The sequence below is a fragment of the Oryctolagus cuniculus genome, chromosome 6, assembly GCF_051225735.1.
Source record: "Oryctolagus cuniculus isolate XC-2025 breed Fujian yellow rabbit chromosome 6, ASM5122573v1, whole genome shotgun sequence".
Lineage (NCBI taxonomy): Eukaryota > Metazoa > Chordata > Mammalia > Lagomorpha > Leporidae > Oryctolagus > Oryctolagus cuniculus.
Genome location: NC_142872.1, coordinates 111,379,168 through 111,506,641, shown reverse-complemented (window position 1 = coordinate 111,506,641; position 127,474 = coordinate 111,379,168). Strand labels below are relative to the sequence as shown.

Below are 127,474 nucleotides of genomic sequence, written 5' to 3'. Positions count from 1 at the left end.
CTAATGCACCTGGGAAAGCAGTGGAAGGCGGCCAAGAAGAAGCTCCTGGCTCCTGGCTCCTGGCTCCTGGCTTTGGCCTGGCCCAGGCCTGCTGTTGTGGCCATTTGGGGAGTGAACAAGTGGATGGAAGATCTCTCTTTGTCTCTGTATTCTCCTTTCTCTCTGAAACTCTGCCTTTCAAATAAATAAATAAATCTTTAAAAAAATTCATACTCCTGACACATAAAGCCATTTAATCCTGGCTCTGATTTCCCTTTCAGCCTCTGCATAAGTTGACATTATTCTATGGTATGATAGGGGACAGTATCATACAATAGCCAAGAGCCCACGTTTTGTGAGTTTCAAATGGATTGTAGGATTTATCTACTGCACAAGTTTGGATGATTTCTTTCACTTCCCCAAGCCTCAGTTTCCATGTGTGAAATGTAACAGGGGTACCCAGGGCTGGAGAGTGTTCAATGAAATAGCGAAGTTGTGTGAGTTACTCATGTGTCAGCACAATGTCTGGCATGTCGTTACCTGTTGCCATAGGAGTATTGTCATTTCAGTAGCGAGACACAGGATTGTCAATGGGAGCCAACTTTGTAATAACACAGACCAGAGTTCATAGTCTGGTTCCAGCACTTACTTGCTGCCTCACCTTGAGCAAGCTCAGTTATCCCTCTGAACTTCACTTACTCTAGCTGCAAATTGGAACAGACATTCTGGCTCTCAAACATTATTCTAAGAAGGAGTATCTAGAAGATGTCAGCTATATTTCTGAAACTTTTTTTCTATATTGAATAAGTAGTATAATTGTCATTAAAATACTTCCAAATGTAAAATGATAGATTGACGTTGGTTTCTCTAACTTGAGTGAAACAAAAAATCTTCAATTATTTCATTATTTTTGAAGCTCTTATTCTATAAAATAATTAGCACTTACTGAATACTGATTATGCATCAATACAGTTTGGAATGTGTCACATAACTCCACTTTACAGCCAGAGACACTGAGGAGTAAGTGAGCCAGCTTATTCAGCTGGGAACCATGGAGCCAGGTGTGAAGCCACATAGTTCTACTCCAGCGTTGCAGCTCTCAGTCCTCACTATGTGGTCTCCTAAGAACCAGCTTTGTGCCTTCAAGAGCTTGAGACAGTCAGCTCATGAAGTTGAAGTTGCCATACTTCATTATTAAGATGGTTTATTCTAAAAACAAAACGTAGTATCAACATGCTGGCTTTTTTTTTTTTTTTTTTTTTTTTTACAGTTTTCTGCCACACTTCCTCTAAACTTTGGTGGCAGAAGATAAAACTAACTCTCCATCTAATAAAGTTCAGTTTCACTTTCTTTAGTAAACTGCTTTTCAGGCTTTTAAAAGTGCAGTTCCTCAATGGTGTTGTTCTTTCATGATACCTAGTAACATTTAACTTTTCTGCACCTATAAAAACATCTACTTAGTTTTGAAAAGTAGTCAATGGATTCAAACACTGTTATCAAGTTCCAATTTCAACCACAACTGAAATGTATTAAGTGGAACAATTACATTGAAATACGAAAATCACACACAAAATATTGTGTGTGCCAGGACAACTGCTACATGTGGCACTATGAAATATCCATTCTTTGTGACAGTAAAAGTCCACCTGGCCTTAGAGCATTGCTTCCTAGCTAGGGTCAGTTTTGTCCCACAGGGCAATTGACAAAGTGTGGGGACAGTTTTGCTTTTCAATGGGAGTGAGGGTATTGCTGGCATTTAGTGAGTATGTGGCAGGAATATTGCTCAACATCCTACAATGCTTAGCACAGTCCCTCACAAAAAAATTAGTCCAAGATGTGAATAGTGCCAAGAGTGTGAAACCCTACCTTAAGAGTATTTATAAGGCAATGTGTTTGAAAAGTTCAGAAAAAGCTTATATATAAGAGGTCTTCAAATAACTTGTGAAAAATGGATTATGGCAAAAAGCATGAACTTCAAAATTTTTTTAACCAAAAAAGCCTATATTTTGACTCCATTTTTCTACAAGCCTTTTGAATTACCTTTGTGTGTATGTAGCTAGCAAAATGAAAATTCTAGGATAGTGTTTCCCATAATATTCTCTCACTCTTTTGTATATTAGATTGGGTAGGAAAAAATGAAACCCTGCATTTGTACCTTAAGCTCACTGTCTGTTCACTCAGCTTCAACACACTTCCAGTGATGACTTTTCTACCAGGGCATAATAGCTTGATTGTGTTAACATTAGCTTTATCACAGGTTTAAACTTCTCTTTTGCTTAGAAATCATCTCTTCATATAGGTTCTGACTTTGTTTGAGTAACATGAACAACTTCAAATTCTACTTGCAAGGGGAACGGCAGGCATTATAAGTATGTGTTTCTTCCTGGTCAAGCAGGAGTTCAGATTCCCAGTGTCCTGAACAAGCTCCTCTTGGCTGGTTAGCTCCCCAAATGCCCGATAGTCAGGAACTTTCAAACCAGAACCCCCACACAGGTGGCAAAGACCCAACTACCCACACCATCACCTGCTACTTCCCAGGGTGCACATTAGCAGGAATTTGGAATCAGGAGTAGAGTCAAGCCCCAAATCCAGGCATCCCAATATGGGATCTGGGTATCCCAACTGTTGTCTTAACTACTGTGTCAAATGGCTACCCTGACTGGAAGATAACATACAACAGAATGAAAAAAATGAATGCCATTTTAATATTTTAATGGATAGAAGGAAGAGTATAGTAAGTGTCCCTTCTCTCCACCTACCTATGATATAAGATTAATTGCTTTTTCTTTCCTCTTCTATTTTTTTTCCATCATTGACCAAAACTGAAAAAGTTAAAACCAATTAAAAAATCACCCATCCGAAAGTAAGTCAGAATTGTGTGCTTCACCTCTCACTTTTGAGGGCAGGCTTCCCTGTGCACCATTTTGCTAAGATCACTGGGAGAATCATTGTCTTCTACTTCACCCTCAAGTAGTTGTCACTCAGTGAGACAGTGAATTAGACAGTGGAAAGGCATGGTCAGAACTCAGCTGACTGGTTGACAAGAGACTCTATAACTTGACCTCAATACCATACAATTTTGCACAAGCTGTCTGTATCCATTCAGGGCTACACAGCATCAGTCATTCCATGGCAGAAAGAAACTGTGAGAACATCTATTTTTAGTTAATTTTCACCCTCTGAAAATTTCTTCATTGCTTAGATATTATAATATATACAGTAATGCAACATTATATGTATATAATTTTTAAGAATTCTCTATTGATGATGATGGTGATCAAGAATTGTGCTCCACAGGCCTACATTATCCAAAAATAATCAGAATCCCATTGCTGGCCCTGTGGCCAAGTGGCTCAGGGACCTGGAGCTGTGTTTTGAGGTCTCCTGTACTATTGGTTCTGCTATCTGCACCTTCTTGCAAGCCATGCTAATATCACTATTGCACATGTATCTTGCATGCAATGGGTTGAACACTGTGTTCAAGCCAGATAAGCCCTTCCCATTGGCAGCCACAGCCATCTTCGGTAAAATTTCTCTTGGGTATATTTGAAGGTTACACTTTTCTGACTTTTTCTTCTTCTTGATATTGCTACATAGTTCCTTGACCTTTTCATTTTTTCCATACTTGATACATAGACACTTTTAAAAAGCATAAAATCCTTTCACAAAGAGGTTTTTTGAAGTGTATATACTATAAGAGCTGTATATCAAATATTGAATGAATTTATTCAGCTAACAGCACTATCCTCCAGTTGTAAAATTTCTTCCTTGTGCTTTAAGGTTTTTTCATAGTTCCTCTGAAACTTTCCACCCCTCTGGAGACCTAATCAATGCTTCATATCAATTAAGATCCTAAGGACAAGAGATTTAGTACACCCTGCAATCTTGACAACAGACCTTTTGTTAGAGAAAACAAAATAAGAGGAAGACATTAGACCTTCTCTGATGAAATGTCACTAAAACACTCCACTAAATGAAAACAGTTTATAGCAGACAGCCAGAGACTTACATATCACAATATGAGTTTATTCACAAAGTAGCACCCTCATTCTCTAACCACCACTTCCAAAATAGACCCTGAATTCTGTCATTCATAGTCAATGGTAAGGTTTTCTTTCCAAAAAATTCTCAACCATATTACAAAGTGGCCTCTAGGTTGTAATTACAAGTACTGAATATATGAGACTTGATTCAAAAGGTTTATGCAATTGTATATTAAAAAAAAAAACTATGCAAGAGTTTCAATGTTTACTGCATTTTCAAAAAGGTGATAGCTCATCTCTGATCATGAAACAAGCATTTGAGTCAGAAAGAAGTGCATGTAATATACACTTGGAATTGCTATAAACCTCATTATACAGAACTAAATGAAATGGGGAGCTAACACCCTAACAAGAAATTTAAGCCAAACTTACAGAAAAGAAAGCGGGAAAACTCAAGCACCAGCATGACTCATGCCAATTAGTATCACTGGAGTCTAACGTCCAGGCTCATTGCCAACCTTCCTCTTCAACTTTAGAATTAGACGCATGGGTGCAAAAAGAGATAAATATCCGGGTAAAGAACCCTCTTTTATATCTCCTGAAACATGTCCCTCCTATAGTAAGTTAAATTAGTTTTTAAAATCTAAACTTGCAAATGCTAAGTTTCAGGTAGACAACAAGCTGTGTCTCTTCTTCCATTCATAGTAACTTTACAGAGAAACCTGGTTGCAGTAATATCTGTGCATTCCTCCTAGACTCTGTGAGATGCTGGTCTCTTCCTAGGATGTGGCAGGAGCTTCCAGAAGCACATGCACCAAGGCTGTCATTCTGTATTTTAGGCAGGAGTCTCATTGTATCACACTCCTGCCTGCCATCCACCCCTCCACCCTTCTATCCTTCCATTCATACATTCAGTAAATGTTTTTGAGATTTCACTAGGATCTGTGTTAGGTACTCAGGCTCCAGCAGTATATCAAGACAAAGTCCTTACCTTCATAAAACCTCCTTACCCACTATTCCCTCTCTATCTCTCTCTCTCTCTCTCTCTCTCTCTCTCTCTCTCTCTCTCATACACACACACACACACACACACACACACAAATTAGCTTACATTACAGGTAGAATTTAGAAGTATTACAGTTATTCCTATACTAGTTCCCATGGCAAGAACCTGTGCCACTTAACTATTCACTGAACTGCAGCTCTCTTACTTCTTAATTCTCAATTCTTCCTTTCACCAGGACCAGCCCTTACACTGGCTGTACTTGGATAGAGCAATCCCCCTCTTCGGGGTCCTAATCCATCTAGGTGGCCTTTGTGACTGCCTTGGGCCACGTGTAAACTGCTCACACAGAGGAACAGAAGTATGAATTCTACGAGCCCAGTATTTTCAAACACGTCCATTTGTGTTGTACTTCCATGGGACTCAAGTTGCCCTTAAGGGAATGACTTCCCTTGAACAAACTTGTTTGGATCTATCCAAATTTCAAACTAGTTGACAGAGCATTACAGAAATTTATGGACATGTTGGAGCAGAGAACATGTATATTTAATGGCAAAACTATTTTTCTGAAATTCTGGACTCCTCTACCTGGGAATGATTTTTAATACAAGAGAGAATCTGATGCCCTGTTTACTGCACAGAGTCAATTCTCACCTGGCTAAAATTAGCTTTTAAATCACTGGGTTTTATGCTGCTGCAGTGCGCTTGGTCCCCTGTGGCTGCACAGTTCGTTAGACTCGCTCTTACTCCTGTTGATTATCTGTGATTTTCTACCTGGTCAGGTTGTCAGATTCCTGCACCTGCCAAACATCTTCACATCTAAATTAATTCGTTAGCACTCTAGTCAATCGCTTGGTCCTGGATTGCATACCTAAATTGTTTTATCTCCGGTAGTTCAACTGGAGTTGAATCAGCCCCTAAAGTATAAACTCTACTCCCTGGTGTGACTTGTTCATCTCATCCAGGACTGATTTTGTGACATGCCCAGACTCATGTAAAATCAATTTCATGGCAGTAGACTTTCTATACTGAATGTAAGACAGATTTTCCACTTCAGACAGTACTCCTTGGAACTATGACTTGAAAAAATCAAGATGTTATTGAACAAAAGAATGCTATGATTCTCTCTTTAGTGTATTTGATGGATTTTTTTTTATAATTAAACACCTCCTCAGGTAAAGTGTGGAATTGCTGGAACAGAAGATTCCTCAAGAAAAATTATCTGGTCCTCCTCCAAAAAGCCTCTTCTAACAACCTGCTGATGTGTAATGTGGGCACAGCTTCCTTTTCCTGTGGGACAACAGTTGTTCTTTTCAAAATACCATTTCCCCACAATAAGAAACAGAAGGCAGCCCATGATAGTAACTCTTCTAATATCACCTGAATTAACAATATGTGGGGTTGTGATTACTAATAGATACATAAAAAAAGAAACGTGATTTTAGGTATTGAATAAACCATTAGCATTTCTTTAGTTACAGCAAAGTTAATTTATAAAATATAGCAGTTAAGTTGGTACTGTGCTACAGCAGGTTAAAGCCATGGCATGAATTGCTGGCATCCCATATGAGTGCTGGTTTGAGTCCTGGATGCTCCACTTCCAATCCAGGTTCCTGCTAATGTACCTGGGAAAGCAGAAGAGGGTGGCCCAGGTTATTGGGCCCCTGAACTCATGTGGGAGGCCTGGAAAAAGCTCCTGGCTCCTGGCTCCTGGCTTCAGACTGGCTATGCTCTAGCCATGGCAACCATCTGGGGAGTGAACCAGCAGATGGAAGAACTCTCTCTCTCTCTCTCTCTCTCTCTCTCTGTAACTCTGGCTTTCAAATAAATCAAATAAATATTTACAAAAATAACAATTAACTCCTATTAAGAGTTATGTCAAAATGACAATTCTAGAGGTTTCCATGCATTAACTCTCTTGGCAGGTGCTGGTATCATCCTATTTTCAGAAGAGGAACAGAGGTTTCATATCCAGCAAGTGTTATATGACTGGATCCCGCTCCTCTTGGAAACTTCACATGTTTGTTTCTCATTTATTTTTCAGTTGAATAACCACTATCCTTTTTTCCCTCAGACTTGATTTGTGGCTATAAAGATTTCCAAGAATATATAAGAATACATTGCCATCTTTTCTTTTGAAGAAAAACAGTAACAATCAATTATAAACATTTAAGAAAAAATATTATTTCAGTTCAAATTTTTTTTTAAAAAAACCTCATTGCTCTGCGATTAACATGAATAAAAAAAGCAGCAGAACTTAATTTCATTCTTGTAATTATTTTGCTGCCACCTAGTGACTTATATGAAGTTTTAAAATATTTTGCTGCCATCTAGTGGCTTAAATGAAAAGAACATGCAAACAATTTTGCCTTGTTACTTGTATTTTAATACTGTCTTTAAATTACTACCTTATGGGTAATTTTTAAAAATCATTAAACTTACAAGCATTAGATTTGAAATTGTAAAAATATGATATTCACAGTTATAACTATTCTTATCTCTTCTGTTTCTCTACCAAAGTAATATATTTTACTCATGTCCAGAGTTCCTCTTTAATATCAAATCAGAGGGCATTAGAAGAAATCAGAACATAGTCAACTTTTATATGTGTACTCCTTATGTGGTTTTTGAATATATGTTTCTTTTAGATCAATTTTTTGTGCCAATTCATATTGACTGACATACTAATTTTTCACATGTATCCAAGTTTATTTAGAGTTGACTCATTTGAACTGCATTTACTAATTGCATAAATGATTACAGTCAGATACTGAAAGCTGAAGTTTTGTACAATACTTCCCATTCATCTATCTGGTACATTTTAAAGAATTTTGGATCAATGACCTTGAATAATTAGTTGCCATTTTACAAATATATCTTCTGTTTTTCCATTAAAAGGGTAGAGAAGTGAACCTTAAAAGCCTAGTAATATTACATTTCAATAAATTTGTGTTGATGCTACCCATTCATAGACTTTTAAGGATGTGATCATCTGAGTATTAGAAAATGGTTAGTTCAAATTGGCTTCTGCCCTGTTTTGAAATTCTAAGATAGCTGTAGCAGCTATACCCTGATGGACAAAGCTTGACTGATGCTTAAACTTTTGCAATATGGCATCTTACAGCCATGCCCCTTTTTAGGCTATGTTTGCCTGGGGTGTTTAGAGACCTGTGCTTGATCAGAATAATGACCCTCAACACTAAACATGAGTATGGATATTTACTGTAAAGCAGCACTTTGGGGACAGGGAAATAGGAGGAAGCTTTTAGTTAGGTATCATTGTAAGCTCCAGGTGGGGGAAATATGTTCTGCAAAGTTCTCATCTGAAGCTAATAAAATGATTTTCAAAAGAGCTCTAAAACTAAGATGAGCAGCAATAACAACAAGATCAGTGATGCTATGTGTTATTCAAACAGATGAGTATTTTTCTTGGATTCATCTATGGTCATGACATCATTTATTTAGCAAATATTGATTGAATGCTTGTTACATGCTACACTCAGGAATAGGGAGTAAGGTGAATGTCAGTGTGTAAGATCCATATCCACCCCTTCCTGTGTGCAATTTTGGGAGACAGCCTTTTCTGTTCTGGTGTTTTCCCTCAAGAGCTCAAGCCTTGTCCAGCCTGTGTATTGGAAGGACCATACACAGCTGGTACCGGGTTAAATGCTCCTCCCACACACAGAATGAACATTGGATACGTTTTTACAGTGCTCTAAGCATTACTAAGTACCCTGAGAGAATCAAATGGCATATTACCACTAATGATCAAAGTTCCATGCCTACTAATTTCAAGGGATTTAATTAACACATCCACTTCGCACTGACCAACCTGGTTTTACTTCACCCAAGTGATAATCTATTAAATAACTTTAGCCCCACAGGACTCCATTATGTGACTTGACTTCCGGCATCTCAGGACACTCCTGACTCAGTACCGTTGTCATTCCTTTGAGACGGTGACCTTAATGTTGTCATTTTCTAAAGTCAGTAAGCATGTTGGCCAATGAAGTGATGAAAGGTGTATCAAAGCCACTAGCTGCAAAATTAGATTTTACAGATAAAGACATTAAATGTCTTAAAGGTCTAAATACAGCATAGATGGACTTTTACAGTATTAGGCTAATGTCACCCCCAATGCATTTGCATGCTTATGGATACAAAAGTTTATAGTCTGAATTGATTCTGTGTCCCTAAGTAGGGCCCATGGCAGTAGTTTGAACCTCAGTTTGAAACTTAATCCAACTTTGAGGCCTCTGGAAACTAATTCATACTCTCAGATGTGTGATCACACGTTTCTCTTCTTATCTGCAGTTCTGTCAGAAAGCCCTCACTAATTGCCTGAGCTCCTTCTTAAAGAATGTGGCATACAACCTCAGAACCTGAGTCCCATATTGCTACCCTTCAGTTATCAAACTAACTTGCAAAACTCCCTGTTCTTAGTTCTACTTCATTTTTGTCATTTATGATGCTTTTTCATGATAAAACACAGTACCCAACTTTTTGCTTTCACGTCTTTATTGTTTTGGAATCAGTACAACTGCTTTTACTTCAAGTGCCATCATTCACTCCATCATGTATTAGGAATCAATGATTCCAGCCTTGAGCTGAAAATACATCAGAGGCAGTCTTTATTTTAATAGGCATGCAAAGATAAAAGTAGTGAAATTAAAAAAAAAATGGCCCTCCTTCAGGTCAAGAAAATTACTAAGATAGAGTCAACCAACTTTATGAAGAAGAAATTAAAATTTGGGATCAAAATTTATAAAACATTTGGTCTTTTACTTTCACTGATAATCAAAGCCAGATAACCTTAATTGCAGCTAAATTTTAATAGATGATAGGCCTTGTGCTATTTAAGAGGTAAAACACATCATCATCTCAATGTTTGGTGTTCATAGCCATTTTAATTTCTGGCCTATGTTTAATTGTTACATAATCTTCATACATATCTACTCCCATATATAGAATTACTCATCATTGCTTCAAGATTGATAATTTTTAATATGAAAATAGGAAAACTGAAGATCTGTGAAATTAAGATAACCAAAAAATGGTGTCCAATAGCCTTTTTTCGTATTTTTATTCTTCCATGTTTCTTCTTACTAGAAATAGTATTTTTATTAGGAAAGGTGATATTACAAAGGTCAAGTGTGAAACTTGTGCATTCACATCAGAGTTTATCAAAAGCAACTTTGGTATCTTGAAATCTCCCACATTGCTTGCTCAGTGGAGAGACATCAAATATGCTTGGAGGAAGGAGCACCAGGAGACAAGGAGCCATGCTCGCCAACAGTAGGTTTCCTTTCCTGAAGAGGGCAAGATCCCGAGGCCTCATTTGAAGGAGGCTCTCACCACCCTGCCTTTGATGGGCTGTGGAGGACGCCAATTCCTCACCATGGGCACTGGGGGCTCGTTCTCAGCACTGGAGAAGAGGCTCCGCAGCTTGGCAATCTGCAGAGGGCAGGCACAGACTGTTAGCAAGACACTCATACTTCACAGACACATGATACAACAGTGTTGGAAGCACTAGCTTCCTCAGCAAGACAAGCAAACCACAAAACCTGCCTCAGTGTTCACTCCGCAGCTATTTACATTCCTGTAAAATGTATAGCCTGAGGACTATACATTTTTTAATGTATAAAAGCATTTTGTTTTATTTTATACAGGATCACCATACTCTCTAGTCAAAATCTTTTGCTCCTGAATTTTTAAACAATTCAACTCAAGGGGGTCAATGTGAAGTCTACACCTTTTTTTTAAAAAAAGATTTTATTTATTTATTTGAAAGACAGTGAGAGAGAGAGAGAGAGAGAGAGATCAATCTTCCATCCATTGGTTCACTTCCCAAATAGCTGCAATGGCCAAGGCTGGGCCAGGTTGAAGCTGGGACCCAGGAGCTTCATCCAGGTCTCCCTCATAGGTGCAGGGGCCATCCTAGGCTCATTCGCAGAGAGCTGGATTGGAAGTGGAAATCCAGGACTCAAACCAGTGTCCAAATGGGATGCTGGTGCTGCAGATGGTGGCTTAACACACTGCGCCACAATGCTGGCCCCAAAGTCTACAGTTTTATTGAAGGGGATGAAAATATTAATACTTCAGTGCAAGTAAGAATAAGCTGGGGCAGGTGCATGGGGTACTGGTTAAGATGCCACTTGGGACTGTGACATTCCATACTGGAGTTCATGTCCTGTCTCTATTTCTGATTTCAGCTTATGCTAATGCACATGCTGGAGGCATCAATGCTAGCTACAGCCGTTAGATCTCTGCCACTAACACAGAACATTGAGTTCCTGTCTCTTTGTTTAAGCCTGACACAGTCCTAACTGTTGTGGGTATGGTAAATGAACTACTTCACTCTCTCTGCACCCCCTCCCTCCCTCCTTTCCTCCTTCCCTCCCTTCTCCATCTCTCTGCCTTAAAAATAAGTCAAATAATTAAATTTTAAAATGCAAAAGAATAAGCTTAGTAGGTCTTCATTGTATGAATATGCAGTCCATCATTTTATAAGCATAAAGAAATCAGTCATCCTACATTTAAAATATTAAGCTGATTTTTAATGGATAAGAAAATAGGAAGTTTTCACAAATAACACTATATTTCTGCAGGTATAGATTTTTATTTTTAATTCTTCTCCCTAGGAAAACCTCATTCTTCTTTCAAAATAGTTTATACCAACGAACAAAATCATTAGACCTGACATTTTAATAAAAATAGCATCTATACTTGTATCCTCAATTGGTAGATGTATTAAAGCTGCCACCTTGGGGCCCGCACTGTGGCATAAAGCTGCCTCCTGCAGCACCGGCATCCCATTTGGGTGCCGGTTTGAGTCCCGGCTGCTCCACTTCCAATCCAACTTTCTGCTAAAGCCTGGGAAAGCAGTAGAAGGTTGTCCATGTCCTTGGGCCCCTGTACCCACACAGGAGACCCAGAGGAGACTCTTGGCTGCTGGTTTGGGATCAGCACAGCTCCAGCAGTTGCGGCCAGTTAGGGAGTGAACCAGCAGATGGAAGTCCTTTCTCTCTCTGCCTCTCCTTCTCTCTCTGTGTAACTCGGACTTTCAGACAAATAACTAAATCTAAAAAAAAAAAAAAAAGCTGCCACCTTAAGCAAGGCAGGTATACTAGCAAACAGATTTCATTAGGATAGACAGGTTCTATCCTCTGAGTTCCTGTGATGTTGACTCACTTTAATCTGTTCTCCATGTTTCCACACTTATATTTTCCTAAACAGTTTTCCTTGAAAGTCCCTTTAATAAAGGTTGCAAAGACACTCCTTAGACAAACAATAAGAAAGGAGGTTTGAGAAGAGAGGCCAAAAAGTACTGCAAGCACTCACACCAGAGCTGGGATTAGGTTCCTGCCCTTGGCTGTGAGGTCACAGGCAAAGTATTTCACCTGCTGAGCTACAAGGTATCTATCTGCAAAACTGGAGAAACAGGCACCACACAAATACCTTAAATCCCTTCCATTAGAACCCTTCTCCTTTCAAGCCTCTATATACCGTCTCCTCTCCCAGCCAGAACTCACTGTTTCGGTTCAAATATGGTTCAAATATAAACTTCTATGTTTGAACTTTTTACATTTGTTTATATATATATATTTGTTTCACTTGTTTCATTTTTTTTTTGTATATATATATATATATATATATATATTTGTTTCACTCAGAACAATCTAAACCCTTACATGTTTATGGAGCATAATCCCAGATAACATTCACTCTCTCAGTCACCTCTAAATGATTTGCATTTGTGGTATCCTCAGGAAGGCAACTTTTAGAAAGTTGAAATAGCTGATTCCAATAAACCGGAGCAAAGCATGAAATCTCTGGTTGTGGAGCCATCCCGCAGTCAGCCGTCGAGCTGCTGTCTGTTTTACACTTAGCACCTATATCTTCTATCAGCCAGCGCTCTCAGTGCCGCATGCTAGGCACCGCTCACCTGGTCGGAGCTCACGGTGATGGGCTCTTTGAGCAGCAGCCACACGATGCACTCCTCACAGGGCGGCGTGGTGAAGGAGCCGCGGTAGGTCCAGTAGTCCCGGCAGGCAGGGAACAGACAGGAGGGGTCGAAGTGCGAGAAGGGCGCCTCCTTGCCCTGAGAGAGATCAGAGTGCAGGTGCGGTGAGCCCCACCAACGGCCTCACAATTTTCCGTGTGAAATTGGGAAATTGGAGCTTTTTAACAAAGTATAGGCCTTTCAGAAATAAGGGGCAAAGAGGTTAAGCTGGTTTGACTTAATCTGACACAATCACGTTTATATTTTATTCCTTATTAACTGTGTGTAGAACCAAAATTCTGTCACTTCTCAAGAAAAAGGAGAAACTCATTCTGCATCTAAAATTTAACAGAACTATTTCATGTAAAGTAATGTCTCATGCTTGATGGCAAAAAAAACCAAGCTCACATTTTTATTGAATATTATACTTGCGATATTTTTTTCTGGTGATAAAACTTCACAGCCCTTGATTAGAACAGTCCTTAAAATGTGTCTGTTAATTAGAAGAGTCTACTGTTAAGATTTTAAAGTATGTAAGTGCTACCCAGAAAGGCAACACCAAAATTGCAAAGCCCACCATTGCTCAAGTTTAGTACCTCTGTGGTTGTGTGTGTGCATGCATGAGACATGCGTGTATTTGTGTGTTGGGGAGGAAGAAGTGGCCACTTAACATCTGACTTTCATCCACTTTGTTAAGAAAGGAATTATCCAATGGGGAATTGTGAAAATTAAATAAATGGATGTATTTGAAATTGCCATAAAAATGTAATCTACACACACACATACACACACGTGTGTGTATATATATATAATACCATATATATTATCCATCAAACTTATAAATGGATTTTAGGTGAAAGAAAATAACTTGAAAATGTAAAAAAGAGATGAATATTCACTGCTATACATGTTAGGAGGGAAAATTATTTCTTTTTACCTTTGTCTTAATTTTGTCCAGTGCATCAAGGAAAATCTGGAAGTCCCCCTTCTCACGTCCTATCTGTAAGAAAATAGAAATCCAAATGTGGTATTTTCCTTTCCCTATAATTTACATCTGCCTTGAAACTTATTTTGATGGGCCAGCATTATAGAGTAGCAGGTTAATCCTCTGCCCGTGCCATGAACATCTCATACATGTGCCTCTTCAAGATCCAGCTACTCCACTTCCAATCCAGCTCCCTGCTAATGCACCTGGAAAAGCAATAGAAATGGCCCAAGTGCTTGGGCCCCTGCACCCACATGGGAGACCCAGACGAAGCTCTGGGCTCCTTGTCTGGCCCAGCCCCAGCTATTGTGGCCATTTGGGGAGTGAATCAGTGGATGGAAGATTCTCTCTCCCTCTCTCTCTCTCTCTCTCCCCCCGCCCCATATGTGTGTGTATGTGTTCTTCTCTCTAACTTTGCCTTTCAAATAAAAAAAATTATAAAAATTGATTTTGATATGTCTGCAATTGATGTTTATGAATCTGCCAGAATATCTTGTACTAAGCAAAAACATAAATTTATTTCCCTCTGCCCTCAAGATTTCAGAGGCTATATTTCCTGATCTAAACATAGTATAGATTTCCGGATCTAAACTCCAGGCCTCTGAGTACAAAAAAACCACAAAATAACATGTTGATCTATTACTGTGTTGTTGACCTTCTCTGCAAAGTCACTCCACTTTTTAAATAGAATTAGAGCTAGAATGGACTCTGTGTATCCAAAACTAAATTCATTGTCTTTCCTCTCAGACCTGCTCCACCTCCTGTTGTGCTGTGGCCAAGCATTGAAAATGACCCAATGAATTCAGAACATAGAACAAATTAGGTCATTCAAAAAGAAAGAAGCCAGATTTTCACCTCTGGCTTACACTCTAGATTATGTTACCACTAAACTCATGTGTTAATGACACTAAGTCCTCTTTAAACCAAGGCTGGCTCAACAACACACACATTCCATGTGCTATCTTAGCCTGGGATCATGTGGGTGTGGCAACTTTAAGCCAAGGGGATGTCTAGCCAGGGACTTGGCACCACTGAGGTTCTCAACATTGGCTTTTCTGGTTTCCAGTGCAATTGCAATGGAATAGTGGGAGATGATAAAAAAAAAAAAAAATGCCTCCGTTGCTCTGAGCACAACCATATAAGCTCCCCTGCCTCTGAAGTCTCTGTCCCCAACCTCCCCACCATCCCCTTCCCCCTCCATACACACATCCCACACTTTCAGAAAATTTAGATGTGCTAGGGTTACTGGACTCTAGCAAAAGGAACACTTTCGGAGAAAAGCAAAACATTTTGAGCTGATCTTAGCAGAAATATTTGGATTTGTTGCACAAATAATAAAAAGGATATTGAGACTGAATAGATCCACCCCCCGCACTTTCAGCAAAAAGAGGGAATGAAAGTCATGCTATTCTGAGCATTGATAAGGAATTAATTTTTGAAAGAAAAAGGAGAGTCTCTTTTCACCTCACCTTCAGAAAAACGCCAACCACAGCGATTCCATCAGGTTGCTTCAGAGCTTCTCCATAAGTGTTATACTTTGGATTCCAGTGAACCAGATGAAGCTACAATGGTGAAGCACAGGTTATAAGGTAAATGCTGGACTAAGGATGGCAAACCAAACAATTAGGCAGGCTGAAGTTGCACAACACTCAAATAAGATGACAAAATTACAAATACCAACATGCAATATTCTGGTGACATTTTTCAAGTTCAAATAAAAAGTGTCTAACTCTATCTACCTCCTTTTATCTAGGGCTCTGGAACACAGTGGCAACCTTATCTTAATTTAGAACATGAGCACCAGCTAAGCTAATCAAGTTTCCCATACTGAGTTACAGAGTAGTTAAAAAATATTTTATTCAAAGTCAAAAGTGTGAGATAATCCTATATACAAAGGTCAAATTGAAGGCCTTGCCCATGTCAGAAAGAAATATACTAACTTTTCCCCATTTGTGTAGAAGATGCCTAGAAGGTATTCTCAATTTCTCAATAGTTAATTTATCCTGCCACTGGTTCTTTGGATTGATTGTAGACAAATGGAATGATCACAGTAAAATACTTTGGGTTTTCCGGAATTGAATTTAACCAACAGTTATGCTGCCTGATTTTTCCTCTTAGAAGAATGCCCACATGTGCCTCAGGTTTTTCTGACAGTCCCTATGCTAACCATGTGCTATCTAAGCCTGCCCTTAGAAAAGAGTGAGGCAGGAAAAATGAATTGATCCTCGCTTCCAGGGGCAACTATCAACACATACAGGCTTGACTGTATAAACAGAACCTGTAGAAAGCTTGTCTTCCTCCTTTATAGTTTGAAGCCCTGATTGGAGCTACAAATTATGCTTTTCTTTAATTAGTTAAATAAGACAGAGGAGAGTATTTGCTCACATTCAATTGGATGTGTATATCTTATCAAAATGTGTGTCTAACACACATATATGTATTTATCCACACCCTTCATTAAAATATTAGGACATAAGTATTAGTCACAATTACTGAAAGCTCTTTCTAGAACACTATCTCCTTATGACATGGAACTCTGGGTAAGATGATGAACTTTGGAGCTGGTCTACATAAGGTATAGCACCAAGTTTAGTACTCATTGACTGTGTGACTTTGTTATGTTCCTGTGCCTCAGTTTCCTTATCCAGAATCTACCTCAAGGTTGCTAAGATGATCAACAGAGTTAATACATGCAAGCACCAGACAAGTGTTAACTATCCTTATTATTCCAGTTCCATTTAGGGAACTGGGCTTTTTAAAAATATTATATAGCTCTCCAGTTTCTGCAGACAATATTGAAAGTCTTCAAACACGGTGCTACCTCAGCTACATCCTTGTAACCATCTACCCTAGAAAGTCGAGCAGCTTAAATATAGCCATTCTCACAAATACAGGCTTGAAGGAAAATCAGTGAAGGCTGTTTTGTTGCTGTAGTTGTTACTTTCTCAGGTTTTTTCACTGTGTGAGACCCAGAGTCCATTACAATAGTTCTTACCTCCGCTGCATACTTGACTCCATCCACAATGTGCTCAGAGCCATGATCATCTGAGGAGCCCCAGTGCAGATGAAACTGGCGAAGTCGGTAGGGTCCAGGAAGGGGACCACCTCTCAGCACTGTGATTCAAAGAAGCTCGGTCAGCAGTGGATTCATGCTTCTCTTGCAGAGTCTACTTTAAACAGGTGCTCTTACACCTGCTTGATGGACCAAGGGGGTTGTATGTAGCCTTGTCCAAGTAAACTGGACTCCTCACAAAATAAGTTGGGACATTAAAAAATGTTTTTTTTCTTTCTTTCTTTATTCATTTTGAGAATCAGAAAGACAGGGATAGACATAGACAGAAGGCTCCCATCTGCTGATTCACCCCCCAGATGCCCACATGGCCAGGGCTGACCAAGGGCCAAACCAGGAGCTGGGAATGCAATCCAGGTCTCCTTTGTTGTTGGCAGGAACTCTATTACTTGAGTCACCATCACCACTGCTCCTGGGGTTTGCATTGGCAGGAAGTTAGAGTTAGGAACTAGCGTTAGGAATCAAATGCAGGTACTCTAGTGTGAGATTTGGGTGTCTTAATGGACGCGAAACTCATAGTCCTTTTTATGTTTTATTTCATTTAATTATTTTATTGGTTTTTGGAATATGGTTTTAAAGTTTATAAAAATAAAGTTAAAATAACAGATTGTCAAAAATGATACATACATCAAAGTTAAGGTCAATAGTGTGATGCAGAGGAAGGAACTGAACAGTTGAAAGCTAGACAGATTTATGCTTCAAACAAAGCTAGTTACGTGACCTCAAGCAAGTTGCTGAACTTCTCTGAACTCATTTCTGCATCTTTAAGAAGGTGATAATAATCCCAAACTTGCAGAGCTGCTGTGAAGATTAAATAAGATTAAGCACACCACTAGTGCCCACCACAGCACCCGCACAGTGATCACTGTGCAAATGTGAATTCCTTCCTTGTGTCCTGTTTTCTACTATACTTTTCTTCAAGATTACAAGCAAGAACTTTCATACATAGTGAATTCAGCCTATGCTTTTTCAAATTAGATTAAATGCAAGACTCAGAAATTTCCAAAGAAATTACTCAGTGCAGACTGTTAAGCTAGGTAATTCTCAGTGACATTAATTTGGGGTTGTATAAATACCTCAACTGGTCACTTAATTTGGTCTCAGCGTGAGGAGTGACGTAGAGATTCAGATACCTTCCAGAGGAGATTGGAAACTGCAGAAACCCTAAATGTAAAGCTTAGCAAAATAAATTAGATCAAAATAGAATTCAGAGAGTAGCTCTTTTAGAAAGGATTGGTCATGCTAAGTGGCAGATAGAAAGCCATAGCATAGATCTAAAACAATAATGTTAGGCCTATATGAGCTTGATCATGTAGGAATAAAGTGGTTTAACTCATCAACATTTGCCCTGTCCAGTCAAAATAGTTACTATCTGTACATGAGTCCAATTTGTTAGAATGAACCACATGAAGTTGTCAATGTTCATCTACTTTTGCTTACAGAAATGTCATTTTTATACAGTTAAAACTAAAAGATATATTTAATTTCACTGTTGTTCCTCCAAAGTGTAACTGGATTTAAATGGTGAAGGGGAAAAAAGGAAAAGACAGCAACATGAAAAAACTAATTAGAATCAGTGTGCTGTACATTGAGATTTAATGCTATAACTAGTACTCAAACAGTATTTTGCACTCTGTGTTTCTGTGTGGGAGCAAACTGTTGAAATCTTTACTTAATGTATGCTAAACTGATCTTCTGTATATAAAGAGAATCAAAAATGAATCTTGATGTGAATGGAAGGGGAGAGGGAGTGGGAAAGGGGAAGGTTGTGGGTGGGCGGGACATTATGGGGGGGAAGCCATTGTAATCCATAAGCTGTACTTTGGAAATTTATATTCATTAAATAAAAGTTTAAAAAAAACTAATTAGAGTCAATTTCTATTATGTTACGTAGAACCTCCAAGTAAGTCGGACTTACTTTACTCTTTTACTCTTTATTACAACACTGGAAATTTTCATTTATGTACATCAATAAGAAACATTTAAGACTATTTTACACAAAGTATCAAAATATTAAAGATTTCTTATCTCATTTACAGTGCAATAAAACATTTCTAATTTACTTGATTTTCATTTGTGACTTGCTTACTTATGTAGTTGAAGTAGTTTTTTTAACCATGCTATATTCCAGTCTCTGTTTCTCTCTCTCTCTCACGCACACACACACGCGAGCACGTGCATAGACACACACACACACACACACACGCGCACATACTTCAAGAAAAAAATTGTCAGATACTTCAAAAGCACTCACCCAATCCCTTCATCAGAAGCAGCCCACAGAAGCAAGAAGGCAAATTATCTTGATTCATATAATGGCCCTATTCTCTCCGGGATTGGTCCCCTCGCAGGCAGCAGAGGAGAAGAAAGTGACTACTTTGCTTCTTTGTTTCATTTCTTGCTTTGTAGAATGTAATCTCTCCAAACTTGGGAGTTGGGGTCATGGTCAAGGAGCACAAGAACTCTCAGCTGTAAACCCTCAGGGTCTAAGGAATGCTCATTTGGATTTATTGCTATCATTGCCCCATCAAGCTCCATTTCAGGAATGCATTGCTAACTCTTAGCTGGGGCATTGTGCCATTTTGTGACAACAAAGTGACCAAGATTGGAGGGTGAGACATTCCTTTTCAAGGCATAAATATATTTCTTTACAGCCAAAGCAAAGTCAAACATCATCTATATTTTCAGAGTTGAAACTCTCCCTCTTCTCCCTAATTCTGTTACTGTGTCATGAATCATTTTGACAGCACAGACCTTGGGAGCATCTGTGTGCCCCCAGCTAAGTGTGGTACTTACTAGATCTGTCGTAAGTGTCATCAAATACAACTCTGCAGGTTTTCCCATTGTTCAGGATGGTCTTGGCAGATCCAGGGTCATAGGACGCTGACCACGGCAGCAGGGAGGGGTCGTGCCTAACGTCCTTAGTATGTAGCTCAATGGGTGACTGGTTGTCTCCTTTTGCATTGGGGAAAAGTTCATGCCAGTGATCAGGACCTAGGAAATAAAATTCAGAGGATTTATGTTTTGGCAAAAATAGAACTCAAGGCCTCTTTCTAATTGACTAAACCAGCAAAATACACAGAAAGTGAGACAGTGACTACCAAAAGGCCTTGGGTTTCAGATTAGGCAATGCAAAACATTCAATACCTGTTCATAGATTTGTAACTAATGTACCTGGAGATTGTATTTACCACTGTGTATTCCCTCTGCTTGCTCAGGAACACAGCCTCAAAGTCCTGTTTTGAAATGAACTTCATCACAATTTTGCCAAGACCACCTTGCAACAAACAGGTCAATAAAGTCACATTGACCACAAAACCTTGGGCATCACTTTGTAGTTTTCAGTGCACACCCCCATTCCTTTTCCCATGGGTTAGGCACAGGCAGAGATTCTTGTGCCTACAGCAGGCTCAGAGAGGTTAAGTGTTTGGTTGATATCACGGAATGAGAGGCACTCAGACCTGGACCTCCTTGGAAGCAACGTGAACTTACAGAGCTTCTGTGAGTCCCCATTTCCTGCAAGGGAAGTTAACAGCTCCACACGGGGGAAGAACAAATGAGCCCAAGGCACAGAAACCAGCATCATTCCGCACTTGGGGAGGGCTCAGGAGCGGCTGGTTCTCATACACTCCTTTGCCCGCACTCCAGCACTCTCTCCAGAGCTGCTGGCTTTCTGAACCTGGCCCCGGCTCCTCCGCCACAGCCCTGCCTACACTCACCGTTGTGGTCGGCGTAGCCCCACTCCTTGGACGTGGCCTTTCCTGTCACCGGACTACTCATGACTGCTCTTCCCCAGTGTCGTGCAGAGTCGCCTAGAGCCCGCGCCTTTTATACGGGTCCCCCGCACTCTGCATGGCCTTATTAGGTCAGCGAGGGTGGGGCAGGGGGCTAAATTGGACTGTGGTGGTATGGGGAAGCCAACGAATTCCAAGAGCGGGACAGCTGTCGGGGTGAGCGGGATGGAGGTGGCCCCAGGGGCCCGCACCCCTTGCCCGCCCTCTCCCTGGAAACCTGGCTCCGGGCCCTCCGGTCTCCCAGTCGCGACTCCGAAAACTCCAGTGTTTTCTAACCGGCCGACGTGCAGAAATGCGGGCGGTTTTCGCCTGGTCCTCGCTCCCTGCTGGTGCATTGCGGGAGTGCTGAGGGGGGCGGCGTGGGGCATTGGAGCAGTGCATCCCGGCGGTTCCTGCAGCCTCCCCTGGAAGCTGCTTCCTTCTCAGGCTGGAGAGCTGGCCGCGCTCTTTGGACGCTTCTGCCAGTTGATTCCGATGCAGCTCTCCGGTTACAGAGGCTGGAAGGCACACGTTTGTTTCCCCGTGTTTGCAGGCTGCTTGGAAAACCCTAGGAACAAAGAATGGAAAGAAAGAGGCTGGGAGTGCAGGCTTTCTAGTCCCGTTATCCTTAAGGAGCTTGCCCTATCCCTGGACCTGCATAGGATGGCCTTTGACAACCTAGCGGGTCCCCTGGGTGGGCAGGACGCCCAGGGCTGGATCTCCGGAGGGCAGCGAAGCCAGAGGTGCTTGGATTCCAGGCTCAGGCAGAATCGGAGGCTGGGACTGACTTGGCCATACCCTGTACTCCCCTATGAAAAGCAGAGAAGACCCTCAAGTCTTGGAAGTCCCCACATAAAGAAGCGAAGGCTCAAAACTTAGGATCTCACTCTCAAAGATATGATGAAGGGTTGGAAGAAAAGAAAGAGGGAAAGGTTTACAGAATAGCTTTTTAATTTTTTTCCCCCTGCTAAATGGTTTCAGAATCCAGTGAACTACACAAAGAGGAAGAAAACTGTCAGATGCAATGTATTCATGGAAGAGTCTATTTTTAAATGTCTGATGGTGGTTTACATCAAAGTGGCAGCGTAGAAGATATTAATTTCTAGGAATACACTGTAAAATTTCTTCTAAGTCAGCAATAGTTTATTAGAAGATAATGAGGAAAATTTTGGTGCTGCCTTGAAAAAGATTTCAATATACCTTTCCTTAATTGCTCTGATTTTTATTGATAGTATTTTGTATCTGGGGATTACAAAAGTTGAAAAGGAAATCTCTCATCATGGCAAAGATAGCTCATCCCAAAGGCATGTGGAATGACTGACCACACTCATAACCTGGACGCCAGGGGAGTCACTCCCTGGGGTATTTTTGTGACCAGGGATTATTTGATCCACACAATAGCAGAGTGGCAGCAGGAACCGAGGCAGTTCGGAAAATTCAAGCAAACGCAGCAGAACAAATGCAGACTCTGAGCTCAACCACGTCACTGACCAGAAAGTCCACAGACTTGGGGTTATTAGGCCGGCTTTCTGCTTTACTGTGATTGGGTAGTGCTGTAGTGTGTTAACTGAGGTGTTTATATTTCTTATTGTGCAAGTATTTCTATGTGTAAACCATAATCTCATTCCAATCCGTTGAGTTTTTGCAATCGCTGTGTCTCTGGAGCATGTGGTTAGACATATGGTAAAGAAGATTCATGTTATTTTGAATTGTAGTCATACAATAACATGTATATCAGGACCAATCTAAAAATGTATCATATTACTACTATCTATGTATACTAGTTATTTCTTTTACTTCATTTATTTGGAATGCAGAGAGATAGAGGCAGATCTCCCACCTGTTTGTTCACTCTCCAAATATCTGCAACAGCAAGGGCTGGGCCAGGCCAAAACCAGGAGCTGGGAACCCAATCCTGGTTTCCCTGACAGGTGTCAGGAATCCCGCAACTTGAGCCATCACCTAGTCTTCCCAAGATGCACATTAGCAGGAAACTGGAATCAGGAGCAGAGCTAAGCTGTGAGCCCAAGGACTCCAGTAGGGAACCAGGCATCTGAAATGACATCTCAACTGCTATGTCAGACATCTATCTCTATAGAAGGAGAATTCTGAAATGTACTATTTGTAAATGAACAATGTGCACAATGGAACATAATTTCAAATAATCCTACAGCATGTAGAACTTACAAAGTGCCGGCGCCGCGGCTCAATAGGCTAATCCTCTGCCTAGCGGCGCTGGCACACCGGGTTCTAGTCCCGGTCGGGGCGCCGGATTCTGTCCCGGTTGCCCCTCTTCCAGGCCAGCCCTCTGCTGTGGCCAGGGAGTGCAGTGGAGGATGGCCCAGGTGCTTGGGCCCTGTACCCCATGGGAGACCAGGAAAAGCACCTGGCTCCTGGCTCCTGCCATCGGATCAGCGCAGTGTGCCGGCCGCAGCGCGCTGGCCACAGCGGCCATTGGAGGGTGAACCAACGGCAAAAGGAAGACCTTTCTCTCTGTCTCTCTCTCTCACTGTCCACTCTGCCCGTCAAAAAAAAAAAAAAAAAAAAAAAGAACTTACAAAGTGAAGTATTTTAATAGCTTTAGATGTTTGGCCTTAAGACAATGATAATTGGTGCTTTCATTCTACTTTTTTTTCCTTTTCCTTTTATTTGAAAGGCAGAGACAGAAAGGCAGAGATAACCTGTCCATTGGTCCACTCTCCAAATGCCTGAAACAGCAAGGCCTAAGCCAAGCTGAAGCCAGGAGCCTGGGACTAAGATGGAGCCTTCCATGTTGATTAGCAGGGAACCAAGCGCTTGAGCCATCATTGCTGCCTCCCAAAGTCTACATCCACAAGAAGCCAGATGGGAAGCAAAATAGCTGTGCCTCAGACCAGGCACTCTGATGTGAAATGCAGATGTCCCCAGCAGTGATTTACCTGCTGACCCAAATGCCTCTCCCTTATTGTGTTTTCCTATAATAAGTAAATAAAAATCAAAAATTGGAATACAACTTATGTTTGTAATTTTATACCACAATAAAATTTTAGAAACTTTGAGTTTATCTTCAAATATAATTTTCAAGAACCTCAGCTGCATCTATGTTTTAATTGATTTAGTTCAGCACATTTGTGTATAAATTGCTAAATTTCATTTCAGCAGAGCAAAGAGACAGTTCTACACTGTGTCCATGATTTTGCAATTTCTGGACTTGGCTTTAAAAACAAAGCTGCTTGGTATACACTGAGATAAGTAATTCCAGGAAAGATAAAAGAGCTAGCAATGATTAAACCACAAATAATCTCCTATCATGGAATACAGTCTTTCTCCCAGTGCCATCATAGGAATGGTGACACATTGGGCAATTTGAAAGATTTTCCTCCAAAAAAGTTAATGTACATGTATTGAGGATGAGGCATAGGAGAGAACAAGCAAGAAGGAAAATTTGGGTAAACATAAGTTTTTGGTAGTATTTCAACTAAGAATCACAAATGTAAAAGATCTAAGGTGTTATCATTCAAACATATTTTGCTAAGAATTTAACATTTTATTACAGGTAATATAGCTAACTCAGATCTTCTGCACATTGATACCATTTAGTATTTCTGTTATGTTAGATTTAGAAAACAATGAGTAAGAAGTCTACTATTCACCTCTGAGAATAAAGCATAAATTAGGATTTGAAGTAATTGCACTGTTTTGCTTAAATATTTTACATATAATAGTGGTACCTATTTTGTACTACATTTTTATTTTTATGGAATAAACTCCAGGAAAGAGACATGAAAATGGCTAATAAAAGTTAAAAATTTTAATTAATGTATGTCATTATCATAAATAACAATGATGATGCTTTTTCCAAGGCTTGTCTAACCATATTCAATGGGAAAAGATAATATACTCCTGTATTTGTCACCAGTGGCAGGTGGGCCACATTGACCAGAATTTATTTGTATTTTGGCTACTATTCCTGGCCAATTTGTAGAACAGACTGAGGCTTTGTCCAATTGCTGTCCCTCCCTGCAGTGTATCGTCTGAGAATGTCACTTTATTTGAGAGTAGGAGTACAGATTTGATCATTAGAGTCCATGAATTCAAACTATTTTCTCCTAAATAAAAATTCATTTTAAATACAGTAGTAAGGAGTATGTATTTGGCCCAGCACTTAAGGCACTAGTTACATTGGCATGTCATGTTTCACATCAGAGTGCGTGGGTTCACGTCTCAGTTCTACTCCTGATTCCAGCCTCCTGCTAATGCACACCAGAGAGGCAGCAGGTAATTGCTCAAGTATTTGGATCCTTACCACTTACAGGGGAGACCTAGGTTGATTTACAGGCTCCTGAATTCAGCCTGGTCTAGCATCAGCCATTTATGGTGTGAATCAGTGGATGGAACAAATGAAAATTAAAATTAAAATTAAAATAAATAATAGCATCCAAAATATAGGAAAATCAATTAAATTTTATGATATATTTCGAATATAGCTGATCAAGTCTAGTTTTCAATACCTCGATGTTATTTGCTTGGATTATTAACAAATAGAATTTCATTCAGTTTTGACATTTCAGAAGCATTTAAGTGGACATTTGCCTAAAATGTTTTTGGTCTCGGGTACCTCATCTGTAAATGAAGGCAACATTGAGATAATGTATGTCAGGCACTATCACAGCTCTGGCTAGTGTAGCTAGCACTCACTCAGCAAAGTTAATGCCTTTCTCTGGCCTTGTTCATTTCACCTGATTTCTCTCTGCCCTATTATTTGAAATTGGCAGAAAAGTAATATCTAATGTTTGTATTTAAGATGCTGCCATGGTTTCTATGTGGTTTGTCCCCCAACGATTCAGTGCTATTTATCCTAAATAATCCTTGTTCCTTGTTGGTTATAAGCAGTGCCTTCTGTGCATGTCACAAAGCGTGGGTGCTAACCCACAGACATCCCTTGAAGGACCCATCCTGCTTGCGTGAGATAAAATTTAATATCCACAGCATTCATTCTGTCCTTCAACTGTTTTGAGCTGCTCGACCTAATCACCAGATGATCCTTCCCATAGTGGGAGTCAACATTAATCTTTTTAATCATATGTGATCAGCTATGCCCAACATGCATTAATCTAGCAAAATTAACTGACATTTATTGCATGCTGATATGAACTAAATATCATATAACTCCTATAAGTCTTAAAACTTCTTTGACATATAATTTTTTAAAAAGCTTTTAAGTAACAGTAAACTCACCTAAATGGCATTTGGGATTTGTTTGAAATATAACCTACTTGCTTCTTAGCTTTATGCCCTTCCTGTCATCCAAATTCACCAGCCCTCTGCTTCAGCTACACAGCATCTTCATTCTTCCTTTCGTGGGCTTTCTTCTTTCCCACCTGTGTGCCATATAGTATATCTGTATAGTATTCCCTTTGTCTCAATTTGCCATTTCTTCTTCTAGCGCTGATAAACTTGAACAGTTTCTATCAACAATTGTGTAGACTGGGTAGTAAGTAATATTTCACACATAAAAGTTGTCATCTGTAAGACCAGCTGTCTTCTATACCTGCTTGCTTTTGCTCCCTGCTGCCATTCCTATTCAAGACAAGGCCACTGGTGAAGCTGCATTGACTTATATTGGAGAGGTGGGGATTTTTGTTCTCACTGGGGCATAAATTATTTTGCTTCCCTAGGGAGAAAAATCCAAGGACCAACATCACTTCTAGAGAAGTGAGGGAAAAAGATTCTCAGTTCCACCTCTAGCTTTCCCTATAAAGCATTGTTACCATAGGCTGATGAGCTAACTTTTCAGAATAACAATAACTGCCCTGAACACTTCACTCTATGCCTAGCACCAAATGAAGAAGTATATGTGGAATTACTTGAAAACTAATAATTTGCACTTATCATTAATCTCATTTTATAAACTTCATTGAATAAATGACTATTTAAGAATTGAGAAGTTTAATGCAGGAAGAAATACAAATTATAAGTGCCATTTTGCAAGGCACAGTGTGATAAGTCTTTTTTTTTTTTAAAGATTCATTTATTTATTTGAAAGGCAGAGCTATAGAGAGGCAGAGAGAGAGAGAGGTCTTCCATCCACTGGTTCACTCCCCAGATGGTTACAATAGCCAGAGCTGAGCTGATCTGAAGCCAGGAGCCAGGAGTTTCTTCTGGATCTCCCATGCAGATGCAGAGGCCCAAGGACTTGGACTGCTTTCCCAGGCCATAGCAGAGAGCTGGATTGGAAGTGGAGCAGCCGGAACTAGAAGCAGCACGCATCTGGGATGCTGGCACTGCAGGCAGCGGCTTTACCAGCTACACCACAGTGCTGGCCCCGATAAGTCTAATATTATGAAATCTTTCTTAAGCCATTTTGTTTTGTTCTAACAAACTACCTGAGGCTAGGCACATTATAAAGAAAAGTAGTTTATTTAGCTTTCAGTGTAAGAGGTTTGAGAACATGGAGCTTGCATCTGCTGGGCTCTTGTGAGGACCTCATGATGGATGACAATGGTGGGAAAGCGCACAAGACTGTTGAATAGGGTGAGTGAGAAAAAAGATTCAGGGTAAGCGCCAGACTCACCAATAACAACCCACTCTCAGGGGAATTAATCCAGTCCCGGGATATCTGACCCACTCAAATTAATGACAGCATTAATTCATTCATGAGTGAGGAACCCCTGTGATCTAAGGAGTTCCCACTAGGCCCCGCCTTTAATGGTTCCATCACCTATCAACATTACCATACCAGGGACCAGGCTTCTAGCACAAAAACCTCTGGGGAATGAACCCTAATTAAAACTGAGCAACATCTTAAAGACATTAAGTGACATTGGATATCTCCTTTCATCAAATTCCCAAATAATTAGGGGCTGGTGCTGTGGCACAGAAGGTTAACAACCTGCATGAAGCGCCGGCATCCCATATGGGCACCAGTTCAAGACCAGGCAGCTCCACTATCCAGCTCTCTGCTATGGCCTGGGAGAGCAGTAGAAGATGGCCCAAGTCCTTGAGCCCCTGCACCCACGTGGGAGACCTGGAAGAAGCTCCTGGCTCCTGGCTTCAGATCAGCACGGCTCCGGGCTTGCGGCCATTGGAGAGTGAACCAATGGATGGAAGACCTCTCTCTCTCTCTGCCTCTCCTCTCTGTGTAACACTGCCTTTCAAATAAATAAATAAAAATTCCCAAATAATTAGGCAGAAGAATATAGCTGCATTGATTGTTTAAATTTTTATAGCCTTTAATATCATTATTTCTTTATTTTAGTAATTGAAACTAATGGGAATCTTTCAATTAGCATAATGTACCACATAGGTATTTTATCCTATTTACTTCAGACAAGTAAATGTTAAAAATCTATTTTTAAATGTTCAAAATATTAATATAATAATATGAACCATTTTCAGTACTTTAACAATAAAATTCCTTCCATAGGAAATGCTACTCAATACCTGAATTTCCTCCACTGATTCAAAGATAAACTATTATTTTATGCTGCATTAATACAAAATGCTTTCAACTAAACAATGGCACCATGCTTATTAAAATTCCATAAATTGTGTCTTAGCATACTTCAAACTCTGGAGATTAAGGTAGGATTAGCTTTTGTTATCTTTAGAAAAGGTTAATGGATATTTCTGATTTTGCCTCTACATGACAAGGAGCATCTTGCCATTTTTTTTAAAATGCATTTTCTCTTCAAATATGACTCTGAAGTTTGTTACTTTGTTTTATTCAAACTAATCCATCCCCTTTATTATAATGTTTTTGAAGAAATTTATAATTTATTACTACGATATATTATTCATTACTCTTATAAGTTGCAGTCAATTGAAATCTTACAAATGTATTGGCATGTGATTTGATCTTTAAATAATTTAAAATTAGTATTAAATCCCTAAATAGATTTTCTCAAATCTGAGATTTTCTTTGTTAACAATAATCATTGTAAATACAAATGCAATTATGGGTTATGATATGTAAACTACATAGTCATTGAGGTGATTATAATACCTATTCACTGAAAAGGAGCACACAATTAGGAAAGAGAAATTCTAATTTGAGAGTGAATACCTACACTGAGCTATCTGTTTCTGTGTATTCTGGGACATAAACATTCTCTTTGTTTTAGCACAGGGATACTTTTAACAAACATTTTAATATATCTTCTCACATACCATTTCAAAACCTCCCAAGAAAAAGATACAGTGTTATTTTCCTGTATCCTTGAAAAGCACAATGCAATACAAATAGTTAAAGATATGAAGTCTTATAAAACTAAAAATGTTGAAAGATCAATATAAATATTGATGTTTAAAACAGATGTATTTTGTTACATGCTTATATAAATGTTTTCATGGAGCCAACTCAATGTGTAACTAGAATTGAGATCTTTGGACTTATAGTTCCACATCTATATTAACTATGAGTAAAATGTGTTTTTCTTCATACATCAGAAGTATCATGTGAATTCAGAAACGTTTGAAGAATTTAGATTCAACACTAAGTATATTATCTTGAAACATCAAATATATATTTTAGCTTTGAAACACAATATGACTTAAGAGATGCCAGAGCTATTCTTTATAGTCTTCAATTTTCAGAGTATCATACTGAAAAAAGAGTATAACTAAAAGAAAAGTAATTGCATGGCACATAAGAGTAAATTGCAATTTTCAGAAATGTTAGAGAAGCTTATTTACAGCAATCAAGATATCGCATGTCTCACTCTTTAGAGCAGATCACCTCACTGTTAGTTAATAAATGTCAATGAAGTGGAAAGTTTGGAAAGCATCTCTTCAGGGACAAGAAAGTTTTCATCTAGACTTGACACATAAGAAAGACAGACAACAACCAGTCAAAAAAATGTGGGTCGGTTGGGGAATGATATGATGCAGAGACTAGAGATGTCCTGCTGCTTGAAGATCTATCCTGCCACCTCCTCCATTAATCCCTCATTAAACTCCTAGCTTCTACTAAGGTTAACCCTAAGGACAGTTTATCCCCCTATACTGTCAGAATCCTCTAAGGTAGCAAGTTTGACCAAATTGTTGGTTTTTAGTTTCACTCACAGAAGCCATCATTTATTATTGACATTAAAAACGTTCATCTTTTCAGAAGGTGCCAGGGTAGGGAAGACAAACAATTCACACAGAGAAATTCCATTCAAATGAGATAGATGAAGCTCCCTGGCCCTGTTGGGCAAAGTGTATTCATTTGTATGAATACCTTGCTCACAGCCAGATTGATGCACATGGTTCTTCCAAAATAAACAGGGCTGGATTCTTCATTTGGCAATCATTGTGTTAGCACTCACAGTTACTTTTCTAAGATGTCCTTTTCTCTTTCTCCTCCTCCTCCTCCTCCTCCTCCTCTTCTTTTTCTTTCCTCTCCCCCCTCCCCTCCACACAGGGATCAGAATTGAGCCTGAGAGGAACAGGTGGTCAGATCTTTTCATCTTCGGCCTAAGTTACAAACTTCCCACACTGATATTTGATTGAGGGGATGAATAATGGGCATTGCTGACCGCGGTTCAGTACTAAGATTGCAATCACCAACACTGTCTTTCTGGGACAGGGTGATGAAAGAAATAAATGGCCACCTTGTGCGTCTGTTACTGTGCATACTTTCCCCTTGGCACAATTAAAAAGTGGCATAATCCCAATACTAATAATTTAAAAAAATTAATTCATAGTTCTGATTCAGGAACAATCGTTTCTTCACAAACACTGAAATTTTGTATTATTAATGTCTAATGCTGACTGTTTTTAAGTTCATATTTTTCAGGGAAATTAAGGAGAATCCTTCTTTAGCAGTGATAAAGTACAAAAAGTTGTTCATTCTTAGCTTCTCTGTAAGAAATTTCATTGATCTTTTCACAAGGACAAAGGAAAAAAGCCTGTAATGTAAGTTTTTAACTCAAATAAAATATAAATTATCATAATTTATTTTACAAATGAATTATGGTTTATTTGAACATATCTTTCAATTGGATTTTGCTATATACATAGAGAAATGACACCTCAGATCTTGGCACAAATCTTCAGTCTTTCTTTGTCAGTCAACAAACAAATTTCTGAGGACACCATATTTCATTCCATAAATTTTAAGTCATTATAGTTCAGAAGTGTATTTATTTTAATGATTGGAACAATTCTCTACATCCTTTGATTGAGGTGGCTAAGGAAGTAATTATTACTTCTGAAGTTCCTATGGGTACCTTTGATATACCACATTCAATGATTTCCAAACAGAATACTTTGGCAAAATCCATTAGGTTTTAAAGATACATATAAAGAATGTAACTGAAAGAATATCATCTATCCATACATTCATCATTTTATTTACTGCTTTCTATGTCCCAAGCTCTGAAAGTATAACAATGAGCAAGAGGAAGACACCTTTCATTAAGCTGACATTCTAATGCTGTGTGCTGAACAAAAGTAGGTAGAGAGATAAAACTTATGGTTCATGACACATGCTAGCATAAACCCCTGAGATGGGCATAAACTGCTGGTGAGACTGAGAAAGAGGAATCTTCTCTGGATATGATCAGTATAGATAGTTTCCTTGAGGGGGCAAAGTAATAGAACTAATGAATGGAATTCTGTAATTAATACACAGTTATTCTTAAGTGTTGAAATTTAACTGAAATGTGATCCCTGTTAAACATAAGAGTGGGAATAAGAGAGGGAAGAGATGTACAATTTGGGACATGCTCAAGCTGACTTGCCCCAAATGGTAGAGTTAGAAACATACCAGGGGACTCCAATTCAATCCCATCAAGGTGGCATGTACCAATGCCATCTCACTAGTCCAAGTGATCAATTTCAGTTCACAATTGATCATAATGAAAGGACTAAGAGTCAAAGGGAGCACATAAACAAGTCTAGTACCTGCTAATACTAACCGATAGAATAAATAAAGGGGAGAGTGATCCAACATGGGAAGCGAGATACTCAGCAGACTCATAGAATGGCGGATGTCCTAAACAGCACTCTGGCCTCAGAATCAGCCCTAAAGGCATTCGGATCTGGCTGAAAAGCCCATGAGAGTATTTCAGGCATGGAAAGCCAAGACACTCTGGCAAAACAAACAAACAAACAAACAAAACCTAAATGAAAGATTTCTGTGAGATCCCAGTGGAAAGAACAGGTCTTCAAAGAAGGAGGTACCTTTCTCTGAAGGGAGGAGAGAACCTCCACTTTGACTATGACCTTGTCTAAACAAGATAAGAGTCGGAGAACTCAAGGGGCTTCCATAGCCTTGGAAACTCATGACTGGTGCATAGGGAGATTACTGATGCCATAAACAGGAGTGTCAATTTGTAAAGTCAACAACAGGAGTCACTGTGCACTTACTCCTCATGTAGGATCTCTGTCCTTAATGTGCTGTACATTGAGACTTAATACTATAATGAGTACTCAAACAGTATATTTCACTTTGTGTTTCTATGGGGGTGCAAACTGTTGAAATCTTTACTTAATGTATACTAAACTGATCTTCTGTAAAAAAAAAAAAAAAAGAAGAAATTATCAATTCCCAACTTGACTCTCACTGGGATTAAACATGACAATAGGTCTGATCTGATTTCATCATCATTTAAAAAATCATCTATTATTTTTCACTTTATGTTTCTGTGTGGGAGCAAACTGTTGAAATCCTTACTTAATGTATGCTAAACTGATCTTCTGTATATAAAGAGAATCGAAAATGAATCTTGATTTGAATGGAAGGGGAGAGGGAGTGGGAAAGGGGAGGGTTGCGGGTAGGAGGGACTTTATGGGGGGGAAGCCATTGTAATCCATAAGCTGTACTTTGGAAATTTATATTCATTAAATAAAAGTTAAAAAAAAAAAAGAAAAAAAAAAAGCATTCGAAGAATTCAAGGAAGAGCATTCCTAGTAGTGGGAACTCCAAGACCATGATGGCTGGAATGTTGCAATCCAGGCAGAGGATAATGTAAGATGATGTCAGATAGGGGGTATGCAAAGCCTTATCGGCCATAGTGGATGGCTTATCTTTCACTTTGGCGCAATGCCAAGTTAGAAAGTAAAGGAGAAACACAGCCTGATTCACTTATGCAGATTACATTGGCCATGTGGACTGGAGTGGAAATAGAGGCAGAAAGCAAACAGGGCATAATAATTTGAGTTAGGCCGGCGCTGCGGCTCACTAGGCTAATCCTCCGCCTGCGGCGCCGGCACACCGGGTTCTAGTCCCGGTTGGGGCGCCAGATTCTGTCCCGGTTGCCCCTCTTCCAGGCTCTCTGCTGTGGCCAGGGAGTGCAGTGGAGGATGGCCCAAGTGCTTGGGCCCTGCACCCCGTGGGAGACCAGGAGGAGGCACCTGGCTCCTGGCTTCGGATCGGCGCAGCTCCAGCCATTGCGGCCATCTAGGGAGTGAACCAACGGAAGGAAGACCTTTCTGTCTGTCTCTGCCTCTCACTGTCTGTAACTCTACCTCTCAAATAAATAAATAAAATCTTAAAAAAAATAATTTGAGTTATTATGGCTCTAGCAAACATATTTTCTTCATATAATTAAGCTATCAAGCTCAGAGTTCATATGTATGGCTAAATATGGAGGGAAAAATGAGAAAAAAGCTCAACCTTGCATTTCAATGTAGCTACCATTAAAACAGAACAATGGAAACAAAGAAAAAGTCTTGATTTTCCTACATTAGGAAATGGAAATTAGCTGTCAGAGTTTCAGGCTAACTATTAGGTCATTGATACAGCCCTCAATGACCCCCATTTTATGACTTCTCTTAAAATATATATAAAATATATGAAGACCATAACACCCTGTGAAGGGGAAGCACAAATGTGTTCAGATCCCTTTCCACTAACATGAGCTCAGAAGCTCCAGGTTAGCAAGACAGTGATGCTGGAGCAACTAGTTGTTCACTCGATGCTTACGCTTACGTATTTGGTTGGTTAAAATACAGTTAGAAAGGTCACAAAGCATTGCAAACAAAAGCTGGAACTCAGAGTTACAGACACCTGGGACCAAGACAACTCTGCCACTGGGTTTGGGCCAATAAATTTCCTGAGCTTAAGAACAAAAGAAGAAGCTTAACATAAAGAAAAGAAGGAACCACACAGAAAATCTGGCACTGAAAAATACAATGGCTGAACTAAAAAAATCATACTGTGAAGAACTTCAACAGCAGGCACAATCAAGCAGAAGGAAAAATCAGTGCACTTGGAGGCAAATCATTTATAATTATTGTCAGAGGAACAGGAGAATGAAGAGGTAAGGAAAGGCTATGGTATTTATTGGACACTATCAAAGCAAACTAATGTTTACATTGTGGTGTTCAAAAAGGAAAAGAGAGAAAACTGAGAACTACTTTACTTAAAGAAACTAATAACCTAGAAATTCCCAAATCTAATTAACAAATAGATATCCTATCACACTCTAAATATTAGATTAACACCAAGATGCCTATGCCCATTATAACTTAACTGTGCAGACTCAAAGACAAACAGAATTTTTAAAACATCCAGAGAACAGTGACTTTTGACATAAACAAGAACTTCTTGTAAGACTGTTAGTGGATCCTTCAACAGACATCTTACAGATCAGGAAAGAGTAGAGTGATATATTCAAAGTATTGACAAAATGAATTTATTTCCAACCAATAAAACAATTTATTTCCTTTCCATGAAAGGCTATACTTTATAAATGTAAAAGAAATTTTTAAAATATTTTCCAAACATAAAGAGGGAATTTGTCACACCAGACCTGCCTTAAAAGAAATATGTAAAGGAGTTCTTCAAATGGAATTGAAACACAATAAACAGCTATGCTTAGGCATAAGAAAGCATAAAGCTCACAAATATAAGTAAATATAGTGTCAAATACGGATTATTTTTCAAAATGTTTATTTACTTATTTGAAAGCCAGAGTTACAGAGAGAGAGGGAGAAACACACACACACACACACAGAGAGAGAGAGAGAGAGAGAGAGAGAGAGAGAGGGAGAAGAGAGCTCTTCCATGAATTGGTTTACTTCCCAGACGGCCACAACAGCCAGGGCTGGGCCAGGCCAAAGCCAAGAGCCAGGAACTTTATCCAAGTCTCCCACATGGGTGACAGGGGCCCAAGCACTTGGCTCATCTGCTGCTGCTTTCCCACGTGCACTAACAGGGAGCTGGATCAGAAGTGCAGCAGCCAAGACATGAACTGGCATCCATATGGGATGCTGGCATCGCAGGTAGCAGCTTTACCCACTACACCATAATGCCATGCTCAAAATACACTCTAATGCTGGTGCAAAAATTATCTATAACCCTGAAAAGAAACTGAAAAAAAATAAACTATTAAGAATAGCTATAGGGGGCCGGCGCCACGGCTCACTAGGCTAATCCTCCACCTTGCGGCGCCGACACACAGGGTTCTAGTCCCGGTCAGGGTGCCGGATTCTGTCCCGGTTGCCCCTCTTCCAGGCCAGCTCTCTGCTATGGCCAGGGAGTGCAGTGGAGGATGGCCCAAGTCCTTGGGCCCTGCACCCCATGGGAGACCAGGAGAAGTACCTGGCTCCTGCTATCGGATCAGCGCGGTGCGCCGGTGCAGCGAGCCAGCCGTGGCGGCCATTGCAGGGTGAAGCAACAGCAGAGGAAGACCTTTCTCTCTGTCTCTCTCTCTCTCACTGTCCACTCTGCCTGTCAAAAAAAAAAAAAAAAAAAAAAAAAAAGAAAAAGAAAAAGAAAAGAAAAGAATAACTATAGGGGCCGTTTTTTTAAAAAACTTTTAAAAAAAAAAATTACCATCAAGCATTTAAAAAAAAAATAAATATAGCCATCTCTGCTCTCTGTTGGTTAACATTTGCACAAGATATTCTTTCATATTCCTTCACTTTCAGTCTGTTCTTATATCTTATATTTCATAGATAGTGTATCCCTGGATATTACTTTTTTATCCAATCACAGCTACTACATGCCCTTTGGTTATTTTAATCTATTTACATTCAAAGTAATTATTGATAGTTAAAGATTTACTATTGCCACTTTTTTTTCTTTCTGAAGCTATAGTTATTCTTTTTTTTTTTAAAAAAAAAAGATTTATTTATTTATTTGAAAGTCAGAGTTACACAGAAAGAGGAGAGGCAGAGAGAGAAAGGTCTTCCATCTGATGGGTCACTCCCCAATTGGCTGCAATGGCCGGAGCTGCACCGATCTGAAGCCAGGAGCCAGGAGCTTCTTCTGGGTCTCCCATGTGGGTGCAGGGGCCCAAAGACTTGGGCCATCTTTTACTGCTTTCCCAGGCCATAGCAGAGAGCTGGATCGGAAGTGGAGCAGCCAGGACTAGAACTGGCACCCATATAGGATGCTGGCGCCTCAGGCCAGGGCTTTAACCCACTGTGTCACAGCACCAGCTCCCAAGATGGCTATATTTACATCAGACAAAACAACCTTTAGTTAAAAAAAAATTCTTGGGGCCAGCGCCGTGGTGTTGCAGGTAAAGCTGCCACCTGCAGTGCCAGCATCCCATATGGGCACTGGTTCAAGTCTCAGCTGCTCCACTTCTGATCCAGCTCTCTGCTATGGCCTAGGAAAACAGTAGAAGATGGTTCAAGTCCTTGGGCCCCTGTGCCCATGTGGGAGACCCACAGAAGAAGCAGCTCCTGGCTCCTGGCTTCAGATCAGTACAGCTCCGACCATTGCCGCCAACTGGGGAGGGAACCAGCAGATAGAAGACTTCTCTCTCTCTCTCTCTCTCCCCCTCTCTCTGGGTAATGCTGACTTTCAAATAAATAAATAAATCTTTAAAAAAAAAACTCTCTCATTAGAGACAAATTATATATAATTTGTCTTATATAATTATAAAACATTCAATTCACCAAGAAGTTATAAATACATATGCACCCAACATCAGAGTACATATATATATATATATATATATATAAAGAAATATTGACAGATCTGAAAGGAAAAATTGACAATAGTGTAAGAGGAAACAGCTGACTTGAACAACACTACAGATTAAATGGGCCTAACAGACATACAGAGAAGTTTCCACCCAACAACAGCAGAACACACATTCTTCTCAATTGCTTGTGAAATATCCTCCAGCACACTTCACAAAATAATTCCTAACAAATTTTAGAAGTTGTAGTCTTACCCAGTACCTTCCCCAACCACAGGTGGAATGAAACTAGATACAATAATAGAAAAAAAAACCAGAAAACTCAGAAATATGTGGAAACTAAACAAAACACTCAAACAAGTAAAAAAAAATGAAATTAAAAGGAATTTAAAAACACCTTGAGACACACAAAATGAAAATGTAACTTAGTAAAATTTATGAGATGAAGCAAAAGAAACATTAAGAGGGAAGTACTTTGGTAGTGAAGTAACACCTTGTCAGTAGGGACTCCATTTTAGAGCACCTGAGACTCCATCTTGAGAAAGCACCCCCCACCATGAGACTCTGGTCTGAAACTATTATCTAACAGTACACTGCATCCCACTTGGCAGAACACAGAACCTCCCTAGTATGATCACGCAAAGTTAACACAGATAGGCTGCACCTGGATTAATGTTAAAGATTGTAGTTTGTCTATTGTCAAGATTGTAATTGACATTAATTTTGCACAGGCCTTAGGTCAACTTGACTCTAATAACCATGTATTCCCCCTGATCCTGGCAACCAAGTGTCCCCCCGCCCCGTTTTTGTGTTTTGTTTTGTTTTGTTTTGTTTTGTTTTTTGCCTTATAAACCCTGTTGCTTTGGACTTCAGGGTTGACAATTCCTTGGGGCATGAGCCCACTCTCAGCCATTGGCAGTAAAGGACTCTAAAATCTATCAGTGTGCGGTGCTCCTCTGTCAACACTTGCTCAGGTACAACAACAGATTCACTACATTAAAGAAAAAAGATACCAATTCAACAACCTAAGTTTACACTTCAAGGGAACTAGAAAAATATGACAAACTAAACACAAAGTGAACAGAAGGAGGGAAGAAATAAAAATGCAGTAGAAATAAATGAAATGGATATTAGAAAAATAGAACTAGGAGTTAACTTTTTGAAAAGATAGAAAATCAACAAATTCTTTCCTATACCAACTGAGCAAAAGATAGAAGACTCAAATAAAATTAGAAATGAAAAAGGAGGCATTAAACATAGATGACAGAGAAATATAAGGTATAATAAGGTACTATTAAGAGCAATTATATACCAATAATTTGGATAACAGAAGAAACATATATATTTCCAGAAACATACAACACACCAAGACTGAATCAAGAAAAATCAGAAAGCCTGAACAAATAACAAGAAGACTAAATCAGTAATCAGAAGCCTTCTAACAGGGGCTGGCATTGTGGCACAGTGGATCAAGCCACTGCTTGTGATGCCAGCATCCAATATTGGAGTGCTGGTTTGAGCCCTGGCTGCTCTTCTGCCAATCCAGATCCCTGCTAATGCACTGGGTAAGCAACAGATGACAGCCCAAGTATTTGGCCCCTGTCACCCAGTTTGGAGACCTGGATGGAATGCCAGCCCTGAGTAGCCATTTGGGGTGTGAACCAGCAGTTAGAAGATTCTCTCTCTCTCTCTCTCTCTCCTTCCCTCCCCCCTCCCTCCCTCTCAATGTCAGTCTGCCTTTCAAATAAGTAAATCAACATCAAAAGCAAAACACTTCCAACAAAGGAAATCCATGGACCACCTTGTTCCACATGTGAATTCTACCAAATATGTCAAGAACTAATACCAATCCCTCTGAAACTTTCCCCCCCCAAAAAGTAGGATAAACTCATTTTATTAAGTCAGCATAAACTTGTTTCCAAAGCCAAAGAGAGCATGAGAAAAGAACTACGGATTCAATTAACATGGGTTCAAAAATATACTAACAAACCAAATTCAACTGCATATTTAAAGAAGTATACCAAAATCAAGTGAAATTCAACAAAATTTAACATCCTTTCATGATTACAAAAAAAAAAAAAAAATGTCTCAGGGCCGGTGCTGTGGCGTAGCTGGTGAACCTGCCACCTGCAGAGCCGGGATCCCATATGGGCACTGGTTCAAGTCCCAACTGCTCCACTTTCTATCCAGCTCTCTGCTATGGCCTGGGAAAGCAGTAGCAGACAGCCCAAGTCCTTGGGCCTCTGCACCCACATCAAAGACCTGGAGGAAGCTCCTGGCTCCTGGCTTCAGATCAGCACAGCTCCGGCCGTTGCGGCCAACTGGGGAGTAAACCAGCAGATGGAAGACCTTTCTCTCTCTCTCTGCCTCTCCTTCTCTCTGTGTGTAACTCTAACTTTCAAATAAATAAATAAATCTTTTTAAAAAATGTCTCAAACATATACATGGAAGAAACTTGCCTCAACGAGTTAAGATCATACGTGCAAACTCCCAAGTCACATTGAAATCAATGGATAAATACTAAAAGATTTTTCTCTAAGATCTGGGACAACTGGGCAAGGACGTACACCCTTACCCCTGCTATTCAGTATAATGATGGAAATTCTAGTCAGAGCAATAAGGCGAGAAAAAGAAATAAAGCACATCCAAATCACAAGGAAAAAAAATAAACTGTCTTCAAATGGTATGATCTTTTATGTAGATATTCCTAGAATCTACACACACACACAAAGCACATCAACATGCAAAGAAGCATTGAAGTCTCTATGCATCAATAATTATTCCAAAGGGAAATTAAGAAAACAATCCCATTTACAACAAAAATACTTAGGAATTAACTTAAAGGAAATGGAGAATATGGACTCTAAAATTTATAAAGCATTGATAAAGGAAACTTTAAATGGCACAAATAAATAAAAAGACATTTCATGGTCACAGATCAGAAGAATTAATATTGTTAGAAAAGTCATGCTACCTAAAATAATCTAAAAATTCAATGTAATCCATATCAAAATTATAATGATGCTTTTCACAGAAGTAGAAAAAACAATCTCAAAATTCACATGGGATCATAGAAAGTCCCAAATCCCCAAAACACTATTGAATTAGAAAAACAAAGCTGGATAAATCACAGTTCCTTATTTCAAATTATATTCCAATGCTGTAGTAATCAAAAAAGCATGGTACTAGCATAAAATAAGAAGACATATAAGGCCGGTGCCACGGCTCACTAGGCTAATCCTCCGCCTTGCGGCGCCGGCACACAGGGTTCTAGTCCCGGTCGGGGCGCCGGATTCTGTCCTGGTTGCCCCTCTTCCAGGCCAGCTCTCTGCTGTGGCCAGGGAGTGCAGTGGAGGATGGCCCAAGTGCTTGGGCCCTGCACCCCATGGGAGACCAGGAGAAGCACCTGGCTCCTACCTTTGGATCAGCGCGGTGCGCCGGCTGCAGCGAGCCAGCCGTGGCGGCCATTGGAGGGTGAACCAACGGCAGAGGAAGACCTTTCTCTCTGTCTCTCTCTCTCACTGTCCACTCTGCCTGTCAAAAAAAAAAAAAAAAAAAAAAAAAAAAAAAAAAAAAAGAAGACATATAGACCCATGAAAAAGAATGGAGAACCCAGAGATAAATGAAAAAAGACTCAATATTTCTAATCATCAAATAAGTGCAGACTAAAACCACAATGAGATATCACCTCACATCTGTTAGGATGGCCATTATCAAAAAGACAAAGGATAAAAGGTGTTGATTAGGATGTGGATGAAAGGAAACATGTATACACTACTGTTAACAATGTAAATTAGTACAGCTTTATGAAAAATGATTTGGAGGTTCCTCAAAACTTTAAAAATATAACTCCCACATGATCCTGCAATCTCTTTTATAGTTATATATCCAGAGGAATTAAAAAGAAGATTGCAAACATACACCAGCACTCCCATGCTCACTGCAGCATTATTCATAATAGTCAGATATAGAAACAACCTAAAAGTCCTTCAATGGATGAATGAATAGCAAAATATGATATACACAGGAATATTTTTTAGTCTTAAAGTATGAAGAAGCCTTGACATTTGCAACAACATGTATTGAGCTACAGGACACTATACTAAGAAAATGAGTGAAACACAGAAAAACTGCCTAATCTCACTGACATGTTGAATCTAAATTATCAAATTCATAGAAGCAGAGAAGGACTGAGGGGAGGAATGAATAGGATAATTTTGATCAAATGGTTCCTCCAGGTAAAGGTGATAAACATGCTAATTAACTGGAATGTGGTAATGATTTCACAATGTATATGCATATCAAATATCAAGTTGTGCCGATATGTTTATGTGCAGAGGGTTAAGCCACTGCTCACAATTCTGGCATCCCATAAGGGCCCCTGTTCAGGTTCTATGTGCTCCACTTCAGGTGCAGCTCACTGCTAATACACATGGGAAAGAAGCAGAGGATGGTTCAAGTACCTCTGACACCCATGTAGGAGACACGGATGGAATTCTAGGCTCCTGGTCTCAGACTGTTTCAGTCCCACAGTTGTGGCCATTTTGGGAGTGAACCAATGGGTGAAGATCTCCTTCCTTCCTTCCTTCCTTCCTTCCTTCCTTCCTTCCTTCCTTCCTTCCCTCCTTCCCTCCTTCCCTCCTTCCCTCCTTCCCTCCTTCCCTCCTTCCTCTCTCTCTTTCTCCCTCTCTCCCTCTCTTTTTTCTGCCTTTCAGATAAACAAATGAATAATATTTTTAAATACATCAAGTTCTGCATCCTAAATATATACAATTTTATGTGTTAACAAAATTAAATGGTCACAAAGTAGAGAATTTAAAAGACAAAAAAGAACACTTTGAGCACTAAAAATTTTTTACAAAAAACTTATAAAGGATGTTATTGTACTTCATCTCTTAAAAATGGACTAGTCTCATAGAGCCATCATCCCAATCTAAAGGCAATATTTGCCTTTTGAATTCTGAGAGGTGTGTGTTCCTTTTGTTCTCAGGATATATTTGAACCCTAAGGCTGATTCCATATATGTCCACTGGGTTTGCAGGAATCATTATAAATGATTGTGAATCACTTGTGTGTTCAAAAGGAGGGAATACAGACTCAAGAAACAAGCAACCCATTGAATATTATCTTTATAGTAAAATTTTAGTATTCAAGTGGAAAATTCTCACAGAAAATAAAAATTAAAAAATCATACATGTAAAGTGTTTAGCTTACTCTGGTATTTAATAATTGTCTCATAATGATTAAAACAAAAGGAAAAGGAAATATAAAATTGATCAAATTCTGTCCTGGGTTCTCAGCTCCTAATTAAAATAAAATCTCAGGCAAAAATGAGGACTGTTTTGCTCATAACTCTATGTTTGAAATCTAGCCCAGTGTTTGACTCCAGGTAGTTGTGTAAAAAACACTTATGGAGGAAGGTATGCAGGCAAGTAGAAAGGAATACCAGGAAAGAGGGAAGGAGAGGAAGGGAGCTACTAACAAATGAGTTGTCAGGAAGGTTGTTACCTTCTCTCACATGAAGGAAAAGGAATTGCTTCTATTCCAGATTTTGATAAAAGACTGTCTTGAAGAGTTCTTGAAATTTTGTGGAACTAGAATAGTGATTCTGCAACTGTACACATGTGTGATACACAAAGGTTATCCCATAAGCCATAGAATCCTTTGAGTAGTTACAACCTCTGAAACATGCCTCCCGTGTATCCACTTCCCTGCATTCCACTGCTATCATCCTCATGGAAGCAACAGATATACCTCATCTGGACCATTGCCATCTGTCACATCTGTGTGTGACTAGAATGCACTAAACTCTTAACCTTGGGCCTTTTAAGCTTCCATATCCTGTATTTTCCCCTAGGCTCTGTGGGTGCAGATTCTTTCCTGTCATCAGGCTTCAGCTTAAAAGCTACCAATTCTGAGTGACAGTCTTTGACCATTCCATCTAAGTAAATTTTCTCCTCTTAATTTTTAAGAGACCTTCATATACATATCCTTTCTTCCATTTATTGAAATCTATTGTTACTCATTTATCTCTTTACTTGAATGAATGAATAAACTGATTTCTGGTTTCACTGTCTCAAATTTATTCTCAACAAATAAGAATTCATTGAAATAAAACACTACTGTTCTTCCCTGCTGCCAAAGACAAACTTTGTGGTAGGGCCTACAAATTGATGTTAAACATATGTTTTCTGCTATATGCAGAGAGCACTTGTTAGCCATGCATTTATTATTTATAGGCAAATAAAATCGCCATGCATATTGCAGAAAATTCATCTGTGTAGCTAGTTCTGTTCTTTGGTAGGCACCCACTAGCATGGCATGCATATTGAAATCTCAATTCAGGAATGAAAATCTGAAACCAAGCTATCTGCTTTTGTGTACTCTGGCATTGCTTCATTTGAAATAATCCAAGAATGAAAATATGAGCTAAGCTGTTTGCTTTTTTAAACACTGAACGTGTCAATCCTAAAATTCCCTTGGCCCAGTATTTACTCTCCACAAAGATAAAAGAGTTCCTACTGACCTTGAATCATTCAGATGTCTAACAATACAACACCCTCCCCCATATATGTTCACTCTAGCAGATAGAATTCAAGTCAAATTACCTCACAAATATAATCAACATACTGTAACATTAAAAAACAGAGCGACTGGAAGAGTTAAGAGTCAAAGCTCTGAAATCAGGCTGTGCTGAGTTGGAAAGCTGGATCTACCACCTGAAAGCCACATATTCTTGAGAAACTTGCTCAGCCTGTCAGTTTCTCATTTATAAAGTGAGAGCATCAGATCATTAAGTTTTCAGTCTAAATGTAATAATGCATGCAGAATATTTACTATAGTGGCTGTCTCAGTTCATGTTAGTTGATTCCATAACAATTTACTATTATTTTTATTAGTTATTTGAGTTCAAATGAATCTTAAATGTCATTGAACCAACCTTCAGTGAAGTTCCAGGTATATCCTCTAAATTATTTACCAGTGATCTTCCAGATTCCTCTTGAATAGCTCCAATGAGCAATTGCTTATTAAGTTGCAAAATATTTCATTTTCCACAACTCAAATATTTGGAATGTATCAGAAATGTGACTGCCTGTTTCATAGGTGTTACAGTTGCAGAATGAGATTGAACCATGAGCCCTAAGGCTCTCCTTCAAAGCTTTGAAAATAGCAGTTTTACTTCCCTTTTCCACCTCCCTTGGCGTTCTCCAAGTCTTCCTATTCCAAACTACACATCCTTCGTTCTTCACAACACAGATTTATTTTCCTGGCCATGCTTCTCTAAACATGCTCCACTTTGCCAAAATTTTTCTCAATAATAGCTACCTAAAGCTGAACAAAATAATTTAGAATTTATCCAACAATGTCAGTGCCCAAAGTCCAAGTACATTCCTTTTCTTGGACACCATATTTCTTTTAATGCATGATAAGAGTGACTTAGCTTTTTTGGCTCACACCTTTGAATCATATTGAGCTTGCTGTCAATTAAAATATCCAAGTCTTCTTCATGTGAATTCCTGCTAATCCAGTTACCCCTGAACCCTGTATTAATTTCAGGCCATAGTTCCAGTCTAGTAAAATCTTTCTGAATCCTAATTCTTTTCTTTGAACATACCATGACTTCCAGCTTTGTGTCAACAACAAATGTGCCTTTTATGTCTTCATTTATGCTGTTGAGAAGACTATCAAATAGTATCTGGTCACAGGCAGAATCTGTGACAACTCTGGGAATGTTTTCAATATTGAGGTCAGTCCATAAGTAACATTCTCAGCATACAGCTCAACTCCTTGTGAATCTCCCTAATTACACTGCCACTCAGTTCTTATCTACAAGTGTGCTGCTGTTAAAAGCATGAAATAATGGTCCATCATCCGGTCATATATAATTGGGTTCATAGTCTTGCTTTGTCACTTACTAGTGTACGTATGTATGAAAGAATAATGTCAAGCCAGTTATTTATCTAATCTTTTTCTTAATTTATAAAATAAGCTTCTTAAAAGATTTATTTACTTATTTGAGAGGTAGAATTACAGACAGAGAGAAGGAGAGACAGAGAGAAAGGTCTTCCATCCACTGATTCACTCCCCAGATGGCTGCAAAGGCCAGGGCTGGGCCAGTACAAAGCCAGGAGCCAGGAGCTTTCTCCAGGTCTCCCATGCAGGTACAGGGGCCCAAGCACTTAGGCCGGCTTCCACTGATTTCCCAGGCCATAAGCAGAGAGCTGGATTGGAAGAGGAGCAGCTGGGACACAAACCAGCACCCATATGGGATGCCTGCACTGTAGGTACAGGCTTAGCTTATTCTGCCACAGTGCCGGCCCTAAAGTAGTTTTTAATTCATTGGGTAGTTTCATAAACTATTATATCTCATTGATTTCTGTACTTCCAATAGCTTTGGTCACAACTTTAGTATATTAGCAACATATTGTGGATTACCAAAAACTAAATTAGCAATGACTTAAATAAATTATTTGTTTAAACCAAGATGCATTGTCTATGTCTAGTTCACATATGAAAAAATGATAGAAAATGAAGTTAATAAAATATTCCTTAATATATTTCTTAAATAATTAATATTACTTATTATTTAATTAATAAATAATATTTCTTGAACTATTTTAAGATGTATTCATTTATTTGAAAGTCAGAGTTACAGAGAGAGAGAGATCATCCATCCTTGCTTCACTTCCCAGATGGCTGCCATGGCCATAGCTGGGCCAATAAAGCCAGAAACCAAAAGCTTCCTCCAGGTCTCCCATGCATGTAGCAGGGGCCCAAGCACTTGGGCCATCTTCCACTGCCCCTCTCAGGTCACCAGCATGGAGCTAGATCAGAAGTGGAGCAGCCTGGACTCCAACCAATGCCCATACGGGATGCCAGCATTGCAGGCAGTGACTTTACCCACTACGCTCAGCACCAGCCCAATATTACTGATTTTTAAGCATTTGTTATGGGCTCCTGACAATCACTATATCTCTATTTATTAGAATGTGATTCATATATTATAAAATTTGCCCTCCGCCGGCGCTGCGGCTCACTAGGCTAATCCTCCGCCTAGCGGCGCCGGCACACAGGGTTCTAGTCCCGGTCGGGGCGCCGGATTCTGTCCCGGTTGCCCCTCTTCCAGGCCAGCTCTCTGCTGTGGCCAGGGAGTGCAGTGGAGGATGGCCCAGGTGCTTGGGCCCTGCACCCCATGGGAGACCAGGAAAAGCACCTGGCTCCTGGCTCCTGCCATCGGATCAGCGCGGTGCGCCGGCCGCGGCGGCCATTGGAGGGTGAACCAACGGCAGAGGAAGACCTTTCTCTCTGTCTCTCTCTCTCACTGTCCACTCTGCCTGTCAAAAAAATAAATAAATAAATAAAATAAAATTTGCCCTCCTAAATTGTGAAATTTAGTGGCTTTTGATATATTCACAGAGTTGTGAAGACATCACTAGAATCTAATTTTAGAACATTTTCATCGTTCTGAAGAAAAATTCTACAGCTATTGGCAGTCACTCACATTTTCTTTCTAAATGCAACCCTGAACAATCCATAGTCTACTTTCTATTTCTACAGATGCATCCACTCTGGACATTTTATGTAAATGGAGTCATTTACTATATGGTCTTCTGTGACTATATTCTTTCACTTATTATAGTATTTTGAAAATTCATCAAGATCTTATTACTTATAAGTACTTAATTCCTTTTAGGTCCAAAAATATTCCATTGTATTGATGGATCATGTCGTATTTATTCATTCATCAATTCATAACATTTGATTGCTTCCACTTTGGGGCTATTATGGGAAATGGTCATATAAACATCTACATACAAGTTTTTATGTGAATATATATTTCCTCTTTTTTTTTTTTTTTTTTTTTTTTTTTTTTTTTTTTGACAGGCAGAGTGGACAGTGAGAGAGAGAGAGACAGAGAGAAAGGTCTTCCTTTGCCGTTGGTTCACCCTCCAATGGCCGCCGCGGCCGGCGCGCTGCGGCCGGCGCACCGCGCTGATCCGATGGCAGGAGCCAGGATCCAGGTGCTTTTCCTGGTCTCCCATGGGGTGCAGGGCCCAAGCACCTGGGCCATCCTCCACTGCACTCCCTGGCCACAGCAGAGGGCTGGCCTGGAAGAGGGGCAACCGGGACAGAATCCGGCGCCCCGACCGGGACTAGAACCCGGTGTGCCGGCGCCGCAAGGCGGAGGATTAGCCTAGTGAGCCGCGGCGCCGGCCTATATTTCCTCTTTAAAATGGATTATTACCAGTTGAATCAGTAGTCATATGGTAACTATATTTAACTTTTTTTGAGGGATTTTTTTCCCTTGTTTTATTGTTACTTGGGAGGCAGAGAGCCAGAGAAGGAGAGAGAGGGAGAGGAGATACAGAAAGAGAGAGAAAGAGAGAAAGAGAGAGAGAGAGAGAGAGAGATCCCACCTGCTGTTTCACTCCCCGAATGCCTTCAATGGAAGAGGCTGGGTCAGGCCAAAGGCAGAAGCTAGGAACTCAACCCAAGTCTCCCATATGTGTGACACAAACCCAATTCTTTGAGCCATCACCTCATGCCTCCCAGGGTTCACATTAGCAGGAAGCTAGAACTGGGAGCAGGATTCAAAATCAGGCACTCCCATATGGGATGCAGATATCTTAACTTCTCTGTCAAATGCCCACCCCAAGAAGTTATTTTCAAATAAGTTGCACTTTTACCTTCTTAATAGCAAAATAAGAGAGTTCAATTTCTCAACATCCTATGCAACAGTTACTATTTCTCTAATTTTTAATTACAGTCATCTTAGTATATAGTGATGTCTTCATATTTTGATGTCCATTTCCATAATGATTATTACTGTTGAACATTTTCATGTGTTTACTATTTCTATAACTTGTTTGAAGAAATACCTATTCAAAGTATTTGCTGATTTTTCAATTTTTTTGTTGTTGAGTTACAAGGGGATTTTTAAAAAATATTCTAGCTACTAATCCATTATTAGATACATAATTTGAAAATATTTCTTTCATCCTGTGAGTTGTCCTTTGAATTTCTTGATGGTGTTTTTTTAAGGCACAATAGTTTTTTTTTTTTTTTTTTTGACAGGCAGAGTGGACAGTGAGAGAGACAGAGAGAAAGGTCTTCCTTTGCCATTGGTTCACCCTCCAATGGCCACCGCGGCTGGCGCACTGCAGCCGGCGCACTGCACCTTTCTGAAGGCAGGAGCCAGGTGCTTCTCCTGGTCTCCCATGGGGTGCAGGGCCCAAGCACTTGAGCCATCCTCCACTGTACTCCCTGGCCACAGCAGAGAGCTGGCCTGGAAGAGGGGTAACTGGGACAGAATCCGGTGCCCCGACCAGGACTAGAACCCTGTGTGCCGGCGCTGCATGGAGGAGGATTAGCCTACTGAGCTGTGGCGCCAGCCACAATAGTTTTTAAGTTTTAAAAAAAACTAATTTATTATCTAACTATATAATCTAATTTATTTATCTTCATTGTTTTTGCTTTTGATTGGTTGTCATATCTAAGAAAACTATGGCCTGATCCAAGGTCATAAAAGTTTATGCTTATATTTTATTCTATGAATTTTATAGCTTTTGCTCTTAAATTTATGTGTTGGTACATTTGTAGCTAATTTTTAAGATGTGAGACAGTGGGCCGACTTAATACTTTTGCAGAGGGATATCCAATTACCTGAGCACCATTGGTTGACAAGACTATTCTTTCCCCATTGAATATTTTTGACATCCTTGTTGAAAATCAGTTGATCATAAATGCAAGATTTATTTCTAAACTTTCAATTATGTTCAATGCTCTAATTTTCTGTCCTTTTTCGGTTCACATTTTTTGAGCATTATAGCTGTATAGTAAGCTTGACATTGATGAGCATGAGTCTTTTATCTTGTTCTTCTTTTTCAAGACTGTTCAGGTTATTATTGCATTTCCATATGAATTTTAGAATTTTCTTGTCTGTTTATGAAACAAGACTTCTGAAATTTTGATAGGAACTTCATTGACTATGTAGAACTGATTTGGGGTGTATTGCCATCTTAATATTGAGTCTTTTTTTAAAGGATTATTTTATTTATTTGAAAGGAAGAGTTACAGGAGGGAAGGTGGAGGCAGAGAGATTTTACATTATCTGCTGTTTCACTCTGCAAATGGCACAACAGCAGGCGCTGGGCCAGGCCAAAACCAGGAACCAGGAGCTTCTTCCAGGTCTCTCAGAGGGGTGCAGGGACCCATATTCTGCTGTTTTCCCAGGCACATTACCAGGGAGCTGGATTGTAAGTGGAGCAGGTGGGACTCAAATTGGCCCTCATATGGGATGCCAGCATTGCAGGCAGCAGTTTAACCCATCACACTACAGCACTGGCTCCAATATTGAGTCTTTCAGTCCATGAACATGGGATGCCTATCTATTTATTTAGGCATTCTTTAGTTTCCTTCAGCAATATATTGAAATTTCAAAATAGAAGTCTTAAGCTACTTTTATTGACTTTATTTGTATTTTATTTTAGTGATGCTATTATAAATGGAATTGTGATTTTATTTCCTTTCAGATTGTTCATTGATATTGCTTAGAAACATAGTTAACTTTTTATGTAATCATCATGTATCCTGTGACTTTAACAAGGTTGTTAGCACCAATAGTTATTATTTTGTGTTTTCCCTAGAATTTTAATTTTCTATACATAAGGTATATGTCATCTAAAATATGACATATACATAAGGTATGTGTAATCTAAAATAGAAATAGTTTTACTTTTTTCTCTCCAACTTGGATGCTTTTTTTTCCTTTACTTGCCTCATGTACTAGCTTAATCATTAATACAATGTTGAATAGAAGTGACGAGAGTGGACATCCTTACCCTGTTCCTGATTTTGGTGAAAAGCTTCAGTCTTTTACCATTAGTGTGAGTTAGCTATGGGTTTTTGTAGAGGCCTTCAATAAGATGGGGAATGTTTCTTTCTATTTCTAGTTTGTTGAAAGCTATTAACATGAATGGGTGGTGGATTTTAATATATGATTTTCTGCATCAATTAAGATAATCATGTTATTTTCACCCTTTAGTATATTAATATAGTGTGTTATGTTGATTGATTTTCAAATGTTGAAACAACCATTCATTCTAAGAAAAATTCTACTTAGTTACAGCTTATAATTTTTATATTATTGGACTCAGTTTACTAGGAACTCAGGGAATCAATATTTCCCAAATAACCAAAGAAAATTACAAAATGATATATGGGTAAATAATCCAAGTGCAAGAAAACATGGATTTTAATGTAACAGTGCAAAAAAACTTATTAATATGGTTTTAGATTCTATATTGAAGCTAATCTTTAAAAACTTACCATTTGTTGACTTTTCTAAGGCTAATATAAAAATAGCCACAATTATATTTAAAAATTTCAATAAAATTCCATCAGTTCTGCTTTCCACATATTTTAAAAACCTGAATAACTGTTCATTGAATGAAGAAAACTTAAATGCATACAGGCACATACCTCGAGCATATTAAGACATATGGCTGCAGTGCCGGCATCCCGTATGGGCACTGGTTCATGGCCCAACTGCTCCACTCCCGAACCGGCTCTCTGCTATGGACTGGGAAAGCAATAGATGGCCAAAGTACTTGGGACCCTGCACCCACACGAGAGATCTGGAAGAAGCTCCAGACTCCAGGCTTTGGATCGGCTCAGCTTTGGCTATTGCAACCATTTGGGGAGTGAACCAGTGGATGGAAGATTTCTCTCTGCCTCTTCCTCTCTGTTACTCTACCTTTCAAATACATAAATAAATCTTTAAAAGTAGATAAATAAAAAACTATGCTGACTTTCTTTTCTTTTCAATTAGTTTTGGTAGTTTGTGGCCTTTTAGAAATTTGCCCATCACAACTAGGTTATTTAGTTTGTTAGCATACACCTGTTCATTGTATTCTCTTATAATCCTTTCATTTGTTCTACCCTTTACAATTTAGAGATCATGCCCCCATTGCCATAAAATAGAAGCTGATTGCCTTTTATTACTTTGAAATTTCACCATCATCTCTAAGAGGTAGTTAGAACCTTTCAAAAATACCTAGATTAGTATAAATCACAAACAAACATGGTTGATTACTACTACTTTTGACCTAAGTCATTCACAATAGCTAATGTTATTTGATGTGTTTTTCTGAATGTTACATTCCCACATAATTCTGAATGTTACACTCTGAATGTAACATTCCTACCTAACTCTTAGTTTTGTATGCCTCTGCCCTTAACTGAATGCCTGTGCTCGGCATAAAAAATTTATAAATATTTTACCAGTGTTCATAACTATGTCCTTTATATTGTTGCGGAGGGGAGGATGTGGTAACAAAGATGGGAACTACCTTTGCCAAAAGCATGGGGCATTCCATACCATGTGTTTGTGTGTATCTCTTTCTCCATCTGACCTTGTTCCCAGTATTTGTGACCTCTCATAGGATTCCCTCTTGAAGATTAAAATCATACAAGTTTTTGGTTCTTTCATGTCTGGGACATATTTTTGTATCAAGTAGAGAAAGATCTGCTATATCAGTAATATTTACACTGTGAAAGAAAAACAAAATTACTAATTGTCCCCAAAGCAGCTTACCAAAAGATTCCCTCTAAGAAAGCTTTTTCTAGGAATATATTAAAATAAGGCTTTTCAGTTTTAGAAAATATCCATCCGTGAGCACAAATCTCAGTAAATTTTCTTGAACCAAATTAACATGCGTTATTCCCTTTTCCTGGAAGAAATCACTTTTTCCGTCCTAAGACAGATATTCTTTCATTTATCCACTTACAACGTCCTTATGTTCATATGCCAGGGATACAAAAGTGAACAAAAGGAAAAATGGACATATTTGCCCTCTTGGAACTTACATTCCAGTGAGGAGAGATAGGCCACAAACAGAACTGAAAAGTAAATGATAAGGCATACTAATATGTGATTAATGCTTCATAGAAAAAGGAAACAGGATTGAGCCGGCGCCGTGGCTCACTAGGCTAATCCTCCACCTTGCGGCGCCAGCACACCGGGTTCTAGTCCCGGTCAGGGCGCCGGATTCTGTCCCGGTTGCCCCTCTTCCAGGCCAGCTCTCTGCTATGGCCAGGGAGTGCAGTGGAGAATGGCCCAAGTGCTTGGGCCCTGCACCCCATGGGAGACCAGGAGAAGCACCTGGATCCTGGCTCCTGCCATCGGATCAGCGCGGTGCGCCGGCTGCAGCGGCGGCCATTGGAGGGTGAACCAACGGCAAAGGAAGACCTTTCTCTCTGTCTCTCTCTCTCACTGTCCACTCTGCCTGTCAAAAAAAAAAAAAAAAAAAAAAAAAAAAAAAAAAAAAAAAAAGAAAAAGAAAAAGGAAACAGGAATTGAAGAAATATGGGAACATCATTTCACAAAGAGTGGCCATGTGATTCCCTGGAATGATGACATTTGTACAAATAACTAGAAGATATTTTTAGGACACAGTTCGCCTTTTGAATGGGTGTCACTCTATGTTTCCCTCTTCAAAGTCTCCCTTTGACATGCAGCACCTGCTTTTCTACCCCATGTCAAACAGCACCCTGCTTCTTGTGTGTGCCTCTTCCACCTCTAACACTTCCATGCATACTTGTCTCCTTTCCAGTCCTCATCAAATATCTTTCCACTGGGCTTACTATGGAGGATGTTTTCTCACAACACGAGAGATACTTGTTCCCCCAAGTGACACTTTAAAAAAAAACATTTGACTTATATCATGAGAACCTTATAATAGATATATGTCCTCTGAAGAATTTCCCCTTTTGGATATGCTTTCCAAGTTCACCCTTCCAAATCTTCCTCACATGCTGCAATATATTCCGGAACAAGGTGCCAGTTTCGATTATATTTTATGGGCCATGATTCTCTCACAGGGGTAGCCTGCTGTTTTGTATGATTTAATTTTTAAAAAGTAATTCCAGCTAATTTAAAAATACAATGTTAAAGCTAATCAACAAATGTGAAATCCAATATTGTATGTGCACAATTGTAAAGCAGCCTACCAGTTTTTAAAATTTCATTCAGATACACACTTTTGTTGGAATTAGCAAGTGTCTCCAAAACCTGAATACAGGAGAACCATTGGTGACATTCCTCTAGGATATTTTTGTGAACTAAGGTATTATAGTCAAAGAATTTTTTATTGCATGGAGTTTTATAAGCATGAGCATTTCAAAGCTTGTAAGTTATATTTTCTCTAGTATCATGCAAAGAGAAAGAAATCTATTGAACACCTACTATATGTAAGGATTCTCACAGCAACATAATGAGTTATACCCTGATATCCTCATTTAACAAATAATGTAATAGGTTTAAAAAGGTAAATGCTTACTCCAGTCATACAGCTGTAGGCTGGCAAATCTGGGCTCTGTGTAACTCGTATGAGTCTAAGGCCCTCATCTCTCTTTTTAGTTGTTCATGTCATACTAGAACTCAAACCCATTCCAAATGGCAGTCATTATAGAAATTCAAACCATAAAAACTTACTAGCCAAAGAATGATTGAGTGACCCATAGCTTTTAAAGTATCCAAGGGATAGTTAATTGAAGAATCATCAATCTTCATGAAAAATCAATGCATGACTTTTGACAGGAAAAAAGAACAGGGGGTCAAAATACCCTACTCCCCATAAAAACAAGCACAAAATGTTTTGTTTCATTACTTTATAAAATTATCTTTGAAACATTTATTTTCAGCAATATTTGGGAAGCATAACAAGTATAGTCAGCATATTTCAGTAAATATGACAAATTCATTATTGAAGTTAATCAGTTGGCATGTGAATTAGAATTCTGGTGCAAAGTTTACTAACGGGAGTATATCTCTGTCCCTTTGCCAAAGTTGCAGCTATGAAGCTGTCACTGGAGCCAGCTTTCCTCTTGAATAGTGCTGGGCACTGATGGGTCCCGATGGTCATGATCTCTACACAGAGTATTCAGCTCTGCTCTAAGAAAACTGGTTGCAGTATCACAAACACTCTTAACCATGGGCCAGGCACTATGTAAGTTCACATCCCTGATCAAAGACGCTCAGACATTATGTAAGAGAGTGTGGATAATTTGGCACCCACAAAGAATCACTACTGGAAAAACAACCCGTAGCTTATGCTTTTTTGATGGTTTGCTGCTACTATTAGAATAATGATCATACAATTTATCATTTAAACTTGAACTCTTGAGGGAGCTGTTATGAGTAACTTAATGGGGATAACTGGCATCTACCTTGGGGCGGGGGTGCACCAGCAAGTGGAGGGCTGATGTTGCTCTAGCTGTTGGTATCATCTTTGTAAACATGAAAGACCAACATCTAAGCTACATGTACATGCCATGTCATGGTACAAGCTTTCTGGTATCCCTTCAGATGAAAGAAGTCTATGTTTTAGTACCAGCCAGAATTTGCCTGTTGTCTGAGTATCAGATGTCCACAATTAAATGAACTTTTGGACATATTAGTACACTGCAAGTGAGAACACTTGTTCCTATGTTACCTTTTTTCCTATGATTATGAAACCTGAGACAAAAGGCAGTATTATAGAAAAACTGAGGCTTTTGCTCTCAGCTATGGTTTCACAGCGCTTTGTTCATAATTAGGTATGGGCACTTAGTGAGATCTGTGGCTATTTGCCTTCTTCTGTGCATATCAGTGAGCAACTCAAGAACAAAAAGCTTATTTTACATGTAATCTCTGAAACATCTACACAATGCATCTTCAGTTCAGTATGTAAGGTTAATGTAAGGGTAGCAGAAAGGTTCTTAACCCTGAAACGATAGCATTTGCTACATTGACTAATGTTGAAGTTATAGAAATGAATTTTCGTTTTGGTTAAAAAAAATAGATCCAAGAAAGAATTTCCCATGAAAATCTGAAAGCGTTGCTAAGGCTCACTTCTACTTTGCTTTCATATGCAGATGTAAGAGTGAAAGCGAAGTAGACCATTTCAAATGTGTTCCAACTTTAACAACCGGCTGAAAAGCAACCTCAGCTTTGCCAGTTACTTGTTTAATCTCTACAAGGCCTTCTTGGTTATCAGCTTTTTGCTGCAGGCAGGCGCTCAGTTTTACCAGCCTATTTTTGTGTTTGCTAAGCAGAAGTTGTTGCAGCGTTTTCTAAGATGATTGGAATGGTAGATATTCGTTTTGAACTCACCCTGCTTGCCATACCTTTCTTTCTCTTCAGCCACCATGGAATCAGAGTTCTAAATAAAGAGCTTACATGTGTTTTCAAACAGCCAAATTCACCTCTGTTTATTTCGCCTCCAGGAATATTCTTTGGCTAGAAGCTCTGGTACTTCATTTGCTGGTAGCTCTGTTAAGTCAGACACCGACATACTTCCAAGATGGCCTTTGGACAGAATTCAAATAGAGCTGCTTCAGATTCTTTTTAAAAGTAGACAGGGCATAAATTCATATATTTTTGATAGTAACTATGGAAGAGTTGTGGCATCATGTCTTTTTTGGAATGAAGTGGGATATAAATAAATAGATAACTATGCAGAGTTCCATATCAGATATTTGTTTACAAGGAAAAGGTTGGATCCCTCCAACCCATCCTCTCTGTGGCTGCCAAAGTTATTTTCCTAAAGTGAGAAACTGATTCTTCCACTGCTCTGCTTTTCATTCTTTCAAGCCTTTCTTTCAGTCCATGTTTCTCATCTCCATTAGCAAAGCCTTGGGTCCTATATAACTTCCCAGACTCATATTGCACCACTCTGCCACATGCTCCTTTCATCCCTACATAGTAACATGGAGTTAGCCGAAATGACCCTAATTCCCCGTCCCTCCATACATTGCAGTGTGCCTATATAGCATCTGCTGCTTTAGTTCCCACTCTGCTTCTGCCCTTGCCTAGTGATTTGCTTTGCCTTACAGACCACGGTGCTGTGCTTGTTACAAGTCTGGCTTTGTGTGCTTTAGCTATCTATGAGAACCTTGCATCTACCATGAAAACAAGCCCAGGCCAGCCTAGTGGAAGAGGAAAGTTGACATAGAGCAGAGTTAAGTCTTCCCAGCCCGGGCCATTTAAAACCAGCCAGTTCCCAGCCAAGTGAATCCAGCTTAAATCAACAGAATGCAGCCAAATCAAAAGATAGATACAGCATTCCCAGGAGAAGCAAAAATTCGTTATTAATAAGCTAATGGATTTGGGCTGTTTTGTTACGTAGCTGTTTGTGAGAAAATGTAAGGGACACACAAACCAAACTTCTTACGGTTCCTGAATATAGACATTTTCACCCCTTCACTGGTTTTAAAGAAGCTATTTTTGTTGCTTGGAATGAGACTCAATTCAGTTTGCAGCCATTAATATGTCACCCAGGTTCCCCAGGGATAATCCTACTTACATTTCAAGACCTTGCAACTTGAATTCCCCAGGCAAAACCCAGCAATAGTGTGGTGAATTAAAGTATCTCCTTTCCTCATCTTTGTCTTTCACACCTCAATGTTTCTCCTTTTCCCCCTGTGCTGCTTAGCACTTGGCATCCATCTACATTATAATAGTTGTCACATTATATTGAATTTTTTACACTTTGCTCTCTTCTACTGGACTGTAATTTCTTTGAAAAGAGAAACCATGCCATTCATTTTGGAGCAGCCAGGACCTAGGACAAGTACTGCACACATTTTAGATGCATGCCTGTTTTAATTTTCAACTCACTATGAGTCTATTTCTTATCAATGAAACTACATTCATAAAAATAAAGATAGAGAAATATACCACAATACAAGAGAGAATGATTGCCATTTATGTGTTAGGCTGCTTGGGGAAAACCCAGTATATGAGAATTGGCCACCCAAGGCAGAAAGTGCTGTGATACCAAAGGAAGATGCAGTTAAATCCAGGTGCCACTTATTAGGGATTTATTGGGTGGCCACAGGATGAAGGATCAACACACCCTAAGGCAGAAAAAGTTATCCCATGGCCAACCAGAATGTGCCTGTATTTTTAGAGAAATCCTAACATTTATACAACATTCCAGTCAACATATAGGAGTGGTAGGTTATCTTAAGAACTTTGCCTATCCCATAGGATTTGGGATGATAGTCAGGATCACCAAAAGAACAAGATGGTAGTTACAATCAAGTTGAATGTTGTCAAGTCAGGCTGGATCCCTAAACAGACACTGCTTGCATTCAGGAGATAAAACACAAGCAATAAGAGCATGTGGATAATTTGGCAACCACAAAGAATCACTACTAGAAAAACAACTCATGGCTTATGTTTTATTGAAAGTTTGCCCCAGGGTAGTGAGTTACTGATTGAGTGCTGGTTCAAGTTCTGGCAACTGCACTTCATATCCAGGTTCCTGTTGTACCCTGGGAGGCAGCAGATGATGACTCAAGTGTTTGGATCCCTGTCATCCATGTGGAAGACCTCGATGGAGTTTTTGGCACCTAGCTCTGTCTGACTCAGCCCTGGCTGTTAGCTGTTTTGGGCACTTGAAGAATGAACCGGGAGATGGAAGATTAATCTCTCTTGGCCTTGTACTCTTGCACTTCCTTTCTTTCAAGTAGATGCAAATAAAAAAAATAAACATTAAGAAGATTCATTCATGCTATAATGAAATAATTAAACCACCTATAAAACATATATGTTAAGGTCATCATAAAGATTTGTGAGTTTAGCAACCATAAAATGGTCTGATTTCTCAAATTCTTGCTTTATTCTTCAACTAAGTTATATTCTTATTGGAATTCATATATTTAAGAAAGAGGAGATGAAGTAGAAAAGAGTTAAAGTAATTCTGTCTTGGCAAAAATGTTTGATCATTATATACACTCCTCTCAAAATACATTTTCTGACCAGGAGAGATGATAAATTCACAAAATGGTTCGAATTTGTTCCAGTATTGCAATGTGTTCTCTACTTTTTGTAGCAACCATGGTATTTGGATTCTTTTGCATGTGTGGAATTGAGACTCCATCTAGACAGCTCAAGTGATGGAGGATAACTCTAAGGATACTAGGATTAAGTCTGACAGGACCTTATTTGAATAAATTCAAGACAGGAACAACAGACAGCCTTATCCAGCAGAATGGAAAGGTAAAAATGCATGTGAATTGTGCCTTCAGCAAAGGTCTCCACGTTTCTGTCATTAACTTACTTCCACTCTACCCTCCCTGGGGCTATGTACCATTACTCACTTTCGTTTTCCTTCCCCAGTGTGTCTGTTTACACCTTAATTAAACTGCTCATGACTCATCATCTCTCAGCGTGGCCAATCAAGTTCTGGAAATCAATTTCTGCTCCAGTGTTCAGTACTGATTTTTCACATTTCTAAATTCATGTGCTGAGAGAAAGGACCTGTTTGGCCTGACTATTTCACATTTGACTAAGGCCTTCTACAGAGGTCTCCCCAAAGGCCATGGTCATCCCTGAGATGAACTGTTTTACTCCTTTCACAGAGAATGCTGTGTCAGTCTGAGATTGAAGAATGGTATTTACACTTTTTCTGGAGCCTTCATTATCTTTGTCTCTGCTTCAAGAACAGAGTTTAGCAAAATTTTAAGATTTTTATTGATATAGGGCCGGCACTGTGGCTCACTTGGTTAATCCTCCGCCTACGGCGCGAGCATCCCATATGGACACTGGGTTCTAGTCCCAGTTGCTCCTCTTCTAGTCCAGCTCTGTGCTGTGGTCCGGGAGGGCAGTGGAGGATGGCCCAGGTGCTTGGGCTCCTGTACCCTCATGGGAGACCAGGAAGAAGCACCTGGCTCCTAGCTTCGGATCAGCATAGCTCCAGCCATGGCGGCCATCTGGGGGGTGAACCAATGGAAGGAAGACCTTTCTCTCTCTCTCTCTCTCTCTCTCTCTCTCTCTCACTGTCTATAACTCTACCTGTGGGGGGGAAAAATTGATTGATAGTTTTTTTAACATAGACTTCGTTATTTAGAGAAGTTTAAATTTCACAGGAAAATTGAGCAGAAAATAGATTTCTCATGTACCTCTACCAACACACATGCACAACTCTCCTGCTATCAACCTCTTGCACAGAGTGGTACATCTGTTATGATCAATGAATCTACACTACCACATCATTTTCATCCAAAATCCATAGTTCACATTACAGTTCACACTCAGTGTTACACACTCTATGGATTTTGACAAATATACAGCATGTGACCACCGTATCATGTGATCCATGTTGGGTCACACAGAGCAGTTTCACTGCCCTAAAAATTCTCTGTGCTCCACTTATTCACTATAAACCCTGATCTTTTTTATAGTTCTGCCTTTTGCAGAGTATCATAAAGTTGGAATAATTAGTACGCCACTGCTTTAGATGGGATTCTTCCACTTTGTAGCCTGCATTAGGGCTTCCTCTGTGTCTTTTCACAGCTTCTGAGCTCATTTCTTTTAGTGGTGAATAATAGTGCATTGTCTTCATGTACTATGTCGCTCCCCCTCTTCAAGGAGGAACGACACATGACCCTGCGTTGTTCTTTCGTCTGCTCGGCCATCCCCGGGTTTGCTGCTGGTTCTTCCCGGGTTGGCTACTGTCCCTTCCACCTCCGTGGAAGGGCAGTTCCCCCTGCCACTTTTCCCCACTTCCGCGGGGGAGCGGCACACTGCCGGCCGGCTCTCTCGGGGGCTGCACAGGTGTTCCCTCAGATGTTCCTCTTAGATGTTCCTGGTGCATGTTGTCTCTCTCCTCCTTTATAGTCCTCTTCCACCAATCCCAACTCTGCTACCCACACGCCGAGTACGCTGCTCTCCTCCAATCAGGAGTAGGTCCTACAGTTTATTGGTTGAACTGGAGGCAGCTGCGTAGAAGCTGTTTCTCCCTTCTCAGCGCCATATTGTGGGAGAACAGATGCATAGAATAAGTCTTAATTCCAGTAACTTAGTCTAGTCCGAGTTGCTCCCCACAGTACTACAGTCTTTTTTTTTTTTTTAATCTATTCACTAACTAAAGGGACATCACAGTTACTTCCAAGTTTTGGCAGTCATAGTAAAACTGCTGTAAACCTCCACATGCAGGTTTTTGTGTTGACATGTTTTCCATTCATTTAAGTTTATTACAAGGACCCAAACTGCTGGATTATATGGTAGGTTTAGTTTTATAGGAAACTCCAAAAATGTCTTCCAACTGGTTGACATTATTCTTTCCCAAATACTAATTTGGCACTCACATAAAAGAATTTAATCATGCTCTAGTAAGTCTATGAAAATCCTCTTCTATTATCGTTAGTATCTTTTTTTGCTCTTCACAACAGTCATCTAAGCCCCATACTTTGCCAACCATCCATCTACCACCGTGATTTTCAGAGAAAATGAATCTACAGGCTTAAACTTCTTGGACTATTTGATACCTCCAAGATACAAAATTTCTTGCACAATTTCCTTTTTTTGTCTACATATACACAGTCACACACACACACACACACACACACATCTTTCTCCTCTAACTAAACATAATGCATTCATATGAACTCTCAATTTCAATCCTAACCATATTTTTTCTATATTTTTTCTTTCATTTTAAAGTTATTTACATAATTTTTATTTATCTCAGAGACAATTAAATGGAGGGAGAAAGTGGAAGAGATTACATCTGCTGGTCCACTCTTCAAATGCCTGAAGCCAGGAGTTAGAAACAATACAGGTCTCTCAAATGGGTAGCAGGAACTCAGTTACTTGAGCTATCATCATTACTTCCAAGGGTTTGCATTGGCAGGAAGCTGGAATCAGGAATGGAGAAGTCATTTAGCTAGGTAGTGTTGAGATGTTTGCATCCCACTTTAAAGTTAGATTCCTGGCAGGAACATGTAGCAATAGAGGGAGAAACAGGTCCCTTTTTCCTTCTCCAACCTCTATTCTTCTGCTGGTGTCTCCTATTAGTAGAATCTGATAGTGGTCCAACTGGCAAGGAAGAAAAGTAGTTGCAGAGTCCCAGCCCCAGCACCACTAAACAGAGAGCAGAGGAACAACTGCTTAATAATTAGATTCCAGACAGCCTTCCTATTTGAAGGAATGCCAGGATTGATGGGAAGTAGAGCTCTGCTTCTTACTCTGAAAGATAAGGAGGAAGGGGTTATTATTCCCTTTCTGAGCTCCCTGCAGCAGAAGACCCTCAGTTCAGCCAAAAGAATATATCCTTATAGATGATAGAGACAGAGCTACAGAGAGAGCGACTTTAAAAAAGGGGAGGGGGGCAGGGATTTCTCTCTCTCTCTCTCTCTCTCTCTCTCTCTTGCTTTATGTCTCTATCTCTCTCTCTTTTAATTTATTCTGTTCATTTGAAAGGCAGAGTTACAGACAGAGAAGGAGAGATACACAGAGAGAGGTCTTCCATCTGCTGGCTCACTCCCCAAATGGCCACAACAGCCAGAGTTGGACTAGTCCAAAGCCAGGAACCAGGAGATTCATCTGGGTCTCCCATGTGGGCTTAGGAGCCCAAGCACTTGGACAGTTCTCCACTGTCCTCCCAGGCGCATTATGAGGGCGCTGGAGAGAAATCAGACAGCAGGGACTCGAACCAGTGTCCTTATGGGACGCCAACACTGCAGTCAGTGACTTATCCAGCTATGTCACAATCTGGCCCTAGAATAGTTTTTTTATTTCTGGAGTGAATGACATCAGCAAAGAAAGGATAATGCCAAATTTATATCTGTTGTGACTCTGTCAGTGGTGGAATCCAGTGTCAAGGGACAATGGTCTCTGAACAGGAAGTAATAGTGACCGGCAACAGGATGAGGCCAGTAATGGCAGGACTGCACTGGAGGCATCCAGGGTCCATCAGCTTTGGCTCTAGCTAGCCAGTCGCTCTTAGTTTCAGCTCTATACTGTGCTTGGTTCTTCAGGCTTCCTGAGGATTTGGGGAGACAATTTTCTTTCAATTTGTTACTTTTCTCATTAACTAGAAATGGTTTTATTCCTTATAAAAATAAAAAAAAAATTCTAACTATGATACCCAACATGCTTTCTCGTGTCTCATGCCTTTACAATTTTTTCCCACTGATGAGGTTCCTTATTTTTATTTGTTCACTTACTTATCCAGGTGCTACCTCCTCCAGTCTAGAATGATATAGAAACTCCTACATTGAAAAAAAGGTGTGTCTTTACAACAGCAGAAGTCACATTGCACTTTTATCATATGTCAGCATGTTTTCTCCTCTAGTTGTAAACTTTCTTAGGTGAGGGCTCTATGTACCTAGATGTATGCCTATAGTGTTATAGGAACTCAAAAACTATATTTTGAATAAATGAATGAATTAATTTAAGTTCATTTACATTGCTCATATTACTTATAAATGTCTAGATATTTTCTCCTACCATTAACCTTTTTTTCTTAATTTTATTTAAGGTATACAAATTTCATGTATTTCACACATACAGTTTTAGGAACACAGTGATTCTTCCCACTCAACCCTCCCTCCTGCCCATGCTCCCACCCTTCTTCCTCCTCTCTGTCCTATTCCCACTCTTAATTTTTACAAATATCTACTTTCAACTTACTTTATACTCATAAGATTAACCCTACACTAAGTGAAGAGTTCAACAAATCTATGAGGAAAAAGAAAACTGTCCCTCAACAGTAGAGACAAGACTGCAAACAATCATAGAATCTCAAAACGTCAATTTCACTCCTATCCATTACATTTTAAATACTCTATTAGGCACCCCAGATCAGGGAAAACATATGATATCTGTCTTTTGGGGACTGGAATCATCAAAAGTTAGCATCCTTTAGGGTCAAGTTGCCCAATAATTTCAATATATAACACTGGTGTACATTGTAATTACCTTCCTGATCTCAGTTATCTCATTTTCATAACCTTTTCCAATATGTGCATGTGTATATACATATGTGTCTATATATATATGTATTTATACTAGGTTAATGGAATCACACATTTCCTTGATAGTTGTGTTTATTATCCAAAATATAAAGTTCAGGAAAATTATAAATCACTGTGCATAAAATTTCCTTTCATAAAGCACTATGAATTATAATTTATCTAACATTATCATATTTATACATTGCATCCATTCTGAAGGATCCTTTAACAGCTAATAGTAGAGGGATCTGAAGTGACATTTTTCTTCACCGTAAGTCTCTGTAATCCCGGGGCAGAGAAAAGAGCCTGTTCTGCCAGCTGTTTATGGACACAAGTCTATGTAGTTAGATGATCTTTCTGTCCCTCCTCCCTTCACAGTGCTATTACTGAATGCCCTATACAGGCTCTGGCAGCTGACTGTAAGTGACCCCGAGCCCTCTCCAATACTGGCAGCTTCCTTTTCTCTTTTACAAATCTGATTTCTTAAACCTCTTTGACACCATGGACAGAAGGCTTCCTAGAGTACAAAGTCGGTCCCTGTGCCAAGACATCTGAGCATGCTCTGCAAGCTACTTTAGAACCAAGCTTAAACCTCTGAGTATTGGCACTCTCAGCCAGAAGGTTAAGAAGATTGATGGTCTGTGAAAAAAATCATAATCACAAATCAGGAAATAGATCCAGGGAGCACACACCGTAGAGATATTCACTGGCCAAGCATTTATTAAACATTTGTTGCAACACCCAAACTTTATCCCTACTCCTTATTTTCCCCCTGAGTACTCCTGAGTGGCTATCCTTATTACTACCTTTGTGATAATGGAGAAGAATGCTTTCTGTTTCTGGTTTCTCTAGGAAGAGCAGACATAGCCATAAAGTTTGACAGAAATGAGCTAGAATTCATTCCTGGCCTAATTATGCAATCTATATTTAAACTTCATAACTCTTGAGATACTTTCTGGGAGTTTGGCAATCACAGAGGGACTTAGAGGACTGAATATTAGAGAAATTAAGAAATTTTATCAGGTTTTTCAGGTCCTCAAATATAAATTTTGAAATGTTGTAAACAAAATTTGGAAATTCGTCCAATAGTATACTTTGGTGAATTGAAAGGTAACCACGTACTGTGTCACAATAAAGGAGAAAAGAGAGGGAAGGAATAAGGGAAGAAGAAATCCAACAGATAGTTGCCATTTTAAATGAAAAATCTATAATGCTATAATTCCTTGAATTGATGTTATAAACTGAGGTGCTAGTTTCTTACCTAGATGTATCTCAGATAGCAATGTGTTCATATATGCCTACGTTCAATGGCAAGAAAACAAATAACCCAATTAAAAAATTTGGCAAAGGACTTGAACAGACAATTCTCAAAAGAAGAGATATGAATGGCTAAAAAATATATTTCAAAAAGCTCAACATATCTAATAATCAGGGAAATGCAAATAAAAACTTCACACCTGTTAAGAAGCTTATCAAAATGATGAATGATAAGTGTTGGTGAGGATGTGAGAAAAAGGAACCCATACATCAATGGTTGTAGTATAAACTAGTACAGCTATATTGGAAAGTGGTATGAAGGTTCCTCAAAAATCTAAAAATAGAATTACCATATGGTCAGGCAATCCCACAACTGGGTATACAGCCAAAGGAATCAAAATCACAATGTCAGAGATACCTGTGCTCTCATGTTCATTGCAGCATTACCCACTGTGGCCAAGATATGGAAGCAACCTAAGTGTCTATCAGCAGGTGAATAGCTCAATAAAATGTGGCATATATACAGTATAGAATACTATACTTGCTTAATAAAGTAAAAAGGAAATTCTGCCACTTGAGGGCATTATCCTAAATGAAATAAGCCAGGTACAGTAATTCAAATGCCGCATGATCTCACTATATGTGTAATTTTTATAAGTTGATCCCTTAGAAATACAGAATACAGAGGTGAATAGGAAGAGCTAGGAGAGAGGGGCAGGGACAGAGAAATAGAAGACAATGATCAAAGGGTCCAAAGTTTTCATTAGAGTGGGGGAATAAACTTTAGTGATCTATTACACAACATGGTGACTACAGCTAATAATAATGTATTGTGTATTTCAAAATTGCTAAAAGAATATATTTTTAACTTTCTCAACAGAAAAGGTAATTGGTGAGGTGATTTATATGTTAATTAGCTTGATTGAATTTTTCTATAATGTATATGTGGATCAAAACATCACTTATACCCAATAAATATACAAAATAGTTTGCCAATTAAAATTAATAAATGTGAACAGAAAAAGAAAGCATAGAAAATTTACATAGATGTTGTATAATGTGTGTATAATAGTTAAAATTACAGGCCAGCGCCGCAGCTCACTAAGCTAATCCTCTGCCTTGCGACACCCGGCACACAGGGTTCTAGTCCCGGTCAGGGCGCCGGATTCTGTCCCGGTTGCCCCTCTTCCAGGCCAGCTCTCTGCTGTGGCCAGGGAGTGCAGTGGAGGATGGCCCAAGTCCTTGGGCCCTGCACCCCATGGGAGACCAGAAGCACCTGGCTCCTGCCATCCGATCAGCACAGTGCACTGGCCGCAGCGCGCCGGCCGCGGCGGCCATTGGAGGGTGAACTAATGGCAAAGGAAGACCTTTCTCTCTGTCTCTCTCTCACTGTCCACTCTGCCTGTCAAAAAAAAATTACAGTCCTTGTAAATTATTTAAACTAGAATTATACAGTGTCCCATTAATATACAGTATATTAGAATTCAGAAGATTTTGTTGAAGGTAAGCAAAGGATTTTGTGAAAAGTCACTATATTTACAAACAAAACAAAAATTAGCAGGGTTTTTTGAATCTAAATGGAATCCACCCTCAAAATTGTTGTTATTTGTGGACAAATGACATTCTTAATCAAACATTCTAGAAAAAGCAATTTAACACAAAGGACATGCATACAAATGTACACAGTCTCTATAGTCTTAAAAAATAATGGCAACAACAGCCTATTTAGAACTTGCTGGATTATAGACACTGTGATAATACCTAAAACCATTACCATCTTCAAGCCTCATAAACACCCGATGCAGTTGATATTTATAACTCCTCTTTCACAAATAAGCAAACTCATTCTGGGAGACTGGGATCTTTGTGAATGGTCTACAACCACAACTGACTGGTTCACTGTGGAGCCTCTGACTTCAGGGCTTCTAATAATTAATACTTGTCAACATATTATGAGCACATGATACTGAATAAAGTAACTAATAATGTAAAATTGTCGCTATAGAAGAGGGACTTTTTTTCTACATTATTCATTTTAGATTGCTTTAATTCACCATTTATCCTCTAAAGCACATGATGGAATCTTTTTGACCTTTCCTTTTGTAGAAGCAAACACTGTTATATAAAAATGTGATCATATTTCATAAAAGGCAAGATGGTCAGAGGTAGCTAATGATGATGATCTGATACTGGGTATTAAATATAGCCTGAAGCCAGACTTAAATTTCAAGTGGGGTCACTAGTCTGAAGATAAAACTGTCACCTAAACCCTACCTTGAGAGTCCCAAATCCTGAGAGACTTGCAAATTGTAGGTTAAAATCTGTTATCAGAGCTTCATCTGAATTCTATAGTCATGGAACACAAGAGTAAGATCAATTGTACATACATTTGCAGCTTTGGCAATTTTCACAATGATGATTTAGAGTAATCAGCTCTCACCTCTTCCTACCCTCTGAGACTTATGAGTAATTTCTTTTTATTTATAGAAGAATAATGCTTAAGTTTAGTGACACTTTTACTTCAGGACTAATTCAGAAAATCATACCAAAGAGTGAATATTTTTCAATGGTAACTCACATATGAAGGATTATGATTATTAAAAATGTGGGATAAATAATCTCCCAGATATTTTTAAGCAATTCTAAATTAAAAGCTGAACATGGAGTTTGCAAATTTTCTGGGTTTTCTTTCTTCTCTTGTTCTACCTGGGTTTTGACGAGTGGTTAAGAGATGCATAGAGAATGAGGAAATAGCTTTGCAAAAAGGAATTTTTTTTTTAATTCAGAACAAATGTTCATTACTATTTCATGGGTCCAACAGGGCAACACAAAGCATCAAGAACATCACTGACTCACAAACACAGTCACCTTGTTACTTTCTTGGTCATATTTGTTTATTTCATAAGGCTTCATTTGCACATGAAAATAAGATACTAATCCAATTCAAGTTTTAACAATTATAAAAGTAATCATTTGCTGGAACAATGTGCAATAAATTGCACTTTTCTTAGCAAACATTACATTCACATTTATAGAGTGTACTATACACCATACATGGAGTTATGGGACTATCTAATTTGTCAGTGTTTATTGAGGAAGAGGCTGTTCTAAATGCATCAAAGCCCTGGTGTCATGAAAGCACAAGAATAAACCTAGAGTTGGTCCCAATATCTAAGGTGTCCCAATAGCCTTTTGATTAGTTCCTCTGTCTGGCATTTTGTGTAATGCATGGGTACTTAGTTCAAATGAAGGAAACGTTTCTCAAACATCCCCATTACTTTCTTTCCAACACCTACTCTTCCCTTGCTGAGGAGGTAGAAAAAATTCTATCCTACTTATTTTTATGAATTTTATGATTTTGCCCACATCTATAATGAAAACAGGTTCTAGAGAATAAAAGAGTTGATTAGTTCAAACAGTGCTAACTGACCACAAAAAAAGATATTTTTAAAAGAAAGGAGCTTGAAATCAACATGACTGCTTTCCAGCTATTTATGGATTATATTTTTCATTTACAGAATGGATCTGGCAGTAAAAATCTTATTATAATGATTAAAATGTCTTCTAATGGAGTGCCGTGGAATGATGGAAGTAGTGTTATGAGTTAGGAGAGTTCCTGGCATGTGTAGGAGAAAACACATCACACTTCCCTAATAAACTTTCCTTTCTTTGCATTTGATTTAATAGAGGTTCTGGCTCTTCTCTAAGCATCATGTTTCAAAGACTATAGAAATTTCTATCAGTAGCCCTCCTAAAGAAGGACTCATGTGCCAAGCTTTGCTCTCTCACAGCTGCTACCTCAAGTGAAATCTTTCATTGTTCCCTTTCCTTTTGACCATTGGGTCAATCATTGTTTTATTACCTTGAAAGAATATTACATCCTCTGAAAAATATTGACCATGCTGATCCATTCCTGTTAAAACTTTGAAGAAGTGTGAAGAAGCTTCTTTGAGTACATACATATTCTTTCAGAATATATCAGTATTCTAAAATGCAATAAACATATAAAGATGGATATTGTTGGGTATATTCTTTGCCTTTAATAAATAAACATGTAAATGACTAAAAATATAGAGAGTTTATTAGAATGAGTCATTTTTGGTGTTAAATTAAACAGCAATCTGATTTCTCACAAAAGAGATTGCAATCTGTGGCTCAAAGTAAATTTAAAACTATATTTTCATAACATTTCTGACTCCTGGAGTCTCAGCCTAAGATCTTGTTCCTTCCTTTGAATGTCTGCCTCAATTCCAGACCATCACAATTGCCATTACCCCTAACAAGTGTAGTTGTCCATGGAGTTCAAATATTGCCCAGGTCAAATCCTCTATGTCAAGCCTGTGTCCTGACCAGTGACCTTCATCCAGCCTGGTCCTGGCATTTACATAAGAATAGGATATTAAAACATTCTCTGTGAGTGTTTGAAGTTGACACTCACTGCTCAGTTATTTCAGAAACTTTTAAGAACAACTGCTCCATTTTTAAGTGTCTACAGACAGATGTCATGGGTGAGCACTCCGAGAGTGCCAGAAGCCATCAAAGCCTTATTTACCAAATCAAAGCACTTGAGCAATGCTATTCATGGAACACAGTCTCAAAGCCTGTCAGCTATCTGGTCCAATTTTCTATCTCATTCAAGAACTCCTTCACCAGCATTCATAGAAGGAAAGAACATGGTATCTGGAAAGTCAGAAGACCTTGTCTTGAATCCTAGCTCCAGCTTTTCTACCTCTGTCATCTTAGACGGAGTATGAACTCTGAACCTCATTTGGTACATGGTTACATAATAGAAACTTGATAAATCATTGAAGGAATAAACATGACAATAACATCTGCCTTTCAGCATTTTACCAGCCATTTTCCAAATCATTCTTTTCCTCTCAACTATGGGATTGCCTTTGCTTTCTCAAGACTTTACCTGGTTAACCAACACCTACACAGAGATCTCTCCTAATAATAGTCTTTTACTTCAGACATTTGCAGTCTGTCTAAAGTACCATTTTTACACAGTCTGCTAATGCATATCACTTCAGGGAGAGGAAACTTTTATGATAACCACTTCAGAGATCCTAATCCACAATTCCATCTGAATTTCCAAATTTTAGCCTCTAATAGAAGCAATCATCATAGCTTCCCATGAGCTCTTCCATTAAATTCAATGCTCATTAACTTCCATCTAAACCTCTGCTACCTCAAAATGACCAGATGCCTTATATTACATCTATGGCACTTAGGATTATAGAATGTTACAATTTCAAGTATCTTATCCCAATAATTGTAAATTCCATTAATACACTGAGTCCTTACATGTGATCTCAACTATAGCCCTGAGAGTCACCCAGAGCCCAGGACTTATTGGCTTTGGTTCAAATCTTTTACACTAATTTACATCAACAGCAAATATTCAGAATCATATAAGATCATAGAGCTACAAAAAATATGATGCAGAGCAACCCAAATATTTATGTGTGATAGATACTCTGGCACTCCATCATTCCAGGCTAATACTTCATTGTTAGAGATGACTTCTCCTCCCAAACTACCTCTCGACTTCCTGCCAGGAGTTCTGACTACATTGGAACTTTGAAAGTTTCAACATCCACAAGAGACTCCAGACTGTTGATTCTCCAGTTATTCATTATACTGCTGAGTTAAGTTTGGTGGAACCTACCTTGTCTGACTTTCCAGGCATTGGAGTCTGCTTACACCACAGCTCAACATTGCACTGTAATATTCTTACACTCAAAAACTGTGAGTTCTTCCCCCCTATAATTGTAATTCAACCTCATTCGGTTAGGCTCCTGTGGGACCAAGGCCAATTTCTCCATGTTTTCAAGATTCACGCTTCTAAGATACTGCCACTCACCTCTAATGCTGCAGAGTAACCTTACCACATCTCCATCTCTGGCCTCTCCTAAGTATTACAGGAGAATTCTGCTGGCCTCCAACTGCTTAGATCAGTCATTCATTCCCTTCATTCTCTTTCCTTCATATTTAGTATCCCAACCTTCATTTAAGTTGCTCCTACCCTAACAACTTTTATTGAACTTGCTCTTCAAAAGACTACATGGCAAGTAGAATCCAAACTCATTGACTATTCTTAACTGTTGGATTTGCCATCAGTCTGCTTCCACATATCCTACATCGTACGTTTACCCAATTGCTTTATCCCAAGGGATGAAAAATATTGGGAAATTAAAACCTTTTCTAAATTGTCACCTTCCCTATATCTTCTCCCCTCAACCTATGGTGGGTAACAATGACTTTCATGTTTCCTGTGAGTTACCCAATAAACAGCTCTTTACCCTTGCATACACTTAAGAAAAATCACTGTCTCCCTTTTATTCCATTCTTTAGTAATTCCTGATAACCTGCAGTGAGATACAGTTTTCCAATAAAAACAGTAGCATCCAGGAGCAGGTGTTTGACAAAGCAGTTAAGTTGGCATTATGAATGCCAACATCCCATATCAGAGAGGGTGGACTTTAGTCCTGTCTACTCCCTTCTGAAGATCCAAGTTTCTGCTAATGTGCATCCTGGGCAGCAGCTCATGATGGCTCAAGTACTTGTGTCCCTGCCTCCCATGTGGGACGCCTAGATTGAGTTCCAGACTCCTGACTTCAGCCTGGCCCAGCCAGTGCAGGCATTTAGGGAGTGAAGCAGTAAATCAAAGATAGTCTCTCTCTCTCTCTCTCTCTCTCTCTCTTCCCCTTCTCCCTCTCCCTCCCTCCCTCTCTCTCTCCCTTTCCCTCCTTCCCTCTCTCTCTCTCTCATTCTCTCCCTCCTTTTCAAATAAATAAATTTTCATCAAAATATAAAATCACAGAATTACATTATGGTACAAAAAACAAAAATTCTCGTCTTCTCAATTTTCCTGTTCTGTTACTTCCAAGCAGGAACTACATTGATGCATTCTGGCCTCTCTAGGCCTTCCCATAAATATAAATGTTAATCATTTTTCCTCTGTCTCTGCCAAATTCCACTGATGTGCCATAATAATGCCTATACTATCAGAATTTCCCAGTACTCTAGGACTTTCTGTAATGGTCAGAGGGACCATTGCTATAACTCAACATCAAAAAATCATTGACTATAATCTACGAATGTCCAGAACCCAAATACTTTTTATTTTTTTTAAGTATAACAGATATTAGGCCTGATTTATCAAGGCCAAGGAACCCTGGTAAAAAAAAATTTGACCATAAATTTGTTTTTAATTATCTATTGACTAGTTAATGATGTGTTTGTTATGTTATTAGTGCTTCTTATTGTATGTAGGCCAACAATATCATGAAATGACCACTCAATTAGAACTCTTGGATCACTAAATAATATGATAAAAACAAACATAACTCATCTGTTTAATACACCTGTAGTACAAATAAAAGATTCCCGGAGGCCCTTGTCAGAACTAATTCACTTTCCTTGTTAACATCAAACAAATGGGGATTCTGGTTACAAGCCAGCCTTCAGGAACCCTTCATGATTCTACTTGGTTCCTTTCTTTGTACTATCATAATAACATGTTTCCTGTGCACAATTTATTCTATCACTGGAAAATTTTGCAGACCCTATCCTCTATTCTCTAGAAATCTCAAATCTTTGGGCCACTCAAATACCCCAAATAACTGAGCTAAAAGCTGATGTATGTAAAGATATCAATTACTATATATTTTATATGTGTTTTCCTCCCTTTTTATGTGCTGTCTTGATCTAGTTTTCAGTTCCCCTTCTGGAGTAGCTGATTAAGTCCACATTGCAACCATTTCCCTTATCGGGCTTTCACATTTGGAGTCCCTCTTTACCTGCCCTAATCATCACAGGGCCAGACCCCAAACAACTATTACATCCTCCATGTCCCAGATCCCTCCAAAATTATTCAAATCAGCCAATCAATGGGGAACCTACGAAATAAGCTCACCCTACCTTGCTTGGCCTATATAAGTTACTACCTTCCACTAGAGTTTGCTTGTACTCGGTCCTCAGCTACCTTCCCCTGTGTGGCCCTGCCTGGCTGCCTTCTGCCCTTTGGAGCTGTAAGTAACAAAATGTTCTGCCTTTCATCTAGCTGAGCATCTGTGTGTTGTGTACGGCCACTAACAGAGTCTTTATTTGAACTTGTCTGAATCAGTATATTTAGTGAATGTCCAAAAGACAAGAGGTAGCCGAATATTGTTATTATACTCACTTTGTCAATCTTTATCTTTTAATGAATATATTTAAACGATTCACATTTAAGCCTTTAAATAAGAAGATGGTTTTCATCCTATTTCACAATGGTTACTGTTCATCTTCCCTGTCATAGCTAATAAATGATGTTTCTAAGCCCTCAAAAAAAAAAAAGATTTATAGTAAAAGCTAGTTTTTGTAAAGTTATTATGTTTTACAATAAGTCTTTTTTAAATTTTATTTAAGGTATATAAATTTCATGTATTTCATATATACAGATTCAGAAAAATAGTGGTATATAGTGTCCTAATTATAGCATCCTAGCAGTATTGGGAAATGATAAAAGTAATGACATACTAAAATGTGTAAACTCAGGCATGCATGACATAATCTAACTTTGTAGGAGAATAATGGAAAGAATTATATAATAAGTAATGCACGAAATGCTGAAAAATGTATTTGATGAATCCAAAAGAAAGAAAAGAAAATACATAGAACATAAAAAGAGTAAAATATCAGTAAAATGACAAAATCATAGCTATAAAACTATAAGAATAGCATTACAAGTAATTGGACTAAATACTCCATGTTAAAAACTAGGATTATAGAACTGGATAAAAATATATCTGTTTCTCAGAGTTGCTGTCATGGCTCATCTGTCTTGTTGAAGTTTCCCTCAAGGAGATTCAAATTTCTTTAGAGCACATAAGTCTCTTGGGATGATTTTACTTGTTTTATTCATTGTTTCCCTCATGCCAACGTTTGTGCTAATGTTTCCATTTGTTCTACTTATTGTAATCACTATTATTTTTAAAAAGAGAGAAAAAGAAACAATTCTTCTATGGAACCATAGGTAATATAGGACAGCTGATTGGGACAGAATTAGAAGTGGTAGTGGGACAGAGCTGGCACTGTCAATTTTCTGAGAGTGGCAATAAAACACATGATATAGCAGTGCAGTCCCGGTACAGGTGAATTCTTCACCGTGGACCCTTCCTCAGCCAGAGCTGCTTTTGTATTCTGTCTAGTTGGGTTTTGATCATTGTTCTTACTGCAGCAGTTGATAATTATCTGAGGTGGAAAAGTAGCAAGAAGAAGCAACATTATTGGACTCAGATCAACTTAATCAGAGTTGGAGTTTTGTGAACATAATGATACTGAAGCTTTAGAAACATTCACTTGCTTGATCCTCTTCCAAGATTCCTGTAGGGCCCTAGAAATATGTTCATGTAGTCATACACTGACAAAAATATTTAACCTCAATCAATCAAGTCTATTATCATTTTATTCTGACTTCCCAGCATCTTATTTCCTGTGTTACGTGGTGGTATAGAGGTTGCAGGCATTTTCGAGGTTCAGATGCAGAAAGTATAATAGAGAATAATTTTAGTTTGGCTTTAATGGTATGTATTTATTTGATTCACAGTAATTTATGTATGTTAATAATCTAGCCATCCTGGGTAGCACCCATTGTGCCAAAATAAATATGTACAGCCACAGTCACAACAAAATGTGAAAGTATCCTAATGGCATCCAGCTTCAGAAATGTATAGTTGTTAAACAGATTGTGAAATGTACAGAGACAGAACTAATCCATGAAAATAACTTCAACAAGTATGTAAAACTGTAGGCAGAGAATCTGATTCTCATTGGACACCTAATCAAGTCAGAAGTTCTATCTCCTCAGGAATATATCTGAGGGTGTTTTATTTACTATTAAAATAACATCATGCATTTAAATTTTTGGAGGAAAGTGTACAAAATTAATGAATCCTGTGTATTAAGGCACAAGTCTGTACCAATACTTCAAACGTGTATGAAGTATTCTACATCTCACTATAATAACAAAAATTAATCAACCATGCCAAAAGTAAGACTAAGGTATCTTTCTGTTTTCTCTATAGAAAATGATATAAATTTTTTGCCTTTTGAAGACAGTTGAGGATTCCATGGACCTGAAATGCAGATAGAGCATTGATAGAATGGTGTCAGGCAGTTAGTTAATATAAAATATTCTATTATTTTCTGATTTCATGTTTTTTTGTGTGTTTAACATTTTTAATGTTTATTATGGCTTTTTTCTTGTCCTAAATAGACTTTCATTTTACTCACTTTTATTATTAGTTATAAAAGTCTTTTGTTGTAAAATTAGAATTTTAAACATTTTAACTTACATTTAGTTCTATGGCATTAAACGCATTGACATTGTTGTGAAACCAACACTTGTGTTTATTCCAGAACTCCTTTATCTTCTTATACTGAAATTCTTAACCCGTTAAGCAATAACTCCCCATTCCTCCCTCCCTGAGCTTCTGGTAACCATTATCTTATGACTCTATTCTAATTACCTAATATAAATGGAATCATACAATATTTGTCCTTTTGTGTCTGCTTATTTCACTTAGCATTGTGTCTTCATGGTTGATTTGTGTTGTCAAATGTATTTTTTTCTTTAAAGACTGAATAAGTTTCTACTGTATGCATCTACCACATTTTGTTTATCCATTAATCTGTCAATATGTACATGTTTTGTTCCTAGCTTTTGGTTATCAAGAATATTAGTGTTATAAATATAGGTGCACAAATATCTGTGAAGACCTTGTTCTCCCTTCTTTCAGATTTATACTGCAAAGCAGAACTGCTGGACAATATGGTAGCTCTATGTTTACTTTTTTAGTTAATTATTTTTTTTATTTGAAAAAGAGAGACAGATAGATAGGCAGACAGAGACCTACCATCTGCTGGTTTACTTTCCAAATGCTTTCAATAGCCAGGGCTGGGCCAGGCCAAATTCAGGATCCTGGAACTCAATCAAGGCCTCCTACAGGGATGGCAGGGACCCAAATACTTGAACCTCCCAGTGTGTCTGTTGGCAGGAAACTAGAATCAGGAATGGAGCCTAGTGTCAAAACCAGACATCCCAAGTGGTGTTTTAATCACTACACCAAACACCCACCCCATGTTTAACATTCTAAGGAATGCCATATCATTCTCCATGGTGGCTACACCATTTTACATTCCCAACAGAAATGCTTAAGGCTTCAAGTTTGTCCACTTCATAGACAACATTTGTTATTTTCTGGTGGGTTTTTACTTGGTTATTCATGGTTTTCGTTTTTCATAGCCGTCTAAAGGATGTGAAGCACACGCTTGTTTTTAAAGGAAGTCTCCTAAAAACCTTGGTTATCTCTGGATTTAAGCCTGAACTTCAGTTCTGCTGTGGTATATGATCAATTTATCCTACTTCTCTGGCACTTCATTTCCTCTCACGTAAAATGAGAATAACAGCAAACCTACCACAATAATTGTTTTGAAGATTTGGGGTAATAATATATGAAAGGTCGGGGCCGGCACTGTCGCATAGCTGCTAAAAGCTACCACCTGAAGTGCTGGCACCCCATTTGGGTGCTGGTTCGAGTCTTGGCTGCTCCATTTCCAATCCAGCTCTCTGCTATGGCCTGGGAAGGCAGTGGAAGATGGCCCAAATCCTTGGTCCCCTGCATCCACATGGGAGACCTGGAAGAAGCTCTTGGCTCCTAACTTTGAATCGGTGCAGCTCTGGACATTACAGCCAACTGGGGAGTGAACCAGTGGATGGAGCATCTCTCTCTGCCTCTCCTCTCTCTGTAACTCTGACTTTCAAATAAATAAATAAATCTTTAAAAATATATATGAAAGGTCTTCAAATGCAAATTATAAAAAATTATAAAAAACTATGCATGGATTTCAAATTTTTGTGCCAAGAAATAATTTTTCAGTTCCCTTTTCCATGAACTTTCTATAGTCCCCATAAATGTGACTCCATTAGCCTGGGTGCCACCCTTGAGGAAGTAGCAATACCATTGATCATTATTTACTTGTATGTCGCTTTTTTGTACTACACTATGCAATCCTCACTCATATTTTTCCAAAATAATGTCCTTATTAATACAGACAATGCTATTAATAAATGTAATTTTCAAGAGTATATGAATTATAATACAGTTTCTATTATGAGAGTTCGTGATTTAAAGAAATTATCCCTCCCTTCTTTTCTTTCCTCAAAATCCTTTTTTCTTTTACTATATGATTATTTATTAAAATTTTATTAATGGAGAACAAATTTCATGTATTTCATATAGTTCTAAGAAGATAACCATACTTCCTTCCCTCTCTCCTTATCCCCCTTCCTACCTATCTTTCTTTTTTCTCTTTAATTTTTGCAATAAACATACTTTCAATTTACTTTATAATCACATGCTTAATGCACCACTCACCATAATGTTCAACAAGTGAAAAGTATACTCATATTTTGATTCACAACACTCATCTTAGGGACTGACACACAGCCAGTATTTAATGAATGTTTGATGGCTGAATTTGAAATAATCTGTGGAATGCAGGCTACTGTTCTTTTAGCCACAATGAATACAGGCATTTAAACATTCTTCAGGGAGGTACCTTTCTCTGAAGGGAGGAGAGAACCTCCACTTTGACTATGACCTTGTCTAAACAAGATAAGAGTCGGAGAACTCAAGGGGCTTCCATAGCCTTGGAAACTCATGACTGGTGCATAGGGAGATTACTGATGCCATAAACAGGAGTGTCAATTTGTAAAGTCAACAACAGGAGTCACTGTGCACTTACTCCTCATGTAGGATCTCTGTCCTTAATGTGCTGTACATTGAGACTTAATGCTATAACGAGTACTCAAACAGTATATTTCACTTTGTGTTTCTATGGGGGTGCAAACTGTTGAAATCTTTACTTAATGTATACTAAACTGATCTTCTGTAAAAAAAAAAAAAAAGAAGAAGAAGAAGAAATTATCAATTCCCAACTTGACTCTCACTGGGATTAAACATGACAATAGGTCTGATCTGATTTCATCATCATTTAAAAAATCATCTATTATTTTTCACTTTATGTTTCTGTGTGGGAGCAAACTGTTGAAATCTTTACTTAATGTATGCTAAACTGATCTTCTGTATATAAAGAGAATCGAAAATGAATCCTCATGTGAATGGAAGGGGAGAGGGAATGGGAAAGGGGAGGGCTGTGGGTGGGAGGGACGGTATGGGGGGGAAGCCATTGTAATCCATAAGCTGTACTTTGGAAATTTATATTCATTAAATAAAAGTTAAAAAAAAAAACATTCTTCAGTAAAGAGGAACTACAAGTAAATAACAGAGCTTTGCTGCTTTGTAATTCAATGAGGCAATTCAGCCCTTATCGCGATAGTGAAATCTATATTATTCTCACTGCCTCAAGTAGCCTCACTCACGCTCAGAAAATGATTTTATTTTTCTCATAAAATTGTAAATCATAGTACTTCTCTGAGTATTGCTTTGGACAAATATTTGCATTGGGTGGACCTAACCTGACTATTGCAGTCAGGATTCTAGTGCCCCAGAGAGCAAGACAAGATTAGTGACATGTGATTTAGTATGCTGTCTCAACGAGGCTGACTTCTGCTTGGGAGTGTATGATATTAAAGTCTTGAAACTGTATTTGAAATTGTGAGTGTGTGTGTGTACCTATGTGTGCTCACATGCATGTTCCTTAGAGTATAATTGTTGTCAGGAGTCAGACGTAACTTTCATCAGATTTTCAAAGAATGCATGACCAAAAATAGTTAAGAATGACAGACCTGGACAGCCTGGAGCAGCAGGCTCAGTATCAAACCAGAAGCTTAAGTTCAGATTATAGGCAAGATAGAACCCCCAAACACCAGGATCAAACCACAGAATCAGCTAACTCTAAGGGGAAGAGTCAATGAACCTGACAGGGTTATTTAAATCTCTTCTAAACTCCCTCTACCTACATACAAATAAATAAATAATTTTTAATTATGCTTACATCTTTTGGATTTTTTCAGTGTTTTGTCTTATATAATATGCAAAATGGTATCACAGCATACAAAGTGAAACAGAGAGCTTGGTTTCAGTCTTGATTTTGCTTAAACTACCTACCCTCAATCTCAGTACCGGGTATGACTTCTGAATATCTTGCTTGTCTTTCTATTCTTGCTTCTAGAAATCTCAGTCACTTCTAATAAAGGGGATGTAAGGAATACTTGTAAGGTGATGGTTCTCTATGGAGTTCCTAGCCAGCAGCGGCATCACCTTGGAATTTGCTAGAAATGCAGATCCTCAGCTTTCATCCCAAACCTACCGACCCAGACACTCTGATGGTGAGGTTGGACACTGTTTTAAGAGTTTTGTATTTCGGCCGGCGCTGCGGCTCACTAGGCTAATCCTCCGCCTTGTGGCGCCGGCACACCGGGTTCTAGTCCCGGTCGGGGTGCCGGATTCTGTCCCAGTTGCCCCTCTTCCAGGCCAGCTCTCTGCTATGGCCCGGGAGTGCAGAGGAGGATGGCCCAAGTCCTTGGGCCCTGCACCCCATGGGAGACCAGGATAAGTACCTGGTTCCTGCCATTGGATCAGCGCGGTGTGCCGGCCGCAGCGCTCCTGCTGTGGCGGCCATTGGAGGGTGAACCAACGGCAAAAGGAAGACCATTCTCTCTGTCTCTCTCTCTCACTATCCACTCTGCCTGTCCAAAAAAAAAAAAAAAAAAAGATTTTTGTATTTGAGAGCCACTGGCTTAAAAGGACCAAGAAGCCAATTTTCATGTGCAGTAGAATTTATCCTTAAATTTGTTTTTCTTTTTTCCAATCACGTAATTTGAATGTTTCCTGTTTCACGCCATGGAATTAAGTGAAGTTGATTTAGGATAAAACACCAGCAAACTGAATAAAGTGGTTTACCAATTCATCCATACACTAATTTTTAAAGCAAAAGCTCTGTGTATGGATGAGTGTGGAATACTGTTGACAGAAAACCATATTTGGTTTCCAAAGCCTGCAATGTGAGAAATTCCTTTTGCCATAATATTAGAGAGGCTGTGGCCAGCCAAGCCGGGTTTACTTTCTTAAGTCACAGAGGTTTATCAGGTCAGGCAAAGTTTCAGAATCATTTAATCTCGCCTTTCATCATCCATTATGGTGGAGCTGATGCTATGTGCTTCTAGATTTATGGGTCTGCAATTTTTTCATGTTGTTATGAAATGTGGCACCTGTAAGATAACTCACCAGGTAATTTGTTTCTGAAACAACATTTATCCTTACACATAACTCATGTAACACTCTTACATTCCCTACCCTTCCATAGATTGATAATGATCAATGTGCTTCAAACAATTCAATTGCATCTTCAACCAAGACCTAAATCTTCCCCTCAAACTGTATCTGACCACCCATTGCCCCATCTCATCTTTACTCTCTTAGCTGTTGCAGCTTTTCTCATCCATCTCTTGGCCATAGATGGAGAGCAGAGGGCTGCCTTCTGAGCCACGATGCAGTTGTTGCTGTCAGTACTGTGATTAGAATCTGAGCATCACACCCACCCAGGACCTCTGTCTCCACATGCCCCTCATTGGCACTGAAGGGTGGCTAATGCTTGAGCTAACTTGATACTCCAAGTTCTGTCACAATTTATGATATATTAAAAATTGAAACTTACTTATTCTCCAGTTAGGAGGTTTCAGTTTTCTGCTACTAAGTTTAGACCAAGTCTTAGGTAAAGAGATGGTATCTATTTCATGAAAATGATGTATGAATATTCTGGCATGTTTTGGACAAACTAGATTTTTCATAACTTGGTGCATATTGTTAATAGTCTTCTCTGATTGAAATTCTAGTATTCCAGTTCCAAAGAGATCTTATTCTGAGTGGGCTCAAACTGTTTGTTCACATCATCACTAACTCCCATGGAAATAAGTTAATATAATCAATTCACTTGTTTGCTCAATCTATTATCTAATAAATATTTATTTAGTTTTTATGAAAGATGATGAATGATTTCTAGGATTGAAAAGATTGGATCTCTGATTTCAAGGATCACATCTTCTGGTAGGACAAATAAGTATATATTTGTACAACACAAAAGGAATGTAAAAACACAAACCTAGAAAAGTAGATTTGAGGTGGTGGTGTTCCCCTTTCATTGCAAAACCATGGGAAGTTGTTGAAAGTCCATGGACCATGAATGAGCTCACCGGAACTGGCTTCAGGGATATTATACTTCAGTAAGACTTTGAACTGGAGCTGATGGAAAAAAAGACTCAGGCAAGGAGACAAGCAATTTTATGCCAGCAGGTGAGAAGTGATGACAATCGAATGAGAAGATTGAAAGGCATGCCAGAAGGGTTGCAGAAATGAAATCGACATGAATGGGAACCTAGTGAGAGGGCAAGTGACAGAGATAACTCCTGGTAGGTGGGCCTGAACTCTGACCTATTCAATATTGGTGGCACCAAGAACCAACATGTAGGAGGCAAGAGAAAAACAATCATTGGTTCATCTGGTGGTACAAAGAATTCAGAGTGTGGTCAAGTCACTCTGACAGTACTGGCCTTTTAGCAAAAAGACTGAGTAGATAAGTTTGTACTTAAAGGAGAAACATTTTCACAGATGTGCCTTGAATGCATGTAAACCTGCACTTCTTAACTGATTATCAAATGGAACACTTAACAACATTCATCACTTGCATGAGCAGATATATTTATTATGTTGTGCTCTGTGCATGGCACTTCAAGGGTTGAAAAGATATGGAAAAAGGTTTGTTTTAAAATTAACTATTGAAAAACTGGAGTTTCTCTCATTAATAATAAAATTAACAAAGGGCTATGTGAAGCAAAAGTGCTGAGAAAAGAAAATGTTCCCTTCACATTTTCCTTACATTTTAAGTGAATGGGCATGCCACAAAATGATGACTAAGCAAACCTTTGTAGACTTAATAGCCCTTATAAAAATAAAATTCACTTCAAAATCAATCTGACTCACCTTGCTGCTACTGTGCCACAGGGGAATTAAAGGTGAATAGCCTACACAATTCTGCCAAAACACATATTTTTAGTTCTTCAGAATCACTTCTTCTCATGTATCTTTTGTTAATATTAGCATTTTCCTCAAAATAATGCATAACATGCTATTTGCCTACAAAATTCAATAGAGTTAATAGATGACCAATTAGAACACCTTTCTGCTACTTCAGCTAGTTAATTGAATGCTATCTAAAAAATGATACTCTTTCATTAGTAACAAAAGTATTAGTTTATCACATTATTTCAACCACCACTAACTCTCCTTGCTATTTCTCTTTACACACACACACACACACACACAGTTGTGCCCACATTTCAGAAAGTAAAATCTCTTCATATTTCTCTGTTCAATATGCAACTATTTTCCTTGAATCTCCCCCCCAAATATGTGTATCCAATCACACCAGGCCTGAAATTCATCTCTTTTCCCCACTTGACCTATTTCCTATTGATACCCTATCCACCTCCACCTCTATCCACCATCATTCAATGAGTCCTTGAGAAGCTGTTCTGTGCTCCCCATCTATGGTAGACTAAATAATGGCCCCCAAAGATGTCCACATATAAACCTCAGAACCTGGGAATAAGTAATCTTACATGGCAAGAGAGACTTTGGAGATGTGATTAAATTAAATGTCCTGACATAGAAAGATCATTCTGAATCATCCAGGTGATGGGCACCATGTAATCACAATGGTCTTATAAGGGGGAAAGAGAAGAGATAGAGAGAGAAGATTCTTTGTTGCTGGTTATGAAGGGGGTGAAGGAGCCAGGAGCTAAGAAATCCAGACAGCTTCTGGAAACTTGAAAAGACAAGGAAACAGATTTCACCCAGAGCTGTCAGATAGAATGCCACGCTGCCACCATGCTGAATTTAGCACTAATGTGCATTTCAGTCTTCTGACCTCTGGAAGCAAAAAGTTCAGAAATTTATATTGTTTTAAGCCACTGAAGTTTTGGTAATTTGTTACAGTAGCAATGAAAAAGTACCATCTTGTCTCTGTGTATGATTTGCTATGAACTCTAGACTACAGAGTTGTGTACTGTCTGCCCAGAGATGCAGAATCAGTGATAAATAGCAGTGGTTCAGAGAAGAAAGCAGGAAGTGGAATCCAATTGGAGCTCCCCCTCAGTGAGCCCCTGCATCTCAGACATTGCACTAAGTGCTTAACATACATTATTTATTCAACTTTTTCTCCTTTATTATCTTTTAAACATATTTTACATATGCAATGTTTGTCATTTTTGGCTTGATTTTCCTTTAAGACAAAGAGTTAGTGAATATGTCAAGCAAGTAAGTTCAAAAGTGGTATAAGGCTACAAAATTTCATATTCTGTAATCTTCTGGAAGGATTAATAGACAAAAAGCTGTGGAATCTGTTCCCAAGGACTGACTGAAAGAATATAATGATAGTTGAACCATTTTTTCTATATCTTTACCTCTTGTTTTGTTTTTAAATTTCTTATTTTTAACCAAATGCTACAACCAGGACCATGATCAGGATAGAATATCAGCACATGTTCTCCATGTCCCTCCAAGGAATGCAGTGTCCTCATTAATATATCATATTTAATATTAGTAAATGGGTTTTCAGCCAGCCAGTCTTACCCTGAATATCTGTGGGAGGGGAGCAGGTCCCAGGGTATCTTTTTGAAGAAGATTTTATTTCTTTGAAAGGCAGAGTAATAGACAAAGAGAGATCTTCCCCCCTGTTGGTTTTTTCCCCAAATGGCTGCCATAGCTGGAGCTGGACCAAGCTGAAGCCAAGAGCCTAGAACTCCATCCAGGCCTCCCACATGGGTAGCAGGAGCCCAAGCACTTGGACCATCTTCCACTACTTTCCCAGGAGCATTAGCAATGAGTGGATTGGAAACAGTGCAGTCAGTACTCCAACCAGCACTCCAACATGTGATGCTGTTGTTGTAGGGGACAGCTTCACTGGCTTCACCACAGCACCAGCACCCTGGGAAATCATCATGGAAGCCGATGGTCTGTGGCAATAGATGCACTACATTAGCATGAGCCTGAATGCAATGAGACTATGTTATAACTTTTACTAAACTGTCAACAATACATGAAATACCATTGAATGGAGCTTCTGAGTTTTTGCACAGATAAAGATAAATATAAAAATAACCTCTCCTGCTTCTCCAGTTCCACTTCCTTCCCCCCTTCTACCTTCAGGCCAGCCATTCTCTGAGTTTGAGACTCTGTTTCTTCCTCCTTTCAAGCCCTCTCCACCAATCAAAATAAAAAGGGCTCTTATATCATCACTTACATTTGGTTGCATCTTATTTTTATTTATGTGTTAGCTACTACAGGTATTTCTATTTTTGCTAGTTGAATTTCCCTAGGCCTCATCTACCAAATGAGGTCATTGATTCATAGCTCCGGCTTGCAGGAATAGTGTCTCCCCACACCCTCACCTCAATCAAAACTTCCTCCAGTTAACTAGTGGAATCCTTCCGCATGTTTCACGCACTCAGAGACATGTCTGCTCTTGTTCTTCCACCTGGCCTTCCTGCTAGGGCCTTTCTTACGTCAGAAGCCATTTTTAACAGGCACTTCCCCTCCACCTTGGCTGCTGATAACTGTTACCGGAATGTGAGTAAGGCACAATCCATGAGTGCTCCCACCTGCAAAATGGCACCGTTTCAAGTGACACTTCATTTCTTTCCTATCTCATGGGGTTCAAGGTGCTATATTGTGCTTTGTGAACTAACAGGCTAAATATTCCCCATGTTACTACAAGTGTAACCTGGGCCCTCAGCCAGCTTTACTTTGGCCTCTGCTCTCACCAAATCCATCTTGAAAACAGTTCCTTTGGTTTCTACCTGGTGTACTTGCTTCATTTAAAATAAATAAATAAGAACTTGAATACAGTGAAAGTCTTTAAACAATGCCTCCCTTTTCTTTCCTTGTTTTCCTCCTTAGGGGATACAATCACCTGAACTTGGTGGTTACTTTTCCCAAGTATAGTATTTATGTTATTACTACAGGATATCGATCCAGGTGCTATATGTTGCATTGTTATGCATATTTTAAATTTTATATACTAGCTCTTAGACAGATTTAACATTTTTTTGCTTACTTATACTTTTGATAAATAAACACATTTATTTTGGAAGTAAAATGTTTAAAGCTATATAATTAAATAAGTGCATAATGGATGTCTGGTTGCTCACTAAGCTTTGTATGATCACTCTTTTTTTTTTTTTTTTTTTTTTTTTTTTTTTTTTTTTTTTTTGACAGGCAGAGTGGACAGTGAGAGAGAGAGAGACAGAGAGAAAGGTCTTCCTTTGTCGTTGGTTCACCCTCCAATGGCCGCCGCAGCTGGCGCGCTGCGGCCGGCGCACCGCGCTGTAGTATGATCACTCTTACAGTTAAAAAAAGCAAATTTGGAATGAGGTTTCTCTGTGTGTCTGCATATCAACCCTTCATCCTTGGCAGTTTTTCTCTGATATCAGTGATCTAAGGTTTCTGCTTTGCTATTTATTGCTGTCAACACTGTCCTCAGAGCTCTGGTTTTCTCTCTTCAGATTCAACACTAAAATTTTTCTAGAGAGCTTTTCATCAGCATACTTGAAAGTGTTCCTGTCTTCCTTGTTCCTTTCCTTTTTTCTTCAATTTTTTTAAGTTTTCTTATTTACTTACTCATTTAAAAGAGAAACAGAGTGAGACACACAGAGATCTCCCATATGCTGGTTAAATCCTCCAAACACCTGTTAACAGTCTAAAGCCAGGGCCCGGTAACTCAATCCAGGTCTCCCACAAGGGTGGCAAGGATCCAAGTACTTGAACCATCACTACCTCCTCCTTGGGTATACATTAGCAGGAAGCTGGAGTCAGGAGCAGAGCCAGGACTCGGACACTCTGATAGAGGGATGCACTTAGCCCAATCTGTGTCTTAACTAACTGCTATACCAAATGCCTGTACCTGTTTTCTTTCATTTTTCATATGTGTTAGAAAGCAGATGTTTTTAGTACTAAAGACCAAAAATTGTCTCAACAAGATTTTAGTTTTTTCAACTTTCTTGGAAGCAAAAATTGCTCTGTTAAAAAGCACTCTCCTGGGATGTATCCAAATGATGAATTTCCTTCTGCTTAACTTTCTCATTAAAGAAAGCTCTCACCTCACCTCTCTCTATATATGTATTTTTTCTCATGTAAATAGATATATATTCCCTATGCCTCCTTTTCAAGACCATTATAAGAATCTAAGTAAAAAGAAGGTGAGAGTATATTAAGAAGAGCAAAAATCTGCACACATACAAAGTGTTTGTTTTATCACTGTTTCACTTATCCCATAATGTTCCTCTCAGTATGTAAGTAATATCATTAATTTCAACATCATGTCAAAGGGCTAGAAATCATCTAAATGTCCATCAGCTGGGCACTGGCTAAATAAAGGCAATCAATAAAAATATTGTAATCAAAAAAAAAAAAAAGAAAAGAAAGAAAGGAAACACTCTTAACCCAGTGATATGACAAAAATAAAAGATAACATATTAAGAAAAGATAAAAAATGTATGGACAATATTTGTATTTTTTCAATGTGCTTAATAATACACAAAATCATTCCCATGTGTGTGTGTCAAGTGTCCCTAAAAGAATATGAATGAAATTAATATCTTTGGTCCTCTCTGGGACAGAGGGTGGGAGATATGTCCTTATTTTCTACTCTTTATATCTTTGAATTTAGAAGCCTATGAGCATACCCATTCAAAAAATTAAATTGATATTATAAATTAAAATAGCCACAGGTGATTTTTTTATATTCATGGGAAATTTAAGATGCAAATGCTACCCAAGTCAGCTGAGTTGGTGGTTTCATATTAGTTGTTAGTGTGGCATGTAAGTGCCTCACAATCCTGATTTCACTTTCCTCTCAGTTAGGCAGATCATTCTCTTTACATTTTTTAACCACCAGAGAACACCCAATGCTCTTTGCTCTTAGCTAAAGCCAGTCTGCAATCCCTGTCTGTGGCTTGAATCCCTCAAAGTATGCCTCCCAGACCAAGTAGTCATTTAGGCCTGGACTCAACCAATGGTCAATATCAAGTCATGGAACAGAGTGGGCAAAGAGAATCCTGTACTAGAATCTGGGCTGAGCCTGCAGGCAAGAGATGGGCAGGGCAAGGTCCTGAGTTTGGAGACAGACAGCAGTCAGTGGCTGTGATGTAAGGCCAACAATAAATCAGACACAAGGTCAGAGTCCAGGTTGGAGAACTGTGGCTGAGGTTTGGAGAGTAATGTTGTTCCAAAGGGCATCTGTGAGAGACCAGGCGTACATTCAAGTAAACCTGAATCCAGTATAAGGAAAAAAAAAATTCAAACATGGCTATTCCAGGATATAACTAGGGTATGTCCCCTTTGAAGGGTTTTCAGCCCTTTTTTATGCTGAGAAAAAAAAAATTGAGTTATTTATTTATTTATTTGAAAGGCAGAGTTACAGAGAGAGGGAGAGAGAAAGAGAAATTTGCTATTCACTGGTTCACTCCCCAAATGGTCACAAAGGACAAGGCTGAGCCAGGCTGAAGCCAGGAACCAGGAGCTTCTTCCAGGTCTCCCACATGGGTGCAGAGGCACAACTACTTGGGCCATCTTCTGTTGCTTTACCAGGCACATCAGCAGGAAGCTAGATCAAAAGTCAAGCAAGTAGGGGACAGGCACTGTCATGTAGCCAGTAAAGCCACCATCTGCAGTGCCCGCATCCCATATGGGCACTGGTCCAAGTCCCAGCTGTTCCACTTCTGATCTAGCTCTCTGCTATGGCCTGGGAAAGCAGTAGAAGATGGCCCAAGTCCTTGGGCCCCTACACCCTCGTGGGAGACCTGGAAGAAACTCCTGGCTCCTGGCTTTGGATTGGCATAGCTCCGGCTGTTGCAGCCAACTGGGGGGTGAACCAGCAGATGGAAGACTTCTATCTCTCTCTCTCTCTCTCTGCCTCTCCTCTCTCTGTGTAACTCTGACTTTCAAATAAATAAATAAATATATTTTTTTAAAAAGTCAAGCAACTGGGTCTCCAACTGGCCCTGCTATGGGATGCCCCTGATGCAGGCGGTGGCTATCTATACTCACTACACCACAGATCTGGCCCCTGCTGAGAAAGTTTAAGAGAGAAAGAATTCTGCCAGTACCACTTGTAACCTAGATTGAGATCAAATGTGATTCTCTCCCCTCCTACATTCAGTGCTGCCTAACCCTTATTTTACAACCCAAGAAACCATGGGTCACTGAATTGCAAACAAACTTTCTCCAACCATTCCCGGGAGTGGGTTAAATGCTTTGGGTACAGCCATTATGTTTGAAAGGCAAGCTATCGACATCAACAGCAGTGCGAGCCACTGTGAGTTACAAAATCAATCCATTGCTAATTTCAACAACCACAGGTTGTGGTGCCTGAGACAGTATCCAACTGCCAAGGTACCATTTGTTTTGTTCCTTGTTCATCTTATGATGAAGAGATTAAGTTGTGCTTCATTTAGCCTCATCTAGGCACTGCAGTTCAAGCACCATGTCAGTAGCTGCATTTTAATATTACTGAATTCAACACCAATGCTAAAATTCTCCAAAATTCATCAATTTATCATCAATCTTTGTATTAGTTCAATAGAAGCCTTACAGACAGTGAAAAGAGCTGGAAGAGGCAAGTAGGAAAGAGGCTGAAAGCTGACCATAAATCAATTGATTTAGGCAGGACACCTGCCCTGTCAGTCTCCATTACATCCAAATGGAAAAACGGGTGATCTAGGATTACCCTCGGGCAATGCCAATGGCCAAGGCACTAAAAGGTCACTTCTATTATCGTTGGCATTTCTTTCCCATGTGGGCTGTTTTTTGAGTGGATGTCACACTCATCTCACACAGAAGGCATGTCCATCATGCCAGAACATTGCTGTCAATATTTGATCTATGAAAAGACACCATTTCTTTGTTTTTTTTTTTTTTTCAAACCAGCTGCTGCTAAAAGGCAATTTGTTTCTTCTTTACCACTCCAACTTTACATTCCAGGGTTTTGAATCCTTAGTGAAGTTTTATTTGTTACCTCTGATTCCAAAGTCAAAATGATCCTTTCAAAAACATTACATTAACCAACATTATATTAACAGTCAGCTCCACACCTGAAAGTGGTTTTATGAAAATAGCCAATTCTCTCTTGGAAGAATCCATGACCCTTTACTAATAATGTCACATTCACCAGCAAACAACTTAGCACTATATATGTAGTGTCAGAAGTGAGGGGAAGGCTAGAAACACAAACTTAACACACAAAAATTAAATAAAATAATAAAGTATAGCAACAGCTGGTGCCAGCTGCAAGCAGCCACACAATAAAATTCTGTCTAATTCTGCTGGGCACTTTACGAGAACTCTTGGAGCCTGTGACTGGAGCAACAAAAGACCACATTGTAAGAACATCAGGCATGAGGCCTGGCTAGCTAGCACCCTAGGAATTATTAACAGGAGGAACTGAGAATATTGCCAGGAATTCATCTTCCCCAGATCAAATCACTGCATAAAATCAGTTCTATTTATTCTAAAAAGCCAACACTCAAAAACTGCACTCTAGGCCGGCGCCGTGGCTCAATAGGCTAATCCTCCACCTTGCGGCGCCGGCACACCGGGTTCTAGTCCCGGTTGGGGCGCCGGATTCTGTCCCGGTTGCCCCTCTTCCAGGCCAGCTCTCTGCTATGGCCAGGGAGTGCAGTGGAGGAAGGCCCAGGTGCTTGGGCCCTGCACCCCATGGGAGACCAGGAAAAGCACCTGGCTCCTGGCTCCTGCCATCGGATCAGCACGGTGCGCCGGCTGCAGCGGCGGCCATTGGAGGGTGAACCAACGGCAAAGGAAGACCTTTCTCTCTCTGTCTCTCTCTCTCACTGTCCACTCTGCCTGTCAAAAATTAAAAAAAAAAAAAACAAAACTGCACTCTACCTGGAGCTTGCTTTTTTAGCCAATAGGGCCTTTAGGTCACTGTTGGGCTCCCAGGGTATCCATTTTAAAAGCATTATTGAAATGAACCTGGGAAAGTGTTTTTCCTGGAGTTCTTTCTCACCAGACCAGTTCCAAAGTGCCTCCTGGGTGATGATGGAAAACCAAGGCAGTTGCCAAAGCGTCATTCCCTTACTTTGTAACTTCAGGCAGTTGCACAAAGGTTATGTGGAACTTTACCAACTAGTTAAAGTCAGAATCTGGGACAGTCTTAAAGGAATGAAAACCAATTGCAAGGGCCAAGTATTACTATTAAGGAACTTCACCAAAGGGCCAGGTCAACTAAGTGTAAGGGGAAGAGACCTTTCATTCTGGACCTTTTCACTGGTTACCCTGGAGGTTTGAAGTCCAGGGCCTTTGAAGTCACAGCTTCGTAGTCACTGGAGGGCTCTCCATGTTTTCAGATGCCAGAGGCTGAAGTAGTCCTAAAAACCACAGGAGAAGCCTTGTGCGTTCTTCCTGTGTAGGTCACTGTTAATAAGTTACACAAATATAAATTTATTGATTTGAGTTTTTCCTTCTTTTCTTGGAGGGAAGGAGGACCTATTCTGCCCCACCCTGTGCTCTGATTCATTGTCCTTAGGACTGGAAGAAATATAGTAGATTTTCATGGAATTGTGGAAAGGTGTGCTCATCCACTATCTTACACTTATGAAACTGAAGCCATCTGCAGCTTGGGTTCTTCACAGAAACAAAGGAGGAGTGGCCAGTGAGGGAGCTTCAGCAGGAATATATGTGATAGCGCCACAGCCAGGGGCAGTCTATGCTAATATGAAAAACCACTGTACACATTCATTCCGGAGAGATAATAGCCCTCTCCCTACCACCTAACCCAGGGACCAGACCAAGTTTGTCTAGGTAGCTACTACGGGATCTATTTAGGGAGACTACAGTGACTTTGAGATAATAGCAGCCCTTTTGATTAAACTCTATTGTGATAGCAAAAAAAGAATGAAAGAAAAGCTGTTGTTTGTTTCATTTGGTAATTTGTCATAAATGAGACAATTCCCAACAGAGTTTGAAGACTTGACTTACATCTAATGCTTACATCTGACTTTGCATAAGTGACTTATCTTCCTCCTCTGCAAAAACCTCTTTATTTTGAAACAGAGATACAGATATTTGCTCTACAGACTTCTTTTTTTCCCCCAAAGAAATCTTTTATTTAAAGAATACAAACTTCATGCATTTCATAAATACAACTTTAGGAATATAGGGATTCTTCCCACCATATCTGCCCCCCACCCACACTCCCACCCCTCATCCTCCTCCTTCTCCCATTCCCAGTCCCATTCTCCACTAAGATCCATTTTTGATTAACTTTATGCACAGAAGACCAACTCTATACTAAGTAAAGTGTTCAACAGTTTGCACACACACAAAAAAAACACTGTTCCTTAACAGTCAAGATAAGGGCTGTTCTTGGCATGAACTGCCTAGGCTATGGGAGCATTTTGAATCCACAAACTCTGTCAGTATTTAGACAGGGCCATAAGCAAAATGGAAATTCTCTCCTCCCTTCAGAGAAAAGTACCTCCTTCTTTGATGACCACTTCTTTCTACTAGGGTCTCACCCACTGAGGTCCTTAATATAGGACATATATTTGCCACAGTGTCTTGGCTTTCCATGCCTGAAATGCCCTCATGGGCTTTTCATTCAGACCAGAAGGGCTTAAGGACTGATTCTGAGGTCACAATGCTACTTACAGCAATTGTCATTCTATGAGTCTATGTGGACTGCTTCCGTGTTGGAGCATTCACTCCTTTTTAATTCTAATAATAATTATTACCAGACACTCAATTCTATCCATATGACTACTTTAACATTTTTTTATTTTTAAAATTTTTTTTATAGAAAGCTTTTATTTAGTAAATCACTTTAACATTTAAGATGGTATTTTTGGGCTGGCGCCGTGGCACAATAGGTTAATCCTCCACTTGTGGCACCGGCATCCCATATGGGCACCAGTTCTGGTCCTGGCTGCTCCTCTTCCAATCCAACTCTCTGCTGTGGCCTGGGAAAGCAGTAGAAGATGGCCTGAGTCCCTGGGACCCTGCACCCACATGGGAGACCTGGAAGAAGCTCCTGGCTCCTGACTTTGGATCCGGACGTTGTAGCCATTTGGGGAGCGAATCAGCGGAGGGAGGACCTTTCTCTGTCTCTCCCTCTCACTGTCTGTAACTCTACCTCTCAAATAAATAAATAAAATCTTAAAAAAAAAAAAGATGGTATTTTTACCACCCAGCTTAAGGAGAGTTGGGGTCTCATGGCAAGTTTTTAAACAATACCCTTAGAAGTAAGGCCATAGGAATGTACAGAACTATACAGTTTTACAGTTATAAACTTAATACACTTCATAATTACAACTTTAGTAACATGGTGATTCCTCCCACCATGCCCACCCTTCCACTCCTCTTCCTCCTCCCTTAATCCCAATATTTTTTACTGAGATCTGTTTTCAATTGACTTTATATACATAATGCTTACTCTATGTTGAGTAAAGATTTCAACAAATAGCATTAAAAAAACTATTTCTCAATAGTCAAGGCAAGGGCTGTTCAAATCATTGCTTCTCAAAGTGTGAATTTTACTTCTATAGATTACCTTTTAGGTGCTCTATTAGTTATCACAGGTCAGGGAGAAAATATGTTATTTGTCCCTTTGGGACTGGCTTATTTCACTAAGCATGATGTTATCCATATTCATCCATTTTGTTGCGAATGACTGGATATCATTTATTTTTTACCACTGAGTAGCATTTCAAGGTGTACATATCCCGTAATTTCTTTATCTGGTCTACAGTTGATGGGCATTTGGGTTGACTCCATGTCTTGGCTATTGTGAATAAACAATAAACATAGGGGTGCAGATAACTCTTTTATTTTCTGATTTCATTCCCCTAGGGTAAATTCCCAGGAGTGGGATGGCTGGATCATGTGGTAGGTTTATATTTAGATTTCTTAAAAATTATAAATCAGGCCGGCGCCGCGGCTCACTAGGCTAATCCTCCGCCTAGCGGCGCCGGCACACCGGGTTCTAGTCCCGGTCGGGGCGCCGGATTCTGTCCCGGTTGCCCCTCTTCCAGGCCAGCCCTCTGCTGTGGCCAGGGAGCGCAGTGGAGGATGGCCCAGGTGCTTGGGCCCTGCACCCCATGGGAGACCAGGAAAAGCACCTGGCTCCTGGCTCCTGCCATCGGATCAGCGCGGTGCGCCGGCCGCAGCGCGCCAGCTGCGGCGGTCATTGGAGGGTGAACCAACGGCAAAAGGAAGACCTTTCTCTCTCTGTCTCTCTCTCTCACTGTCCACTCTGCCTGTCAAAAAAAAAAAAAATTATAAATCAGATCTGACTTTTACAAGGATAACAAACGTCTCCATTATCTGGAACTATTCTAAAAGAAAGAAATTCTTGAAAAGCACCTGTAATCATTATATGTATTCTTCACTATTTCTTGGAAAAAGCCCAAGTGAGGTTTAGGTCCTGCAGTTTCAAAGCTAACAGGCTTCACCATGCAAAGCTTGGAAGCTCTGACCTAAGGCTTTGTCCTCCTCAACTCTCAGCTGCATTCACTCAACCTACTCAACTACAGCCCACCCACTTTTTCCTTATTAGTAGTATACTCAGTAATAAGCAAAAGATATCACTATATAGCTGGTATGTGGCTTTGTCTCTAATTCTCTTTTTTATTTCCTTTTTTTTTTAATATTTTTTAATTTATTTGACAGAGTTAGACAGTGAGAGAGAGACAGAGAGAAGGGTCTTCCTTCCATTGGTTCACCCCCCAAATGGCCGCCACGGCAAGCGCTGTGCCAATCCAAAGCCAGGAGCCAGGTACTTCCTCCTGGTCTCCCACATGGGTGCAGGTGCCCAAGCACTTGGGCCATCCTCCACTGCCCTCCCGGGCCACAGCAGAGAGCTGGACTGGAAGAGGAGCAGCCAGGACTAAAACCTAGCGCCCATATGGGATGCCGGCGCCACAGGTGGAGGATTAGCCAAGTGAGCCACGGCACTGGCTCCCATCTAATTTTCTTTTTTAAGAAGACTTTAAAGTGATTGTTATTATTAACCCAGATTCACAGTAGAGAAATAGCTTTGCTCAAAGAAATTGAGGTAGACAAAGAATTTTATAGTTGATGTTAACACCTGAAAGTAGGTATGAAACAAGTTTTTACAGATTGAAGGAGCACTGCAGATATGACTGCACATAATGATATCTTTGTTCACTCTTTTTTGGGGTAAAAATTAACTTGTTTGAAAGGCATAGTGACAGAGAGAGGGAAACAGAGAAAGAGGGAGGGAGCAAGCGAGCAAGAGAATCTTCCATCTGCCATTTCACTATCCAAATATCCACAAAGGCCAGGACTGCCAGGCCAAAGCTGGGAGCCTGGAACTCTATCTGGGTCTCCCACATGGACAAAGGGGCCCAAGCACTTGGATCATCTTCCTCTGCTTTCCCAGGCACATCGTTAATGAGCTGCAATGGAAGCAGAGTAACCAGGATAAAACCAGTGCCCATATGGGATGCCTGATTTCACTTCCTAAATGGCCATGAGAGCCACGGAAGAATAAGGCTGAAACCAGGAGCCAGGAATTTCCTCAGAGCCTCCCACATGGGTGACATTGGCCCAGGCACTTGGTCTATCTTCTGCTGCATTCCCAGGTTCATTAGCAAAAGTGACACTACCCGGACTCAAACCAGCACTCTGATGGGGATGCTAGTGTTGAAAGTGGAAGGTTAACCTGCTGCCCCACAACACTGGCCCCACAGTGGATGTCTTTTGAAGTGGCTACTGAAGGGAATATTAATTCAGCGTATTTCCTAAATGAAAGCAAGTCAGGAGGATAACCTTCAGTGTCTTTGAAAAGTGATTGTAAAAGTGTCTAAGTGCGCTTTTTAAAAGCACCTGCAAATGGTCATTAAAAACACAGATTCTTAGGCCTACCTTTCATATTTTGGTTTAGAAAAACAGTAAGCATCATATTTATACATTACTTCACTATAAATAATGAATTTGCTCATACAATCGAATGTTTAATAGGAATGCTTACTCACATCCTAACCAGGACATAGCACCTTCAGTGGTGACTATTTTGCTATTTGCAGCAAAATCAATGCAGAAGGTTTGTTATAGGATGTTATAAATAATTTTGAACTCACAAAATTAGTGATATCAACAGTAATAATTGATTAGGAAAAAATGCTAAACTCCTATTTTTAAGGTTTATTTATTTAATTATTTATTTATCTTTATTTGAAAGGCAGAGCAACAGAGAAAGAGAGAGAGAGATCTTCCATCTGCTGGCTCACTTCCCAAATGCCTACAACAGCCAGTTCTGGGCCAGGCGAAAGCCAGCAACTAGGAATTTCATCCTGGACTCCCACAAGGGTATAAGGAACCCAAGTACTCCAGCCATCTTATGCTGCCTTCTCAGGTGCATTACCAGAGAGCCAGGTCAGAAACATAGCAACTGGGACTGGAACCAGCATTATGATATGTAACACCAGCATTATAAATAGGGACATAACCTACTGCACCAAAATGCTGGCCACTGAACCCATATATCTTGTATGGACAAGACATATACGGGGGCCGGTGCTGTGGCGTAGCATGTAAAGATGCCGCCTGCAGTAGGAGCATCCCATATGGGTGCCAGTTCTAGTCCAGGCTGCTTTACTTCCAATCCAGCTCTCTGCTATGGCCTGGGAAAGTAGTAGAAGGCGGCCCAAGTCCTTGGGCCCCAGCACCCACGTGGGAGACCCGGAAGAAGCTCCTGGCTCTGGGCTTCAGATTAGTGCAGCTCTGGCCATTGTGGCCATCTGGGGAGTGAACCAGCAGATGGAAGACCTCTCTCCTCTCTTTCTCTTCCTCTCTCTTCCTCTCTCTCTTTCTCTCTCTCTCTCTGTAACTCTTTCAAATAAATAAATAAATCTTTTTAAAAAAAAAGACATATAAGGAGACAACCCCAGTACTTGAACGCAATGATGTGGCATGTAAACCTAGGCCCCACTAAACCCAGATGCCTGACCCAACAATAAGGATCATTAGCCCTGATGTCAACAAAGGCTGCTTGGAGTGAATTTTTCACCTAGGTTGCTGGTTAGTAAGCCTTATTTGCAGCCAGCCCTTCTGAAGCCATAAAAGTCATGTAACTATTTGTTGTCTGCTACTCACACATAGAAATTTGGGGGATTTCATCAGAAATCTACTTTCACTGAAATGTATCCATTGGTAATAAATTGTAGGGGTAGAGAATAGCCTCAAGATACCTCTAACAAGACTAATGAAAAATAGGGATGTTTCTTAATCATCTAAATTGGCTAGGGCCATGTCACAGAAGTAACACATTGAATGAAATACACACATGTGCACCTCTAAAAATTTTTAAAGATTTATTTATTTGAAAGGTAGAGTTACGGGACCAGCACTGCGGCATAGTGAGCTAAGCCTCCACCTGTGGTGCCAGCATCCTATATGGGTGCCAATTCGTGTCCCAGCTGCTCCTCTTCTGATCCAGCTCTCTGCTTATGACCTGGAAAAACAGTAGAAGTGCTTGGACCCCATCACTTGCATGGGGAGACTTAGAACAACTCCTAGCTCCTGGCCTCAGATCAGCCCAGCTCCAGCTGTTGTGGCCAATTTGGGGAGTGAACCAGCGAATAGAAGGTTTTTCTGTCTGTAACTCTACTTCTCAAATACATAAATAAAAAATCTTGAAAGAAAGAGAGAAAGAAAGAGAGAGAGAGAGAGAGGAAGGAAGGAAGGAAGGAAGGAAGGAAGGAAGGAAGGAAGGAAGGAAGGAAGGAAGGAAGGAAGAAAGAAAGAAAGAAAGAAAGAAAGAAAGAAAGAAAGAAAGAAAGAAAGAAAGAAAGAGAGAGAGAAAGAAAGAAAGAAAGATTGATTCACTTCACAAATGGCCACAATGGTCAGGGCTTAGCCAGGCCAAAGCCAGGAGCCAGGAGCTTCATCCAGTTCTCCCATATGGGTTCAGGGGCCCAAGGACTTAGGTCATCTTCCATTGCTTCTCCAGGCACATTAGCAGGGAGCTGGATCAGAAGTGGAGAAGCCAGGACTTGAACCAGTGCCCATATAGGTTGCTGGCGTCACAAGCAGAAGCTTTACCTGCTTCCGGCCCCTAATTTTTAAAAAGTATTTATTTATTTGAAAGGCAGGGATAGAAGGAGGGAGGTAGAGAGAGAGATAAAGAAAGAGAAAGAGAGAAATCTTCCAGTGACTGTTCACTCCCCCAAATGCCTGCAACAGCTGGAGTTGAGCCACGCTAAAAGCAAGAATCCCAGAACTCAATCCAGGTCTTCCACGTGAGTGGCAGGGCCCCATGTAATTAAGTTATCACCTGCAGCCTACCAGGCGCTCATGAGCAGAAGGCGGGAATCAGGAGAAAAGCCAGGGAGACTCAGACCCAGGCACTCCAATGTGGCACGTGGGTATCCGAAGCGGCATGTTCACCCCTGAGACAAATGCCCGTCCCACCTGTGTGCTTTACTATCATCCTTAGATGAGTCTGAAGCAGGTGGTCTGTAAATTATACATTATGAAACACTCATTTAAGAAAGGACATATTCAATTGCAAATAGACTTAAGAAACCTAGTCTTTAATAAAAGAGTTTAGAAGCTAACAAAATTTGGGGAGAAGTCAACAGCGGATTGATATGACTTTAGGAAGATAGACCCTCAAAAAGGTGGTGAAAATATTATGACAAGATGACTGATAGAGTGGGCCTTCATTTCTCTTAAATTTGCACTTGAAAACTTAACCTCTTTTCATATTTACATGTAGTATTTAGTTTAATCTCTAGCAAGCAGATATCTGTTAAACAATTATTTGAATTTCAGTCACTTGAACTATTTTTGTTTTACATAATCATCTATTTGAGAAAATCCAATTCTTTCTGAAGCTTATCAGTAACACTTGGGCAATATTTGTGGTTTATACAGTATTGTGCTTATTATTTTCTTTTTTATTGAAATATGTTGCTTAATAGTGGTTACATATGGGCTCATTGATTTTCTAACTAGTTGTAAAAGATAAGATACATCGATATTTTCTCATTTTAGGGATGAGGGTGGTACAGTTAACCTTCCCGGGCTAACAATTCATGACGAAGTGGTTCCTAATTATTAGCTTAAAAATTCACAGACCGTCTTCTCAGAATTTACAACAGTGCTTGGAATGGTTCATGAAACAAACGGAATTAAAAGGTATGTTTATGGGGCTGGTGTTGTGGTGCAGAGGGTTAAAACCCTGGCCTGAAGTTACGGCATCCCATATGGGCGCCGGTTCTAGTCCCAGCTGCTCCTTTTCTGATCCAGCTCTCTGCTATGGCCTGGGATAGCAGTAGAAGATGGCCCAAGTCCTTGGGCCCCTGCACCTACGTGGGAGACTGGGAAGAAGCTCCTGGATCCTGGCGTCGGATTGGCACAACTCCGGCTGTTGCAGCCATCTGGGGAGTGAACCAGCAGATGGAAGACCTCTCTCTTTTTAACTCTTTCAAATAAATAAAATAAATCTTAAAACAAAAAAAAAAGATGTTTATTTCAGTGTGAGAGGACTTTTAAAACTATGCATTTTTTATAATACACATTTTCCATGAGCATTTTGAAGTGCTTGCAACCAGTAATTTCAATAAACCCAACAGTCAACTAGATATCCACGCAAATGATGGGCCTTCAAAATGTTTGTGGTGGGGTCAGCACTGTGGCATAGAAGATTAAAGGCTCTACCTGCAGTGCCAGCATCCCATATGGGTGCCGGTTCTAGTCCTGGCTGCTCCTCTTCCAGTCCAGCTCCCTGTTAATGGTCTGGGAAAGCAGCAGAGGATTGCCCAAGTCTTTGGGCCCCTGCACCTATGTGGGAGACCTGGATGAAGCTCCTGACTCTTGGCTTTGGCCAATTGTGGCCATTTGGGGAGTGAACTATCAGATGAATGATTAGCTCTCTCTCTCTTTTTCTCTCTGTATCTCTGTCTTTCAAGTAAATAAATCTTTTTTTAAAAAAAAGTTCATGGAAAATGTGATTTATTAAAAAGCTATGCATGGGCCGGTGCCGTGGCACAATAGGCTAATCCTCCGCCTGTGGCGCCGGCACCCCGAGTTCTAGTCCTGGTCGGGGTGCCGGATTCTGTCCTGGTTGCCCCTCTTCCAGGCCAGCTCTCTGCTGTGGCCCGGGAGTGCAATGGAGGATGGCCCAAGTCCTTGGGCCCTGCACCCCATGGGAGACCAGGAGTAGCACCTGGCTCCTGGCTTTGGATCAGCACAGTGCGCCGGCCGCGGCGGCCATTGGAGGGTGAACCAATGGCAAAGGAAGACCTTTCTCTCTGTCTCTCTCTCTCTCTCTCACTGTTCACTCTGCCTGTCCAAAAAAAAAAAAAAAAAAAAAAAGAAGCTATGCATGCATTTCAAAATTTTTTCACCAAAATAAATTTATATTTTAATTTCATTTTTCATGAACTTGTTGAAATACCCTCAGATTTAAAATTCAATGTTTTTAAAACTATAAAATTGAAAGACACTATAAATACCTCTATGTTGTGAATTAAAATTATCTTTTAGAGATGGCTTAGTTGTTAATAAATCTCAATAGCAGTTTTTAGAATTGCTTTTTAAAATAAAATATCCTGCAAGAAATATAATATTGAACGTTTTCTTCAATTACAGTAATAAAAGTCATTACAATTAAGAGTTTCTTAAACTCAGATTTAAGATTTAAAGATTTAGATTTTTATACTTGTAAAGTGTCAAAAACTTTGATACTTGGCAAACAGCAGCATTCTCAGTCTCCCAACAATGATTGACAGACACAGTCGGTTACCTCATTCCTCCCTTAATAGAACAGTGACAGGAAGGCTTAGTTTCCTTAGTCCAAATATGAACATGAGTTTACTTCTAGCAAAGCTCATTCCCATGCCCTCATACCAGTGTGTAACACCTCCGAGTTCAGAAAACTGCATTTGTGTAGGTGTAGTCTCTTCTGAGCGTTTGGCCCTTCTAAGTTTTAAAAACCATTTAATTCTTCTCTCTATAAGTATTTATTGAGTGCCACTGTTTTCTACGCATGCTATAGATGAAAAGAACACAATGGTGAAAAATTGTCAAAGTCCTATCATCACAAAATGTCGTTTTAGAGATGGTTATGGACATGAACATCTTTGTCTGGTGCTATAGCATGAAGGAAATGATTTCGGCTGGTGTATGTTCTTTCTATACCTAATTTGTTGTAGGATTTTATCTTCAATGGATTTGAATTTTATTGAATCATTTTTCTCCATTTATTGACATAATCACATGATTTTTATCTTTTATTGATGTATTATGTTTATTGATTTGTGTATGTTAAACCATCCTTACATCCTGGGATAAATGCCACATGTGTATTGTTGAATTCAGTTTGCTAATATTTTTTGAGAAATTTTGCATCTTTGTTCATCAAGGATATTGGTTTATAATTTTCTTTTTGTTTATGTGTCCTTGTCTGGTTTTGTGATCAAGGAAATTTTTAGCTTTGTCAGAGTGCTGAATAGTTCCCTTACATTCAACCATTTTTTTTAATAGTTAGGTAATTTCTGTTAGTTCTTCTTTTAAAGTTTGTTGCAATATGGCAGTGAAGTAATTTGCTATTAGACTGGTCTTTGGAGATTTTCTATTATTGATTTAATTTCATCACTGGTTACTGGACTGTTCAGATTTTCTGTATTTTCATGGTTCAATTTTGGTAAGTTATATGTAACCAGGAATTTATCTATTTCTTGTAGGTTTTCTAATTTTTTCACATTTATTTGTCCAGAATAGTTACTAATGATCTCTTGTATTTCTATGGTATCAGCTTTAGTACTTTCTTTTTTATCTCTGATTTTATTAGGAATCTGCTCTTTTTTTCTTAATTTAGGTAATGGTTATAAATTTTACTTATTTTTTCGTAAACCAACTCTTCATTTCATTAATCTTTTTTTTTTTTTTAGTTTCTATTTCATTTAGTTCTGCTCAACTTTAAGTGTCTCTTTCCTCCTACTGGCTTTGGGTTTGGTTTTTATTGTTTTTCCGTTTTTTATTGTTTTTCTGAGATGCATTGTTAGGTTGTTTATTTGGTATCTTAATTTCTTTTTCTTTCTTTCATTTTTCTTTCTTTGTTGATATGGGTACTTTACTGCTGTAAACTTCCCTTCTGAAAAATAACTAAATAAACTTCCCTTTCTGTATTGCTTTTGCTGTCTCCTAGAAATTTTGGTGTGTTGGGGCTGGCACTGTGGAGAAGTGGGTTAGACTGCCATCTGCAGCACTGGCATCCCATACGGGCACCAGTTAGAGTCCCTGCTGCTCCACTTCCAATCCAACTCCCTCCCAATGCACTTGGAAAAGTAGTAGAGGGTGACTCAAGTGCTTGGGCCTCTGCACCTATGTGGGAGACCCAGTCAAAATTCCTGGCTCCTGGTTTCTGCCTGCCCCAGCCCCAACCACTGCCACCATCTGAGGAGTGAACCAGCAGATGGAAGATAGTCTCTCTCCTCCCTCTCTCTCCTTGTTACTCTGACTTTCAAATAAATAAGTAAATCTTTTTAAAAAGATGTGTATTGTATTTCCATTTTCATTAGTTTCATTTGTTGTTCAGTTCTAATTTTATTCCATGTGGTCAGAAAAGATACATGATATGATTTCAACATTTTTTATTTGATGAGACCCTTTGTGGCCTAATATATAGCCTATCCTTGAGAATTCTCTATGTGTACTCTGAAGTTATTGATGGAACATTCTGTAAATGTCTGCTAGGTCAATTTAGCCACGAGTGTTAAGTTTGACTTTAATACTACTTTGTTGGCTTTTTTGTCTGGATGATCTGCCCACCAATGCAAATGGGGTGTGGAAGCCACCCTCGTGTTGGAGTTAGCTCTCCCTTTAGATGTAGTCATTGTTGTTTCATGAAGCCAGGTGCTCTGAATTTAGTGCACACGCAGTCATGTTCCTCATTTCTTCTTGCTGAGTTGATCCTGATCATTATACTGTGATCATCTTTGTTTCTTTCTACAGTTTTTGTCTTTTTTAAAAAAGATTTATTTATTTATTTATTTAAAAGGCAGAGTGGGGCAGGGGCATGGAGGCAAGGATACAGAAAGAGAGAGAGCGAGATCTTCCATTTGCTGATTCACTTCACAAGTAGACACAACAACCAGAGCTGGGCCATGCCAAAGCCAGGAGCCTGCAGTTCCATCTGGGTCTCCCACATGGGAGGCAGGGGCCTAAGTACATCCCCCTCTTCTACTGTTTTCCCAGGTGAGTTACCAGGAAGTTGGATTGGAAGTAGAGCAGCCAGTCCTTGAACTGGGGCTCATATGGGATGCCAACATCACAAGCTGTGGCTTAACCTGGTGTGCCACAATGCCAGGCCCCAGTATTTGTCTTTAAGTTTGGTTTGTCTGATAGCAATATAGCTACTCCTGCTCGTTTTTTGTTACATTTGCATAGAATAACTTTTGCCTCCCTTTCACCTTCATTAAGGGTTTGTCTTTATTTTTGAAGTGAGCTTCTTATAGGCAGCATATCACTAACAGTTGGCTTTTTGTTCTTTACTTAATCTGTGCCTTTATTGCAGAATTTAGTTAATTAACACTCAAAGTTATTAATGGCAAATGATGGTTTAGTCCTGTCATTGTTTTTGGTCAAAATTTCTTTTATTTTGAATATTCTTGGTCTTTTTTTTTAAAGGATTTCATGCTTTCATAATTTTCATAATGGTAGTTGTGTTCTTTCTGTATGAATTTGGGACACAAATAAACATCTTTTAAAAAGTTGATCTGGTAATCATGAATTCCCTGCATTTGCCTTGAAAAACTTTTATTTATGAAAGATAGTTTGCTAGATAATGCGTTTTTTGCTGACATTCTTTTCTTCCATAACATGGAATATATAATTATGTTCCCTCTTTGCTGAAAGATTTCTGATGAAAACTATGCTGTTATTGTAATGGGGATTCCTTAAAAGTAACCTTGCTTTGTGTTGTACTTTTGAAAATTTGACAATTATGTGTCATAGGAAGAATTGTTTCTGGTTATGTCTGTTTGGGGTGTTTTGGACCTATATTTAGATGTTCATATCTTTCACCAGATGGAAGAATTTTCAGCTATTATTTCCTTGAATAGGCTTCTGTGCCTTTTCTCTTATCCTCTCCCTTGTGAAATCCAATTATGTGAATTTCAGTTCATTTACTGGTGTCCTACTCAGCTCCAGTGTTGGGTGCATATCTTATAATGTAGCTATTTATTTGATATTTTGTTTCTTTTCCATGTAGCAGGAACAAATTCTGGGCACTTCTATTGACTATCTTGAAAGTTTTAAAGAATTATTTTTAATTATAAATTTAAACTTAAAACTCATAATTTATCTCCATGGGATTTCACAATTTAATTTTAAACTATTACATTATAAATTAGAGAAAAATAAATATGTGAGGAACTAGAAAAAGTTAAAATAATAAACACTAAGGTTCTTAACTATCATTTAAAATCAGATAAACAATGGGTTTTTAAATTTTGTAATATACTGAGGAACTGATAGCTTTTTTGAAAAATATTTTAGGGCATTAAAAGGATTTTCAACAAAGTTAATTGGTGTTACTCAATGGCCGCTACACACCTCGCTGATCTGAAGCCAGGAGCCAGGTGCCTCTCCTGGTCTCCCAGGTGGGTGCAAGGCTCAAGGACTTGGGCCATCCTCCACTGCACTCCCTGGCCACAGCAGAGAGCTGGCCTGGAAGGGGGGGTAACCAGGACAGAATCCAGTGCCCCGACCGGGACTAGAAACTGGCGTGCCGGCGCCACAGGTGAAGGATTAGTCTATTGAGCCGTGGCGCCAGCTGAGTTATTTCCTCTTGAAAAGTGAGAGATAGGGACCAGTGCTGTGGCATAGCAGGTAAAGCTGCAGCCTGCAGTGCCAGCATCCCATATAGGCGCCAGTTCGAGTCCTGGTTGCTCCACTTTTGATTAAGCTCTCTGTAATGGCCTGGGAAAGCAGTAGAAGATGGCTCAAGTTCTCAGACCCCTGTACCCACATGGGAGACCTGGAAGAAGCTCCTGGCTCCCAGCTTCAGATCAGCACAGCTCTGGCAGTTTCAGCCAATTGGGGAGTAAACCAGAGGATGGAAGATTTCTCTCTCTCTCTCTCTCTCTGCCTCTCTTTCTCTATCTGTGTAACTCTGACTTTCAAATCAATAAATCTTAAAAAAAAAAAAAAAAGAAGAAAGAAAGAAAAGTGAGAGATAATAACCTGTTCCCTAGGTCTACTATGAGGATTGAATTAGATCTTAATTTTAAAGGACCCAACTGATGGAAGCCATTCAAAATAAAGTAGTCCTAGGCTGCGCCGCGGCTCACTAGGCTAATCCTCCACCTAGGGGCGCCGGCACACCAGGTTCTAGTCCCGGTCGGGGCACCGGATTCTGTCCCGGTTGCCCCTCTTCCAGGCCAGCTCTCTGCTGTGGCCATGGAGTGCAGTGGAGGATGACCCAAGTGCTTGGGCCCTGCACCCCAGGGGAGACCAGGATAAGTACCTGGCTCCTGCCTTCGGATCAGCGTGGTGCACCGGTCGCAGTGCGCCAGCCGTGGTGGCCATTGGAGGGTGAACCAACGGCAGAAAGGAAGACCTTTCTCTCTGTCTCTCTCACTATCCACTCTGCCTGTCAAAAATAAATAAATAAATAAATAAATAAATAAATAAATAAAGTAGTCCTTTTTGAACTTACACTACCATTCCCTAACATGAGTATATTGTGAAATAATTCTATGTAATAATTGTGGGAAATATTTTAGCATTCTTGATACTTGTTAATGTTCCTAATTAAGCAATTAGCTAGCAGGAGTATTTATGTACTTGTGCATTACTTTTCTAAAAATATAGTTTTTCCATCAATCTTGTTGCTCATGATTCAATTTCAAATGCATACAGATTTATTCAGAATAGTTTCTCTCCGGAAAAGCAAAAAGCCCTTTTCCATATGTGCTTACACATTTGATGGCTTTCGGGAATAAACTGTTAGTTTAGAGGAGCAAAGGCTGTGTTGATTAAAATTCTTCTTGGTATGCAAAAGCAGTCCAGTGATTACAATCCTTAAAGAACATAATGGGAGGAGGCCAAAGGTAAGAGAAGGAAATGTGAGATAAAACATCTTGGATTTAATATAGATATTAAACTGTGAGAGGCAAAGTTTATGAAGAGAAAAAGGAATAAAGGTAAATTGGAGTGTGTTAGGACTTAAACTATGGGTGCTCATTAAATTTTACATCCTCCCTCTATTTAATTTGCTCCCTATCAAACTATACAAGCACACTGTAGGCACATAATAAAGATAAAAGGTCACAAGAGTTAGGGTTCAAAGTAATTTTGCATCTAAAACTTTAGATAAATTATCATTCCATAGGAATGTTAAAACATTCAAGTGTTGAATCATCATGCAATCATGTAATGAAAAAGGATTTGAGTTTTTCAAATACGCTGATTTACTTAGTAGTTTGAACAGGCTAGTCAAAGAATACACCATAAGAATTAGGAAGAATAAGTGCAAGAGATCTTTGTACAGCAAGGTTACTATAGTTAATGATGGTTAATTATATCCCTTTTTAATAACTTTTTGCAAGGCAGAGAAAGAGAGGGAGCTCCCATCCACTGATTAACTCCCCAAATTCTGATAACAGCTGCCAGGTGCGGGCGAAGCTGGGCACCGCAAACTCAATCCAGGTCTCCCATGGTAGGCAGAGAAGGGGGGTGAAAGTTGATTACTGAGGCCATATCCTGCTGCTTCCAAGGTCTACATTAACAGGAAGTTGGAGTCAGGAGCTGGAGCCAGAGTTGGGTATCAAATCCAGGCCCTGCAATGTGGAACCTCAGACTCTTAACCAGTAGGCTAAATGTCATTCCTTTTGTATTCTTGAAAAATGCAGAGACTAGATGTTAGGGGCTCTCATCACAAAAATAAGTATGTGAGGCAAAGCAATTGTTAATTAAGTAAATTCAACCTCCATACAGTGTGTGTATGCACTTCAAAACATCATATTGTACACAATAGAGACATACAATATCATTTGTCAAATTAAAAAATTTAAAATTTAGTTTTTTAAAAGGTTCCCTTTTAAACACTATCTTCTTGGGTGTACTAAAGCCATAGAATCCCTTCCCACTCTGTGAATGTTCATGAACTGCAGCCCCATCTGCACTGCTTTAGTCGCAAAGGAAGAAACAATCTCTCTCCAAGTCAGCCTTGTAAAATTCCTCCTGAGCACCTTCTTCCTTTAGGAACTGAGGCATCTCAGGTAATTGTACAGCGTGGAAGGAGGTACAACTATGATCACATGAAAGAAAATTATTTTGAAAGCTTATTTTTATGTTGCATTTCCTCCGAGTTTGCTTAAAACACTGAAAGTATGTACTTAGCCATAGTCCAACACATCCTAATGCATTTCTATGCCTCTCAAAAGCCATGTGGACTTTCTGAGCACTCAACAGATGTCTCCTTGGCCCAGGCTTAAATTTAAATTTAAATTAAAAGAACTGTGAACATAGTAAAAAAAAAGAATAAAGAGGGATCACCTACATCACAGCTCAACCAGTGTGGCATTTGGCAGAGATAAATATGTCTCTAACTCATGAGTTCAATTTATGGCTTTTTGGCTTGATGATGCTGCCAAAGTGATGAGCTTTCAGTAGAAATTTTTGAATTTTGATTTGCCAGGGTTAATGATACGTCATATGTGATATCTCAACATCCATCCTCAATCTAACGTATATGTTCCGAGCAGGTTTAAGGTAAGCTAGGCTTTCCATTATAACTCTATAGTAGATGTAAGAGCATCTGTATTGTTAAGAAAGCAACTGAATTGTATTGGCTTCTTGGCTTCCTGCTAGTTGTGGTGAATTTGTTTAATATCTCTTAACTACAAAATGATAATTATTTTATAAGATCTCTGTGTGAGAGTGAAATAAAATAGTATGAAAATGCTTTGTACTTTATAAATAGAACTCTACAAAAGAAGGCTCTTGTTCAGACAGAATTATTTGATGTGGTATGTAAATATTGAGCCATATTTAATTTTTATTTTTTATTTTTTGTTTTTTTTTTATAAAGATTTATTTATTTATTTGTAATTCAGAGTTATACAGAGAGAGGAGAAGCAGAGAGAAAGAAAGTTCTTCCATCCGATGGTTCACTCCCCAGATGGCCACAATGGCTGGAGCTGTGCCAATCCGAAGCCAGAAACCAGGAGCTTCTCCCAGGTCTCCCAAGTGCAGGGTCCCAAGCACTTGGGCCATCTTGTGCTGCTTTCCCAGGCCATAGCAGAGAGCTAGATCAGAAGTGGATCAGCCAGAACTCAAACTGGAGCTCATATGGGATGCCGGCGCCCCAGGCCAGGGCATCAACCCGCTGCGCCACAGCACCAGCCCCAAGCCATATTTAATTTTAACATTAATAAAAACTCCATTTGTGAATTCCAATATTGCTCCATATCAAGCAGTATTATCCTAGTATTTTAACTAATAGATGAGATATTAGTAATTTTATTACCTATCTTTATCTATATAAAATACCACCCTATATATAAAAAATACCATAACTAATGTATGATAAATTATCAATAATTTTATTATCTAATGTTAAATTAAAATAATGATACCAGCTCAAATCAGCCTGTAAGTGTGAAGCCTGAACAGGTAAAAATTGAAAAGGTGAACAGGCTGGTGCCGCGGCTCACTAGGCTAATCCTCCGCCTTGTGGCGCCGGCACACCAGGTTCTAGTCCCAGTCGGGGCGCTGGATTCTGTCCCGGTTGCCCCTCTTCCAGGCCAGCTCTCTGCTGTGGCCCGGGAGTGCAGTGGAGGATGGCCCAAGTCCTTGGGCCCTGCACCCCATGGGAGACCAGGATAGGTACCTGGCTCCTGCCATCCGATCAGCGCAGTTTGCCGGCTACAGTGCGCCGGCCGCGTTGGCCATTGGAGGGTGAACCAACGGCAAAAGGGAGATCTTTCTCTTTCTCTCTGTCTCTCTCTCTCACTGTCCACTCTGCCTGTCAAAAAAAAGAAAAAAGAAAAGAAAAGGTGAACATTTTTTACTTAGAAAATCTAAATAATTATATATATTCAATCATATTTTCTACTATTATGAGAGAAACAGTGGTTGCTTTATAAAATAAAAAATTTTGATATTTTTCTATTACAACATAAGCAAATAAAACAATTAAAACTGATGTAACTTTTGTAAACTTTTTTTTACAACACCTTTTTTTTTTAAGGTATATACACTTCCTGATAAGCAAAGATGATGAAATAGTGGCCTTTTAAGGGCAGAGAAGTTTCTATAAAAAGCCTCAAGTGACAGCTTAAGGTATCTACTGCATCTGTGGTTGCAGTTACTCTAGGCATTCATTATTTTTCTTTTCAGAAAAATAAAACAAAGTAGAAGATCATGGCAAGTTCTGACTGGGCATATGATGGCCAAAATGGTAAGAGTTCTTCTGTTACATGATTTGAAATAATGATTTATTTTCTTTTTTACAGAAATGTTAAGCATTTAAAATAACTTTACCATGTAGGTTAATGGTTTGAGTTGCCTGTATTGAATTATTAATAATTCCTTTGCATGTTTTTAGCAATTGCCTTTAGAGTATGGATGTATATAAAATCTATTCAATATTTAAGAGTATGTAGTAGAAATTGATTGCTCACAGGAAAATATTTGTAGTTTGACTGTAAAAACTATATTCACAGTGTACTGTTTTTAGTATACTATAAGTATACTGTTTCGTAGTATAGTACAGAAAAAGGGACATAATCAAACAGAGAATTTAAATTAAGCTAAACAGACTACCTAAATAAAGCAAACCTGATAATTTAGTAACCTTTATAACAGATAAACCTGGAATCAAGCATTTGATAACGTTTTGACTGTACACATCCTTACTGTGGTAGGTCCTGAGCACTGGAGCAAGCTGTACCCCATTGCGAATGGAAATAAGCAGTCTCCTGTTGATATTAAAAGCAGCGAAGTGAAACATGACACCTCTCTGAAACCTTTCAGTGTCTCCTACAATCCAGCCTCTGCCAAAGAAATTATCAACGTGGGACATTCCTTCCATGTCAATTTTGAAGATGACAGCCAATCAGGTGAGTTGGAAGACCTTTCTGATATCTCTCCTTAGAGTTGACAGGGAAGATGTGAACAACGGGGCTTGATATCAAGAATCCATCCTAAGTCTTTCTGATGTGTGTCCCATTGCTGTAATCTGGTGAGACTGAGACTTCCGGAGTGCGCCAAGTGGAGAAGGTAGCTTTGGAAATCTCTGTACTTTTTCCCTTTCCATTTCTTTTGGCCATTCCACTATCTATGTTCACTTAATTCACTGTGAGTAAGCCTTTTTGTTCCTACAAAGGTCTAGTGAATGAACCATGAATGCAGATAGTGAAAAAGCAAACATAGTCTGCTTGGGATGAGGGTGAGGGATCACAGTAGAAGAGAGATAATGGAGTGACTGAATTATCCTCACCCCTTGGAATCTAGCACATTTCCTGCAACATAATCAGCTTTTAATAAATGCTTATTGAATAATATGTTAAGTGACAATTCCACAAGACAGTGCTATAGACTTGAAAGATCAAACTCACTTTGGCACTTTTGTATAATGTGCTTAGCCTGAATTTTAGGCACCTTGGGGCTATGTCATTTATAAATATTGATCAGGTGTGGCATAATATGCATTTAAGGACTCATATGATGTACACTCTAAAGCGATAGGTCATTGGGGCTGGCACCGTGGCTCACTTGGTTAATCCTCCGTCTGTGGCACCAGCATCCCATATGGGTGCCGGGTTCTAGTCCCAGTTGCTCCTCTTCCAGTCCAGCTTTCTGCTGTGGCCCGGGAGGGCAGTGGAGGATAGCCCAGGTGCTTGGGCTCCTGCATCCGCCTGGGAGACCAGGAGCAAGCTCCTGGCTCCTGGCTTCGGATCAGGGCGCAGCTCCGGCAGTTGCAGCCAATTGGGGGAGGGGAGGTGAACCAATGGAAGGAAGACCTTTCTCTCTGTCTCTCTCTCTCACTGTCTGTAACTCTACCTGTCAAATAAATAAATAAATAAATAAAGTGATAGGTCATTCAAAGCTAAATTTTTTTTTTAACTTTTATTTAATGAATATACGTTTCCAAAGTACGAATAATGGATTACTATGGCTTCCCCCCCATACCGTCCCTCCCACCCACAACCCTCCCCTTTCCCACTCCCTCTCCCCTTCCATTCACATCAAGATTCATTTTCGATTATCTTAATATACAGAAGATCAGCTTAGTATACATTAAGTAAGGATTTCAACAGTTTGCTCCCACACAGAAACATACAGTGAAAAATAATAGATGATTTTTTTTAATGATGATGAAATCAGATCAGACCTATTGTCATGTTTAATCCCAGTGAGAGTCAAGTTGGGAGTTGCTAGTTTCTTTTCTTTTCTTTTTTTTTTTTTTTTTTTTTTTTTTTACAGAGGATCAGTTTAGTATGCATTAAGTAAAGATTTCAACAGTTTGCACCCCCATAGAAACACAAAGTGAAATATATTATTTGAGTACTCGTTATAGCATTAAATCTCAATGCACAGCACATTAAGGACAGAGATCCTACATGAGGAGTAAGTGCACAGTGACTCCTGTTGTTGACTTTACCAATTGACACTCCTGTCTATGGCATCAGTAATCTCCCTATGCTCCAGTCATGAGTTTCCAAGGCTAGGGAAGCCCCTTGAGTTCTCCGGCTCTTATCTTGTTTAGACAAGGTCATAGTCAAAGTGGAGGTTCTCTCCTCCCTTCAGAGAAAGGTACCTCCTTCTTTGAAGACCTGTTCTTTCCACTGAGATCTCACTCACAGAGATCTTTTGCCAGAGTGTCTTGGCTTTCCATGCCTGAAATACTCTCATGGGCTTTTCAGCCAGATTGGAATGCCTTTAGGGCTGATTCTGAGGCCAGAGTGCTATTTAGGGCATCTGCCATTCTATGAGTCTGCTGAGTATCTCACTTCCCATGTTGGATCACTCTCCCCTTTATTTATTCTATCGGTTAGTGTTAGCAGGTACTAGACTTGCTTATGTGCTCCCTTTGACTCTTAGTCCTTTCATTATGATCAATTGCGAACTGAAATTGATCACTTGGACTAGTGAGATGGCATTGGTACATGCCACCTTGATGGGATTAAATTGGAGTCCCCTGGTATGTTTCTAACTCTACCATTTGGGGCAAGTCAGCTTGAGCATGTCCCAAATTATATATCTCTTCCCTCTCTTATTCCTACTCTTATGTTTAACAGGGATCACATTTCAGTTAAATTTCAACACTTAAGAATAACTGTGTATTAATTACAGAATTAAATCAGTCATATTAAGTAGAACAGACAAAAAAACTACTAAGAGGGATAATGTATTAAGTTGTTCATTAACAGTCAGGGCTATGCTGATCAAGTCACCGTTTCCCATAGTGTCCCTTTCACTTCAACAAGTTTCCTTTTTGGTGTTCAGTCAGTTGTCACCGATCAGGGAGAACATATGGTATTTGTCCCTTTGGGACTGGCTTATTTCACTCAGCATGGTGTGTTCCAGATTCCTCCATTTTGTTGCAAATGACTGGATTTCGTTGTTTCTTACTGCAGTATAGTATTCTAAAGAGTACATATCCCATAATTTCTTTATCCAGTCTACCGTTGATGGGCATTTAGGTTGGTTCCAGGTCTTAGCTATTGTGAATTGTGCTGCAATAAACATTAGGCTGCAGACCGCTCAAAGCTAAATTTTTAAAAGTGACCCCCAGCCCTATTTCCAGGAGTTCTCAACAAAGCTATCACAATATACTGTTGTGTCCTCGTCAGGTACAAAATATGAGATGAGTAATTTGTTACTAAAAATAAACTACTAAATATTTTGATGCATACTATCTCTATACCTTATTTAAAGAAATAATGTATAAACTTGGAAATTAAAGGAGATATCAATGAAAGTCTTACAATTATATAATTTACTCACCTTGCAGTATGGTGTCTTGGAGGTAGAAAATAGATGAAATTCTGGCCCATATGCTGAAGATCATATACAACTTGTGGGATATCTTACCAGTGCCATTGTCAGGGATACATCATACGTACTCCCATGAATGTCATGATCATGGATGTGGAGGGATTAAAAAAATTACATAAAAACTTCAGTAATATTGTTTACTTTCATTTCTATTCAATGTCATTTAGTGTTGGCTTACATCAAATGCTGTGATAAGCTGGTTTCTGATCGTAAGCCTAACAGAAGTTGCCTTTCCTTCCAGTGCTGAAAGGCGGCCCTCTTTCTGACAACTACCGACTTTCTCAGTTCCATTTTCATTGGGGCAAGACAGATGACTATGGTTCTGAACACACAGTGGATGGAGCCAAATTCTCTGCAGAGGTAATGTAATTGAGTACATGAGAAATAATTACACTGAGAGTCCTCCCCAGGGCAGCTCTCTTCTTACAAAAGATACCACCATAAGGGCTTGAAAGAAACGAACATTCTGTTCTGTCAGGAACACCCTGCCTCCATTAAAATGAAGAAAACCAGGATTTAGCTATAGCATGAGTCATTTAGATGTGAATAATTGGATTCAAGTCAACATTTATTGAGTGTTGTATGTGTTGTAGCAGGTGCTAGAAAGAAAGGAACAGATTTACATACTCCAGCATTCAGAGAGTTTACAGCATATCTCACTCAGGGGGTGGGATTTGGCTTAGTGATCAAGATGCCCCATCCCATTTCAGAGTGCCTGGATTTGATTACCAGCACTAGCTCTCCATTATAGCTTTCTGCCAGTTTCAACTCTGGGAGGCAGCAGGTGATGGTTCAAGTGATTGGGTCTCTGCCTCCCATGTAGGAGACCTGGACTGAGTTCCCAGCTCCTGGTTCTGGTCCTAGCTCAGCCTCAGCCATGGCAGGTATCTTCAGAGACAGAACCAGCAGCTCTCTCGCTCACTCGCTCTCTCTCTCTCTCTCTCTCTCTCCCCCCTGGCTCTAAAGTAACTTAAAACCAATATAAAATTTTTAAAAATCACACATAGATACACTCTGATAATAGAGAGGAAATTTTCATGTGGTAAGCAGCCACTAAACTTAGAACTGAACTGCTAACCCTAAGATTCACCATTCCGAGAATGTCTTAAAAACACTCACCTTGACATCTTGTCCACTTTGGGGGGTGGCACTGATCTTGTTTACTTCTCTCACTACAAGTGGAAGATACCATCACTCCCTTTTTTATTTAAATGTTCATATTTGATACACCAGTAGTATGAGTGTAACCAGAGTGGAATGCTTTAATAAGACACCAAGAGCCCAAGTTTAACCGTAGCAATGCTCACACAGAGTAGCATACGCTTAGATGAGAATGCGAAGGTCCCTGACTGCAAACCATCGCCCTACAGCCTCTTGACTTACCCTCCCCTGGAAATGTGTGCTCCATTTCGAGACACTATTGTCTGTTTAGACATAGAAAATATGGGCATGTGATCATCAAATTGTCAACAAAGGGTCTCAGATATTAAAAGGGGAGAAATTTTGCTTTTTACTGTGTATGAACAAATTACATAATATAATTTACCCATATGTACAAGTTGATTTTTTAATTTTACTTTCACAAAATGAATAGTATAGGACATATAATTTTGCTCTTTTATTAATTACCATTATTATGGTCATTTCCCAAGTCAAAAGATTTAATTCTATCATAGTCTTTTAATATCAGTATAGTATTTCCGTTGGATGAGTACATCAGAATTTGTTTATCTGATCCCTACTGGTGAACAATAACAATAACAATGTTTTCTTATTTTTGTTCTATTGGTGCTGGGGCTGGCATTCTGGCATAGTGAGTTAAACAGCTGCTTGCGATGCCAGTATCCCATATGGGAGTGTCAGTTCAAATCCCTGCTTCTCTGCTTCAGATCCAGCTCCCTGCTACTATGTCTGGAAAAGCAGTAGAATATGGTCCAACTCCCTGGGCCCCTGCTACCAACATGGGAGACCTGGATGGAATTCCAGTCTCCTAATCTCCTGTCTTCAGTCTGGGCTTTTGCCTTTACAAACAAAATATGTCTGTGACTATATCTGTGCATATATCTTAAACACAAGCTGAAGAAATCATGTAGTACCGATTTTCATAAGAGAGATTGCTAGGTTAAAGTGTGTTTATTTTTTATTCTTAAAGAGGCTTTGGAGTATAGAGATATACATAAATATTTTATGTTATATTGTACAGCTTATACCTTTCAACACTGCAGAAATCTATTACATGTTTTTCCCAATTCTTCTACCAAAAATTGAAGGTAAAGTAAAATCAAATGAGATAGGACCAAAAATTAATGTTATCTTTCTGGAAGAAAAATTGCTAGTGTCCAACTGACTTAAATCAATGATCCTGTCATCTAAATCTATAAAAGTAGAAATAATGCAGATTAGAGATTAGGTACACTAAACAATAAAATTCAACATGTGTTTCAATTCAATTCAGCAAGCCTCCACAGGGTACCCATGACACACCAGGTTCAAGAGACAAGACAGCCTGGTGGTGAAGAATATTAGCTCATTAGCTGACTGTCAGGGTTTGAGTCAAAGCTCTGCCACTTACTAGCTGTACAACTTTGAGGAAATCATTCTGTCCCCCAACATCTCATCTATAGAGTCAAGTTAATATGATATTAGTAGCTATCTCATATGGTTGTTGAGAGGATGAAATAAGAAAGCCATATAAAGCACACTTAGGCCAATGCTTTTTGTGATGTAAGTACTTAGTAATGTTGCTTACATTTCAGTGGACAAATCACAAATAAGCATTCCTCAAGCAGGATAGTATAGGCAAAAGGACAGTGATTAAATAAGCACGGTAGTAAAGGACAGCCTCACTATTCTCAAGCACCATGGAAATACAGATGCAGCAGCAGTCAATTAAGGACAGGGACACAATCTAGAGTGGCACAGTCAGAAGAAATAACAATGAGATGACATTTCAACTGTGAAGTGCTGCCTCTTGATATATTGTTTTAATGGTTCTTTTCCACTCAACAGATAATCATCAACCATCTATAATATGCCAAATACTGTTTTTAAAAAGACTGGCTAGGGCCGGCGCTGTGGCTCACTAGGCTAATCCTCCACCTGCGGCGCCAGCATCCTGGGTTCTAGTCCCGATCAGGGCTCCGGATTCTCTCCTGGTTGCTCCTCTTCCAGCCCAGCTCTCTGCTGTGGCCCAGGAGTGCAGTGGAGGATGGCCCAAGTGCTTGGGCCCTGCAGCCCATGGGAGACCAGGAGAAGCACCTGGCTCCTGGCTTTGGATCAGCGCGGTGCGCCGGCCACAGCGGCCGTTGGGGTTTGAACCAACAGAAAAGAAAGACCTTTCTCTATGTCTCTCTCTCTCTCACTGTCCACTCTACCCGTCAAAAAAAGACTGGCTAACATTTGATAGGGGAAAGAAGTATTTTAGAAGAATAAAGGAAGGGAAAAAGGGAGAAAGGATGGTAAAAAGGGAGGGAAAGAAGTTAGATAAATAGTATGGGAAAAATTTATTTGATTTATGATGATTGCTTCATACTGGAGTACAAGAAAAGGATTTGTTGAGGAGTGACATTTGAATTCATCCTTAAAACAAGACAAGAGCCTACCTTTCAAAGATTATGGGCGAGGGGGATTTCTAGAGAAAATCAATAGTTAATGCAAAGAGTTAAAATTACAAACAAGTGAGGAGGTAAAATCTGTGAGATATGAATGATAGAAAACAAGAAAGTAATTATAACTGCCCCATTTTTTTGTTGAGAAATTACATGGGCTGTGCTATCTTTTCCTAAATAGGGGAAATGAAGAGGTTTGGCAAGGAAGAAATCAGGAGTTCTGTTTTGGACAAATTAAGTGTGAGATATCTATTTTTTAAAAAAGAGTATTTATTTATTTATTTATTTGAAAGTCGGAGTGACAGAGAATGTGAGGTAGATGCAGAGTGAAAGAGAGAGAGGTATTCCATTTGCTGGTTCACTACCAAGATGGTTGCAATGACCAGGGCTGGCCCAGACCAAAGCCGGGAGTCAGGAACTCCATCCAGATATCCCATAAGGGTTGCAGGGGCCCAAGTGCTTGGACCATCTTCAGCTGCTTTCTATGACGCATTAGCAGGGATCTGGATTAGAAGTGGAGCAGCCAGGACTCAAACCAGAGTTGATATGGGAATGCCAGTGCTGCAGGTGGTAGCTTTACCCGCTGTGCCCCAAGATATCTATTAAACAGCCATGTGAACATATCAATCAAATATCAAGACAACTTACATATAGGTACTCCGATGGACAAGTCTAGAGTTCCACAGAGGGAAGAAGCTTGAGGTAATGAGCTGAGAAGTATTTGGAAAGGAAATTGTTGTGTGCATGACAATGTGATCTTGGCCAAGACTCCAAGGTTTTCTAGGAATGTTTTTAGAACAAAGTGCCTCATGTGAGAGAAAGACTTTGATTTTTGTCCTAAAGCTCATCGAATTTCCTAAGTTTTTCATGCCAAAGAAAGTTAATTTTTAAATGAGAAATGTTTAATAGTTAATAATATTATAGAAAAATAAATGATACTTTCTGGTTCCAGGACTTGCAGTTTACGTATCCTACCCAGAGCAGAGTTCACCCTTTCAGATCGAGAACATAACTCTCCCAAACCTCTGTGTAAAGGTTCAGTTAATTTGAGTATCTCAAAGCTAACATTCATCTTCACATGGTAGAAATTAACATAACTTATTTTTTATTTTTACACTGGCATAAATAATTAATTAACCACATACCATTTTTAGCTTCACCTTGTTCACTGGAATTCTGGGAAGTACCCCAACATCGCTGACTCTGTTTCCAAGGCTGATGGCTTGGCGATTGTTGCTGTTTTTCTGAAGGTGAGCTACAGATTGTTACACAACTCGACTTTTTCTTACCAAATGAATCTCAACAGAGGATGACAAATACCAAAAGACGTTTGGGTTTTCGTCTTGGAAAATTTCACATTCCACCAATGACATAGTGAACAAGCAGTTCCCTAGTACTTTGCAGTTTTGTTTTCTCTCTGGTTTTCCCAGCTTCAGGTGGTGGCAAAATAGGAAGATCCTCACTTGAAAAAAAAATTTCTGTTCTTCAGATGTTCCAAATTCCTTCATTCCCTTTCCTCTAAATTTCCTATCTGACAGATTTGAGAATTTACTAATTTACTATCTCATCAGGGAAAAATGTGAAAACTGTTTTTCCCATAAGTAAAAAAAAAAAAAATTGATTTTGTAAATGGCAGATGTTGGTCAAATCCTCTCTGTTAGAGAACCTAAAAAGTTCTATAGGAATATTATTATTTAATTGGGTATGTTTGAATAAGTAAATTTTGGGATTATACTAATTCCAGCTAACTTTTATTGAGCTCTTATATTCTAGCAAAAATCACTAGTTATAACTAATAGAACAGATCAAAAGTGAGAGATTTAGGTTTTGCACCACAGTTTTGCTAGCTTTCTAGACTTTATCTTAAATAACTTGGAATATTTTGTCTATAATTAAATTTAAACCAAACTTTTTGACTGTTGCTTTATCTGTGGTTGCACCTAATAAACTGTTTGTAGAGTGAAAGAACCCACAAAGACACACCTAGCAAAATTTACTCCCCTGAAGCAGAGAAAAAAATAACCTTACCTCTCATCATAATTGAAACTATTTTTAATTAAGCTAACCAGTGCTTGATTGGTAATAATATTGATTTCATATTTTTTATTTCTAGGTTGGTCAGGCCAACCCCAAGCTGCAGAAAGTTCTTGATGCACTGAGTGCAGTTAAAACTAAGGTAAGTAGTTAATTTAATGGGTAAATAAGTTAATTTAGATCACAGAGCAGTAGTCTATAGAAATGTTGAAACAGTTTTTAAAATTTTTCTAAATTGTTTATTTACACAAGGTTAAAAATCTCACATATACGTATTTAAGAGCATAATGAGACTTCCCATCCTACCCTTCCTCCCATGCTTCCCTACCTCCCTCCTTCCTTTCTTATTTTTTCTTCTAACTTTTACAATGACATAGTTTCAGTTTATTTGATAATCACAAGCTTAATCCTCTATTAAATAAAGAATTTAACAAGGAGTAAGTAGAAAAATCACTGTTCCTCAAGAGTATAGACAAGGGCTATAGATAACAATCAAATCTCAAAATGTCAATTTCACTCATACACATTACACTTTTTGTACTCTGTGTATTAATTGCCACAAATCAGGAAAACATAGTATATTTGACTTTGGGGGACTGGCTTATTTCACTAAGCATGGATGAAAAATGGTTCTTGGAAGTGATCCCAGAGCCATAGGCAATCAAAGCCAAAATCGACAGATGGCATTACATCAAATTGAGAAGCTTCTGCACTTCAAAAGAAACAATCAGCAAAGTGAAGAGAAAACCAACAGAATGGGAGAAATTATTTGCAAACTATACAACTGATAGAGGATTAATAACCAGAATATATAAAGAGATCAAGAAATTCAACAACAGCAAAACAATCTGGTTAAGACATGGGCAAAGGACTTAAACAGACATTTTTCAAAAGAGGAAATCCAAATGGCCAAGAAACACGTGAAAAAATGCTCAGGATTGCTAGGAAGGAAGGGAAAAGAGGAAGAGAAAAAAAAAAAAACAAAATCATTTTTGAGAAGCAATAACACAGAAAAGCCCTTGTCTAGATTGTTGAGGAATAGTTCTCTTAGTTTTATTCCATTTTTTTTTTCTCTTTCTTTTTTTTCTTTCTCAGACTAAACAGGAGAGGGATGGGAGGGAGGGCGGGTAAGGTGGGAAGAATTACTATGTTCCTAATGTATTTATGAGATACATACAATGAAAAAAAAAAAGAAAAAATGTTGCTGTGAGAGAGAGAGATTGAAGTAAACAATGAACTCATTACATTTCATATCTGATGTGGGGAGTAAGAAGGCTGAAGATTTAACAATCTGAAAATCAAGATACAACTTACAATTGGCTGCTTTTGAGGAAGTCTGATGTTTTGGTTTTTGTTTGCATAGTTAATTGTTTACCAGTTTCAGCAGAAGAAATCCTATAGAAAAATAGGATGTGTGTTCTGATATATCCATGCTCAGCAATATTGTTTTAACAGTAAATAATTAAACCATGGGTCAGAAAGCTGTCATTTGCTTTCACAGTGTGGAGAAGGTATATTTTTATGAAAATTAAATATGGTTTGTGATGATTCGAGGAAAGATTAAACTTTAAATAAGTGTATTAAATTTAGAAAGAAGGAAAAATGACAACTCAATAACATAAAAAATACATATTAAAAGAAAACAACTAACAAAGATGAAAGCAAAAACTAATGAAATGTAGAAAGAGATGACTTAAGCATAAGAAAAAATTTTATCAATAAAATGAAAAATTGATTCTTTGGAACCAACAAAAAAGGCAGACATTTTGGCAACTAAATGGGAAATAGCTAAGACAAATTTCTGTTGCTTCATTAATTTTTTTAATTTATTTATATAAAAGAAGCAAATTTCATGTATTTCACATACACAGTTTTTCGTTTTCCATTTAATTGGAGAGACAAAGAGAGACTTCCCATCGTGATTCACTCTCCAACTGCCCCAGAGTCAGGAACTCATTCTATGTCTCCCATATGAGTGCCAGGAACCCAGGTTCTTGAGCCATCACCTGCTAGCTCTGCACATTAGCAGAAAATAACAATCAGAGCTAGGAAGCAGCTAAAACAGGCAGTCCAATATGGGAGATGGATATCCCAGCTGGGCATCCCAACCACTGCACTGAATGTCTGACCCATAGAAGAAAGGTTAAAAAAGAAAACTAACATTGTGACAACAAATTTAAAAATTTGGATAAAATGGATAGTTTTCTAAGAAAATTCAGATATGAGACTTAACTCAAAAGGAATCAGAAAATATACATAATCTGAGAACCTAAAACTAAATGAAAAGAATAGTCAAATTGTATTTATTAAGGAAAACTCAAAACATTGTTAAGATGTCCCTTGGGATGCCTGCATCCTATATCAGAGTGCCTGGGTTTGAGTTCCAGTTCCACTCCCAGTTTCAGCTCCCCGATAATTCACACCTTGGGAGGTAATGGTTGATGACCCAAGTAGTTGGGTCCCTGTCATTTACCTGAGGAAACCTAGATTAAGCTTCTTGGTTCCTGTCTAGCCCCAACCATTGCAAGTATTTGGAGAGCAAACCAGCAAATGAGTTCTCTTGCTCTCTTCCTCTCTCTCTCTCTCTCTCTCTCTCTCTCTCTTTCTCATTCTTTCTTTCTTTCGGCCTCAGCCTCTCTGTAACTCTGCCTTTCAAATAAATAAATAAATCTTTTTTAAAAAAGATGAAAAACCATAGTATCAACTTGTTAGATAGTTAAAAATTATGTCTTAAAGATCAATGCCAATTCCTTAAGATAAAACAAAATGAAGATAAAGAAAACTCTTAAAGTTTCTTGAATTTGATAAAGAACATCACTTGAATCACATCACACTTAATAGTGAAACACTTGAAATCTTTCCATTTTAAACAGGAGCAAGACTAAAAGGCCAACTGTCTCCATCACAATTGGACATATTTAATGAAGGTCCCAATCAATGCAATAAAATAATGAAATGAATAAAATGATATATTAGAACAAAGATTGGAAAAGCAAAGCCAAAACCATCATTATGTTCAGATGATATGATAATTGGCAAGTGCTTGGCAAATTTAAAACCATTTAAAACAATCAGCAAAAAAAAAAAACAGAATCAGTAAAAATATCTGGTAGGCTGCATAAAAATTTAACATATAAATATCAGTTTATTTCCAATATATCAGTAATAATCATTCAGGAAAGATAATGAAAATAAATAAAATAAGACTAAAACATAAACAATATGGTTGCCAATAATATTTTTGCCTTATTACTGAATTTGCCATCATTCTTAAAGAAACAAGAAATGTTTTATACTGCAAGTTAAATAAGTGTCAAAGAGTAAAGACCACAAGTTTTTTGAATTGTTGCTTCAGCCAAGTGAAGAAGGAAGGTTTTTTTGGTTAAAATTTCGATGTAGTCCTTTTTTTCTTTTCCCTTCCATTGTTTTTATTGAGTACAGCCTCAAAACACAGCACTCATGAAATGCTATATAGTAGAAAAATACAATTAAATTTTAACTCAAATTCTAAATAACATAAAAAGATAGCATAACATGTATACTATATCTTGGCATAGTGTTTGATATTATGATATAATGACATGCACCTTTCTTTTTCTTTCAGGGCAAAAAAGCCTCATTCACGAACTTTGACCCTTCCACTCTGCTTCCTCCGTCCCTGGATTACTGGACCTACTCTGGCTCTCTGACTCATCCCCCTCTTCACGAGAGTGTGACCTGGCTCATCTGTAAGGACAGCATCAGCATCAGCTCCGAGCAGGTAGAGTATCACAGGTGAACGAACGAGACTTGAGAGTAGAGGAGTTCTACATCAACAAAAGGAGATTAATATTTCAATAATATTTTCCTAATTAAAAAATTATTTGCACGTGATATGGGTCTATTATAGTATCAGAAAGAGTACATTTATTATACTATTTTGATTTTATGCAAAAGAAATCAAATTCAGCACTCCCACTATTCTTTCCTGCAATATAAGGAAAAATCTAATATTGTCAGATCATTTCTGAAAAGTTTCTAAAACAAAGGAAAAACTGTCAGTGGAAGTTCCGTTAAGGATATGATGAATTTTAACTCTCAAAGGGCATACTTTGAAAATTGGCAAAATTTTCCTGTTCTTTTTCTTGGAACTTGCAATTTTAATCATCTAATAAAATATCATAATAATTATATTTTATTGAGCAACTACTCTTATTAGAGACTTGCTTATATTTTTGTGAGTCAATGCTCATGTCAAGCCTAGGAGAAAAGCATTGTAACCCATCATTAAGTAATATTATCAAACACATGCTAGTGCCAAGCATCATTCCAGGTACTTGACATGTGTTAACCCTTTTAATCTTCATAATAACCCAATGAAATAAGCACCATCATCAACAATGGAAGTAAAATAACTAATACAAAGGAGAGTGAGGGATTTGGGGTTTCCTTCCTTCCTACTTCAATCCTCAGCTCAATTTTATACCTACCAGTGCATTACTAGTACAGGAAATAAAGAAATTTGTGTAACATTAACATTGTCTAATTATTTAAATATTCCGCCCTTCCAGTTAGCACAATTCCGCAGTCTTCTATCGAATGCTGAAGGTGAGGCCGCTGTCCCCATACTGCACAACAACCGACCACCCCAGCCTCTGAAGGGCAGAACTGTGAAAGCTTCATTCTGATGGGTGCAAGAGGAGCCTATCCCCTTAAGAAAGCAGCCTTGCCACCAACATGATCCAGTACAATAATCGCTTTTAAGAAATAAGTTCATTTCCATTTAATTTGTAGGACCAAAATCTTTAGTTTTAGTTCTTGATGTTTAACTAAAAATAGTATTCTGTAAGCTGCAAATAGCAATCTATGAGCTTAAATTTATGCTTAAAGTTTATTTTCTGGAGCTCTTTAAAATTGTAACCACGTGATTTGTTTCCTATTCTGCCTTTGTTCAGTTTCATTGCACGAATAAACTAATTTTAGCTCTTAATTCTTGTCTATTGTGAGCTCTTTGTCAAAACCATTAAATTTGTACTTCATTTACAACTGAAAATCTTAAGTATCTTACTTGAAAGACTAATTTTGCCTCAACTGAAATAACCTAAGAGCAGCATGAAATGAAATATTGAGAAATTCAATTTCTTGCTCTTGTAGACATATGTAATAGCTAAACTGGTGACTGGGTTTAATATTATTATGCTGACCCAACATTACTATCATTTGTATTCTAATGAGAAAAATGAACTTTTTAAAAAGATTTACTTATTTATTTGAGAGGCAGAGTTAGAGAGAGAGAGGGAGCGAGAGAGAGCAAGAGGTCTTCCATCTGTTGGTTCACTCTCCAAATGGCCGCAACAGCAGAAGCTGAGCTGATCGGAATCCAGAAGCCAGGAGCTTCTTCTGGGTTTCCCATGTGAGTACAATGGCCCAAGCACTTGGGCTATCTTCTACTGCTTTTCTAGGCCATAGCAGAGAGCTGGATCAGAAGTGGAGCAGCCAGGACTTGAACTGGCACCATTATGGGATGCTGGCACCACAAACAGAGGGTTAGCCCACTACGCCACAGTGCCAGCCCCAGAAAAATGAGTTTTTACATAGGAAAATGATGCTTCTGGATATTGCTCTCATATCTTCTCCTTATATTAGCAAGGCCAATGCCTTTCTGCTATTATTGTAACTAGTTCATTTGCATGGAGAATCTGTACTTTCAATTTGGAAGTAGAGTTACAAGTGAATTATTTATAAAAATGTTGCCAGAGTCATTTGGGCCTAGAAACATCATGAAATCTTTCAGACAGATGTGCATTTAACCTGATGCTATTTTTTTCTGAAGCTATATCTACACCCAGAATTCTGCAAATTCCATGTCCAATATTGAGTCTTTCTGTTTCTAACCTAAAAAATCATTTTAGAGACCAAAGCCCACTTCAATGTTCTTGTTATATCTAAGATCACAAAATCTGCCAATATCTCTTAATAGCTAAAATCAAAGTTGAAAAGACCAACCAAGCAGATTCTTCATTGCTTTGTCGAAGCCAGTTTCTAAAGGCTTTTTGTAAAGGTTTGTTTTCCAACTAATAACCATACTAAGAGTCTTCTTTTGAAATATTTGATTTGGGGCCCAGAATTTAAATGAATTCTCTTTATTAAAATGCAACAGACCCAAGTAACATATTAGCTCTGGTCTCATAAACACTCTGTACATGTACAATGTTTTCTTTGCAAACATAATCTGATACTACTCTACACTTGGTAAATATTGAGAAAGTTTGAAAGAGTTACACCTGATTTATTTTCTTTTATTGATAGGATTCTGACTTTGAAATTATCAAAGATGGCTCTGAGACCCGAAGAAACCGGGACATGAGTTTAGTTTGAGAAATACATCTACAAAAGATGTTCAGACCTATAATATTTGAAAACATTTTTTGAAAAGAAATTTAACAATTCAGAAATAATTTTAGGAAGAAACAGGAAAAATCTGAAAAAACACTTCACCTGATGATCCATTTATAGTTTTAAGAAGGTTAAAATAGACTATAGAATTTATATGTAAGTCTTTAAGTCTTACAATGGAAAGGGCAAAAGAATGACAGAAGATATATGATGGTCATCAATCTTTATCCCTAAACCAAATGCCAATGGTGAGCCTGTTTTCTTACTACTTCTGCCATAATTTCATATATTTGGCAGAACTCACGAGGTGCATCATGGGGGCTTTCTACATTTCTCTGAAGTAGCCGATAAAAGCAGCTGTTGAGAGATGATATGTGGACTAGGCATTGGCTCATATGAGAGCTTTAGCTCATGTTCTGTTGACTAACGAGCCCGCAGTGTGCCCTCTCCTGTTGGCAGTGGTAAATGGCAGACTTTCGAACATCCTACAAGGACGCTCAGATTCTTCCGTGATCGTTTTTATGACAAATCTAGTGGGCTTCTCAGCATCCAGGTTGGTGATGGCAGCCGCTGAGGCCCATCACAGGCTCTACGGAAGAAGGGTGCTTTTGCACGGTGCTGTTTACCATCTCATCCCCCACCCACCTGCAGAAACACCATGCTAAACATCTCTCTGACAATTTGTGAATACAGAAAGCTAAAATGTTTCTAAATTGTTCATTTATGTTAGTTTTAGCAAAAGAGCTTGATAAACATTAAATTCATCAACAAGGGAATTAGAGCAAAGGAAAACTGGAAAAAAGTATCTTCATTAATTTCCTTATAGGACTCAAGAGTGTATCTCTATTTATTATAACTCCATATACTCTACACCAATGATTCAGGGGTTACAGACTCTTATAAATATGTGATTAAAGTTACGAAATGCTTCACCCATGAATTTACATAATAAAATATAGCCAAAAATTTGCACTGAATTTTAGAATATTTTCTAAATTCTTTTCTGCCCTCACAAGGTCATTTCTTTTTTTTTTTTTTTTTTTTTTGACAGGCAGAGTGGACAGTGAGAGAGAGAGAGACAGAGAGAAAGGTCTTCCTTTGCCATTGGTTCACCCTCCAATGGCCGCCACGGCCGGCACACCGTGCTGATCCGAAGGCAGGATCCAGGTGCTTCTCCTGGTCTCCCATGGGGTACAGGGCCCAAGGACTTGGGCCATCCTCCACTGCACTCCCTGGCCACAGCAGAGAGCTGGCCTGGAAGAGAGGCAACCGGGACAGAATCCGGCGCCCCGACTGGGACTAGAACCCGGTGTGCCGGCACTGCAAGGCGGAGGATTAGCCTAGTGATCTGCGGCACCGGCAACAAGGTCATTTCTGAAGTTCAGAATCAAAGGGCTGTTCTAAACTACAAAAAATGGGGCTGTCATGAACGCCAAATCTCTCTTGATCTTGTTTTCCTAATAACTTTTTATTATTATTTTATTATTTTCTCATTTTTCATAGATGTCTAGAGACAGAACTTCACTAAATTTCTGGTATATTCCATGAATTACATTTTTAGTGTTTTTCCCCTTTCCAAATATAATTTACAGTTGATATGTCTCATTGTAGAAGAGAAAACACAAAAAGAAATGAAATCAAAACCCTAGTGAATTTCTGATTAGTATGTAAACTAACAAAAGATTAAAAGTGAAAGGAAAAGAAGTATACAAAAAAAAAAAAACTGAAGAAGAAACCATTAAATTAATAATGGTCAAAAACATTCTGAAAGCCAACAATATTTTCTATACTCAAGCCCTTTCTTTTTCAAAGCATACAGAAATACTTATCTTATGACCATTGTCTTCACGGTTGTCAAAAACTCCAAGTGTTTATTTACCCAATGTTCTTAGTGAGACACTGTACAGTTTCATTATCATTCTTCATAGATTTGGCTGTTTTCAAGCTCAGCATATAGGCAAAGAAAGAGATCAGAAGACACACATAGATACAAATGAATCTATAATTGCATTTACTCCAAGACTGCTCTACTGTAACAAAATGGGACCACAGACATGGATATTTAATCTATTATAAAAATATAGCTGAGGCCAACATTGTGGAGTAGTAGGTAAAGCTGCCACCTGCAATCCCAGCATGTCATGTGGGCGGCGGTTCTATGCCTTGCTGCTCCACTTGCAATCCAGCTCCCTGCTAATGTGTCTGAGAAAAGCAGTGGAAGATGGCCCAAATATATGGGCCCCTGAATTGCATGTGGGGGACCCAGAAGAAGTTACTGGCTCCTGGCTTCAGCCTGGCCCAGTCCCAGCCATCGCATCCTACTGGGGATGGAATCAAAAGTTGGAAGATCTCTGTCTCTCTCTCCTTCTCCCTCTGTAACTCTTTCAAGTAAAAAAATATTTAAAAAAGAAAAATTGTTGTTTTGTGCTGCCAGACCTAAACGGACACAATCGTAAAGCTAAAGGAAGGTGCATAAAGTTAAAAAAAAAAGTAACATGACATGCTTGAAAGAAATTAGAAGTGATCGTGGTATTCGTATTTATATATTTTGCTTTCAATAGAGAAGAGGGCAGGCATTGTGGCATAATGCTTAAAACATCACTCGGGATATCCACAGCCTGTATCACAGTTCTTGGGTTCAAGTCTCTATTTCTAATCCTGTATAATGAGCTACTTCTTACATTTTTCCTTTTACAGATATGAGTCTTTAAAATGTTCATGGAAATGTATATAAAGGTACTTCAAAAGTTCATGGAAAACTATAAAAGGTAAGTTATTTGGATACAAAGAAAATTGAAATCCATGCAGGTTTTTTATAATATACGCTAGGTATTAACTTTCTCAAAATCTCCTCTTATTGTGAGAAAAAAAAATTATCCATGGATTTCAAAAATTTCTTCATCAAAACAAATTTACTTTTTAGCTTCATTTTTTTTCACAAAGTTTTCAATGAACCCTCACACTTGCAACATGAGTAAATAGATGTTTACTAGTGTCAGTTCCAGATTCCTAAGAAAAGGATCTTAAGTGGCTTGGGATGGGAAGCCTTGCTGCCGTCAACTGTTGCTGAGCACTGGCTGGGGATCCCATGGAATTCACTGAATTCCTGGCACATATTCTTCAGGATATTAGGAGCATCATTGTGAACCAAATGGAAATTCCAAAATGGTTTACCACCTTCTTGAAGGTAAGAGGAACAAAGATAAGATTGGACTAGGAGTAGCATCAAGTGAATCCAGTCAAAAGTGAGAACTGGGTTCATTAGAGAGAGACACATCTCCAATTGTAGAATCTAAATGTTCCAATTGTAATGGTAGAATCCAATATTAACTCTACATTTGAAAAGTGACACCACATTTTTATTATTATTAAACATTACCTAAGTATTTTGCCATATGGAAAGCATTAAACTAATGTGTAGTAGATACAGAGATAAAAACTCATAATAGGAAATGGGGAGATCCAAGATGAAAGAATAGGGAGGGAGCTTACAGATAGTTTTAAAAAGCAGAGAAGTGTCGACACTGTGGAGGAGGGGGCTAAGCCTCTGCCTGTGGGGCTGGCATCCCATATGAGCTCTGGTTCTAGACCTGGCTGCTCCACTTCCAATCCAGCTCTCTGCTATGGCCTAGGAAAGCACTAGAAGAAGGCCCAATTCTTTGGGCCCCTGCACCTGGATGGGAGACCCAGTAGAAGCTCCTGGCTCCTGGCTTTGGATTGGCGCAGCTCCGGATGATACGGTCAGTTGGAGAGTGAACCAGCAGATGGAAGACCTCTCTCTCTGTCTCTACTTCTCTCTGTAACTCTATCTTTCAAGTAAATAAAATAAATCTTTAAAAAAAAAAAAAAAAGAACTTTGGGGGCCAGCGCCATGGCTCACTTGGCTTTGCCTGTGGCACCGATATCCCATATAAGCACCAGGTTCTAGTCCCGGCTGCTCCTCTTCCAGTCCAGCTCTCTACTGTGGCCTGGGAAGGCAGTGGAGGATGGCCCAAGTGCTTAGGCCCTGCACCCTCAAGGGAGACCAGGAAGAAGCACCTGGTTCCTGGCTTCAGATCAGCACAGCGCTGGCCGTGGTGGCCATTTGGGGGGTGAACCAACAGAAGGAAGACCTTTCTCTCTGTCTCTCTCTCACTGTCTAACTCTATCCCAGCAGCTGAAAGACTCGGCACCAGCTTTGAAGAGTAAGGTGAGACCAGACTGCAGCAGCCCAAGCCACTGGCATTAAAGCTGCAGGAAGAGCCTAGTGCAAGTCCAGCTTGGACCCCTATCGGGGACAGTGTACTTGCCAACCCAGAGGGAAAATAGAGGGGGCACATTTCTCTCTCCCCAACAACCCTGCACCAGTGTCCTGTAACAAGCCAAGAGAGGGCAGGCACCATTTTGGATAAACATAACAGCTGTGCCAGCTCGTGACCTCACACCTAGCAAACCAGCTGAGCAGAGATGCCTGAGTTTGGCTGGGAGAACTGACAGGGAGCCATGTGCTCATGACTGTGGGAGGCTTGTGTGCCAGGACTGTGAAAATATTGTAGCTGCATGGGAGGCTGCAGGGTGTGTGGCTGGGACTTTGGGCAGTTACTGTGGACAGCTCCACATTTTGGGGGCTCTCTGATTCCCTGTTGAGGGTCATTGCTTCAAGATCCACGCTTACACCAAGT

General features: G+C 39.1%; 2 protein-coding genes across 14 annotated transcripts; one reads left to right on the top strand and one right to left on the bottom strand.

The window, feature by feature from the left end:
* Positions 1–9,465: 9,465 nt before the first annotated feature.
* Positions 9,466–115,343, bottom strand: CA3 (carbonic anhydrase 3). Of its 9 annotated transcripts, none has more exons than XM_089335493.1 (8): positions 21,034–21,181; positions 20,197–20,258; positions 19,819–20,016; positions 16,948–17,066; positions 15,422–15,514; positions 13,905–13,967; positions 12,911–13,066; positions 9,466–10,419 (listed from the first exon to the last, which is right to left on the bottom strand). In XM_089335493.1, coding segments are annotated over exons 3-8 (552 nt in total). In that variant the 5' UTR covers positions 19,820–20,016; positions 20,197–20,258; positions 21,034–21,181; the 3' UTR covers positions 9,466–10,299. The 9 variants fall into 9 exon arrangements, with proteins under 9 accessions (XP_089191619.1, XP_089191618.1, XP_002710715.1 ...); XM_089335492.1 differs by lacking the exon at positions 21,034–21,181 and adding an exon at positions 20,742–20,826; XM_002710669.6 differs by lacking the exons at positions 20,197–20,258; positions 21,034–21,181 and adding an exon at positions 20,742–20,826.
* On the top strand, positions 71,557–121,407 carry LOC100009083 (carbonic anhydrase 1). 5 transcript variants are annotated; one of them, XM_089335495.1, is made up of 10 exons: positions 71,652–71,715; positions 91,609–91,644; positions 96,778–96,921; positions 107,134–107,194; positions 107,661–107,855; positions 111,038–111,156; positions 115,559–115,654; positions 116,518–116,580; positions 120,043–120,198; positions 120,989–121,407. In XM_089335495.1, exons 4-10 carry the CDS (start codon positions 107,158–107,160, stop codon positions 121,103–121,105), a joined length of 783 nt encoding a protein of 260 aa, XP_089191621.1. In that variant the 5' UTR covers positions 71,652–71,715; positions 91,609–91,644; positions 96,778–96,921; positions 107,134–107,157; the 3' UTR covers positions 121,106–121,407. The 5 variants fall into 5 exon arrangements, with proteins under 5 accessions (XP_051700568.1, XP_089191620.1, XP_051700566.1 ...); XM_051844608.3 differs by lacking the exons at positions 91,609–91,644; positions 96,778–96,921 and adding an exon at positions 105,431–105,504 and having other exon boundaries at positions 71,557–71,715; XM_089335494.1 differs by lacking the exon at positions 91,609–91,644 and having other exon boundaries at positions 71,557–71,715.
* The last annotated feature ends 6,067 nt before the right edge of the window (positions 121,408–127,474 follow it).

Coding starts and splice junctions, on each gene's coding strand:
- CA3 (XM_002710669.6), bottom strand. CDS start 20,802: ATGAGTAGTCCGGTGACAGGAAAGGCCACGTCCAAGGAGTGGGGCTAC. Junction 13,067..13,904: donor TGGACAAAATTAAGACAAAG/GTAAAAAGAAAT, acceptor GATCTCTCTCAG/GGCAAGGAGGCGCCCTTCTC. Junction 10,420..12,910: donor TCACCGTGAGCTCCGACCAG/GTGAGCGGTGCC, acceptor TGCCCTCTGCAG/ATTGCCAAGCTGCGGAGCCT.
- LOC100009083 (XM_051844606.3), top strand. CDS start 107,158: ATGGCAAGTTCTGACTGGGCATATGATGGCCAAAATG. Junction 107,856..111,037: donor TGAAGATGACAGCCAATCAG/GTGAGTTGGAAG, acceptor CTTTCCTTCCAG/TGCTGAAAGGCGGCCCTCTT. Junction 120,199..120,988: donor TCAGCATCAGCTCCGAGCAG/GTAGAGTATCAC, acceptor CCGCCCTTCCAG/TTAGCACAATTCCGCAGTCT.